The sequence below is a fragment of the Rhinoraja longicauda genome, chromosome 15, assembly GCF_053455715.1.
Source record: "Rhinoraja longicauda isolate Sanriku21f chromosome 15, sRhiLon1.1, whole genome shotgun sequence".
Lineage (NCBI taxonomy): Eukaryota > Metazoa > Chordata > Chondrichthyes > Rajiformes > Arhynchobatidae > Rhinoraja > Rhinoraja longicauda.
Window position 1 is genome coordinate 45,604,148 of NC_135967.1, and position 144,179 is coordinate 45,748,326.

Below are 144,179 nucleotides of genomic sequence, written 5' to 3' on the forward strand. Positions count from 1 at the left end.
CCAGACATTGAAGAAATCTGAACATTGGAAAAATGAAATCTATTCATGTTTTGGTCTCTTAAAAGGTATGTACAAAATCCACTCTGTGACTTAGTCACGAAGAAACGACATTTCTTTTCCTGACAGTTTCCTGTTACAGTGTTTCCACTAACTTCCAATGATAGTATCTCTAACCTTGAAGCACATTTAAATGACAACATTACATGGTCTTGAGTATGTTTTGAAATTAACATTCTTTTATTTTGGAGTAGAAAAGCAGTAGTTGAAGTTCAGAAGCAAATTGAACATGTGCAAGTGTTACTTTGCTCGTCGAATGGTTAAAAAAACGACATTTTCTATGGCAAAAAGTTAAAATTCCCAGTTCATATTTACTGCAATAAACTGCTTAGTTTGGTTCTTCAGTTCTTTTGGATTCTGCTTTTCGTGAAAAATGTAAACCAGCATTTACATCTTTTTACGAGGGCAGTAATTTGGTGTCAGATTAGATCCATGGGATTTGTACTCAAAATAGAAACATAGAAAATAGGTGCAGGAGTAGGCCATTCAGCCCTTCGTGCCAGCACAACCATTCAATATGATCATGGCTGATCATCCAAAATCAGTACCCCGTTCCTGCTTTCTCCTCATATCCCTTGCTTCTGTTAGCCGCAAGAGCCATATCTAACTCTCTCTTGAATACATCCAGTGAATTGGCCACAACTACCTTCTATGGCAGAGAATTCCACAGATCCATAATTCTCTGTGTGAAAAGGTTTTTCATCTCAGTCCTAAATGGCCCACCCCTTATTCTTAAACTATTAGCCCTGGTTCTGGACTCCCCCAACATGGGAACATTTTTCCTGCATCTAGCCTGTCCTATCATATCATATCATATCATATCATATATATACAGCCGGAAACAGGCCTTTTCGGCCCTCCAAGTCGGTGCCGCCCAGTGATCCCCGTACATTAACACTATCCTACACCCACTAGGGACAATTTTTACATTTACCCAGCCAATTAACCTACTTACCTGTACGTCTTTGGAATTTTATATGTTTCTTTAAGTTCCCCTTACATCCTTCTAAATTCCAGTGAATATAAACCCAGTCGATCCATTCTTTCATCACATATCAGTCCCGCCATCCCGGGGATTAACCTGGTGAACCTACGCTGCACTCCCTCAATAGCAAGAATGTCCTTCCTCAAATTAGGAAACCAAATCTCCACACAATACTCCAGGTGCGATCTCACCAGGGCCCTGTACAACTGCAGTAGGACCTCCTTGCTCCTCTTCTTAACTCCTCTCGCTATGAAGGCCAACATGCCATTAGCTTTCTTCACTGCCCACTGTACCTGCATGCTTACTTTCAGTGACTGATGTACAAGCACACCCAGGTCTTGTTGCACCTCCCCTTTTCCTAATCCGACACCATTCAGATAATAATCTGCCTTCTTGTTCTTGCCACCAAAGTGGATAACCTCACATTTATCCACATTATACTGCATCTGCCATGCATTTGCCCACTTACACAACCTAGCCAAGTCACCCTGCAGCCTCATAGCATCCTCCTTACAGCTCACACTGCCACCCAGCTTTGTGTCATCCGCAAACATGGAGATTTTACATTTAATTCCTTCGTCTAAATCGTTAATATATATTGTAAATAACTAGGGTCCCAACACTGAGGGTGGGAGTGGGGGAAGGGGAGGGTGGGAGGGGGGAGGAGAGGGTGTTGCGCCAATGCAGGAGAGGTTTGGGCCCAACGGGTCCACTTGGTCTAGTATATAATAAATTTGCCAATATTTTAATTAACTATTCTCTTTGCAGTCTGCAACCTTAAGTTCTCCTTTTCAAAATAAAATCGTGAGTTCCTTATCATTTTGTAACATAAATACTGGATAACTGGAATTATATACTTTCAAAGAGAATGACTTTCTCACGGTTTAGTGAGTACAGACATACATGCTTTGGCTAGCACCTGGTCTTATATCAAAGCCACTTTTTGAACATTTGTTTTGCTTACCTGATCTACTTTGACTGACTTTTTATTAGCTTTTGAACAAAAAGTTTTAACCCACAAAGATGGACTGATCTCCACAAAACACCTAGTGCTGGAGGAACTCAGCGGGTCAGGCATCATCTGCGGAGGGAATGGACAGGGGCTGTTTTAGGTCAGGACCCCTTTTCAGATGTACTGCTTTGATTTGTCCTGCTGTCATTAACGTTCTTTCATCTTTCATCTGTATTAGCAGTTGAGTTGTCGTAGGAGTGTGAATTACAGATTTGGTGTCTAACTTGTGCCGGCCCATGCTCTCTACTCTGCTGGTACCAAGACCTTCTAATTGAGTTCTGCTTCTTGAACATGAAAATAGTGCATAGTATTTGAATGGATCTTCAACACTTGTGAATTTGTACATATGCATAAGGGAAGCCAAATCCATAACGAAAAAACCCCCCCACACTGTTTAGATCTGCCTTACACCAATATTGTTTTTGAAAACCATCAGTTGCAAGTCTTAAGAGCACAATTATTTTTCTTCTTTTTTTTTCACAGAAGCCAAATCCCTAAAAATAAATAAAACTACTGAGTTTAGAACTCAACTACATCAAAGGGTTGGCGTAACTCAGCAAGTCAGGCAGCATACCGGAAGAACATGGATAGGTGACGTTTCGGGACGGGACCATTTTTCAGAGTGATTGTAGTGAGGCGTGGGGGGAAAAAAGCTGGAAGAGAGGAGGGGCAAGACAAAGCCTGACAGATAATAGATTGATACAGGTGAGACGAGGGTTGGGGGTTGCTAGGCAGATGATTGGACAAAGGCCAGAGATGAAGAGACAGAAGATGTGAAACAAAAGGAGTATTGAATCTGAAGAAGGGTCTTGACCCGAAACAACACCTATCCGTGCTCTCCAGAGATGCTGCCTGGCCCGTTGAGTTACCCCAGTCTTTGTGTCTTTTTTGAATCCCTAAAATATTTGGATCTCAACTACTCCAAATTCCTTTTTTTGGAAACCAGAAGAATTGCAAGTATTAAGAGCTTGATGATTTTTTTCTTTCCCCCTCTTTTTAACCCTTTTAGGCTTGCACAAAATGGTAGTTAGTTAGTTAGTTTGGTTTATTGACACGTGTACCGAGAGACAGTGAAAAGCTTTTTTTGCCAGCTAACTTGTCAGCAGGAAGACAATACATGATTACAATCGAGCCATTTACAATGTATAGATACGTGATAAGCGAATAACTTTTAGTGCAAGGTAAAGCCAGTAAAGTCCGATCAAGGGTAGACCGATGATCACCAAATAGGTAGATAGTAGTTCAGTACTGCTCTCTGGTTGTGGTAGGATGGTTCTCGTGATTTTTTGTCCTACTGAATTTACCCGCCACCGAGTGCTTTGCAGCATTTGAGCATTGTGTTTTGGCCTGACGGACGTTTATTGACAGCAGTGACTGGGCCTTATGTGAGATTGTGCTCCTACCCCAGCCACTGACAGGCTCTGAAAATGAACAGCCCAGTTTATGCTTTGTCTAGTTTATTATATATTATAGGTGTGCATTGTGTTTACAACCTGTTATGCTGGTACGAATCTCATTGTCCTCTTCTTTATAAGTATAATTCAGAGCAACAGTGTGTTTTGGAGAACATGGATAGGCGGCATTTCAGGTCTGGACCCTTCTTCAGGACCCTTAGTCCGAAGAAGGGTCCCGACTTGAAATGTCACCTATCCATGTTCGCTCTGGATGCTGCCTACCCGCTGTGAGTAACTGTCAGTACGTTGTCTTTTTTTGTAAACCAGCATCTTGTATCTATTGATAGTGTGTTTTATTTCTTTAGATTGACATTATGTGTACATCCCTGTTTATGCTGTAAGGATTTCATAGTTCTGTTCTTGATGCATATGACACAGAGGGACAGTATATTTTATTTATTATGCATTATTTGTGAGCATACAATGTTTACAGGCCTGTTATGCTGCTGCGAGTAAGAATTGTATTGTTCCATTCTGGGTAGATATTTCACATGGACAGTGTTTGTTGTTTATTATGCAGTATGAGTGTGTGTTTGGTGACCCGTTTTTGTTGCTGCAAGTAAGAACATCATTGTTCTATTCCCGGTCCACATGACACAGAGGGACAGTGTGTTTTGGTTTTATTGTACATTATCTGTGTGCACTGTGCTCTGTTCTTGGTTCAAGGGACACAGGGGGACAATGCAATTTGTTTATTGTACATTATCTGCATGCGTACTGTTTACAGGCCGTTATGCTGCTGCAAATAAGAAGTTCACTGTTCCATTCTCAGTAAATATGAAATGGACAGTGTATTTTGTTTATTATGCATTATGAATATGTGTTTACGGACCTGTTACGCTGCTGCAAGTAAGAAGTTCAGTGTTCTGTTCTCAGTCCACACGACACAGAGAGACAGTGTGCTCTGATTTGTTTACATTATCTCCGTTTCTGCGTTCTGTTCTGAATAAATGGGACAGAGGAACAGTCTAATTTGATTATTAAACATTATCTGTGTGTGTACTGTTTACAGGCCTGTTACGCTGATGGAAGTAAGAATTTATTTGTTCCACTCTCTGTAAATATGACATGGACAGTGTTTTTTTGTTTATTGTACATTATGACTGTGTGTTTACAGACATGTTACGCTGCTGCAAGTAAGTTCGGTACATAAGACAGGGGAGAGCAGTGTGCTTGGTTTATTATACATTATGAGTGTATGTTTACAGGCCTGTTACGTTGCTGCACGTAAGAATTTCATTGTTCCATTCTCAGTAAATACGAGGCAGGGACTGACTGAGTGAGTGAGTGTGTGTGTGTTTACAGACCCTGTTATGCTGCTGAAAGTAAGAATATCGTCTGTTGTCTGTACACATGACACAGAAGGACAGTGTTTATACATTATGTGCACGTACTGTTTTTACAGGCTGCTGCATAGGAGAATTTCATTGTTCCATTCTCAGTAAATATGACACAGGGGCAGTGTTGATGATACATTGTGAATGTGTGTTTACAGATCTTGCAATGATGCTGAAAGTAAGAATTTCAATGTTCTGTTCTCGGTACACACAGCACAAAATGAACAGTGTGTTTTGTTATGTGTTCTGTTCTTGGTACATATGACACACAGGGACAGTGTGTTTTGTTTGTACATTATATGCACATGAAAGGTTTAGCAACACTTATAGGGGTGTATTATAGACCGCCAAATAGGGAACGAGAATTGGAAGAGCAAATATGTAAGGAGATAGCAGATATTAGTAGTAAGCACAGAGTAGTGATTGTGGGTGATTTCAATTTTCCGTATATAGACTGGGAATCACATTCTGTTAAAGGGCTGGATGGTTTGGAGTTTGTAAAATGTGTGCAGGATAGTTTTTTGCAGCAATACGTAGAGGTACCTACCAGAGAAGGGGCAGTGTTGGACCTCCTGTTAGGAAATGAGACGGGTCAGGTGACGGAGGTATGTGATGAGGAGCACTTTGGGTCTAGTGATCACAATGCCATTAGTTTCAATATCATTATGGAGAAGGTCAAATCTGGACCAAGGAATCTTAAGAAGGAAATTAGAAAAGCGAAAAAAAGATATGAGGCTGCTTTGGCAAGTAATGTAAAAGTAAACCCCAAGGGGTTCTACAGATATGTCAATAGCAAAAGGATAGCGAGGGATAAAATTGGTCCATTAGAGAGTCAGAGTGGACAGCTATGTGCTGAGCCGGAAGAAATGGGGGAGATATTAAACAATTTCTTTTCTTTGGTATTCACCGAGGAGAACGATATTGAATTATGTGAGGTAAGCGAAACAAGTAGAGTAGTGATGAAAATTATGAGGATTAAAGAAGAGGAGGTACGGACACTTTTGAAAAATATAAAAGTGGATAAGTCTCCAGGTCCTGATAGGATATTCCCTAGGACATTGAGGGAAGTTAGTGCAGAACTAGCAGGGGCTATGACGGAAATATTTCAAACGTCATTAGAAACGGGGATGGTGCCGGAAGATTGGCGCATTGCGCATGTTGTGCCTTTGTTTAAAAAAGGTTCTAAAAGTAAACCTAGCAATTATAGACCTGTTAGTTTGACGTCTGTCGTGGGAAAATTAATGGAAAAGATACTTAGGGACAATATATATAATTATTTGGATAAACAAGGCCTGATTAGAAACAGTCAACATGGATTTGTGCCTGGAAGGTCATGTTTGACTAATCTTCTTGAATTTTTTGAAGAGGTTACCAGGGAAATTGATAAGGGCAAGGCTGTGGATGTTGTCTATATGGACTTCAGTAAGGCATTTGACAAGTTTCCACATGGAAGGTTGATTAAGAAGGTTAAATCGTTGGGTATTAATAGTGAGATTGCAAGATGGATTCAACAATGGCTGAATGGGAGATACCAGAGGGTAATGGTTGACAATTGTATGTCAGGTTGGAGGCCAGTGTCTAGTGGAGTACCCCAAGGATCTGTGTTGGGTCCACTGTTGTTTGTCATTTACATTAATGATCTGGATGATGGTGTGGCAAATTGGATTAGTAAATATGCAGATGATACTAAGGTAGGTGGTGTAGTTAATAATGAAGTAGAGTTTCAAAGTCTACAGAGAGACTTGGGCCTTGGAAGGGTGGGCTGAAAGATGGCAGATGGAGTTTAATGCTGATAAGTGTGAGGTGCTGCATTTTGGTAGGACAAATCAACATAGGACGTACAGGGTAAATGGTAAGGAATTGAGGAATGCAGTGGAACAGAGGGATCTGGGAATAACTGTGCATTGTTCCCTGAAGGTGGAATCTCATGTGGATAGGGTGGTGAAGAAGGCGTTTGGTATGCTTGCCTTTATAAATCAGAGCATCGAGTATAGAAGTTGGGATGTAATGTTAAAATTGTACAGGGCATTGGTGAGGCCGAATCTGGAGTATGGTGTGCAGTTCTGGTCGCCAAATTATAGGAAGGATGTCGACAAAATGGAGAGGGTACAGAGGAGATTTACTAGAATGTTGCCTGGGTTTCAGCACTTAAGCTACAGAGAGAGGTTGAGCAGGTTGGGTCTTTATTCTTTGGAGCGTAGAAGGTTGAAGGGGGACTTGATAGAGGTTTTTAAAATGTTGAGAGGGACAGACAGAGTTGACGTGGGTAGGCTTTTCCCTTTGAGAGTGGGGAAGATTCCAACAAGGGGACATAGCTTCAGAATTGAGGGGCAAAAGTTTAGAGGTAACATGAGGGGGAACTTCTTTACTCAGAGGGTTGTGGCTGTATGGAATGGGCTTCCGGTGGAAGTGGTGGAGGCTGGCTCGATTTTATTATTTAAGAGTAAATTGGATAGGTATATGGATAGGAGGGGATTGGAGGGTTATGGTCTGAGTGCAGGTAGATGAGACTAGGTCAGGGAGAATGGTCGGCGTGGACTGGTAGGGCCGGACAGGCCTGTTTCCATGCTGTAGTTGTTATATGTTATATATGTTATATATGTTAGGGGTAACATGAGGGGTAACTTCTTTACTCAGAGGGTGGTGGCTGTATGGAATGGGCTTCCGGTGGAAGTGGTGGAGGCAGGCTCGATTTTATTATTTAAGAGTAAATTGGATAGGTATATGGATAAGAGGGGATTAGAGGGTTATGGTCTGAGTGCAGGTAGATGAGACTAGGTCAGGGAGAGTGGTCGGCGTGGACTGGTAGGGCCGAACGGGCCTGTTTCCGTGCTGTAGTTGTTATATGGTTATAAGTACTGTGTTTACAGGCTTGCTGTGTTGCTGCAAGTAAGGATTTCATTGCTCTGTTCGTGGTACACATGACACAGAGGGGCAGTGTGTTTCGGGTTGTTTACATTACCTGCCTTTTCGATTCTTTATATAAAGGGACAGTGTATTTTGTTTATTATACAATATTTGTGTGTTTTTTACAGGCCTTATTGTTATTGCTGCTGCAAGTATGAATTTCATTTTTAGCGTCTTGGTGCATTTGACACAGAGAGGGACAAGGTGTTTTGTTTATACATTATGTGCAAGTAATGTGCGTACAGGCCTGTTATCCTGCCGCAAGTAAGAATTGAATTGTTCTGTTCTTGGCACACATGACACTGAGGGACAGTGTGTTTTGTTAAGTATTTTGACTTGTGAGCATTGTTAGGTGTTTATTTGTTATGTGTGGGGACATTGTTTACAGGCCTTTTACAAGAAAGAATTTCATTGCTCTTTTCTCAGCACTTATGACACAGAGGGGCAGTGTATTTTGCGTATACATTATATGCAGTGACTAATGGGGTGCCGCAAGGCTCGGTGCTGGGACCCCAGTTATTTACAATATATATTAACGATTTAGACGAGGGAATTAAATACGACATCTCCAAGTGTGCAGATGACACAAAGCTGGATGGCAGTGTGAGCTGTGATGAAGATGCTATGAGGCTGCAGGGTGACTTGGATATGTTGAGTGAATGAATGAATGAATGAATGAGTTTATTGGCCAAGTATGCAAATACAAGGAATGTGCCTTGGTGCTCCGCTCACAAATGACAACGCAAGCATACAGTTAACAATTAAGAATAAAGCATAACCACATCAAAACAATAAGAATACAACATTATGGTCTAAACATGTGGGTGAAAATAAACCAGAGCAAAAAAGAGACTAGACTTTGGTTATTGAGTAGAATTATCACTCGTGGAAAAAAGCTGTTTTTATGTCTGGCTGTGGCTGCTTTGACAGTCAGATGCTGGGCAGATACAGTATAATGTCAATCAATGCGAGGTTATTCACTTTGGTGGCAAGAACAGGAAGGCAGATTATTATCTCAATGGTGTCAGATTAGGGAAAGGGGTGGTCCAACGAGACCTGGGTGTGCTTGTACATCAGTCACTGAAAGTAGGCATGCAGGTACAGCAGGCAGTGAAGAAAGCTAATGGAATGTTGGCCTTCATTGCGAGAGGATTTGAGTTTAGGAGCAAGGAGGTCCTACTGCAGTTGTACAGGGCCCTGGTGAGAAGGCACTTGGAGTTTTGTGTGCAATTTTGGTCTCCTAATTTGAGGAAGGACATTATTGCTATTGAGGGAGTGCAGCATAGGTTCACCAGGTTAATTCCCGGGATGGCGGGACTGACATATGATGAAAGAATGGGTGGACTGGGCTTGTATTCAATGGAATTTAGAAGGACGAGAGGGGATCTTATAGAAACATATAAAATTCTTAAACGATTGGACAGGCTAGATGCAGGAAAAATGTTCCCAATGTTGGGGGAGTCCAGAACCAGGGGTCACACAGTTTAAGAATAAGGGATAGTCCATTTAGGAGTGAGATAAGGAACATAAATTTCACCCAGAGTTGTGAACCTGTTGAATTCTCTGCCACAGAAGGCAGTGGTGGCCAATTCACTGGATGTTTTCAAGAGAGTTTGATTTAGCTCTTCGGGCTAACGGAATCAAGGGATATGGGGGAAAAAGCAGGAATGTGGGGTAGTGATTTTGGATGATCAGCCATGATCATATTGAATGGTGGTGCTGGCCCGAATGGCCTACTCCTGCATCTATGTGTCTATGCAGGTACAGTGTTTACAGGCCTGTTATGCTGCCTGTAATTAAGAATCTCCATTCTCGCTAGACATGACAATTAAACACTTTTGATTAAAAAATCTGGGTTTGTGCGCCTACTAGAAACTGAAAATAACTTTTGTTGTAGTTTAAAGCGGGGGGGGGGGGGAGGTCACTCACTGGGGGTGCAGGCTCCGTCCGCTCTCCCGGGGCTAGGCCGCGTTGCCATGGCGATGGGGGGCGCTGATGTCTCTCTCCTTTCTACCCCTTGTAGGTCCTCTCATCTCTCTTCTCCTCCCCTCCCCCCCATCTCCTCTCTCCTCTCTATACCCCTTACGGGTCCTCCTTTCCTTTCTTCCTTCTCTCACTCTCTCTCTCCCCCCGACCACTCCTTCCTTTCCCCTCCCTCTATACTCCTTGCAGTTCCAGCCCTCTATCCCCTCGCCCTCTCTCCTCCAGCCTCTACCCCTACCTCCCTCTCTACCCCTCCTTCCTCTCTCTCTCTCTCTCTCCATCCCTCTCTCTCTCAATCCCCCTTCCTCTATCTCCCCTCCACTCCTTCCCTCCCCCCTCCTTCCCTCTCACACCCCCTCCCTCTCTTTCTTTACCCCAACCTCTCCCCCTCCCTCACACACCCTCCCTCTTTCTCTACCCCTCCCTCCCTCTCTCTCACCTTCTCCCCCTCCCTCCTTCCTCTCTACCCCTCGCTCCTCCTCCCTCTACCCCTCGCTCCTCCTCCCTCTACTCCTCGCTCCTCCTCTCTCTCTCTACCCCTCCCTCCTCCCCTCTCTACCCCTCCCTCCTCCCCTCTCTACCCCTCCCTCCCTACCCCTCACGCTCTCCCTCCCTCTGTGTGTGTGTCTCTCTCTCTTTCTCTCCCCCCTCCATCTCCTCCTACCCCCCTATCTCCCCCTCCCTCTCCCTCCTTCTTTCTACCCCTCCTCCCTCTCCACCCACTCCTCCCTCTCTCTCCCTCTCTCTCTACCCTCCCCCCTCTCTCTCTCTCCCTCTTTCTCTCTATTTCTATCTACCTCTCCCCTCTTTCCCTCCCTCTCTCCCTCTCACTCTCTCTCCCCCTCTCCGTCCCTCTCTCCCCCTCTAACTCCCTCTCTTTCTCCCCCTCCCTCCCTCTATCTCTCTCCCCCTCCCTCCCTCCCTTTCTCTACCCCTCCCCTCTCCCTCCCTCTCTCTCTCCCTCGCTCCCCCTCTCTCCTCCCCCTCTTTCTCCTCCCCTTTCTCTCTCTCTACCCCTCCCTCTCTCTTCCCCCCTCTCCCTCTCTCTCCCCCTCTCCCCTCTCTCTACCTCCCTCTCTCCTCTCTACCCCCTCTCCCTCCCCCCTCCCTCCCCCCTCCCTCTCTCTACCCCCTCTCCCTACCCCCTCTCCCTTCTCCCTCTATAACACCCTCTCCCTCTCTCTACCCCCCTCTCTCTCTACCCCTCTCTCTCCCCCTCCCTCTCTACCCCCTCCCTCTCTACCCCCCTCCCTCTCTCCCTCCCTCTCTACCCCCCTCCCACTCTACCCCCCTCCCCCCCTCCCTCTCTACCCCCCTCCCACTACCCCCTCCCACTCTACCCCCTCCCACTCTACCCTCCTCCCTCTCTACCCCCCTCCCTCTCTACCCCCTCCCTCTCTACCCCCCTCCCTCTCTACCTCCTCCCTCTCTACCCCCCTCCCTCTCTACCCCCTCCCTCTCCCCTCCCCTCCCCCCTCTCTCTCCCTCCCTCTCTCTACCCCCTCCCTCTCTACCCCCTCCCTCTCTACCCCCTCCCTCTAACCCCTCCCTCTCTACCCCCTCCCACTCTACCCCCCTCCCTCTCCCCTCCCTCTCCCCTCCCCCCTCTACCCCTCTCTCCCTCCCTCTCTCCCTCCCTCCCTCCCTCTCTACCCCCCTCTCACTCTACCCCCCTCCCACTCTACCCCCCTCCCTCTCTACCCCCCTCCAACTCTACCGCCCTCCCACTCTACCCCCCTCCCCCTCTACCCCCTCCCCCTCTACTCCCCTCCCTCTCTACCCCCTCCCTCTCTAACCCCTCCCCCTCTAACCCCTCCCTATCTACCCCCCTCCCACTACCCCCTCCCACTCTACCCCCCTCCCCCTCTACCCCCCTCCCCCTCTACCCCCCTCCCTCCCTAACCCCTCCCACTCTACCCCCCTCCCCCTCTACCCCCTCCCTCTCTAACCCCTCCCACTCTACCCTCCTCCCCCTCTCCCCTCCCCCTCTCCCCTCCCCCTCTCCCCTCCTCCCTCTCCCTCTCTACCCCCCTCCCTCTCCCCTCCCCCTCTACCCCCCTCCCTCTCTAACCCCTCCCCCTCTACCCCCCTCACTCTCTAACCCCCCCCTCTACCCCCTCCCCCTCTACCCCCTCCCTCTCTCCCCTCCCCCTCTACCCCCTCCCACTCTACCCCCCTCCCTCTCCCCTCCCCCTCTACCCCCTTCCCCTCCCCCTCCCACTCTACCCCCTCCCTCTCTCCCCTCCCCCTCTACCCCCTCCCACTCTACCCCCCTCCCTCTCCCCTCCCCCTCTACCCCCTCCCCCTCTACCCCCCTCCCCCTCTCCCCCCTCCCCCTCTACCCCCTCCCCCTCTACCCCCCTCCCCCTCTACCCCCTCCCCCTCTACCCCCTCCCTCTCTCCCCTCCCCCTCTACCCCCTCCCACTCTACCCCCCTCCCTCTCCCCTCCCCCTCTACCCCCTTCCCCTCCCCCTCCCACTCTACCCCCTCCCTCTCTCCCCTCCCCCTCTACCCCCTCCCACTCTACCCCCTCCCTCTCCCCTCCCCCTCTACCCCCCTCCCCCTCTACCCCCTCCCCCTCTACCCCCCCTCCCCCTCCCCCTCCCCCCCCCCCGCCGCCGCGCTCGGGGACTATGGGTAGGAAGCGCGGCTTCGCGGAGGCGCCGGCGGACTGCAAGATGGCGGCGGGCTGCTGCGGAGTGAAGAAACAGAAGCTGTCGAGCTGCTCCTCCTCGTCCACCTCGTCGTCCTCCTCCTCCGCCAACGCCGCCGCCGCCGCCGCCGCCGCCAGCGTCAACAACACGGGCGACAACCACTGCAAGGAGACGAGCCGCACCAACGGCTGCCTCGGCCCCGGCCCCGGCGGCAGGAGCATGGTGGTCAACGCCGAGATGTGCTGCTTCTGCTTCGACGTCCTCTACTGCCATCTGTACGGATACCAGCCCCCTCGCAGCCCCCGCTTCACCAACGACCCCTAGTAAGTCTCTGCCCTGCCCCCCCCCTCACCTCCCCTCATCCTTTCCCCCTCCCCTCCTTCCCCTCCTTTCCCCTCATTTCCCCCTCCCCTCCTTTCCCCTTCCCCTCACCCCCCCTCCTTTCCCCCTCCCCTCATTTCCCCCTCCCTCCCTCCTTTCCCCTCATTTCCCCCTCCCCTCCTTTCCCCCTTTCCCCCTCCCCTCATTCCCCCTCCCCTCATTTCCCCCTCCTTTCCCCTCAACCCCCCTCCTTTCCCCCTCCCCTTATTTCCTCCTTTCCCCTCATTTCCCCCTGTCATTTCCCCCTCCCATTTCCCCCTCCCCTCCTTTCCCCTCATTTCCCCCTCCCCTCCTTTCCCCCTCCCCTCCTTTCCCCTCATTTCCCCCCTCTCATTTCCCCCTCCCATTTCCCCCTCCCTTCCTTTCCCTTTCCCCTCATTTCCCCCTCCCTCCTTTCCCCTCATTTCACCCTCCCCTCCTTTCCCCCTCCCCTCCCCTCCTTTCCCCTCCCCTCATTTCCCCCTCCCTCATTTCCCCTCATTTCCCCCCTCCCCTCCTTTCCCCTAATTTCCTCCTCCCTCCTTTCCCCTCATTTCCCCCCTCCCTCTCATTTCCCCCTCCCCTCCTTTCCCTTTCCCCTCATTCCCCCCCTCATTTCCCCCTCCCTCCTTTCCCCTCATTTCCCCCTCCCCTCCTTTCCCCTCATTTCCCCCTCCCCTCATTCCCCCCCCTTCATTTCCCCCTCCTTCCTTTCCCCTCATTTCCTCCTCCCTCCGTTCCCCTCATTTCTCCCCTCCCCTCATTTCCCCCCTACCCTCCTTTCCCCTCATTTCCCCCTCCCCTCCTTTCCCCTAATTTCCCCCCTCCCCTCCTTTCCCCTCATTTCCCCCTCCCCTCATTTCCCCCTCTTTTTCCCCCTCCCCTCCTTTTCCCCTCCCCTCCTTTTCCTCTCCCCTCCTTTTCCCCCTCCCCTCCTTTTCCCCCTCCCCTCCTTTTCCCCATCCCTCCTTTTCCTCTCCCCTCCTTTTCCCCTCCTTTTCCCGTCCCCTCCTTTTCCCCTCACCTCCTTTTCCCCTCCCCTCCTTTTCCCCTCCCCTCCTTTTCCCCTCCCCTCCTTTTCCCGTCCCCTCCCCTCCCCTCCTTTTACCCGTCCCTTCCCCCGTCCCCTCCCCTCCTTTTCCCCACCCCTCCTTTTCCCCTCCCCTCCTTTTCCCCTCCCCTCCTTTTCCCCTCCCCTCATTTTCCCCTCCCCTCCTTTTCCCCTCCCCTCCTTTTCCCCTCCCCTCCTTTTCCCCTCCTCCCTTACAGTAATCAGACAAAAGGTTACTTGGGGAAAGAGGAACTGAGAAGTTTGGACTTTGGTCTTTCCATTTGAGCCAAAAGGTTATCAGCTGACCAAGTACGGAATGACAAGTTATGAGTTTGCTGCAAAAGTCTCCACTTGTCTGTAAGAATACAGGTGTAGTAGAGTCATATACAGTGTGGAAACAGGCCCTTCACCCCAACGGCCAACAATGTCCCAGCTGCACTCGTTCCACTTGCCTGCGTTTGGTCCATATCCCTCCAAACCTGTCCTGTCCATGTACCTGTCTTAACTGTTTCTTAAATGATGGGATAGTCCCAGCCTCAACTACCTCGTCTGGCAACTTGTTCCATACACCCACCACCCTTTGTGTGAAAAAGTTACCTCTTGGATTACTGTTAAATCTTTTCCCCTTCACCTTGAACCTATGTCCTCTCGTCCTCGATTCCCCTACTCTGGGCAAAAGACTCTGTGCATCCACCTGATCTACTCCTCTGATGATTTTGTATATTTCTATAAGATCTCCCCTCATCCTCCTGCTCTCCAAGGAATAGAGACCCAGCCTACTCAACCTCTCCCCATAGCTCACACCCTCTAGTCCTGGCAACATCCTCGTAAATCTTTTCTGAACCCTTTCAAGCTTGACAATATCTTTCCTAGAACATGGTGCCCAGAACTGAACACAATATTCTAAATGCAATCTCACCAACGTCTTGTACAACTGCAACATGACCTCCTAACTTCTATACTCAATACTCTGACTGATGAAGGCCAAAGTGCCAAAAGCCTTTTTGACCACCTTATAATAATAATAATAATAATATATTTATTTTATATAGCGCCTTATCACATGCTCAAAGCGCTTTACAAATACAATTAACATAGAGACAAACAGACAAACTACCTGCAACTCGACAATCCATGCACCTGTACTCCTAGATCCGTCTGCTCTACAACACTATCCAGAGGCCTACCATTTACTGTGTAGGTCCTGCCCTTGTTCGACGTCACAAAATGCAACACCTCACACTTCTCTGTATTAAATTCCATCAACCATTCCTTCCCCCACCTGACCAATCGATCCAGATCCTACTGCAATCTTTCACAACCATCACCACTAGTTGCAAAACCTGATACTTTTGTATCATCAGCAAACTTGCTAATCTTGCCCTGTATGTTCTCATCCAAATCATTGATATAGATAACAAACAGTAACGAGCCCAACACTGAGGCACACCACTCATCACAGGCCTCCAGTCTGAGAAGCAACTTTCCATCATCACCCTCTGCTTCCTTCCATGAAGCCAATTTGCTATCCATTCAGCTATCTCTCCTTGGATCCCCTGCGATCTAACCTTCCAGAGCAGCCTGCCATGCGGAACCGTGTCGAACTCCCTACTGAAGTCCATGTACACAACATCTACAGCTCTGCCCTCATCAACCTTTTTTGTCACGTCTTAAAAAAAATCAATCAGATTTGTGAGACTCTACCTCCCATGTACAAAACCATGCTGACTGTCCCCAATGAGCCCTTGCCCATCCAAATGCCTGTACATCCTATCCCTCAGAATACTCTCCAGTAACTAACCAACTACAGATATTAAGCTCACCTGCCTACAGTTCCCAGCGTTTTCCCTGCAGCCCTTCTTGAAAAGAGGCACAAGATTTGCCACCCTCCAGTCTTCCGGCACCTCTCCTGTATTTAAGGACGACTCGTAAATTTTAACCAGGGCTCCCGCAATTTTCTCTCTAGTTTCCCACAATGTCCTCGGATATATCTGATCAGGCCCTGGAAATTTGTCTACCTTCAAACACGACAGTACCCTTAGTACTTCTTCGACAGTAACCCTGACTGCTCTCAAGACACTTCCCGTGACTGCTCCAATTTCCTCCGTCCTACTGTCTTTCTCCTCGGTAAATAGAGGAGAAATACTCATTAAGGACCTTGCCCTTCTCTTGTGGCTCCACACAGAGGTGACCACTTTGATTCCTGAGAGGTCCCACTCTCTAGCTACCCCTTTCCCCCTGATGCATTTATAAAATCTTTTGCGATTTTCTTTAATGCTACCTGCCAGAGCTATTTCCTGGCCCCTTTTTGGCCTTCCGAGTTCCTTTTTTAGTTTACTCCTTAGTTCCCGAAACTCCTCCACTTGATCCCAGCTGCCTCTACCTGCCCCATGCATCCTTCTTGTTTTTGACAGCCAAGCTTCCTTACATTTGCCTGCTTTGCCCTTCACTCTAACGGGGACGTACACATCCTGAGCTTTCTTCAGCACACTTTCAAAAACATCCCACTTGGCCAATGTTCCTTTCTCCTCTAATGACCTGCTCTAATCAACTTGACGAGACCTTCTCTCATACCTTCAAAGTTGGCCTTACCCCAGTTGAGCATTTTAATACGTGGACCCTCTCCGTCCCATAACTATCTTAAACCTATTCGAACTGTGGTCACTGGTGCCAAAAGGCTCCTCCACACATACTTCATTAACTAGCCCTTCCCAATTTCCCAATACTAGATCCAGCGTTGCCCTCTCACGTGTGGGGGCCTCCACATACTTTCTAAGAAAACTCTCCTGAACACTTTTGAGGAGTTGCACCCCATCTATACCCTTCACACTATGATTTTCCCAGTCTATATTGGGAAAGTTAAAATCCCCTAATGCAACAACCTTATTTGACCTGCAATCTCCCAGCACATTTGTTCTTCTTATTCCCATTGACTATTCGGGGGTCTGTAGTAAACCCCCAACAAGATGACCATCCCTTTCTTGTACCTCAGCTCCACCCATACAGCCTCACTAGACGAACCGTCCGTAATGTCACCTCTGAACACAGCCGTGACATCCTTCTCAACCAACAATGCAACCCCCCCCGTCCTCTTTTTCCCTCACCCCTGTCTCTCCTGAAGTTCCTGTACCCCGGAACATTGAGCTGCCAGTCCTGCCCGTCCCTTAACCAAGTTTCAGTCTTGGTACAATGTCTCAGTCGCACGTACCTATCCATTCCCTAAGGTCACCTGCCTTACCCCTCAGGCCCCTTGCATTAAAATACGTGCAGTTTAAACCAACCCTTCCTCCTCGCTCTCTGCCTTTCACCTGCCTATCCTGTCCACTAACATTTCCCACACCCCACTCTCTATACCAACTTCTAGCCTCTCATGTGCCTCTGTCCTGCACGAGATCCCACCCCCCCTGCCAATCTAGTTTAAACCCTCCCATGTAGCATTAACAAACCCTCCCGCTAGGATGTTGGTCCCCCTCCAGTTTAGGTGCAACCCGTCCCTTTTATGCAGGTCACCCCTGCCCCAGAAGAGATCCCAATTATCCAGAAAATTGAATCCCTGCCCCCTGCACTAACTCCTCAGCCATACATTAATTTCCCCTATCTTCCTATTCTTACCTTCACTAGCACGAGATACTGGAAACAATCCTGAGATCACTACCCTGCAGGTCCTGCTTTTCTGTCTTCTACCCAATTCCATAAAATCTTGTTGCAGAACCTCCTTCCTCTTCCGACCTATATCATTTGTGCCAACATGCACAACAATCTCAGGCTGCTCCCCCTCACTCTTGAGGATGCCGTGCAGCCGCTCCGTGACACACCATCCTGGAGTCTCGCCTGCTGTCACAGAATCTCCCGTCCGCACCTCTGACGATGGAGTCTCCCACCACTGTGGCTCTGCCTGACGTCACTTCCCCGCTGAGTCTCGGCACCAGGGTTGGAATCACAGCTCTGGCTGCCATTCAATCTTGTCATGTCGTCCGCTCCCAAGAGCGTGTACCTGGTTTCAGTCGGTACAGCCACTGGGGTCTCCTGTACTCCACGTTTACTCCTCTTTCTCACAGTCACCCACCTTTGTTCTTCCTGTATCCTTGGTGTGACAACCTCACTGTGGGTCTTGCCAGGAGGTTCTTGTTGTCCTGGATGGCCCTGAGGTCATCCAGCTGCTGCTCCAGTTCCCCAACACGTTCATTCAGGAGCTGCACCTGGACACAATTCCTGCAGGTGTAGTATCCAGAAGCACCAGCAGTGTCCCTGACTTTCCACATCCTGCAGGAGAGACACTGCGACAACTTGCCTGCCATTTCTTCAGTGGACAAAAAATCACAGCTTTCGAATCAAGTGTAGCCTCCTCGCCGAAGACTCTTGAGCCAATGACTCACACTTTACTCACCAAGGCACTTAAGACTCTTCAGCCAAAGACTCACACTTTACTCACCAAGGCACTTCACCTCAACAAGGCTGCTCTGCAGCAGCTGCACTTCTTATATCTGTTACCTAATCAACTACTTTAGGGTTAATTTGTAAATTACTCGAACCTGGGCCTTTTGTGCTCTTTTTAAATCTTCTTTCCAACTGACTCACCTACTTCCAGCCAATACTACTCTCACTGCTTTTGGCTGCTGTTTCTCTCCGACCTTCACAGTAAAACAATCTCAATGCATTCCAGGACAAAGAAGCCTGGTTGGACATTTATTTTGTAAAAATAAGGAACTGTTGATGCTGGTTTTTCAAAATATGACTCAAAGTGCTGAAGAAACTCAGTGGATCAGGCAGCATCCGTGGAGAACATGGATAGGTGACGTTTTGGATTAGGGCCCTCATTTCACTGGCTGAAACACTGCATGCTCTCCATCACTGGTGCATTGACTAAGGTGTGCCATCTTCAAGATGCACAGCAGCAATTTGCCAAGTCTGGTCTTGAAGAACTCTCTAAATCTGCCACAACAGGCATGTGGAAGTACCACCACGACTGGGCCACATCAGTATGAATTGGAAAACTGCATTCCTCCATCAGTGGGTCAAAATTCCAGAAGGCTTAGAGTTTGACAGCAACAGAAAATGGCTGTTGTTCGTCGGGGTGTTGGTAGGTGTTTTGAATCGGGCAGTTTCCCAATCCTGTGGTGAAGCAAGTGGGTGTCACAATGCAGACAGGAGTCCAGGTGAGTAACCGTGGGAAGTTCCTCATTTAAGTTGTGAGCTTTACCCTGTTGCGTGCCAAAAGCACAGAAAAACTAGAATAAAAAATCATCAATTTAGTGTTTGTAGCAGCAATTCTTCAATTTTCAACAAGGTTTAATTTTTCATAGAAATTGGATCACAGCGTATATGGCAAAATATAAATCCTTTATATTTTTTTCTATCAGAATGAACAATTTCACATTTTGCCATTCTATATCTATTTGTTAAATCTTCAGTTCAGTTTAGTTTATTATCACATGTACCTAGGCACAGTGAAAAGCTTTTGTTATGTGCTAACCAGTCAGTGGAAAGACGAGACTTGATTACAATCGAGCCATTCACGGTGCACTGGTACATGACACGGGAATAACGTTTAGTACAAGGTAAAGCTAGTAATGTCCGATCAAAGATAGTCCGAGGGTCCAGGACTGCTCTCTGGTTGTTTTAGGATGGTTCAGGTTCCTGATAACAGCTGGGAAAAAGACCACCAAGTTAACCTAGCTGTATTTCTTTGTAGTCTTATTGCATCATATCTTCCTAACAAATAAACACTTCCCCATCCTTTTTGCCCTTGTCTTCCCTGTGCCCCACCTGGATATGCACCCATTTCTCTCTTTGCCCTTCCCCATCCGCCCTCGTCCGCTTCCACCTGCATTCTTTCCTCTGGGTTCTCATTTTGTGATTCTATCCTGATCTCTCTCTCTTTCGTTTAATCTCTGGCCTTTATTTAGCCATCTGCCAATAAAAAATCTCCCCTCACCCACATCCATCTCACTTTATCCCAACACCACTTCCAGCTTTCTCCCCTTTCGTTCAATCTGTCAGAAGAAGGGCCCTGATTTGAAATGTGATCTATCCATGTTCTCCGGAGATGTTGCCTAACCCTTTGCATTATTCCAGCACGTTGTCTTTTTTTTTGTAAGCCGGTATCTGCAGTTCCTTGTCTACAAATTACTTTTTGGACTATTCATGTTGTCAGCAAATTTAGCAACGATACCCTTGAATTAATTTGTAAGTGTAAAAAATGTTAGATCCCAGCACTAATTCCTGTGGCACGATATTTGATACATCCTGCCAACTAGCTTCTGATGTTTTTGCTTTGTCAGATATGTTAAGCTAATTGAACTGTAACTTCCTGCTTTGCCTGTTTTTGATTGGGAGGGGGTGAAAATTAAATTTAACACCTTTACCCAATGTAATGGAAGCTTCCTTGAAGCTGGGGAATTACTACCATTGACTTTTTTCCTAATTATTTTTCACTACCTAGAAATTTGATTTGCAGCATAATCTATTATATCAGGAACTTTACTGCTCAAAAAGAACAGTTAGATACAATCTCTAAAAATAAAATTAATAAAAATTTCAAAACCAAAGACCATATTAATGGAAATTAAATGAAATTAGATTGAAATGAGTTACTCTAGCAGTTTGTGTCTATCTTCGGTGTGAACCAGCATCTGCAGTTCCTTCCTACTCTTGCACTTTGTCTATTTTGTAAACCAGCATCTGTAGTACTCTGCGTCTCATGATTTGTTTTCATCGTTTTTGCACTTGTGCTCCGGTTTCCTCCCACATCCCAAAGATGTGCAGGTTTTTGGGTAAATTGGCCCCTGTAAAATTACCCTTAATAAGCAGGGACTAGATGATAAAATGGGATAACATGGAACTCGTGGCACCACGGGAGAAGAATGAGGAGGAGATAAGACTTTTCTTTGCCTTCCATCACAGTAATAATATATTTTATTACACCCAGTGAGGGTGTGCCTAGAGCAATCACTGTGATGGCTGTTTGTGTTAAAATTGTATCTGTGTGTCCTGTGCCTTTTGTTGTCTACTGCCGGACCCTGACGTGAGAGGACGCTGGCGCTGTTTATTCGCCGCTTCTCCGTTAGGATAGTTTGTCTGTTTGTTTTTATGTTATGATTGTCTTTGTAAAGCGCTTTGAGCTTCTGGTAAGGCGCTATATAAAATAAATGCTTATTATTATTATTATTATTAATGTGAACTGGTGATCATTCGCAGTGTGGACCTGGTGGGACAAGGGGCCCTTTTCCATGCTATATCTTTAAACTACTAATGTCTTTTTCATTTAACTGCCTCGCAAAATTTATGTACAATTTGTTTTCCTGTATTGTCTGAATCTGTGGTACTGCTGCAAGCAAGATTACAAACCTCACTAGTCTTGTGGACACAACAATAAATTTGACTTTAGTTTTAATTTTGCACGATTCATGTCATGTTGTGACATCCTCACCAACGATGTTTCTTAAGGTCCTGGGACCCATGGACGTGTCAGACCCTGACTCCAGCAATTTGTACCACATCACATTATTGGTGATTATAATTTTCATGAGATCCCCCCCTCCCCACCAATTCTTGCCTTGGAGTTATTTGTCAACTGTTATTGGTATTCAGCTGCTTAATCCACCTGTCATCTCCTTGTTTTTCTTTATTAATTTCTTAGACTCCTATTTCTATATAAAACTTGCTTTCTTTTTTTAAGCTTCCGTCTAATTGTCTTTTCAAATTACTTGTGGTTTTTGTTTGTATTGGCCAATCATTCCAATATAATCAGGTCTCTTAATTTCCATTAACGTGGCCTTTAGTTTTTATATTGTATCTAGCTCAAATACTTCTATTTGAGCAGGAAAGTTATCTATATATAAAACTTTACTGCTCAAATATATATAATTATCTTTATATTTAATATAGATTATGTTGGAACATGATAACTTGTCTTACCATGACTGCCCTGTTTTTAAAACAAAACATTGCGAAGAAATTGGTGTATGGTTGGAAAACTGCATTACAAGCTTATTTCAGGAGTTGACTATAATGGGAATTGGCTATTTATTGATTGTTTACAAGAAAATGTGCCTCAGTTTACAAGCTTTGAAAGGTGATTGAGCAACTGTAATTATGAATGAGGAATATAATTGCACATATTTTCTGCCAATTTGTTTACCTGTTTGAATAATTTCACTGATCTTCCTTTGTGCTCTTGGAAGCGCTAGTAACTAAAAGCAAGCGGTTTTAAAAATCTGGGAGTAACATTAATCGCTAGACTGCACATTCGGATTAAAGTTTTGACTGGTGGTACTCAAATTGACTTCTTAACACTGAACTTAAATCTCTGTGCCCTTATGTCAATTTCATTATTGTGAATTTTTCACCACCCCAAAATCTGAAATACAGGACTTTGAGCTAATGAATGGCCATGTGCATACAATTCTAGTCAGGGGTTCTTGTTAACTTGTGCTAGTATTTATTTGGAGTTATAACCCCACTTTCAATATTGTGTGAAGGTTCTATTCCTGAGAACTGTCTGTAAACTATTTTTTCTAAATCTGAAATGTCTGCTTTCCGTATATTGCTCTGCATTCTCTTGTTAAAACGTCATTTCAGTGAATAATCACCTTAACACTACCCATAATTAAAGTAATAGAATATATACTGTATTCAGCCATTAGTGAATACAATATTATCATGGAGACATAAGAAACCACTGATGCCAGTTTTCCAAACAAAAACTGCTGGAATAACTGGATCAGGCTACATCTCTGGAGGACATGGACAGGTGATGTTTTAGGGATGAGGTCCTTATTATTAGTAATAGTAGCAAGTTGACAAATGCTTTTACAGTGTGGGAGAATTTGTGTAAAGTCTGATTTCTGTAAGTCGGGCTGTTTCTATCACGGGGAGCCCCTGTACTGGAGAATTAATAACTTTATCTCGCCATTCTTGAATAGATACGAAAATGTTTGCAAGATTTTAATTTTCCATAAGTTCCAAACACTTCCTCCCGGCAATGTCCTAGCATCATTACTATTATTACAAACATTTTATTGCAGTTACACATTTTGAAAAATTCTTCCCTGTGGCTTTCAAACTATACAACTACTCCCCCTTCTGTCGTGGGGTAGACTGAGACTGACTCCCCTCCCCACCCCCCCAATCTTTGCACATCCTTAATCCTTTCCATTCGTCATTTTGATTTCATGTTTCAAGTATTTTGTGTTTTATGACTGTTGGCAGACCAATTTCCCTCCTGGGATAAAGTTGTCTCGTATCATGCTTGTCTGTACGTTCTCCCCGTGACCTGCATTTGTGTTCTCTGGGATCTCCGGTTTTCTCCCCCACACCAAAGGCGTACAGGTTTGTAGGTTAATTGGCTTGATATAATTGTAAAATTGTCTCTAGTGTGTGTAGGATAGAGTTGGTGTGTGGGGATAGCTGGTTGGCGCGGACTCGGTGGGCCTAAGGCCCTGTTTCCGCGCTGTATCTCTAAACTAAACTAAATTTATCCCACAGATGTTGCCAATATACTTGTCATACCAGCTTGTGTTTACATAAATTTGAAGAAAAATTCATTTGTTGCCTCGGTAAAATGTATTATACAATTTGTTCATGGGAACATTTTGAAGCGAAAATATCTTTTAAGGTTTTTTTTAATGCAAAGTGTACTTTGTTTTAATTTCAATACACCAAATCTTATTGTAGTTCCCCAATTTTATTTTTCTTCTTCTGACATGTCTGCAAAGGAAGTGTAATTTTGACACGTGCTACTGAATTGCTGATGAAGGCTTTAAGCTGACTGTAAAAATGTGGAATGTATCCCCAGAACTATATGTGTTGGTTGCAAAGATCATAAACTATTGGGCTGCAGTGCTGTCCTCCTTTGAAGGAATTTGGTGCCAGATTGTTTGAATGGTTTTAAAATAATTCACGATGACTAAATCCAGTGGGTAACACCCACCGTGTTATGTTCATGCTAACTGGCAAGATTAGCTGATTTATTATAAACCTTACCTTGGTTCAATGCTGTGGCTTGCATATTAATGCTATTTTTCGTTGTTGTTAATGCACTGGTACCCACAACTTAATCGATTATTCTGAAAATTCTGCTGTCTGTATAACATGAGTTTTCGAACATTTAGAACTTTAGAAAAATATGATAAATGGTCTGGATTTTGCTGTATGCCGCATGCAAGCTGCACGTTGTGTCCAATGTCCTTGTAAAGCTGCAGAAAGTAGGAATTTCACATTGTTCCGGTGCATATGACAAATGCTCTTAGTTCTTGACAAAGGAGATGTGTCTGGCCAGCTTTTTTACACAGAATAGTAGGTGCCTGGAGCACAATGCCAGGGGCAGTAGTGGAAACAGATACAATAGTGATGTTTAAGAGACTTAAATAAGCATGTGAACGTGCTGGAAATTGAGGGGATATGGATCACGTGCAGGCATAAGGGATTAGTTTAGTGTAGGAAGGAACTGCAGATGCTGGTTTAAACCGAAGATAGACACAAAAAGCTGGAGTAACTCAGTGGGACAGGCAGCATCTATGGAGAGAAGGAATGGAAGACGTTTTGGGTCGAGACCCTTCAGACTGAAAGTCACGGGAAAGGGAAACGAGAGATATAGATGATGTAGAGAGATATAAAACAATAAATGAAAGATATGCAAAAAGTTGTGATGATAAAGGAAACAGGCCATTGTTAGCTGTTTGGGTGAGAAAGAGAAACTGGTACGATGGGTGGGGGAGGGATGGAGAGAAAGGGAATGCAGAGGTTACTTAATATTGAGAAATCAATGTTCATACCACCGGGGTGTAAGCTGCCCAAGCGAAATATGAGATGCTGTTCCTCCAATTTGCATGTAGCCTCACTCTGACAATGGAGGAGGTCTAGGACAGAAAGGTCAGTGTGGGAATGAGAAGGAGAATTATAGTGTTTAGCAACTGGGAGATCAGGTAGGTCCAGGTGAGCTGAGCGAAGTTGTTCAGTGAAACGATCGGCCAGTCTACGTTTGGTCTCGCCAATGTGTTAGAGTCTTTATCTTGAAGAACAGATACAGTAGGTGAGGTTGGAGGAGGTAGAAGTGAACCTCTGCCTAACCTGAAAGGACTGCCGGGGTCCCTGGACTGAGTCGAGGGAGGATGTATAGCGACAGGTGTTGCATATCTTGCGGTTGCGCTTTTTATGTCTATCTAAGGATGAGTTTAATTTGGTATAAAGTTTGACGTAGGTATTGTGGGCTGAAGGGTCTGTACCTGTGCTGCACTGTTCTAATTTCATGTTCAATGGTTCTTTATTGTCACATGTACAGACGTACAGTGACATTCTTTTGTTTGCATACAGTTCAGTAAAATATTGCCATACCCAAGCACAATCCCGACTAGTACAAAGTGCCTATAAATAGAACACTGAGATTGCATGCGTCGCCAGGTTTTGGCGCCTTTTGAAAGTCTGATCCGGTCCGTGTGTTCGGTCCTTTGGAGCGGTGCCCGATCCAGGCGAGCCCCAGGCTGCTGACGGCCTCCTTGTCACTTTTACAAAAGCGTATTATACTGCGTATCGTACAGCAGGCAGTGAAGAAAGCCAATGGAATGTTGGCCTTCATAACAAGAGGAGTTGAGTATAGGAGCAAAGAGGTCCTTCTGCAGTTGTACAGGGCCCTAGTGAGACCGCACCTGGAGTACTGTGTGCAGTTTTGGTCTCCAAATTTGAGGAAGGATATTCTTGCTATTGAGGGCGTGCAGCGTAGGTTTACTAGGTTAATTCCCGGAATTTAGATGGATGAGAGGAGATCTTATCGAAACGTATCAGATTATTAAGGGGTTGGACACGTTAGAGGCAGGAAACATGTTCCCAATGTTGGGGGAGTCCAGAACAAGGGGCCACAGTTTAAGAATAATGGGTGGCCCATTTAGAACTGAGATGAGGAAAAACTTTTTCACTCAGAGAGTTGTGAATCTGTGGAATTCTCTGCCTCAGAAGGCAGTGGAGGCCAATTCTCTGAATGCATTCAAGAGAGAGCTAGATAGAGCTCTTAAGGATAGCGGAGTCAGGGGGTATGGGGAGAAGGCTTGAATGGGGTACTGATTGAGAATGATCAGCCATGATCACATTGAATGGCGGTGCTGGCTCGAAGGGCCAAATGGCCTCCTCCTGCACCTATTGTCTATTGCCAAATTAATACACTGTTTATCTAGAATTAATAAGCCCAATGCATTATGGGGAAACCTCATTGGAACTTACCACATATTGAAAGGACTGGCTAGATAGAGTGGATGTGGAGAGGATGTTTCCACTAGTGGGAGAGTCTGGGACCACAGACCAAAAGGATCATAGCCTCAAAAGGACATACCTTTTGAATGGAGATGAGGAGGAAATTCTTTGGTCAGAGGGTGGTGAATTTGTGGAATTTATTACCGCAGAAGGCTGTGGAGGCCAAGTCAATGACAGAGATTGACATATTCTTAGTTGGTACGGGTGTCGGGTTATGGGGAGAAGGTAGGAGAATGGAGTTGAGAGGGAAAGATAGATCATTCATGATTGAATGGCTGGGTAGACTTGGCGGTCCGAATGGCCTACTTCTGCTCCTACAACTTAAGAACTTATTATATTCAACATTAACTTAAGCATAAGAAATATGGGAGTTTGGAGCAAATACTTTGCATATGATTGATTAGGTGGAGACATAAGGAACTGTGAAGGCTGGAATTGTGCATGGAACACAAAGTGCTGGAATAACTCAGCAGGTCAGGCAGCATTGGGAGGCGAGGTAAAGGATTTCCATCCTTGAAAATGAAACAGTGCCTGGATGAAATGTATTGCGCTGCGACAATTAGAAGGATTTTCACAGTTTCCAGAATTGCCTAGAAATGCAAATTGCTGAAAATGCCAAACTAGAAATAGAAAATATACGAAAATAGCATGAGGGAAAACTCATATCATGCAGCAAGTGATTTGAATCTGGAATGCATTTGACGCGGAGGGGGGGAGGGAAAGGGGGAGGGGGGGGGAGGAAGGTGAAGAGGGGGGTGAAGGGAGTGATACGAGTTGGGCGAGAAGGTAGTTCAATCTCTGCGTTCAAAGTGGGCCTGCAGCAATACTTGAAAGGAAAGATAATTGCAGGTTAAGGGGAGGACGGTTAGCTGATTTGCTCAGATAAAGCAAGGGCAGCCGCTTATCTCTGGCCCCTTCTGTCCGGTGACCTTTGAGTCTTTGTGTTTCCCCACAAAGCTAATGGTTAAATACATTGCCAAACATAAAGTGGTTTGATTCTAGCAATGGTTAAGCATGAAGATGAAAATAGAACTGTCTTACCCAGCTTTTTGAGGAATTAATAATCTGTGTGTTAATAAAGAATGTTGTGAGCTGTAACTCTTAAAGATTTTCTACTTTCTGAAGAAACCTGGATCACCTTTTCATTTGAGTGTAAGAAATGTCACTTAATTCCTTGATTAGTTTCTGTTTCCAAATATCAATCAATGGTAAATTTGTTGAGAGTCAAAAGTGTTGGCCTTCAACTAATAGTGTCATGCAGTGTGGAAACAGGCTCTTTGGCACAACTTGCCCACGCCGACCAACATGCCCCATCTACATTAGTCCCACTTGCCTGCATTTGGCCCATATCCCTTTAAATCTATCCTATCCATGTACCTGTCTAAATGTTTTTTGAATTTCATGATAGTACTGGCGTCAACCATCTCCTCCAGCAGCTCGTTCCATAGACCTACCTTACGAATGTAAAAAAAAGTTACTCTTCGGGTTCCTATTAAATCTTTTCCCTTTCACCCCCCCCCCAATATCCTCTGGTTCTCCTTCTCAATTCCCCTACTCTAGATAAAAGACTACGTTTACCCTATCTGTTCCTCTCATGATCTTATACACTTCTACAAGATCACCTCTCATCCTCCTGTGCTCCAAGGAATAAAGTCCGAGCCTGCTCAACCTCTCCCTATAGCTCAGGCCATCGAGTCCTGGCAACATCTTCGTAAATCTTTTCTGTACCCTTTCCAACTGTTCAGAAATGAGTGGTAAAAATTGTCAGTAACCGAAAGAATTTTTACAAATGTGCGACGAACAAGATATAGCTAACTAAGGCTTGTCATGAATCATAGTAATTCTATTAATAGATTATGGGTTTAATACAATTATTGTAGTTGAAGCAGTCAGTATTTAATGGAATGAATGTTGCAAGAGAAGGCAAGGCCTAGACCTACGCGATCTCCCGGTTGCGAAACACTAACTCCCATTCCCATACTGACCTTTCTGTCCTGGGCCTCCTCCACTGTCAGAGTGAGGCCCAAAGCAAATTGGAGGAACAGCACCTGATATTTCGCTTGGGCAGCTTACAACCCAGCGGTATGAATATTGATTTCTCTAACTTCAAGTAACCCTTGCTTTCCCCCATCCTAGTTCTTCTAGTTTCACTGTCCTCCTGATTAATTTTACTGATTGTAGGCCTCGTTGACACTTTCCCCTCAGCTAACAATGAACCATTCTACATTTCCTTGATTTTCGTCTGCTTTGATCTGCCGTTTTCAAACATTACCCATCCATATCTCATGTCTCCCTCTTCCCCTGACCCTCGGTCTGAAGAATGGTCTTGACCCGAAACGTCACCCATTCCTTCTCTCTAGAGATGCTGCCTGACCTGCTGAGTTACTCCAGCATTTTGTGTCTATCTTCGATGTAACCCAGCATTTGCAGTTCTTTCCTACATAGACTGATAGGTATTGTCAATAGTACTATGCAGTGTCACTTGTCAGTGCCAAGTTTGTTTATTTGCATCGGCTCTGCAGTTCCAGACCTCATCACAGCTTTCGCCCAATCTTGCTAAGGTCGGAATGAATATTCTTGACATCATGGCAGCATTTGACCAATTGTAGCTTCAAGTAAATTGCCCTGATAAAAATGAAGTTAATGGGCATCAAGAGGAAAGCGTTCTAATTGTTGGAGTTGTGAACAGTGGAGAGAATGAAGATGACGTTTTGGGTCAGGACCATTCTTCACATTCCATTCCAGATGTAGCCAACATTCAGGCATGCATGGAGAAGTGGCAAATTACACTTGTGCCAAAGTGCCAGGCAGTGACCATCTCCCAATAAAAAGTCTGGTTACGGCCCTTGGCAATGGTTATGCCATTGAATGTCATCCCTCAACATCAGTATCTGATGTTGACAATAACCAAATCTCATTTGGAATAGCCGTGCATATAATGTGGCTGCAAGGGCAGGTTAGAGTGAAGTCAGAGTCTGAGTGGCCTGTGGCAAGTGACTGAGACCTTGATACCTCGAGGACTTTCCATGATTTGCAAGGCACAAGTCAGGAGTGTGGTGGAAAACTGTCTATTTGTCTCTGGGGTACAGTCTAAACAATTTTGAACATGTCCTGTGAATCACCCGAAACATTTGTTGCTGAGCGCTGTGGATGCTATGGATATGGAGATTATGTTTCCTCTTGTGGGAGAGTAGGACTTGTGGGGGACATTTAAGGCAGCATTATAAATTTTGTGATTAACAAGGGCATGAAAAATAGGTTGGGATAGGCAGAAAGTGAAGAGTAATGGTGGACAATCTGTTTCAGATGGTGCTCTATTCCAGAGGCCTCCAAGCTTTTCAGCATGGGGGCCACATTATATATTTGGCACATTTTTGCGGGACGTTGGAAAAAATAAAGAAGTGTGAGCTTTATAAATTTAATGAACTCAAAAAAGTTTAGACTAGGTTACGTTCGATTAGTTTAGGAAAGGTTAAACTAGGTTAAGTTAGATTAGGTTAGTTTACATTAGGTTTATATGGCAACAAATAAATAATATTCAATTTTTAAAAAGCTTGAAATATTGGAATTATATATACATACCGTAGGTATACAATTATTTATAAAACAGAAAAAGTACAGTGACCACCACTGGGGAGAGACAGAGGGGTAGAGAGGGGGGAAGAGAGTGGGGGGGAAGGGAGAGAGTCGGGGTAGAGGAAGTAGCGGGTGAGAGCGGGAGCACGGGGAGGAGGAGGGTCCAGTGAAGGAACGCCGCCACTTGCGGGGGCTAATCCCTCCCTCTCTCTGTCCCTCTCTTTTCCCTCTCCCTCTCTCCCAGAGCCAGCGAGATCTGCGCTGCTGCTCCACTCTCTTCCCCGGCCCCGTCTCCCTCTAACGCAGCAAAATAAGAACAAACACAAGTGTAGTTGTTGTCGGAAGCCCCGCATCCCCGGGGTGAGCGGCGGCGGCGGCGAGGGAAGGTTCACTTGCGTTTGTTCGTATTTCGCCGCGTTAGAGGGAAACGGGGCCGGAGAGAGAGTGGAGGAGCGGCGCAGATCTCGCTGGCGTTTGGGGAGAGGGATAGGAGAGGGGGAGGGGAGGGGGAGGGGAGGGGGAGGGAGCAGCCCCGCAAGTGGTGGCGCTCCATCACCGGAACCTCTGACACCCTCCCTCACCCCGCGCTCCCACTCTCACCCGTTGCTCCCTCTACCCCGACTCTTCCCCAACCCCCCCCCCTCTCTCTCCCCCCGGGGTGAGCGGCGGCAGCGAGGAGGGAAGTTTCCTTGGGTTTGTTGTTTGACGGGGGGGGGGGGGGCGCTGTGATCTCTCGCCTTGTCCCGGCTCTGGGTCCGTGGCGATCCGCTCTCCGGTGAACCTTCGCCGGCACCTTCTGCTTCCAGTCCCCGCCACCTAAGAGCTTGCTGCGGGCCAGATAAAATCTCGTGGCAGGATGTGGCCCGCGGGCCATAGTTTGGAGATCTCTGCTCCATTCTACTTTAATTTTGTTGCCATATTAAGGATTGGGCATTGTTTAGGTGGGAAAGGTTTAATGAATTTGCAGATCATGTAACATTTGTTTCTCCAGTTGACTCGTAGGAAAGTACCTTGTAGAAGTCAGCAAGTTTTTCAGCTTCAGATAATCGGAAAATGTGGCAAATTGGATCATAATCCAAATGTAATATTTGAGGCCGTCTGTATTTTAGCTTCATGAAATGAAATTATCTGCTTGAGCATGATACTGCCTTTAATCAGCTTTTCCTTAAAGCTGAAGTAATCTTTAATAGTGGCCTACATAAGAAAAAGAATGAAAGATGTTTTCAAAAGGATGTCAAACCTGTGTGCTAGGTAGGGTAGTTAATTAAATTCTGAACATTTCCTGATCAGGCAATGAGTTAAAACTGCTTTAAGAAGCAAAATCAGCAGTTTATATTTTGCATATTTGGATTTTCACTGTTCGGTATTAACTTGGCAAAATGGGAGTTGGAATGGGCCTAAAATTAGTAATTGCAGTTGGCCTTTCTGTAAGTGATGCTGCAGAGAAAAATGTCAATTCCATCTCATTCAAGCCTGTAGACTTCACTGGAAGTGACTTTTATCCAAAAATGCAATCCTTTGCTTACTGCACCTTTCATCAAAATAGCCCAGTTATAATTTTAAAAAAATTGACATAATGCGCTTTGAGCTGAATCACATGTTCCAGGGAAGGTCCCTTGACCTAAAGCATTGACTCAGTTTCTCTTCCTTTGGATGTCGCCTCACCTGCTGAGTTTTCCCAGCATTTTCAGTTATTATATTTCCAGCATCTGCAGAGATTTTGTTTTGATTTTTATATGTTCCAGGGAGTTTGAATTACAAAAAGTCATGTTTACAACATTTCATTATGCATTCAGAAGAAAATCTGGAAAGAAAATTAAGTGAAACTTTAAAAAAAAAAATTTTTTTAATGTTTATTTTTAAATTTTTTAATTTAATTAATTACCGTGCATATAACAACAACAGTAAACCCCATCCCTCCCCTTCCCTACATAATCATGAAAACAAACAAACAAAAACAAACAAATAAATAAATAAAAATAAATTAAAAAAGAAAACATAACTACCATATAACCATATAACAACTACAGCACGGAAACAGGCCCGTTCGGCCCTACCAGTCCACGCCGACCACTCTCCCTGACCTAGTCTCATCTACCTGCACTCAGACCATAACCCTCTAATCCCCTCTTATCCATATACCTATCCAATTTACTCTTAAATAATAAAATCGAGCCTGCCTCCACCACTTCCACCGGAAGCCCATTCCATACAGCCACCACCCTCTGAGTAAAGAAGTTACCCCTCATGTTACCCCTAACATATATAACATATATAACATATAACAACTACAGCATGGAAACAGGCCTGTCCGGCCCTACCAGTCCACGCCGACCATTCTCCCTGACCTAGTCTCATCTACCTGCACTCAGACCATAACCCTCCAATCCCCTCCTATCCATATACCTATCCAATTTACTCTTAAATAATAAAATCGAGCCAGCCTCCACCACTTCCACCGGAAGCCCATTCCATACAGCCACAACCCTCTGAGTAAAGAAGTTCCCCCTCATGTTACCCCTAAACCTTTGTCCCTCAATTCTGAAGCTATGTCCCCTTGTTGGAATCTTCCCCACTCTCAAAGGGAAAAGCCTACCCACGTCAACTCTGTCCGTCCCTCTCAACATTTTAAAAACCTCTATCAAGTCCCCCCTCAACCTTCTACGCTCCAAAGAATAAAGACCCAACCTGCTCAACCTCTCTCTGTAGCTTAAGTGCTGAAACCCAGGCAACATTCTAGTAAATTTCCTCTGTACCCTCTCCATTTTGTCGACATCCTTCCTATAATTTGGCGACCAGAACTGCACACCATACTCCAGATTCGGCCTCACCAATGCCCTGTACAATTTTAACATTACATCCCAACTTCTATACTCGATGCTCTGATTTATAAAGGCAAGCATACCAAACGCCTTCTTCACCACCCTATCCACATGAGATTCCACCTTCAAGGAACAATGCACAGTTATTCCCAGATCCCTCTGTTCCACTGCATTCCTCAATTCCCTACCATTTACCCTGTACGTCCTATTTTGATTTGCCCTACCAAAATGCAGCACCTCACACTTATCAGCATTAAACTCCATCTGCCATCTTTCAGCCCACCCTTCCAAAAGGCCCAAGTCTCTCTGTAGACTTTGAAACTCTACTTCATTATTAACTACACCACCTATCTTAGTATCATCTGCATATTTACTAATCCAATTTGCCACACCATCATCCAGATCATTAATGTAAATGACAAACAACAGTGGACCCAACACAGATCCTTGGGGTACTCCACTAGACACTGGCCTCCAACCTGACATACAATTGTCAACCATTACCCTCTGGTATCTCCCATTCAGCCATTGTTGAATCCATCTTGCAACCTCACTATTAATACCCAACGATTTAACCTTCTTAATCAACCTTCCATGTGGAACCTTGTCAAATGCCTTACTGAAGTCCATATAGACAACATCCACAGCCTTGCCCTTATCAATTTCCCTGGTAACCTCTTCTAAAAATTCAAGAAGATTAGTCAAACATGACCTTCCAGGCACAAATCCATGTTGACTGTTTCTAATCAGGCCTTGTTTATCCAAATAATTATATATATTGTCCCTAAGTATCTTTTCCATTAATTTTCCCACCACAGACGTCAAACTAACAGGTCTATAATTGCTAGGTTTACTTTTAGAACCTTTTTTAAACAAAGGCACAACATGCGCAATGCGCCAATCTTCCGGCACCATCCCCGTTTCTAATGATGTTTGAAATATTTCCGTCATAGCCCCTGCTATTTCTGCACTAACTTCCCTCAATGTCCTAGGGAATATCCTATCAGGACCTGGAGACTTATCCACTTTTATATTTTTCAAAAGTGTCCGTACCTCCTCTTCTTTAAACCTCATAATTTCCATCACTACTCTACTTGTTTCGCTTACCTCACATAATTCAATATCCTTCTCCTCGGTGAATACCGAAGAAAAGAAATTGTTTAATATCTCCCCCATTTCTTCCGGCTCAGCACATAGCTGTCCACTCTGACTCTCTAATGGACCAATTTTATCCCTCGCTATCCTTTTGCTATTGACATATCTGTAGAACCCCTTGGGGTTTACTTTTACATTACTTGCCAAAGCAGCCTCATATCTTTTTTTCGCTTTTCTAATTTCCTTCTTAAGATTCCTTTTACATTCTTTATATTCCTCAAGAACCTCATTTACTCCCTGCCGCTTATATTTATTGTATATCTCCCTCTTTTTCCGAACCGTGTCCAATTTCCCTGGAAAACCACGGCTCTTTCAAATTATTATTCTTTCCTTTCCACTGAACAGGGACATAGACTCTGTACTCTCAAAATTTCACCTTTAAATATCCTCCATTTCTCTATTATATCCTTTTCATAAAACAAAAAGTTCCATTTCACTCCTTTTAAATCCTTTCTCATCTCCTCAAAATTAGCCTTTCTCCAATCCAAAATCTCAACCCTTGGTCCAGATTTGACCTTCTCCATAATTATATTGAAAGTAATGGCATTGTGATCACTAGACCCAAAGTGCTCCTCAACACATACCTCCGTCACCTGACCCGTCTTATTTCCTAACAGGAGGTCCAACACTGCCCCTTCTCTGGTAGGTACCTCTACGTATTGCTGCAAAAAACTATCCTGCACACATTTTACAAACTCCAAACCATCCAGCCCTTTAACAGAATGTGATTCCCAGTCTATATACGGAAAATTGAAATCACCCACAATCACTACTCTGTGCTTACTACTAATATCTGCTATCTCCTTACATATTTGCTCTTCCAATTCTCGTTCCTTATTTGGCGGTCTATAATACACCCCTATAAGTGTTGCTAAACCTTTCTCATTTCTGAGTTCCACCCAAACAGCCTCCCTAATCGAGCCTTCTAGTCTGTCCTGCCAAAGCACTGCTGTGATGTCCTCCCTGACAAACAATGCAACACCCCCCACCTCTTGCCCCTCCGATTCTATCACATCTGAAACAATGAAATCCTGGAATATTTAATTGCCAATCGCAACCCTCCTGCAACCATGTTTCACTGATCGCCACAACATCATACTTCCAGATGTCAATACAGGCTCTAAGCTCATCCACCTTTCTTACAATGCTCCTAGCATTAAAATATACATATTTAAGGGACCCATCATTTCTTATTCTCAGTTTATTTCTTTTCACTTCTTTCTCTCCTACATATTGGGTCTGAGTGTTTCCCTTTTCTGCCTCCTGCCTCACACACTGCCTATTAGCTATCTGTGTTTGAGTCCCTCCCCCCAACCGTACTAGTTTAAAGTCTCCGCAATTACCTTAGCAAATCTCCCCGCCAGGATATTGGTTCCTCTCAGGTTCAGATGCAACCCGTCCTTTTTGTACAGGTCATACTTCCCCCAGAAGAGGTCCCAATGATCCAGAAACTTGAATCCCTGCTCCCTGCACCAGTTCCTCAGCCACGTATTTATCCTCCACTACAATGTGACAAAAAAGACAAAAGCACAAAAACATGAGGCAAGGTAATTTTCACAAGTCAAATATTTCAGTATTTTCGCTGCTGGATTCAAAGAAGGTACAAAAGCATATGGCATTGAGGGGATAGTTTTACTTGTCCTTAATATGCTGCAGCACTGGGTTCCATATGTTGAAGAACTTTTGAGGGTTGCCAGACAATTCATATCTCAACCTCTCTACGTGTAAGATGCCCATTAAGTCTCTTAACCAAGTCTCAAACTGAGGAGCAGAGTCTGATTTCCATAGTTTCAAAATACATCTGTTGGCAATTACCATACCATAAGCCAAGATTGTGCGAGCATTATGGTCTAGCTTCTCAAGCGTTGTGGAATACCCGAATAGAGCAGTTTCAGGGTCCGGAGTTAAAGTGACGTTTAAAACAGTAGAGTACCATTGAAATAAAAGACACCAAAAGTTGTGAAGTTTTGGACAAGTCCAAAATTAAGTGAAACTTAGCAGCCATTGCAGTCTTCCATCTGAAAGTTGGAACTAAAGCTAAAATAAATTCCTGTGGGCATATAAATTCACTTAACTTAGCAGTACTAAATAGATTGTTACTTTTAATGCTTCTGCCTCCTTTTGGTCTTAAGGTTTTCTGCATAAAATTGCACAGCATTGGAAAATCCATGTATGAGTGAAGTATTTGGACTATATTGAATTTTAACCTGAATTTGCTAATTATGGAAACCTTGCCCCTGCTACACAACTTTAATAAACTTTGAAATTGTCATTGCGATGTCTACATTAAGAGCGTTCTCATGTATCAGATAAGGGGTTTGAAAATAACTTCCTTGTATCCTGTTAAAACATTTGCAACTTAAGTATGCCCTTGGTTGTTTCGGTTTAATGATGGTTACAAATGGAAATGGTTCATGGCAATAAAGTCAGAATATAGTACAAATAAAACTTTTTGTTAATTGGGTTTGTTAATGTGTATGAACACTGACGTATCCAGATGAGAACATTAGAAGCTGGATGAGGCCTCTCAATCCTTTGTCCTTGCTCTGCAATTCAGTAAGATCATGGCTAGTCTCTTGCTTCAATAGTCTTTATTGCACTCTGTCCAGCTCTCTTGATTCCCTGAATGTTGAAAGACTGGCGCGACTAGGCTTGTAAACACTGGAATTTAGAAGGATGAGAGGGGATCTTATCGAAACGTATAAGATTATTAAGGGGTTGGACACGTTAGAGGCAGGAAACATGTTCCCAGAACCAGGGGCCACAGTTTAAGAATAAGGGGTAAGCCATTTAGAACGTAGATGAGGAAAAACTTTTTCAGTCAGAGTTGTGAATCTGTGGAATTCTCTGCCTCAGAAGGGAGTGGAGGCCAATTCTCTGAATGCATTCAAGAGAGAGCTAGATAGAGCTCTTAAGGATAGCGGAGTCAGGGGGTATGGGGAGAAGGCAGGAACGGGGTACTGATTGTGAATGATCAGCCATGATCACATTGAATGGCGGTGCTGGCTCGAAGGGCCGAATGGCCTCCTCCTGCACCTTTTGTCCATTGGATATCCAAAAAGGCCATCCATCTGTCCTTTCAGTGCCTGATCTTCCACTCCATCCACTGGATGCAAATATTCTTTTCAGAATGGCCCGCTGCTTATTTTGAGACCTGACTTCTGGTTCTAGACATCCCAATAATGGGGACTATTATCCCTGCAGAGAACAACATCGGATCTGCGAGAACTGTGAGCTACACTGTGCAATCCATTTTTTTTAAAAACTCTCAGGTGGGTGGACCAGACACTTTGCACATAGTGGTTTACCAGCCTTGTACACAATTGGGGAGGCTGCCTGTGCTCTATGTCACCTCCAATGGTCTGTGCTCTAATCTTGTTCAATAATTTGTGTAATCGATAGGTCTTCCACAATGCTAAATATTCAAAGATCCACGCTGACACTACCCAGTTCTATTATTTTATAGAGCCTGTTAGTATTTTAACAGATTTTGGCATTTATCCCTAACTGTTGTCAGGCTTGCTGTTTATAATTTCTAATCTTCTGCCTTCCCTCCTTTCTTAAATACTAGAGTTAAATTTGCTACCTTGCAGAGCAGTAGGGTATATTAGATTCATGGATTTTGGAAGATTGTGATTAGTGCTTCTACTATCCATATTTAATTCCTTGAAAAATCTGGGAAGCAGGCGATCATATCCTGAGGATCAGTCTGAAGAAGGGTCTCGACCCGAAACGTCACCCATTCCATCTCTCCTAGATGCTGCCTGACCTGCTGAGTTACTCCAGCATTTTGTGATACCTTCGATTTGTACCAGCATCTGCAGTTATTTTCCTACATATCTTGGGGATTGATCATCATTCAACTCTATTCCTTCAACACTCTTACTGTTGCTTAATATTTTGGTGTTCATGAAGCTTGGCTTAAGACATGGGTGGTTTTACGGTGCAAGATTTCAGCACCATTATTGCGCTCTTGTTGAGGCCCATAGTCTTGTATCCAATGTGCTCAGACCTTATATCATATGGAGATGATATAATTTGGAGTGAATTGGAGTTTAAGAGTATTGTGGCATCGGTGGGGATTTTGGGTGGAGTCTAAATTGGATCAATTACAGCAATCTTCTTCCAGAACTGCTGCAAATTTCCCAGTCTCGCCTTTTGCCCGTGTTTCCTGCAGTCCAGAACTAACTAGTCAATAATGATTGGCATTATGGAGTTGGAATTACTTTTTTTCTGTTGTAACCAATGAATGTTGACATTTTATTTCAATGCTAGACATGATAAACCTTCACTTCCCAATGTCCACATATTTTTTTGCTGTCCTATTTCTGTTGAAATTGTCATTGCAGGGTCCACATTAAGAACATTTGCATGTATCAGATACAAAATGTTACCTCCAATGGTCCTAACCTGAAATGTCACCTATCTATGTTCTCTTAGTCGAGGAACACTGTGCTAACTGCCTGCTGATGGAATACTGGGACCACTGTCATAAACCATTTAGGCCAAGAACATTCTAATTTTGACTTTGTTCTTAATGTACAATTTGAAATAATAGTTCAAGGTGACACCATTACAGTTCAATTCCTGGCTTACTGCATGGTATTATGTTGGCTTCATTCAAATTCAGAACTTCTGCTTGTAGAATACACAGCCATTTTGAGATTACGTTGACCCATATATACAGATTGATGGATTATACATAAGCAGTTTGGATAGAACTAATATGCAGGGCATGATTTGAAAATGTTGTATGGAGCAAATTCAAATGAGGACAAATGAAATAGATTTATTTATTTCCTTTGCTGGCTGTAATTATAAGCATCTAAACCATGGAGGCACAGCACTGGAGCTGCTGCCTTGCAGCGAATGCAGTGCCGGAGATCAGGGCTCGATCCCGACCACGGGTGCTTGCCTGTATGGCGTTTGTACATTCTCCCCGTGACCTGCGTGGGTTTTCTCCGAGATCTTCATTTTCCTCCCACACTCCAAAGGCGTACAAGTATGTAGGTTAATTGGTTTAGTAAATGTAAAAATTGTCCCTAGTGTGTGTGGGATAGTGTTAATGTGCGGGGATCGCTGGTCGGCGCGGTCCCGGTGGGTCGAAAGCTTGTTTCCACGCTGTATCCCTAAACTAAACTAAGTAGCATTAGTAGAATCCTCAACATTCTTAACAAGGTAGATTTTTTTTTATTTTACCGCATTAGGTTCAACATTTTCTTCCAAGGTGTGCCATGGATTTTTTTTCTGGTTCATTGAGTATTTTGTGGAAATGGTCTAATAAAACGGTGCTTTCATCCTCTGACTGTCCTTGCACCACTTTGAAGTAGCTACGTCAGCTATTAAACGAGGTGATCAGAGCTCCCGCTGAACAAATTGAACACCTTGCGGCATTATAATATTCCTGTTACAACAAACTGGCAAGCTACCTGTCAACCCATTGGTTCATAAAACCTGCCGAGGATGTCAATTGCCATGCAGGCTATTTCTTACACAACAAATTGAATTATTTCAAGCAGCATTTCACTTGCTGCATTACAGAAAACTGCCATGTCAACATAGAATATCATTGTCGGCCAGGTACACTGTTATCTGAATCGAGTAGATAATGATTGAGGTGAAAAAACAAAACAAATTTGTTCTGTAAAGGGGTTTTAGTCTATGAAATGGTAAATATTAATTGTCCTGAATAATTAATTTTTATGTGAAGTTACAGTTTCCAAAATGCCAATTTTCTGTAATTAAATCTTTGATTTCAATTTAGCAAGGGTGTTAATCAGTGCGTGGTCTAAATTAGGGTTGTCAATCAAATGCAATTTCTGTACATTAAAAAAGAAGGCACAAAGTGCTGGAGTAACTCAGCAGATCAGGCAGCATCTCTGGAGAACATGGATAGGTGATGTTTCGGGCAGGGACCCTTCTTTAGATGAGACGTCTGAATTTCATCAGTCTGAATATTGATCCTAACCTGAAATGTCACCTGTCCATGTCCTCCAGGGGTGCTGCCTGATCTGCTGAGGTACTCCAGCACTTTGTATTGTGCAAACCAGCATCTGCAGTTCTTTGTTTGTACATTGTGCATATAACTCTTATTCCAAACTGGTTATGCCAATGGTGAGAGTGCCCTTTCCCATCTTCCTCCAACAGATAAATAATTGTTGATCCTGGACTATGGAAGTTGGGGAATTGTTTGCTTGTTGACTCATTCTTCCATAGAATTAAGATCCAGGTTTTCCTATTCCACGGTTGTTGCTCAGTATGGACACGGTGTTTCAAATTAAGTGGTGCACACTTTTATGAGTTTATGATTCCTTGTTCAGTATTCAGGCTTTTCTGTTCTCCTGTCTTTAGCATTGAGGGGAAACTTCACTTTCTCTTTTGTAGGCAACTAAATCCAACATCAATTAGATGGTTTAAGTAGACATAAGTCATCCTTTCCTTTATGAAACAAAATATGATGTATTGGAGCAGTGAGGCAATGCTAGAATAAATGCTTTAATAACAGGACTAAAGAAGGGTCCCAACCCGTTACGTCACCTATCCATATTCTCCAGAGATGCTTACTCCAGCACTTTGCGGTTATCCGAGGTTATGCTAGAACTGTATGCCTCTTTAATTGTTGTTTAGATGCATAAATGCATCTCTCAAGATCTCTAATCCTATTTACTGCATATAACCCTGCTCATCACAATACAAGAAAATTGTGATTATGCTGGAGAAGGTGCAGGAATTTTAAGAATTTGCCAGAACTGGGAAACTTTAAACTCTGGATAAACTAGGGTTATTTAAATTGAAAGGGAGAAAGCAGAGGAGGGACTTAATTGGATTGCACAAAACTGGTGGGGGCTAGGATAGAATGGCCTCCTCCTGCACCTATTATCTATTGTCTAATTGGAAGGTTCTATTCCCTCTATGGGTCAAAAAGCACAGGGCACAAATTAGCAGATGGATTTGGAACTTAAGAGAAAACGTTTACTTAGAGTTGGTAGAGGTTCAAATATTTTGCTCAAGTACAGTATGGTAGAGGCAGAAAGTGCTTGGACGTACCGAAGAGTGATGATCTGCAGGGTCGTGGATGTAATGCTGGAACGTTTTATAAGATTGGGCATTTTGTCAACTGGTACAGATGTGTTGGCCTAATGGTGGTCTCCTGTGTTGTGTACTTGACATGTTGTGGTCTGAGTTGCTCCAACAGTGCTGTTAAGTAGACAATAACCATTTTTACTGACATGATTGTATTTGGCAACAGTACGTCCACCCCCAATGAGCTCAGTGCTTTCAATGCTCACTTTGAACAAAAACTCAGTCGAGTAATGTCATGTACCTGTCTATAACAGTTTCTTAAACATTGCGATAGTCCCTGCCTCAACTTCCTCTGGTAGCTTGTCCAATGCACCCACCACCCTTTGTGTGAAAAAGCTACCCCTCAGATTCCTATTAAATCTTTCCCTCCTCACCGTAAACCTATGTACTCTGGCCCTCGATTCATTCTGATCAAGAGACTCTGTGCAGCTACCCGATTTATTCCTCTCATGATTTTATACACCTCCATTAGCTCACCCCTCATCTCCTGCGTTCCAAGAAATAGACTCCCAGCCCATAGCTCAAACTCTCTAGTCCTGGCAACATTCTCGTAAATCTTCACCGTACCCGTTCCAGCTTGATAACATCTTTCCCAATAACATGGTGCCCAGAACTGAACACAATACTCCAAGTGCGGCCTTGCCAACATCTTATACAACTGCAACACGACCTCCCTACCTTGATCGACTGCAGTTTCCCTATCAGCACAACAGGTTCTTGTTGGATGCCATCTCCCTAGTTTAGTTTTTGATTAGCATTTATACTGATTAATGCAATCACTGATACTTACAGGACTTGGGTGGCCTGTTAAGTTGGTGTTAGTATTTTACTTTGAAGTGTATTGTTCACATTATTAGGACTGAAATTATCCAATAAAACACCTTTTAATGGAAGTCAAATCCTGCAGTATTATTATTTTGGGATGGCTTGTCTTTTAGACAATAGACAATAGGTGCAGGAGTAGGCCATTTGGCCCTTCGAGCCAGCACCGATCAATGTGATCATGGCTGATCATTCTCAATCAGTACCCCGTTCCTGCCTTCTCCCCATACCCCCTGACTCCGCTATCCTTAAGAGCTCTATCTAGCTCTCTCTTGAATGCATTCAGAGAATTGGCCTCCACTGCCTTCTGAGGCAGAGAATTCCACAGATTCACAACTTCCTGCCTGAAAAAGTTTTTCCTCGTCTCCGTTCTAAATGGTCTACCCCTTATTCTTAAACTGTGGCCCCTGGTTCTGGACTCCCCCACCATTGGGAACATGTTTCCTGCTTCTAACGTGTCCAACCCCTTAATCTTATATGTTTCGATAAGATCCCCTCTCATCCTTCTAAATTCCAGTGTATACAAGCCTAGTCGCTCCAGTCTTTCAACGTACTACAGTCCCGCCATTCCGGGAATTAACCTAGTAAACCTACGCTGCACGCCCTCAATAGCAAGAATATCCTTCCTTTAATGCTTGTATTTGAATAATGACCAAATTGTTCATTTTTTAGAAATTTTACTTTAATGCAGCGTCTCTTTACATTCTCGTTCTCAAGTGTGCTTTCAATGTCTCTTTAACGTTGCATCATTGAAAACTTTCTTGCATAATGCAAACTGATATATTTTCTCATTGCTTCTATTTGTTAATTATCATTTGGATTGCATAAGAGAAAGTTTCCCGTGGTAATTTATTGAATCTGAAACTTACATTCACCGAACAATAAGGAATATTTCTTTATTGGTATTAATAATGCAGTTTGTCCTTGAGACCTATGCATAGTGTTTTAATATACTGTCAGGAATAGTTTATTTTCTCTTAAAATTGAAGTCACTGCTATATTAGGCTGTATTGTGCAACAAATATTCTCTATTAAATCACTAAGCAAAGATAATACAAGTTTAATTGGGAACAACAGTTTTGTGTTTGACCTTTTTCTTTAATGAAGCTGTTGATCTTTGCAGGCCACTTCTATATTTAATGAAGTGTAAAATGGTAAAATGTCTCAAAATAATATATAGACATACAAAAGAGATGAAAAGATGAGATTATTGGCTGCGATACAGTTGCCTTGTATTCAGAGATAGATGATTCAGAATTAATATTCCAAGTGTGTTGATACTGTTCAGAATGTCATAGCAAAGATCCTTGTTTGTGGTAATGTTTCTTCCTGTATTTTGGGAGTGTTCAGGGAATGTATTTATGGATTGTCCAGTATTTGTTCCAGCACTTAAGGTGTGCAGATACATAATGAAATTGATCTGGCAGTTTTCCAAGAAAGATTAGTTTGCTCCTCTTTTAGTGTAGTTTGGAGATACAGCGAGGAAACAGGCCCTTCGGCCCACCAAGTCCGGGTCAACCAGTGATTCCCCGCACATTAACACTACCGCACACACTCTAGGGACAATTTTATATTTATATACTAAGCCAATTATCCTACAAACCTGTAGGAGTGTTGGAGGAAACCGAAGCACCCGGAGAAAACACACACGTTCACGGGGAGAACGTGCAAACTTCGTACAGACAGCACCCGTAGTCAGGATCAAACCCGGGTCTCTGGCGCTGTAAGGCAGCAACTCTACCGCTGCAACACCGTACCGCCCTTGAAGGGCAGTTTCTTCAATGCCAAAGGCTGAGAAATTGGCAACCATATGTTTTGGGAAGAAATCATGGTTTGGGTAACAGATTTACTGGGCATTAAGAATTGCAGCTGGATCATTTTCCCAATTTAGGGTTGTTTCCCTTGTGGCAGTGAAGTTGAAAATAAGATTTGATCGAAGTGGTTTGATCGAATGAGTTTGGCTGTACTAAATAGAGAAAAACTTTAGAGGCACAGCACAGAAACGGGCCATTTGGCCCACCAAGTCTGCAATGAGCAGCAATCACCCCATACACCAGCACTATCTTGCACATTAGGGACAATTTTTAATGCCAATTATTCTACAAACCTGTATGTCTTTGGAATATGGGAGGAAACTGGAGCACCCGAGAAAAATTCACATGGTCACAGGGAGAACGTTCAAACTCCACACAGATGGTATACGTAATCAGGATCGAATCTGGGCCTCTGGCGCTGCAAGGCCGAACTTCTACCGCTGCGCCACTGTCGCCCACTCACAAACTGTTTCCATGAATAGAAGGGTTGATAAACCAAGGAGACTGGCATGAGTAATAACTGTTCTAAATGGTTAGGATTCAGAGTGAGGATATGGGATACTAATTTAGTTGTAATCTTCAGAAGGAATTGGCTAAATATTTGCAAAGTAAATCAGGATGTGGACAGAGTGGCAGAACTGGCACAATGCATTGCCCAGCATTGAGCTGGCATAGATATTATTGAATGACTGCCACCCTCCCCGAACCAGATACTCTAGTTCTCGCATAATCTCTTGCGTGACTGGGGCAAGGAAAGATTTAAGTATGCCGTTCATTCCCTAATTTTAAATGAAGATTCCTTTTGCCCCATTTGGAGAACATTGCTGAATTTCTAGGAGAAAACTGCTGTATTGTAATGTTAGTAACATTATAATAAGCCTAAAATGACATTATAATAATCTGAAGCAGGGTCCCAGCCCGAAACATCACCTATCTATTTTCTCCAGAGATGCTGCCTGACCCCCTCAGTTACTCCAACATTTTGTGTCTGTCTTTGGTTTAAAGCAGCATTTGCTGTTCTGTTTTATTACATTATAATAACTTTAATACAGCAAAGCATTAAGGTAAGCTATTCAAGATTAACTATACTGATGCATCATGATCATGTTGTGGATGATGTTTTTGAAATGTCTTTTCCCTGAGATTTTCAGTGCAAGATGACGTAGAAATGGCAGTATTAATTTGAAATTGGAATCTCTGAAATCGTGATGCATTGTTTGATGTAATTTTGAACATGAAAACAAATAGCTCCTATTGTAGTAGCATGGCGTTCAGTGAAAACAAATAGCTCCTATTGTAGTAGCATGACGTTCAGTGAAAACAAATAGCTCCTATTGTAGTAGCATGACGTTCAGTGAAAACAAATAGCTCCTATTGTAGTAGCATGACGTTCAGTGGAAAAAAAATGTGTATGAAAAAATAATGGTGTTTTGAACCACTTTTAATCTCTATTACAAACAGTGAGCCCGAAACACTAACTGCATACTTGCATTTTGGGCAGGGACAAATCTCTTTGAACCGCGTGTTATGGCAAAACTCTTTCAATGGTTTTCCAATTGCGTACATGGTTCTTTCACTCGGTTTTCTCTGCTCTTTATCACGTTTTAGTGTTGACTTAGTGTCTAATCCATGTCACTTATCAGGGTGGTGAATCTGTGGAATTCATTGCTACAGACGTCTGTGGAGGCCAAGTCATTGGGTAGTTTCAAAGTGGAGATTGACAGGTTCTTCATTAGTAAGAGCGTCAAATGTTATCGGAGAATAGTTTTGAAGAGGAAAAATAGATCAGCCAAGATCAAATGGCTGAGCAGACTCAATGGGCTGAGTGGCCTAATTCTGCTCCTATGTCTTATGATCTTTACTAGATTTCCTGTTTCGTACATTACATGTAGATGCCAGAAATTGTTACTTCTGTCACAGTGTTGAGCACTTTGGTGTCCGTGCCCAAATATCTTGTTTCACCATCACCTCAGCTCGCTGCTGCTGTTTCTGTCAGACTGGGACAGCCTTGTTATTCCTGTTCCTAATACCAGGACCAGGGAGTCCATCATATGTGGTTCTTTCTCCTCGGACTAATTGGGCATGGTTAAACCTGGCTGTATAAGAAGTCCCTGTCATCTCAGGTTCTGGGTTTTATTAGAACATGCAACCCTGGGCAAGGGGACAGTGCGATGTACTTCCTTAAAAGTGCTTAATGTGCAGGAGAGAACTGCAGATGCTAGTTTAAATCGAAGGTAGGCACAAAATGCTGGAGTAACTCAGCGGGACAGGCAGCATCTCTGGAGGGAAGGAATGGGTGAAGTTTCGTGTCGAGACCCTTCTTCAGACTGATGTCATTGGAGTGGGCGGGACAGATAGAATGTAGTCGGAGACAGTAAGACTGATAGGAGAACTGGGAAGGGGGAGGGGATGGAGAGAGAGAGGGAAAGCAAGGGCTTTTTGATGTTAGAGAAGTCAACATTCATACAACTGGGGTGGAAGCTACCCAAGTGAAATATGAGGTGCTGTTCCTCTAATTTGTGCTGGGCCTCGCTCTGCCAATGGAGGAGGCCCAGGACAGAAAGGTCATATTGGGAATGGGAGGGGGTGTTAAAGTGCTGAGCAACTGGGAGACCAGGTAGGTTAAGGCGGACTGAGCGGAGGTGTTCAGTGAAACGATCGCCGAGCCTGCGCTTGGTCTAGCCGATGTACAGGAGTTGACACCTGGAACAGCGGGTACAGTAGATGAGGTTGGAGGAGGAGCAGGTGAACCGCTGCCTCACCTGGAAAGACTGCCGGTGTCCTTGGATGGAGTCGAGGGCGAAGGTAAAGGGACAGGTGTTGCGTCTCCTGCGGTTGCTGGGGAAAGTATCTGGGGAGGGGGTGGTTTGGGTGGGAAGGGACGAGTTGACCAGGGAGTTGTGGAAGGAACGGTCTCTGCGGGAAGCAGAAAGAGGTGGAGATGGAAAGATGTGGCCAGTAGTGGGATCCTGTTAGAGGTGGCGAAAATGTTGGAGGATTATATGCTGTATGCGACGGCTGATGCGGAGGAAGGTGAGGACAAGGGGGACTCTGTCCTTGTTACGAATGGGGGAAGCAGTAGCGGAGCTGCGGGATATCGAGGAGACCCCAGGGAGAGCCTCATCTATAATGGAAGGCGGGGGGGTATCTCCGTTTCTTAAAGAATGAGTACATCTCCGATGACCTGGTCTAGAACACCTCATCCTTGACACAGATGCAGCGTGGACGGAGGAATTGGGAGTTGGGGATAGTCTTCACAGGAAACAGGGTGGGAAGAGGTGTAGTCTAGGTAGCTATGGGAGTCAGTGGGTTTGTAGTCTAAATAGCTATGTCTATGTCTACAAGGTGAGTTGAGTATATGAGTATAGGTCCTTCTGCAGTTGTACAGGGCCCTAGTGAGACCGCACCTGGAGTACTGTGTGCAGTTTTGGCCTCCAAATTTGAGGAAGGATATTCTTGCTATTGAGGGCGTGCAGCGTAGGTTTACTAGGTTAATTCCCGGAATGGCGGGACTGTCGTATGTTGAAAGACAGGAGCGACTAGGCTTATATACACTGGAATTTAGAAGGATGAGAAGGGATCTTATCGAAACGTATAAGATTATTAAGGGGTTGGACACGTTAGAGGCAGGAAACATGTTCCCAATGTTGGGGGAGTCCAGAACAAGGGGCCACAGTTTAAGAATAAGGGGTAGGCCAATTAGAACTGAGATGAGGAAAAACTTTTTTCAGTCAGAGAGTTGTGAATCTGTGGAATTCTCTGCCTCAGAAGGCAGTGGAGGCCAATTCTCTGAATGCATTCAAGAGAGAGCTAGATAGAGCTCTTAAGGATAGCGGAGTCAGGGGGTATGGGGAGAAGGCAGGAACGGGGTACTGATTGAGAATGATCAAGCATGATCACATTGAATGGCGGTGCTGGCTCGAAGGGCCGAATGGCCTCCTCCTGCACCTATTGTCTATATGAAACAGCTCCTTAAAAGTGGTATTTCCTGTAATTTGTTTTTTAATTTAGCATTTACAAATTTAGCAAAGTAAATGTAGCATTTGCAACATTTTGCTTTAGATTTTATGTTCTAATGTTCAAAATTCATTCTATTCCTGAAATGTGGAAAACTATACGTATTTTAAAAAAAAATATTGTTGCACATATTTTTCGTCTTGGAACAAAAGTTGATACATGTTGGTCAACACTTTAGGCTTTTCTCTGGCAATTCCTCTCAGTTTTGGTAATTTCCATTTTAATGTTTATTTGTCACCTCAATTTTGCCTTTCTAACAGTGATGACTATGTGTACGATGTGTTTTGCATCACCTACATCTTCCTCTTACATTGCAAATAACTGTGACACCACATGGAGCTTTGGTTCTAATTAACTTCTCAATTATTTAAATATAAATGAGAACTATTATACACCAGTGTGACTGCAACTGGGAACTGAATTCTGTTCTTCCACCCCCTGCCATTCTCACACTTTAATCCTGCCCTAGTTTTTCATTTCCCCACATGATCTGAGATTTACTGATATTGTTACATGAACTTTGGCTCGGTGTTCACTTATTTCTTTTTGGAAAAGTAATGTATGCATCTTACTTTTAATCACACACACACTTTTATTTCCATTCCTCCTTGCGTAGCTTTTTACTGCTTTGCCTTTAATCACTTCTAGCCCAATACTTGACAAATTCTCCTGCTGTTTGTGTAAAACATTTTAGAGCAAAGTACAAATGAATCGTAAAAGAAGTAGCTTCAGTGAATTAAATTGGGGTTTTAAGTAGACAAGCATTCGTGAATTAACAAATTAATACAGCCTGAGCATTAGGATCGGACAGACAGGGATTAATTACTATCACCAGAGCCTCAGTCCTTTAGAGCCTGCCTTCTGGGACTGTAGGAATTAAGCAAAGATTAAGGGACTGCTTTGCCGAACACTTGTGCCGTGTCCACCAAGGCCTGCTGGATCTCCCAGTCGTTAACCATTTTCCCTCCCCATCCTGTTCCATCCTGGGCATGCTCCATTGCTAGAGTGCGACCGCACACAAACTGGGAAACAGCACCTCGTATTTTGTTTGGATAGCTTACAACCAGGAAAATGTTCCCAATGTTGGAGGAGTCCAGAACCAGGGGCCACAGTCTTAGAATAAAGGGGAGGCCATTTAAAACTGAGGTGAGAAGGAACTTTTTCACCCAAAGAGTTGTGAATTTGTGGAATTCTCTGCCACAGAGGGCAGTGGACGTCAAATCACTGGATGAATTTAAAAGAGCGTTAGATAGAGCTCTAGGGGCTAGTGGAATCAAGGGGTATGGGGAGAAGTTGGGCACACAGGTTACTGATTGTGGATGATCAGCCATGATCACAATGAATGGCGGTGCTGGCTCAAAGGGCCAAATGGCCTCCTGCACCTATGATCTATGTTTCTAACCTAATGGTATGATCATTGAACTCTCCAATTTTTGATAACTCACCTACAAACAAGACCTCTCTCCCCACCCGCTCACTTTCCTGTTCCCCAGCTGAATGTGCAACCATTTCTCCCTATATTCCCTCCTCTGGTTTCATAATTCGCACCTCTTCTAACCTTATCTCATAATTTATCTTTACTTTTCATCTCTGTTTTTTGTCCAACCAACTACCTATCATAAATACCCCTCATCTCTATCCACCTATCTCTTGCCAAGGTTTGTCCTTCCCCTACGTCTTCTAGTTAGTTTCCTCCTCCTTCTCCTTCAGTCACCACCACCACCACCATATCTGAGGAAGGATCCTGGCTCACCATGACACCTGTCCATGTTATCCAGAGATTCTGCTGCCTGGTTTAATGTTACTCCAACACTTTGTCTTTTTTGTAAACTGCATCTGCAGTTATTTGTGTCTCCCCTGAATAAATCCAAGCTGACTTTGGGAGTAAAGATGACTGGAGGTTGTTAGGTAAATAGAAAAAAAATGGCCCTTCTCACAGCTAGGACAACAGCAAAATAATGAAATGGAATCTCAAGGGTCGAGAGTATTTTATTATCATATGTCTCAAAATGGAACAATAACATTCTCACAAATATTCTCTACATTTGCTTGTGTGATGCATCTGAGGATGTATTGGCGAAATGGGAGTTGAACAAATAAAATCATTTTGTAAAAATTAAGTATGGTCACAATTCACTAATTGGGATGTGGATGGATTAATTGGATTGTTCTCTTGTCTTTCTTTTTGGTGCATTCACATTTTCCCAATGTGTTATCTTGCTTCACATTACTAATGCTACATAATACATTCCAGGATAATTGGAGATACTCTAGTGCATCAGACATCTAGTTTTAGGTGTGAAAAGCCACTCAGTAAAATGTCGCAAACCGGATGATGGAGGAAGAAGTGATTAAAATCATATTTGTGCTTGAAATTGCCAGTCAAGTGGTTGACCAAATGTGAATGAAAAAAAATAGTTCAAATATATTTGTGTTTTGGTGGTATATAAATTTGAGTGAGTGCAAGTAGAGAAGATGTAGATGGAACGTATGTGTGGTCAAGGGTGGGGTGTATAATGCGTCTGGGAATCTCTCTACACCATCTGTCTAACTGCTTCATTGGGAATGTGGGAACTTGCCGTTCAGAATTCTAAACTTGGATGGTCAGCACAGAAACAGAAAAAAATAAACTCTAGTTTCTTTTGTTAAATAGGCAGCTGCCCAAACTCTGTTTCCAATTATTATTAGGCTGAAAGTGACTACTTTGTGAGATTGCATTTCTAAAAGTTTTGCATTTGTTAATTAGAATTGACTTAATTGACTTAACTGGAATTCTGCACAAAGTTTTGTCCGTGTATTGTGATATCAAGATAGAATTTTCCCAAGGATCAGTCACTTTGATTTATTCAGACTAGGGATTAAAAGTACCATTAGCAAATTTGCAGCTGATACAAAGCTGGATGGTAGTGTGAACTGTGAGGAAGATGCTATGAGGTTGCAGGGTGACTTGGACAGGTTGTGTGAGTGGGCGGATGCATGGCAGATGCAGTTTAATGTGGATAAGTGTGAGGTTATCCACTTAGGTGGTAAGATTAGGAAGGCAGAGTATTATCTGAATGGTGGCAAGTTAGGAAAAGGGGACGTATAACGAGATCTGGGTGTCCTAGTGCATCAGTCACTGAAAGGAAGCATGCAAGTACAGCAGGCAGTGAAGAAAGCCAATGGAATGTTGGCCTTCATAACGAGGAGTTGAGTATAGGAGCAAAGAGGTCCTTCTGCTGTTGTACAGGGCCCTAGTGAGACCACACCTGGAGTACTGTGTGCAGTTTTGGTCTCCAAATTTGAGGAAGGATATTTTTGCTATTGAGAGCGTGCAGCGTAGGTTTACTAGGTTAATTCCCGAAATGGCGGGATTGTCATATGTTGAAAGACTGGAGCGACTAGGCTTGTATACACTGGAATTTAGAAGGGTGAGAGGAGATCTTATCGAAACGTATAAGATTATTAAAGGGTTGGACACGTTAGAGGCAGGAAACATGTTCCCAATGTTGGGGGAGACCAGAACAAGGGGCCACAGTTTAAGAATAAAGGGTAGGCCATTTAGAACTGAGATGAGGAAAAGCTTTTTCAGTCAGAGAGTTGTGAATCTGTGGAATTCTCTGCCTCAGAAGGCAGTGGAGGCCAATTCCCTGAATACATTCAAGAGAGAGCTAGATAGAGCTCTTAAGAATAGCGGAGTCAGGAGGTATGGGGAGAAGGCAGGAATGGGGCACTGATTGAGAATGATCAGCCATGATCACATCGAAGGGCCGAATGGCCTCCTCCTGAACCTATTGTCTATTGACTACTACATCCATTGATGGGTCAAGTTTTTTTTACACACTGTTTCTCACATTGCCAAATAAAATAAAATAAGTAGCTTCTTTGAATTCCAGAATGTTGAATATCCTGCTGTTTTTGATTTGGCAGCTATTCTTGGGACTAGTGTTTAAATTTCTCGTCACATTAAATGACATGTTTTATTCTACTTAAAAATTGAAAGGTTTAAACCTGCTGATGCTTGCAATACATAGACATAGAATAGCATCCAAAAGATGATTTTTTGAGTCATAAGGTCATATGATCATCGGTGATAGGAGTAGAATTAGGCCATTCGGCCGATTAAATCATGGTTGATCTATCTCTTCCTCCTAACCCCTTCTTCCCTATAACCCCTAACACCTGTACTAATCAAGAATCTATCTATCTCTGCCTTAAAAATATTCAGTGACTTGGCCTCCCCAGCCTTCTGTGGCAAAGAATTCCACAGATTCACCACCATCTGACTAAAGAAATTTATCCTCAACTCCTTGACAAAGGAACGTTCTTTAATTCTGAAGCTATGACCTCTAGTCCTAAACTCTCCCACTAGTGGAAACATCCTCTCCACATCCACTCTATCCAAGCCTTTCACTTTTCAGTAAGTTTCAATGAAGTCCCCTCCCCCCCTCACATCATCCTTCTCAATGACTGCTTTTGAGTCCTTTCTCCTGACCAGAGCCTGAAATTCTCTTGTCAACCACTGTTCCCAAAACTGCCCAGGAATAATTAGTTAATCTAAATTATCCCTGCTGCATGTGTGGTAGAAGAATCGGCAGAGTGTCAATAGACACGTGTGTGTGACAAGTCAAGTCAAGTCAAGTCTAGTTTATTTGTCACATACACATAAATGTGCAGTGAAATGAAAGATTACCCACAGTCCAACAACAAGAGCAATAAAAATAATCAATAACACACACAATCAAACAAAAAGAAACATCCATCACAGTGAGTCTCCTACAGTCACCTCCTCACTGTGATGGAAGGCCAGAATGTCTTTTCTCTTCCCCTGCCGTCTGCCTTCTCCCGCGGTCAGGCTGTTGAAGTTGCCACGTTCCAGGCCGCGCCGGACGGTGAAAGGTCCGCATGGAGAATTGGGTTTTGTAACCAATTATCAGAAAATGGATTGGCACCAGTAGTTTGTTGAATGTCACAAAAATCAGGACTGGGACCTCGATTTTATTTATACGTTTTTATTTTATTTTTATTGATAACTTGGATGAAGGGCAATTACTGCAACTAGACTTGGTGGTCATATAAAAGATAGGTAGGTCGGCAAATTGTGAGAACCATTTTTTTAGATATTTACAACTCAGAGATTATGTAAAATCACATACGCAAGAATATAGATTTAGAGGCCCAGGAATTCTTGATGAACGCTTGAACCGTCACTACAATACAAATAAATTAATATCTTATATTTATAACACTCTTTTAGATACTGACATTCCGTCGTCAGAATCATTTAGACGAGCATGGGAGGACGAATTGGCTCAACCCATAATGCAAGACATATGGGATGAAAGTTTACAACACATACATCAATGCTCGTTAAACACTAGACACTCATTAATACAATTTAAAATATTACACAGACTACATTATTCGAAGACAAAATTAAACAGGATCTTCCCAAGTATCTCTCCTATTTGTGATAAATGTCAATTTCAAGAAGTCAATTTAACTCACACTTTTGTGACTTATAATAATAATAATAATAATAATAATAATAATATTCATTTATTGTCATTGCAACGAGTACAACGAAATTAAAAAATAGCCAATCCTGACGGTGCGTACAAACATATATGCAATAAATGCAAAAACAAATAAATACATAAATACAATTAAATACAATTATATTAAGTACAAGATTTTTTAACGGTGTTGCCTAGTGCAAAGGTAGTGTTCAGTTCTCGTATGGCCCTGGGGTAAAAACTGTTCTTAAGTCTGTTTGTTCGGGATTTGATCGACCTGAAACGTCGACCAGAGGGCAGATGAACAAACAGACGGTGGCCGGGGTGGGATGGATCTTTTATTATTTTGCCTGCTCTACTGAGGCAGCGTAGTCTGAACAGGTGCTCCAGGGAGGGCAGTGAGCAGCCGATGATCTTCTGGGCCGTCGTGATGACCCTCTGAAGGGCCTTCCTGTCCTTTTCTGAGCAGCTGGCATACCATGTGGTTATACAGTATGCCAGCACACTCTCGATGGAGCAGCGATAGAAGGACAACATGAGCTTCTCCTGCAGGTTGGTTTTCCTGAGGATCCTCAGGAAGTGGAGTCTCTGCTGTGCCTTCTTTACTGTGGTGATGGTGTTGGTAGACCAGGTAAGATCCTCTGCGATGTGCGTACCCAGGAACCTGAAAGCTGGTACCCTTTCCACACAGACCCCATTGATGTAGAGTGGGTCGTAATCTCCACTGGTTTTTCTAAAGTCAATTATAAGTTCCTTTGTTTTGGAGGAGTTCAGGACCAGATTGTTCACTGAACACCATGCTGCCAGCCTTTGGATTTCATCCCTATAGGCTGTCTCATCTCCTTCTGAGATGAGTCCAACCACAGTCGTGTCATCCGCGAACTTGATGATGGTGTTGGTGGGATGGGTGGGGGCGCAGTCGTGAGTGTAGAGGGAGTAAAGGATGGGGCTCAACACACAGCCCTGTGGTGAGCCGGTGCTCAGTGTAATGGTGGAGGAGAGGTGAGGGCCTATTTTGACGGTCTGGGGGCGGTTGGTCAGGAAGTCCTTGATCCATTGGCAGATGGTTTGGGAAAATCCAAGGTCGGAAAGTTTGGTGACCAGTCTGCTCGGGATGACCGTGTTAAAGGCAGAGCTGAAGTCGAGGAAGAGCATCCTCACATAGCTCCCCTGGTGTTCAAGGTGGGTCAGTGCAGTGTGAAGAGCAGTGTCGATGGCATCCCCTGTAGACCTATTTGCTCTGTAGGCAAACTGGTGTGGGTCGAAGGTGGGTGGGAGGCTGGCTTTGATGTGCTGCAGGACCAGTCTCTCGAAGCACTTTGTGATGACCGGTGTGAGTGCTACCGGACGGTAGTCGTTAAGACCGCTGATGACAGACTTTTTCGGCAGTGGGATGATTGTGGCGGACTTCAGGCAGGGAGGGATGGTGGATTTTAAAAGGGACAGGTTGAAGATTTTTGTGAAGACCTCAGATAATTGGTCTGCACATTCCCTCAGCACTCTGCCCGTCACACCATCGGGGCCTGCAGCTTTCCTGGGATTCACTGCTCTGAGCACGCGCTTAACATCATACTCCTGCACAGTGAAGGTGTTGCTGTCAGGTGCTGGAGAGGGTGTTATGTCTGCCACTGTAGCTTTCACCTCGAAACGAGCAAAGAAACAGTTAAGTTCCTCTGCCAGCGAGGCGTCGCCGTCGGCAGTCGTGCGGTTGCTGGTCTTGTAGTTGGTGATGTGCTGGATGCCTTGCCATACCCGCCGTGGGTCATTGTTGGAAAAGTGGTCCTCAATCTTCCTCTTGTAGGACGCTTTGGCATCCTTGATGCCTCTCTTCAGGTTGGTTCTAGCAGCACTGTATAGAGCTCTATCACTAGACCTGAAGGCGGTGTTACGGTCCTTGAGGAGAGACCTGACATCCTTTGTCATCCAGGGTTTTTGATTGGGATACAACCGGATGCGTTTGTCGACGGTGACATTGTCAACACAGTTTTTGATGTAGCAAAGTACAGTTGATGTGTACTCCTCCAAGTCATGATCCTCAAAAATATCCCAGTTGGTCCTTTCGAAGCAATCCTGCAGCTGCGAGGAAGCTCCTTCAGGCCATGTCTTAACAGTCTTTATGGTGACTGGAGCTTTCCTCCTGAGTGGGGTGTATGCTGGAGTTAGGAATATGGACAGGTGATCTGACTGCCCCAGGTGTGGTAGTGGTGCTGACCTGAAACCCTTCTTAATATTTGAGTAAACCTTGTCTAGTGTGTTTTTCCCCCTGGTAGCACATCTTATGTGTTGTTCAAGTTTCGGGAGAACTGACTTTAGGTCTGCATGGTTGAAGTCCCCGGCTATGATGTGGGCTGCTTCTGGATATGTGCTCTGTTGTGAGTTTATTGCACCGAGCAGGTAGCCTAAAGCTGTGCTAGCGTTAGCATTCGGTGGGATGTAGACTGCTGTTACTATAACCCCTGTAAATTCGCGAGGAAGGTAAAAAGGCCTGCATTTAACTGTTAGGGACTCCAGATCAGGAGAACAGTGGCTATCTATGATTTGGATGTTAGTGCACCAGCTGTTGTGCACGTAAATGCATAACCCCCCCCCCCCTTGCTCTTACCGGAGTCGATGTTTCTGTCCCAACGAAACGCTGTACGCCCGGCTAGCTCAATGGCTCCGTCTGGGATAAGTGGATGAAGCCATGTCTCTGTTACTAAGAGAATGCAACAGTCCTCCACGAGTTTGTTTGCTGATATCTGTAGTTTTAGTTTGTCCATTTTGTTGATGATGGATCTGGCGTTGGTGAGAAACATGCTGGGTAGCGGTGGTTTGTGTGGCTGTCTCTTTAGCTTGGCAAGTATACCGGACCGGCATCCTCGCTTTTGCTTCCTGTTTCTCCTCCGCCTGCGACGCCTGTTCGTGCCGACAACTATCCACGGAGCGCCCGGTGTCCTGGCTATCTCTTCCGGTATATTTCGCGGGTGTGGAAATTCGCGCACAAGGTCCCGATTGCACTGGAATCCTATGAACAGAAGATCCTTTCGGTTGTAGGTAGGATTTGCCTGATTTTCCTGATTTTCCTGACTAAATTTGACTAACAGACATAACACAGATAACACACATAAAACGCACCGAAAGGGAGAGCTGTGAGCCGCTGCGTCCGTGCGCGCCGCCATCTTGTAGACTTGTACAAATATGCAAAAATTTTGGATCGATATTTTTAAAATAATTTCCAAAGTTATCGATAACCAACTGGATTTAGATCCAAAATTAATAATTTTAGGATTATCAGAACACATTACAAACTTTACGTTAAGTCAGAGACGCTTTCTTGACTACAGTTTAATAACTGCGAAAAAATTAATACTTAAATTTTGGGAAAAAACAGTAACCCCCACAACTAAAATGTGGATTACGGAAATGACCGAGACCTTGCATTTGGAAAAAATAAGGTTTGCCTTAATTGACAAACCAGATCTATTTTTTTTAAATATGGTCTCCATTTATTGAATTTTTAAAAAAGTAAATGGGTTTGTCACAAAACTAAAATTTAAAACTAAAGTTAAAACTTGAATTTAGGGTTGGATGTACAACTATACTCACTAACTCCCGGATCTATCCCCATAATTTTTATGTTTGTAATTCTCTTTTTTCTTTGCTTTCTCTCTATTAGTTTAGTCTTTTTTTTTCAGTCTCTTTTCATCTTTATTTTTTCTTTAAAAATTTAAAATTGAAGCTATGTAAGAACTCTATAACCAGTTTGTCGATTATTATTATTTGTACATATGCTTTAAAAATTTTATTTAAAAAGAAATTTAATTAAAAAAATAAATAAATAAAAAATTGTGAGAACCAAAGGCCTGTAAAGGGATTTGGGATTTGGATGGGTTTGGTTACTAGGCAAGAAGGTAATATGCGTGCGTGTGTGAGAGAATGGGCTATGGAGAAATAAGTGGGGAATTCATTAGCTCTGAGAACTTCTGTAGTCTCAATGGACTGAAGGGCTTTGTTGCCCTAAGAAAATGTGAAGTTTTACAACATTTATATAAATCCCACTCCTTGGTGGAAATTCTTTTAGTATCCAGGACATGCGATGCGGTGTTTTGTGGAAGCTTATTTCTCCACTGTAATCATCGCCAATGCCATGCATTCTCAGATGGATCGTAATTCCTTAATGGTATAATCTGCTCTAAAACCCTGTGGTGTGATAACTTGTTTTAAGTACTTTGAGCAAAATAAAACTAATGCTAAATTGAAACTAATGATAATTAAAATAATCAGACAACTGAATACTGTATACATTAGGATTAATTTCATTGTGCACAGTTGAGGTCAAAATCTATAGTTTGCCTCTGCATTACCGTTGGATGCATCAGCCATATGGTGCCACACTAATACATTTTTAATATGGTTTGATTTTGAAGTGACTTTTAAACTGGCCTTCAGTCCAACTCACCCATCCCAACCAAGATGCCCATCTTAGATGCTATTTGTTACATTAGGCCCATATCCCTTGACCATAATCTCTGGCAGCTCGTTCCATATACCCAACACCCTACGAGTGGAAAAGGTTGCCCCTCTGCTTCCTATTAAATCTTCCCCCTCTCACCTTAAATCTGTGCACTCTTGTTGTTTCCCCTCCCCTGGGAAAAATACAGTGTATTCACCCTATCTATTCCCTTCATGATTTTACACCTCAAAAGGGGTCACACCTCAGTCTCCTGCTCTCCAAGGAATAAATCCCTAGTCTGCCCTGCCTCTCCTGATAACTCTGGGGATGTATTCACATTAATGCATTTTAAGATGGCCATTAACTTTGGTTATTTGTTAAAACATAAATCTATATATATATATATATATATAGATTTATGTTTTAACAAATAACCAAAATATACAAGATGAGAGTTTTAGCAATATATATATATATATATATATATTGCTAAAACTCTCATCTTGTATATTTGTCAGTTTGTGCGTACCCAAAATTCAGTCGAAACGGTACACGATAGCGCAACAATATTAGGCCCACCTTATTCACCATTGGCCTGCGGTTCAAACGGTTGTTATATTTTAAAAGTTATTCACCTTTTAAACTTTAATAAATCACTTTTTAAACTTTAATAAATTTGATTGGCTCTACCATTTCCCCCCCTATGTGGGGTCCGGCGCGTCCTGATTTGCTCCTGCCGCTCCCCTCCCTCGTGGGGTCGATTGGTTGGCTCCGACCTTCCGCTCAACGCCTGATCGGTCGGTCGCTGTTCCGGGTCCCAGGTGGGGGGAACGTCGCCGCCGAGCTGCCGCTTCAGGAGAGGTTTGCACGGGTCGCTCTGGTCGCCCGGGGCCGAGGTGAGTGGCTCCCTCTCCCCTTTCTTCTCCCCCCTCGCCCAGCCCCGGGGAAACTCCGCGGCCAGCAACTGATCCACAGGTCGTCAGTTGGGGGAGGGTTGCCAGGCCTGCAGGAGAGGTTTGGACGGAGGGTTGCTGGTCCCCCAGGAGAGGTTTGCACCCAATGGGTCCACGCCCGTCTAGTATTCTTTTAAAAATGACCTGTCTCCTGTGACTCCTCACATTGAGGACCATCTTGATTTACAAGGGTATCTTTCTTCTTCCTGGCCACGTTTTTACACCTAATACACGTATGGGATCTCTTGGAAATTTCCTTTACCTTGTCTGCCAGATCCTTCTCATGCCCTCATTGTTCTCTTGTGCACACCTACACCTGTACTCATGGAGGGATTTGCTCGATCCCATCTGCCTGGACCTGATATATGACTCCTTTCTCCTGAACAGAGCCTCAAATTCTGTTGTCAGCCACGATTCCCTAAGCTGGCCAGCCTTGTACACTTTGATCACTCTTAATATTTCTCCATAACTATTCTAAACAAATAGAATTATGCTCACTGATGCCAAAGTTCCCCAACTGAAACTGCAATCACTTGCCCTAACTCATTCCCAAAGAGGAAGTCAATTATTGTGCCTCTCTCGTGGGCCTATTAGATATTGATTAAGAAAGCTTTCTTGGACTTGTTTAACAAATTCAACTCCATCCAAATTCTTTACACTGGGAGTAACCCAGTCAATATTAGGGAGGTTAAAATCTCCCGCTAATACTACACGGATTATTCTTAACAGCTATCTGTGATCGCTATGCACATCTGCTTAAAAGTAATGCCTTCGAACTGTTCCCAAATGTGTGTACCATTCACCAGTTTTAATGAGTTTGTAAATTTCCATTGTGGTTAGTCATAAAAATGTTTCACATTTGCCATTGTGTGTCTGTGATTCAAGCTACCTGGCATATGTCATTATTGTGTGCATTATCATTAATATTTTATGGCCTGCTTTTATCTACACATTCTAAGCTTCCCAATTTTAAAACACTTTAAGATAACTCAATTCCAGCTGCCGCTTCTACTTTCTCCCTTAAAATATAATGTAACTGCATTGAATATGTATAACTGTTATGTTGAATTTTAAATGTGTATTATCAAATCTTTATCAGAAAGAGGCATCATTATCCATTCCTACTTCAAAAATTTATTCTGACAGTGGGCAAGAAAGGCAAATAGATTTTCTGCTTCACGGATAAAAATTTGTTCAGATAGTATTTATTATCGTAGTGCTTATGCCCTCGATTTATTTTGCAGCCCATTATTTGTGACGTGGAAGATTGGCCGTGATAAACGGTTGCGAGGATGCATAGGTACATTTTCTGCCATGAACTTGCATTCAGGACTCAGGGAGTACACTCTTACCAGGTGAGTTCTGCAGAGTTTTTCTTGCATTCTTTCTGTATTATTTCAACATGAGTGCTTTCAAACGGTACATTGGTCCAAAGCTATTTTCTGCCTTGTGTTTCAAAGGAAATTAATCAGATAGTTGATCATTTCGGTAGTCCAAGTGATATTTAAATTATATATTAATATACGGCAGGGGTCTGCCACCTGGGCATTTTGAGCCTATTTTCCTTTGTGGAAACTGGCCCTTCGGCCCACCTAGTCTGCGCTAACCAGCGATTGCCCTGTACATTAGCACTATCTTACACACTAGGGGAAACGTACAATTTTACTGAAGCCAATTAACCTACAAACCTGTACGTCTTTAGAGTATGGGAGGAAACCGGAGTGCCCAGAGAAAATCCACGCGGTCACAGGGTAAACATACAACTCTGTACAGACAGCACCCGTAGTCGGGATTGAACCCGGGTCTCTGGCACTGTGAGGCAGCAACTCTAGCTGTGCCACTCTGCTGCCCATAATTGGTTGGCACGAATGCAAATGGTTGTGTTTTTTTTGCCAATGGCACTTCACAGTTGGAGTTTACTTAAGATTTTCGGTGAGACAATTATAGTACTGAAATTCGAGCTGCATTGTTCTTTAAAAGTGCACAATTTAGTAGGTATCTTCGGCCATGAAGAAAAGGCATGTGCCTAAAACTTTGTTCGGAAAGGAAGCTAAATTGTGCTGTGTTCATGCACAATTTTTCTTATATTCGTTTATTAAGGGAATGAACACGCATCATTTCTGGTCAGGGCCCTTCAGACTGACAACTGATGTCGTCTGTCCTGTCTGAAAAAGGGTCCCAACCTGAAACGTCTGTCCATTCCCTCCACAGATGCTGCCCGACCTGCTGATATCCTCCAGCACTCCGTGTTTGCTCAATATTCCAGTATCTGCAGTTCCTTGTGATTACTTTCACGGTGAAGTCTACTGCCAAACCTTTCTAGGAATAAAGACAGGAAGCCGGAGTTGTTCGTATTTCTTGCATGTATCCTCTTGCAGCGCATGTTGATTCAGTTTTTTTAAAAATGGGGCTTTGGGCAAATTGAGCTAGATTCAACCCACTACCACTACTCTTAATCGGACTAGATGCAGAGTGGCCAGCCACTTACGGGCTTTTCAACAAAGTATAGCCAGGCTTGGGTGACATACCACTGAAGCTGGCCACGGAATGGCAAAACACAGTTTTTGAAAGGCGGAGGCATTTTTAGATTTTATATATATCTAACAATGGTGTCTGGTGCTGGTCTGATTTGCATGGAGTGGGAGAGGCAGATTCCTCTGCATTGTCCTGTGGATTTCCAGTGTGTCCAGCTTCCACTATTGCCCTGCAGCCCAGCCACAGAGCCTCGAGTCCAGTGCCAGTTGCGCATGCCAGCTTCTTTTCTTCATTATTTCCTGGACTTGCAACGGGTTCAGTTGGTCTGAAACGTGCCTAGTTGACTGCAGCTGAATGCCAGCGCAGTTTCTTTGAGGAATTAACGTCAGCACCAACTGACCCCAAAGCAACCCCTTTTTGTTTGAGAACATGGGAACGAAAATTAATATATTACGAATATTTTTAGAAACTTGAAAGATGGACTTGAAAGTGATTTGCTTCATTAATATCCAATTTTGATTGATGGAATAGGACCAGGCACTGTAAACGGGATCAGCTTAGATGGGCTGTCTTGGTCGGCATGGATGAGTTGGGTCAAAAGGTTAATTGTCGTGCTGTATGACTGGACTATTTAATAATATTTGCCCTTGTTACTGAAATATACTATTTCATCAGATAAGAACAAGATATTTGTACCAAGTACCTAATGACGAGTTAAATCGATTGCAGAGGTCATTAGGCATCTATTAAGGATCCATAAATTGAGATGAAAATGGAATTCTAGTGCCAGCGATTTGTTTTCTTTGAATTGCATATTCATTGAAGTATCCCCACATCATCTCTAAAGGAAATTAGTTGTTATCATTAAAGTCTGGGTGTGATAGTTGCACATACATGCCAAGGATAAATGCTTAAAAATTGAAAATATCCTGTTGCATGATGGAATCTACATTTCTAAAGAATGTGATTAAAGTCATGTTAGAGTACTCGGTGTGCTGCAGGGCCAGTTTCCATGCTGCATCTCCAAACCAAACCAAAATTAGAATGGAGACTGACTCCCTCCCTCCCCAATCTTTGCACATTCCCCAATCCTTTCCACTTGTCACTTTAATTTCATGTTTCATGTATCTTGTGTTTTATGACTGTTGGCAGATCAATTTCCCTCCTGGGATAAATAAACCTCCATCGTATTGTATCGTAATGAAATGGAACTGCAAATGCTGGTTTATGCCAAAGATAGACACGAATTGCAGGAGTGGCTCAGCAGGTCGGGCAGCATCTCTGGAGAAAATGGATAGATGGTTTCTGGTTGGGACCCTTCATCAGACTGATTGGAGTAGGGAGAGTGGGGGGGAAAATACAAAGGAAAAACAGGATAAATCAGGGCCAACAGCAGATGACCTCGGACAAGGAGGTTCCCTGATAGGCTAGCGATGGATGTGAACCCAAGAGGTATACATCGTTGTAAACAGTGGAATTAGTTAACTGATTTTTTTTTGGGGGGGGGGGGGGGGGAGAGATGGAGGGAAAAGGGTTGGGAGGTGTTTGTAGACGTTACCTAAAATTAGTGAATTTAAAGTTCGCACCACCGGGTTGTAAACTACCCAAGCAAAACTAAATCTAGGCTGTTTTTGTTTGAGAGACTTGTCTGAGCCCATTATGTGTTGCATATTTCTTGTTATAAAATGGCATTGGTATGCAAATGTATGCTCTTCACATGATGCCTGTTGGTGCACAGATAGCTTGAATGGTAGAAAAGTAAATTTCAATTCAAGAGACTTTTGGATCGACACGTTGATGTGGAGGGGTATTATGTGCCGGCAGATAAGAGTTGGTCCTGGCACCTTGTTTGACGCAACATTGTGGGCCAAAAGGGCCTGTTCAAATGCCGTGGTATGTTCTAGTTGTAATCTTCACGCATTATATGAGCAGAATTTCGCTTCATGATTTGCAAATATGCCAAACAGATGAATGTGACTTGAATAACCTGAAATCGTGTACATTGTTCAAGCTTGAGAAACCTTTGTGGAAGTGTGTCAAAGAGAATCAGATTTTGTACCATAAGTTACAGAAAGCGTTTATTCTTGGAATGCAGATGTTTTGTGAATCATCTGGTGCTTGCTTGCATGTCAACTCGTATGTACATCAATTTTTTGCAATCCTTCAGTTCTGTGCTTGAAATAAATATCTCTATTTTTTTGTAGTTGATTCGGTACTTATGGTAATAATTTGCCAGTTTATTGCAGATCATTAAAAATCAGTTAAAATTTTTTTTGAATGAGAACATTTCTTTGATCTAGGCCACTGACACAAGGTGGCTTTCACAGTGGCATTGCAAGATTACTTCCAGTATATGTTTGAATCTGATTTCCACAAAACACTGGTGCCTCTATTTGATCAACTACTGTCAAATTTATCTGGAAACGCCATTGAAAGGAGTTTGAGTTGGCTTCAGACAGCAGCAGTGAAAAATAAAAGACATTTTGTATGACACCCATTTTTTGTATGACGTCATTAGAGCTGCAATCGCGAAAGCTCATTACCGTTTGGTCATCTTGCCTCTGAGGCATTTTTTATTTTGCCGAACGCTATAATTCACTTCCTTTAGTGAAGGCGCTTTTATGTCAAATTTATTAATATCAAATGTATTCATATCATATCATATCATATATATACAGCGCGGAAACAGGCCTTTTCGGCCCACCAAGTCCGCGCCGCCCAGCGATCCCCGCACATTAACACTATCCTACACACACTAGGGACAATTTTTTACATTTACCCAGTCAAATTAACCTACACACCCGTATGTCTTTGGAGTGTGGGAGGAAACCGAAGATCTCGGAGAAAACCCACGCAGGTCACGGGGAGAACGTACAAACTCCTTACAGTACAGCACCCGTAGTCAGGATCGAACCTGAGTCTCCGGCGCTGCATTCGCTGTAAAGCAGCAACTCTACCGCTGCGCTACCGTGCTTTGATTGGAGAAAAAAAATGTTCACAAAAATTGTGAACTTATTATTGGAATGCATTTTGCATCTACAGCAAGTACAGCATTTTGTTTTGATGGTATAATGTTAAAGATAAAATCATTCACAAATTGAGTAAGCCTGGAAGGCTCCTATTGTATAACAAGGAACTGCAGATGTAATATACTGACTTGGCTCTTTCTCTCCAAAATATTCACATAACTGGTTTAAATCAAAGTTAATCTTCTGGGCCATTCTTAGTCATGTGTGTGACCAAAAATGGGAAAAATTGTGGAATACACCTCCTAATTCCGAAAGCATTCCAGGTATATGATTTTGTACTGTATATATGACATGTATTTCGAAGTTTATCAAGTGGCTTATAAAGCCTCAACATTACATCCCTGGGATAGAGGGACTGTCATATGAGGAAAGATTGGAAAGACCAGGCTTGTATTCACTGGAGTTTAGAAGGATGAGAGGGGATCTGAGAGACGTATAAAATTATAAAATGAACTAGACAAGCTAGATGCAGGAAAAAAGTTCCCAATGATGGGGGAGTCCAGAACCAGGGGACACAGTCTAAGAATACAGGGGAGGCCATTTAAAACTGAGGTGAGAAAAAACATTTTCACCCAGAGAGTTGTGAATTTGTGGAATTCTCTGCCACAGAAGGAAGCGGAGGCCAATTTACTGGATGAATTTTTAAAGAGAGTTAGATAGAGCTCGAGGGGCTAGTGGAATCAAGGGATATGGGGAAAAGGCAGGCAAAGGTTACTGATTGTGGATGATCAGCCATGATCACAATGAATGGCGATGCTGGCTCGAAAGGCCAAATGGCCTCCTGCACCTATTTTCTATGTTTCTATCAGTTTTTGTATTTTAGCCCTCTTAAAATAAATGATAGCATTGTATTTGACTTCCTTATTACCGATTTGGTTCAAGGTTCTAGCCTCTGCAGTTGCTCGTGGCTCTACATCATTCTTATGCTATACAATATCCTTTTATTTTCGACAAGGTGATGGCTGTCATTTTGAACGGAGACAAAGAGCCCCAATTTTAAAATAGCCAACTCGAAGGAAATCTTTGCAATGTATTTCAAAAACAGATCTGCAGTGCATCTTGTATAAAATGCAATGTAGACACCCAGCAAGCTGGTCCTGACAGTATACCCCAGAATTGCAACCATGGCCATAAAGGAGAATCGGGACACCAAGCGAACTAACACTGCATCATGTGCAGTTTCTCATCCAGCTGTCGCACCGCCTTCAGCAAGGTGAAGATGTAGGTTATTGGCTTGAGGAAACGTGGTGGAGTACCCGTCCAAGTGATGCCAAAGTGAAGGTGGTCGAGAACATCAAGTTCCAGGGCATAAATTTCACCAACAATTTATTATGGCCCAAGCACACTGAAGCCACAGCCAAGAAAACACACCAGTGCCTCTACGTCCTCAAAGACTACGGAAATTCCCCCAACGATTCTTACCAACCTCTGCAGACTCATTCTATCTAGATGAGTCAGAAATTGGTTAGGCAGCATTTCTGCCCAAGACTGCAAGAAATTGCAGGGAGTTGTGGATGTAGCCCGTCCATCACACAAACCAGCCTCCTGCCACAGCACACCCCCTCCACCCTCACCTCCATACCCCTCAACTCCATCTAGATTTTACGCTTCGAGGAAGCAGCCAAAATAATTAACGACGATTTTCACCTTGGTCATTCCCTCTTCCGTCTCCTGTAAAATCCAGGAGATTGTCAAAGCTCTAAAGCACATACCACCGGATTGAAGAACAGCTGTTTCCCCGCTGTCAGCGGACTACTGAAGGTCACAAGAGCCTGAAATGCAGGCTGAAATACACAACGTAAAGCATAGTCCTAATCTCCCAAGCTATCTCATTGTAAACCTTGCACTTTTTTTCATCATCTGCACTTTCTCTAACTGTAATGTAATAAACTAACACTATATTCACACAGGTATTTTTCTCTTTGCATTATGTGCTGTACTCATGTAATGCTTGACTGTACTCCGAATGATTTGACTGGATAACAAGTAGTTTTTCACTATCGCTACACATGGCAATAATAAACCCGTATCTTCATTTAAAATATGCCACTGTTTCATTGTCATTGGGTCTATACCCTGTGTAATATAAACATTCTATCCAATTCCAATGAGGAAGTACTTTCATTCGAAGGAATGTTTTGGTTCAGTGTTTTATCAATAAATTCTCAAAAATAATTGGAGATATCCATAATTGTCCAGATCATAGAAAATTCTTATCATTCTTTAAAAAAAAATTGTTTCTCCGAGGACTTCTTCCTAACCTATGAACTTCCATGAATATGATTTGTGCTTTTACAATTATAGTAGTTGCTTGTGACACTGGATGTCTCTTTCTCTCAAGCATTGGGACCATGCTGAGGCCGTGAAATGTATGATAGAAACACGGGTCTTTTTACTGTCATGTCAGCATTGTGATACAATGAAATGTGGCTTTACTCGGGTGACAAATATGGTCCGGGATTGCATTTCTCGCCTCTTATAACCAGGCAGCACATCTGCAGTTGTAAATTCCCCTCCCAAAAAAAGAAAATGATTGGCTTAACCAAAGGGACAAAAGATTGCATAGATTTCAAAGTTTTCAAAGATTTTTCTTTTAAACTTTGAATTACTAAAAAAGGAAAGGTGAAAGAGTGCATACGCTTTATTACATCCTTCAAATCACTACTTATGAAATCTTACGCCTTTAATGTTTAAAACTTTCAACTTTGTTTCGATGCTCTTTATAATGGTTGAATGTTTCTGTCGTTTTTCTTTTATTGTTTAGATGTGAACCAAGCGCGCATTTCAGGTGGACTTAAAAATTAACATTAAAGTTGCAAATGCTGCAAAGTCAGTGGTGGGAACACTCAGCAGGTCAGGCAGCATCTGTGAAACATAGAAAATAGGTGCAGGAGTAGGCCATTTGAGCCTGCACTGCCATTCAATATGATCATGGCTGATCATCCAACTCCTGGTATCCTGTACCTGCCTTCTCTCCATACCCCCTGATCCCTTTAGCCACAAGGGCCACATCTAACTCCCTCTTAAATATAGCCAATGAACTGGCCTTAACTACCTTCTGTGGCAGAGAATTCCACAGATTCACCTCTCTCTGTGTGGAAAAAAAACGTTCTCATCTCGGTCCTAAAAGACTTCCCCCTTATCCTTAAACTGTGACCCCTTGTTCTGGACTTCCCCAACATGGGGAACAATCTTCCTACATCTAGCCTGTCCAACCCCTTAAGAATCTTGTAAGTTTCTATGATCCCCCCTCAATCTTCTAAATTCCAGCGAGTACAAGCCGAGTCTATCCAGTCTTTCTTCATATGAAAGTCCTGCCATCCCAGGAATCAATCTGGTGAACCTTCTCTGTACTCCCTCTATGGCAAGAATGTTTTTCCTCAGATCAGGAGACCAAAACTGTACGCAATACTTTAGGAGACCAAAACTGTATGCAATACTTTAGGAGACCAAAACTGTACGCAATAAGTGAAGAGAGAAACAGTTAATGTTTCGGGTCGAAGACGCCTCATCAGAACCGAGAAAGGGAAAATAAGTTTGTTCCTTTTTGGAGAAGGATGGGTAGTACAGGAGGAATATCTATCTGCAAAGAGGTGAGGCTAAGGTTGGCATGGTGATAAGCTATTGATAGATTTATGAAGGCAGCCAGCCAGAGAATACAAAGGGGCCATGCATAAGCTGCAAAATGCTGGTCTGAACCATAGGAAATGGCCAGCAGATTGGACAGTGAGTGCAGAGGATAAAACATGTTACAAATGATTAACATTATAAAATGGCCACTTCTGACACAAGCAAAGAAAACCAGCCAACTGCAATTGTTAGATTTCTGCGGGATAATTGCATGTTCCAGCGTTCTGCGTTTGTAGTAAATAAAATCTCTTAAGCCTCTTCCTTAGTCTCTATTCGACCATTTCACATCAACCCTGTTGCCATCTGCTCCACACAAAAGTAAATGGTCATTCCGCATCCATCGTAGCTTAATCCTTATCTTTAAAAACATCGTTGAAATATTTGTGGATACAAGAAACGCCAGCTGCCATTGTTCTCCAGAGAGGCAGCACGGTGGCGCAGCGGTAGAGTTGCCGCCTTACAGCGCCAGAGACCCGAGTTCCTTCTTGACCACAGGTGCTGTCTGTACGGAGTTTGTACGTTCTCCCCGTGACCTGCGCGGGTTTACTCCGGATGCTCCGGTTTCCTCCCACACTCCAAAGACATACAGGTTTGCAGGTTAACTGGCTTAGTAAAATTGTAAATTGTCCCTAGTGTGTGTAGGATAGTGTTAGTGTGCAGGGATCCCAAGTCGGCAAAGACCCAGTGGGCCGAAGGGCCTGTTTCCACGCTGAATCTATAAACTAAACTAAAAAGATGCTGGTTGAGCCGCTGAGTTACTCCAGCACTTCGTCTGAAATACTCAGTACTTTAAAAATGAGAACCGCTTCCATCAGAGACCTCGTGAGCATAGGGAATCTCTGCTTTGAACCACTACAATTTTCTTTCCCATTAAATTATAATGTCTTAAGTGTGAGGAAACCTGCTTTTTAACATTTGTAATATAGTTTGTCACAGAAACATAGAAAAATAGGTGCAGGAGTAGGCCATTCGGCCCTTTGAGCCAGCACCGCCATTCAATATGATCATGACTGAACATCCAAAATCAGTACCCCGTTCCTGCCTTTTCCCCATATCTTGATTTCTTTAGTCCTAAGAGCTAAATCTAACTCTCTCTTGAAAACATCCAGTGAATTGGCCTCCACTGCCTTCTGTGGCAGAGAGTTCCACAGATTCACAACTCTCTGGGTGAAGAGGATTTTCCTCATCTCAGTCCTAAGTGGCCTACCCCTTATTCTTAAACTGTGGCCCCTGGTTCTGGACTCCCCCAACATCAGGAACATTTTTCATGCATCTAGCCTTTAAGAATTTTATATGTTTCTGTAAGATCCCCTCTCATCCTTCTAAATTCCAGTGAATACAAGCTTAATCTTTCATCATATGTCAGTCCCGCCATCCCGGGGATTAACCTGGTGAACTTATGCTACACTCCCTTAATAGCAATAATGTCCTTCCTCAAATTAGGAGACCAAAATTGCACACAATACTCCAGGTGCGGTCTCACCAGGGCCCTGTACAACTGCAGTAGGACCTCCTTGCTCCTAAACTCAAATCCTTTCATAATGAAGGCAAACATGCCATTAGCTTTCTTCACTACATGCTTACTGTCAGTGACTGATGTACAAGTACTCCCAGGTCTCTTTGCAACTCCCCATTTCCTAATTGACATCATTCAGATAATGTGTAAGAAGTAACTGCAGATGCTAGTTTAAACCGAAGATAGACACAAAAAGCTGGAGTAACTCAGTGGGACAGGCAGCATCTCCGGAGAGAAGGAATGGGTGACGTTTCAGGTCGAGACCCTTCTTCAGACTGGTTAGGGATAAGGGAAATGAGAGATATAGAAGGTGATGTGAAGAGATAAAGGACAATGAATGAAAGACATGCAAAAAAGTAACGATGATAAAGAAAACTGGAAAGCTGTTTGTAAGGTGAAAATGAGAAGCTAATGCGACTTTGGTGGGGGAGGGATAGAGACGAAGGGAATGCCGGGGCTACCTGAAGTGAGAGAAATCAATATTTATATCACTGGACTGTAAGCTGCCCAAGCGAAATATGAAATGCTGTTCCTCCAATTTGCATTTAGCCTCACTCTGACAATGGGGGTGAATCGAGGACAGAAAGGTCAGTGTAGGAATGGGAAGGAGAATTAAAGTATCCAGCAACCGGGAGATCAGGGTGGTTCAGGCGGGCTGAGCGAAGGAGTTCCGCGAAACAATCGCCCAGTCTGCCTTTGGTCTTGTCGATGAATAAGAGTCCACATCTTGAACAACGGATATAGATGAGGTTGGAGGACGTGCAAGTGAACCTCTGCCCAACCTGAAAGGGTTGTCGGGGTCCCTGGACAGAGTCGAGGGAGGAGGTATAGCGACAGGTGTTGCATCTTCTGCGGTTGCAGGGGAAGGCACCTGGGGAGAGGGTGGTTTGGGTGGGAAGGGATGAGTTAACCAGGGAGTTGCGGAGGGAACGGTCTCTGTGGAAGGCGGAAAGGGGTGGAGATGGGAAAATGTGGCTCGTGGTGGGATCCCGTTGGAGGTGGCGGAGATTTTGGAGGATAATGTGTTGTATGCAACGGCTGATGGGGTGGAAGGTGAGGACTAGGGGGACTCTGTCTCAGTTGCGACTACAGGGAGGGGGAGCAAGGGCGGAGCTGCGGGATACCGAGGAGACACGAGTGAGGGCCTCATCTATGATGGGAGAGGGGAACCCCCGTTCCCTAAAGAATGGGGACATCTCGGATGTTCTAGTATGGAACACCTCATCTTAGGCGCAGATGCGGCATAGACGAAGGAATTGAGAGTAGGGGATAGAGTCTTTGCAGGAAACAACTACTAGCACCACTAGCCACATTTTCCCATCTCCACCTCTTTCCGCCTTCCGCAGAGACCGTTCCCTCTGCAACTCCCTAGTTAACTCATCCCTTCCCACCCAAACCACCCCCTCCCCAGGTGCCTTCCCCTGCAACCGCAGAAGATGCAACACCTGTTGCTATACCTAAATAAGGTTGAATAATCAATTCATAAGTTCATGTCATAGGAGCATTCGTCCCATCACGTCTACTCTGCCATTCAATCGTGCTGATCTCTCTTTCCCTCTCAACCCTGTTCTAACGCTTTCTCCCCATAACCGCTGACATCTTAAGTCATTTAAAGGTTATTTCATTTCTTTAGCTAATTGCAGCTGTGTAAGAGGTTTGCCAGAGTATCAACATTTAGCAAATAGGGGTGGCACAGCTGATGGAGATGCTGCCTCACAGCACCAGAGACCTGGATTTCATTCCTGACCTCTGGCACTGTTTGTGTGGAGTCTGCACGTTTTCTCTGTAACCGCGTGGGTTTCATATCATATCATATCATATATCTACAGCCGGAAACAGGCCTTTTCGGTCCTCCAAGTCCGTGCCGCCCAGTGATCCCCGTACATTAACACTATCCTACACCCACTAGGGACAATTTTTACATTTACCCAGCCAATTAACCTACATACCTGTACGTCTTTGGGTACGTTTCCTCTGAGTGTTCCGGTTTCCTCCAACATCCCAAAGACGTGTGGATTTGTAAATGAATTGGACTCTAAACCTTTTGCAAACGTTTAAGCAAGTGGGATAACATAGAACTAGTGTGAACGGGTGATCGATGGTCGGCGTGGGCTGAAGGGCCTGTTTCCATGCTGTATCTAAACCTAAATCTTAGTTTAAAAAATATTGCAAACTGTTGATTTTTAAACTAAACTAAAATCTTTTTAAATACCTTGAGCATTTTGGTGGTTCACATGTTGAGCCACCAGTAAGTAGTGTTGCAGAACGAAGTGAATAAGAGTGTACTCCCGTGCTTAGTCTCGCACCAAAGCAGTCTTCACTGATCCATTGTTAATGCTGGTTTTGATATTTGTAGTGTCATGCTGATTCGATATATATAACGAACAGCTATAAAAGTGAGCATTTCCAGTTCCGGTTTGAAAACACGATGAAGAACAAGAACGTATGGGGCGGGAATGTTGGTAACCTTTGAATTGGGTGTAATGGAAAACATATAAAGGTTGAACCTAATTGAAATTATACTGTGATTCATGCGTTATTGATAGGATTTACAGAGAATAAATACCCAAAGCTGTTTTTTAAAATTTGTTCTCTATTTGCAATATGAACAGGCTGTGCATCTGATTCTTATACAACAATAAGCACTTGTTTTGCTTTGCCTCAGTTGTTAAGTCTTGGGCTTAATTCTAGCGTTATAAATCATTTTTCATTGCACGATATTTTGGACCTATAGCTGAAAAATATTGATTTAGTTCCGCAGTCTGATCATTAAGTAGGTTTTCAGTCAAATTTCAACTTGACTTGCATTTTTTTCCAACTAAATGCAGAAAATGTCTTCAGCTTATACATTTGAGATGTATACTAAATGTTTTAATAATGTGTTCCCACTTAACATGTGCATTTTGTAAAATTGGATTTCTATTTTTAATTATAGAGAGATTTTTATTATTCATTATATTTTAATATTCATTATATTTTTAATGAAGAGAGCCATCTGTTAAGAGGGCTGTAAAGCAAGTCACTTGAGTCATTAAAAACATTTTCCACCAGAATGACCAAAATATTTTGCGCTTTTAAAGATAGGTTCTAGTGTACCATTTTGATTTCCTATTGGTGTGCTTTAGCAATTTGGTGGCGAAACCAGTCCTGTTCAAGACGAATTTAAATCTGATGGAAAAGAGCAGCCGCACATTTATTTTACTCAGCTGGTACTGATAAAATAATTAGTTTCACTAAATTGGTGAGATTGGTGCACATGAATAGCAACTAATGCTAAATACAGTTAACCCTCGTTTAGTTTCGTTTTTTTGTTTAGAGATACTGTGCAGAAACAGGCCCTTCGGCCCACTGAGTCCGTGCCGACCAGCGATCCCCGCACATTAACGCTACCCTACACACCAGGGACAATTTTTAAACATACACCAAGCCAATTGACCTACATTACTGTACTTCTTTGGAGTGTGGGAGGAAACCGAAGATCTTGGAGAAATCCCAAGCAGATTATAGGGAGAATGTACAAACTCTGGACAGTCAGCACCCATAGTCAGGATCGAACCTGGGTCTCCGCCGCTGTAAGGCACCAACTGTACCGCTACACCACCGTGCCGGTATTGCGGGCCTCTTTAGGTAATGGAATTCGGTCATAACGGACAGACGTGCCGAGCTTCACCGCCAGGCCGGGCCCTCACCACCTCCGGCTGCTTTCAGGCCTGGCTGCAGACACCACCCCTCCGGCCCGCGCCGCTTCCCCACCTACCTTCGGGCCAGATCTCCTGCCGCCATCGCCAGCCCTCACCGCGTCCCCAGCTGCTTCCAGGCCTGGTTGACGGCACCCCCGCCCGCTCGCGCCGCTTCCCCACCTACTATCAAGCCAGATCTCCTGCCGCCACCGCCGGCCCTCACGGCTGCCTCCAGGCTGTGCCCGCCACCATCACCGCTGACCCGTATCTCCCCTTGGCTGCCTGCGAGCAGCAACCTGTGACTCTGCTGATCCTCGCTCCTCTCCCGGCTGCCAGCAGGCCGGGGCCGTCGACCCGCATGGATTCCAGGTTCCAGTTCCAGACCGAGGGTCAGAAGAAGGGTCTCAACCCGAAACATCACCTAGCCATGTTCTCCAGAGATGCTGCCTGACCTTCTGAGTTACTCCAACACTTTGTGTCGGCGTCTGCAGTTCTTTGTTTCGACTACTTGTACTAGAGAAGAAATGGGTGACGTTTCGGGTCGAGATCCTTCTTCAGACTGATGAAGGGTCTTGACCCGAAACGTCACCCGTTACTTCTCTCCAGAGATGCTGCCTGTCCCGCTGAGTTACTCCAGCATTTTGTGTCTACATAATGTGTTTTCCATTTGGATAATTAACTGCCATGGTTTGACTAGCAGACAATATCTAAATGGGCTTTGGCTCATGCACTGTGCCGGAATATTGAAAGTAATGTGGTAGTGTCCAAAATCATTTGTCTTGACCTTTGCAGTTAATTCAGTCTGTGATTGTAATGAGCATGAAACAATGTGGATTAAACTATACTTAGTGAAAACAGTGGAAAGTATTGGTTTCGTGTTTTTCCTCATAACTCTCCTCTTTACTTTCACCCGACATGCTCTAACTATATTCCCTTCCTCGATCTGAAGTTTGAGGAGTGACTCTGCATCCAAAAGTGGCATATTCGCGACCGTAGTGTGAATGTTGAGTAGGAAACCATTGCATTCAACGCCATGGCTGATAGATAAGCTGACTTGCTCAGCAATGTCTCTACAAGGTGGCGCGGCGGTAGAGTTGCTGCCTTGTCGTGCTGGAAACCAGTGTTCAATCCTGACTGTACGGAGTTTGTACCTTCTCCCTGTGACCCGTGTGGGTCTCCTCCAGGATCTCGGGTTTCCCCTCGCACTGCAAAGACGTACAGGTTTGTAGGCTAATTGGCTTGGTATAATTGTAAATTGTCCCTCCTGTTTCTAGGGTAGTGTTGATGTGTGGGGGTCGTTGGTTGGCGTGGGTCGAAGGGCCTGTTTCCGAGCAGCATCCCTGAACTAAACTAAGCATGGAAAATAGCACTTGAAAACGATTGCTATTTACAATTGAGTGTGTACTCCTTCCTAGAACTTAATTCGTAATTTTGTATTTCACCGTTATCCTAAACGTGGAACCAGCATTAAATTTTGCTTGACAAAGCTCTTAAATCTTCACAACCACAATGAGGAGAAACACAAGGAGAAAATAGATGAATGAGCATATGAAAAGTCTTAATAACGTGTGTAATTGCAAGATCAATTGGAAATTATAGACCGATAGTCTGACATCAGTGGTGGGGAAGATGTTGGAGTCAATTATAAAAGACGAAATTGCGGAGCATTTGAATAGCAGTAACGGAATCGCTCCGAGTCAGCATGGATTTATGAAGGGGAAATCATGCTTGACTAATCTTCTGGAATTTTTTGAGGATGTAACTAGGAAAATTGGCAGGGGAGAGCCGGTGGATGTGGTGTACCTCGACTTTCAGAAAGCCTTTAACAAGGTCCCACATAGGAGATTAGTGGGCAAAATTAGAGCACATGGTATTGGGGGTAGGGTACTGACATGGATAGAAAATTGGTTGCCAGACAGAAAGCAAAGAGTGGGGATAAATGGGTCCCTTTCAGAATGGCAGGCAGTGACTAGTGGGGTACCGCAAGGCTCGGTGCTGGGACCGCAGCTATTTACAATATACATTAATGACTTGGATGAAGGGATTAAAAGTAACATTAGCAAATTTGCAGATGATACAAAGCTGGGTGGTAGTGTGAACTGTGAGGAAGATGCTATGAGGTTGCAAGGTGACTTGGACAGGATGTGTGAGTGGGTGGATGCATGGCAGATGCAGTTTAATGTGGATAAGTGTGTGGTTAACCACTTTGGTGGTAAGAATCAGAAGGCAGATTATTATCTGGATTGTGTCAAGTTAGGAAAAGGGGACGTACAACGAGATCTGGGTGTACTAATGCATCAGTCACTAAAAGGAAGCATGCAGATACAGCAGGCAGTGAAGAAAGCCAATGGAATGTTGACCATAACAAGAGGAGTTGAGTATAGGAGGGACTGTCGTATGTTGAAAGACTGGAGCGACTAGGCTTGTATACACTGGAATTTAGAAAGGTGAGAGCGGATCTTATTGACACATATAAGATTATTAAGGGGTTGGACACATTAGAGGCAGGAAACATGTTCCCAATGTTGGGGGAGTCCAGAACCAGGGGCCACAGTTTAAGAATAAGGGGTAGGCCATTTAGAACGGAGATGAGGAAAATCTTTTTCAGTCAGAGAGTTGTGAATCTGTGGAATTCTCTGCCTCAGAAGGCAGTGGAGGCCAATTCTCTGAATGCATTCAAGAGAGAGCTAGATAGAGCTCTTAAGGAGAGCTCTATCTGGGGGTATGGGGAGAAGGCAGGAACGGGGTACTGATTGAGAATGATCAGCCATGATCACATTGAATGGTGGTGCTGGCTCGAAGGGCCGAATGGCCTACTCCTGCACCTGTTGTCTATTGTCTAGTAAAATGAATATTTTCCTAACATTTTCCTGCTTTTTAAAGTCTGTGACGGATCTGTCTCCTAAAATGGCCGATGGATGTATAAATGTTACGGTTTAACGGACTTATTAGTGACAACGTTTAGGGCAGTGTAGTGGCTCATCTGCTGGAGCTGCTGCTTCCCAGCACCAGAGTTCAAGTTCAAAAACTCTTTATTTGTCTCCGTGGGGCAATTTACAAAGGCACGTAGAATAGTACAAAAACTATTGGGGGGGGGGGGGGTTAGCAGGGTGAGCAGCAGGGCAGGGGTGGTTGGGAGTTGAGGAGCTGAACAGCCTTGGGGACAAAGGTTGCCCTTCTCGTCTGTGTCCTACAGGCCGGGCAGTGAAGCCGGTGTCCTGAAGGGAGCGACTCAAATGCAGAAAACAGGACGCGTGAGGGGCCCTGTAAAATCCTGCCAGCTGACCTTAGCATCTGCTGGTCGCATCTGCTGGAGAGGGCTCTGACAGGGAGTCCAATAATTTTGGAACAGACTTTGGCTGTGCTCTGCAGGCCGTTTCTGTTCTGAAGGCTGATGGAGTGGAACCAGCAGGTGAAGGAGAACGTGATGATGCCCTCAATGAAGGAGTGGTAAAACGTTACGAGGATGTCCTTGCTGACCCCAGAGCTTCCTCAGGAGATACTGCTGCTGCTGGCATTTCCTGAGGATAGCCTCTGTGTTACAGGCAAATTTCAGCAGGTTGTCGAAGACTGTGCCCAGGTACTTGTATTCTTCAACAATCTCCGCAGGCTTCCCGTGGATAGTGGTGATGAGACCCAGGTTAGATCCTGACCTCAGGTGCAGTTTGTGTGGACTTCGTATGTGGAAATCTCTGCCACAGAAGGCAGTGGAGGCCAATTCACTGGATGCTTTAAAGAGAAAGGGTTAGATTTAGCTCGTAGGGCTAAGGGAATCAAGGGAGATGGGGAAATAGCCGGAACGGAGTACTGAGTTTGGACGATCAGCCATGATCATATTGAATGGCGGTGCTGGCTCGAAGGGCTGAATGGTCTACTCCTGCACTTATTTTCTGTTCTCCCCGTGACCAGCATGGGTTTTCTCCGGTTTCCTCCCATATTCGAAAGACGTGTGGGTTTGTAGTTTAATTGGCTTGCAGGTTCCATTAGTATTTTCATTTTAGTACTTGTTGAGTAGTGGGCCTCATTGCTTGGAGTTGGGCTCTGTGCCTGCTTTTTGTCTTGAAGCTTTTGGAGAAAGGAACAGTCATCGTCTGCTGTCTCTTTTGAGAGAGAGCTTGATGATGCTGAGTCTCCTGTTACCCTTTTGCACGGCACCATTTATAGTTCAAATTTCATTCTGCAGTTCCGTTAATATTTTTTGCTGGCCAGCACAAAGCTGGATTCGAATTTTAAAGTGAAGCTTCTTCCACGGTTCAAAAAGAAAGACGGCGTTTTACAACAATACTTGGTGAAAATCTGCAGTGTCTTTATTTTAAGGACTGCATAAACGGTCTCCACTCCCTATTGTGCACGTTTTGCTTGCTTCGTGCAAATGAAAAATGATTTTGTTTTGTGTCTGCCATCAAAACATCGATGCTCAATACTCTCGTTCAGTGTCATTTCTGGTATTCCATCAATTAAATGAACCTCGATTTCTGCATATTACGAAAGAAGATACAAAGTGCTGGAGTAACGCAGCGGGTCAGAAATGTCACCCATCCTTTTTCTCCAGAGATGCTGCCTGACCTGCTGAGTTACTCCAGCACTTTGTGTCAATCTTTGGTATAAACCAGCATCTGCAGTTCCTTGTTTCTACATTCCCTTGACATGCTTGCATACTGTAGAATTGGTGTAATTTTCCAATGCAAATAATTTCAATTGTGGTAGAATATACACCGATGATCCAAAACATTATCACCACTGATGGGTGAAGTGAATAACATTGATTATCTTGTTACAATGGCACCTGTCAAGGGGTGGGATATATTAGGCAGCAAGTGAACAGTCAGTTCTTGAAGTTGATATGTTGGATGCAGGAGAAATGGGCAGGAGTAAAGACCTGAGCGACTTTGACAAGGGCCAAATTGTTATGGCCAGACGACTGGGTCAGAGCATCTCTGAAACGGCAAGGCTTGTGGGGTGCTCCCGGTCAGCAGTGGTGAGTACCTACCGACAGTGGTCTGAGGAGGGACAAACCACAAACCGGCAACAGTGTGTTGGGCGCCCAAGGCTCATCGATGCGCGAGGGTAACGAAGGCTATCCCGTCTGGTCTGAACCGACTGAGGAAAGACGACAAGCCGGTGGAGGGAGTGTGATGCTCTGAGCAATGTTCTGCTGGGAAACCCTGGTTCCGGCCATTCATGTGGACGTCAATTTGACACGTGTCACCTACCTAAACATCATTGCAGACCAGGTACACCCCTTCATGGCAATGATATTCCCTGATGGCAGTGGCCTCTTTCAGCAGGATAATGCGTCCTGCCACACTGCACACATTGTTCGGGAATGGTTTGAGGAACATGAAGTGTTCACGGTGTTGCTCTGGCCTCCCAATTCTCCAGATCTCAATCCGATTGAGCATCTGTGGGATGTGCTGGATCGACAAGTCCGATCCACAGCGGCTCCACCTCGCAACTTACAGGACTTGAAGGATCTGCTGCTAATGTTTTGGTGCCAGATACCACACGTCACTTTCAGCGGTCTTGTAGAGTCCATGCCTCGGCTGGTCGGCGCTGTTTTGGCGGCATACGGAGGACCAACAGCATGTTAGGCAGGTGGTCATGATGTTTTGGTTGATCGGTGTAGCTCCTAATTCTGTAGTTATTTAGCCGCCGAACCCGTAGAGAGTGCGGCCCTGGCCCTTTCAGAGCATATCATTTCATAGCTTAAGGATAGCGGAGTCAGGGGGTATGGGGAGAAGGCAGGAACGGGGTACTGATTGAGAATGATCAGCCATGATCACATTGAATGGCGGTGCTGGCTCGAAGGGCCGAATGGCCTCCTCCTGCATCTATTGTCTATTGTCATACACCACATCCATGGCAGGGACCGTCTTGCGCTTGGCGTGCTCGGTGTAGGTGACCGCGTCCCTGATCACATTGTCCAGGAAAACCTTCAGCGGGTCTCCTCGTAGATCAGACCCAAGAGCCGCTTGACCCCGCCACGCCGAGCCAAGCGGCGGATGGCTGGCTTGGTGATGCCCTGGATGTTATCGCGATGCACTCTCCGATGCCACTTTACTCCGCCACGCCGAGCCAAGCGGCGGATGGCTGGCTTGGTGATGCCCTGGATGTTATCGCGATGCACTCTCCGATGCCGCTTTACTCCGCCTTTGCCTCCATTCCCTCTGCCAGACACAATGCTGCTTCACTCGAGTCGCTGCTCTTAATGGTGTGATTATAATGCAACTCCTTTCAAATTAAATGGTGAGTGGGGGACGGCGTCTTTTCTTGGACCTACTTTAAAATGCCACTGTTAGTCATGGGTGAAATGGAGGCGAGGCCGTCTGATAGTGTGTCACAGAAAATAATTTTAAAGAGTGACGAAAAGTATAGTTTGGGGAAAAATAATGTAGGGAAAATGGAAGGAAATGACAAATCTTTTGCAGATCATAGATGTTGCTCTGGATCCACGCATTGAGGGAATACCTGGGAATACATTTGAGCCAGTTTGCTTTTTACTTGCCTCTCTTGAATATTTAGTGTAAGAAAATCACTGCAGATGCTGGTACAAATCGAAGGTATTTATTCACAAAATGCTGGAGTAACTCAGCAGGTCAGGCAGCATCTCAGGAGAGAAGGAATGGGTGACGTTTCAGATCGAAACCCTTCTTGACCCGAAACGTCACCCATTCCATCTCCCCTGAGATGCTGCCTGACCTGCTGAGTTACTCCAGCATTTTGTGAATAAATACCTTCTCTTGAATATTTTGTTATCTGTGTCAGTAAACATTTAGTATAAGAAAATAACTGCAGATGCTGGTACAAATCGATTTATTCACAAAATGCTGGAGTAACTCAGCAGGTCAGGCAGCATCTCGGGGGAGAAGGAATGGGTGACGTTTCGGGTCGAGACCCTTCTTCAGTAAACATTTAATCAGATTGAGGCTCAATCAAAAGCAATCCTAGCTTTTGTTCTGTAAAAGTCCACAAGTGTTCAACTGTAAACATTGTCTATTAGTTATTACAATGGTTGTACAAAATGAGTATAATTCAGATAATTGAATTTAATCAGTACCACTCTAGACCAGCTGCTGTCTGCTTAATGGTCTCATTATGCTGCGAAGATGAAATTAAATGGGAAAACAAAATGTTTTTGAGTGGTTCCAAATTGCTTCCACGATTTGGAAGCAGTGTAACGAGGAAAGAATGTGTGGCAAAATGAGTTTGGGTGATTTTAATAAAAAGGGACAGCTTGCTAGTTTATGTCAAAGCTCGACACAAAATGGTGGAATAGCTCAGCGGGTCAAGCAGCGTCTTGGAAACCACTTTATTTTCGGGTTGGGACCCAAAACATCACCTATCCATTTTCTCCAGAGATGCTGCTTGACCGTCTGATTTACTCCAGCATTTTGTCCATCTTTGGATTATTCTAGCTTGGAACTTGTGCCTGGCCTCCTTTAGCGATATCATACAGGTTCTGATGTCTATCTGATGTCTCTGCATCATAACTTTATAAACATCTTCAGTCCTCTCTCTGCCTCTGGCACTCCACAAGAAAACAAGTTTGTCCAGCTGATATCCTCCTATTCCAAGCAGCATCCTGGTAAGCCTCTTTCACACCCTCTCCATAGCTCCGAATAAGTGGAATCTCTCTGGGGGGGGGGGGGGGGGAAAGAACTTTCCCCTCACAATCCTGTGTAATTCTGCTGTGTTCCAAATGACGCCAGAACATCTAGGCATGAAACATTGTAAAATGGGAGGGATGTAGCGGGTCTGGAAGGATTTGAAGGTGCTGACTTTCATGACTTACAAATGAGCTTCTTGTTGTGCAAATTGACTGATGGGGCATTGGGCAATACCTTTATGGAAGTTTGGCAGAATATTTCCAGATTTTTATTACTACAAAGTATGTTAGTGGTTTGAGAAAGAAGGGTTTTGGGCAATAAATTGGGATTGTCAAGTCGTGTGAAATCTACTGACCTAATCTTAACATCATAATTCTATGGACTTAAAATTCTAACAAAAGTCGTATATTGGTTTCTTTTTACTAAACTGTTCCGTGACCTTTGTTAAATATTTTCTTAGCCTTGCTGTTTCTGTCAAATCATTGATTTTAAAAAATATATACAGCCCAGGTATTAATAAATTGTGAAAACAAAGAACTGCAGATGCTGGTTTATACTAAAGATGGGACACAAAGTGCTGGAGTAACTTAGCGGGTCAGGCATCATCTCTGAAGAAGGGTCCCAACCTGAAACGTCGTCCAGAGATGCTGCCTGGGCCTCTCAGTTACTCTGGCACTTTGTCTATTATTAATAAGTTGTGACTCTCCTGTATCTATGAAACTTGGCCAAAGCTACCTGGAGTCTCATAGAACATGGAAACGGGACCTTCGGCCCAACTTGCACAAGCCAACCAAGATACCACGATGAATTTAAATATACTTGAATGGTTATCCAACACACTCACCAGAGCAGAAATCAAGTCAAATGGCTACTACGCATTCCTCTTGCAACTTTACAAAAGCAATTTTACAAAATGGTCCCTCGGGTGTGTTATTTTGCCGAGCAAGAATATGAGTATAGCTGCCGTAGCAATATTCTGTCCGTTACAATAAATTACTTTTGTGTATTTCAATAAAACCCCACCAGGAATTGTACATCCACACGGTCACTTGACTGCGATCTCAGCAACTAGCTTAATGACCCTCTGTGCATTCCATGACTACCACTCATTGCATTTCAATTATTTTGCAGATTGCAGTAAAGATCATGATAGCATTCTTATGTGCATATTATACATTTCATTGATTTTTATTGGGCGATGGATTCTATTTTGGCAAAGATTGGAAGTTTAAGCGATGAGAATGGTCGCAGTAGACCTCCAGCTGACACGATCTGGACTGACAATCCTTTGGCACGGTCACAGTCAGCAGCATAATTCCAAAGTAGTAAGATTCTTGAATCTTTATAAAGCCTTGGTTGCATCGTAACGAAGGTGGCACTTTGGCCCAGCTGGTAGAGTTGCTGCCTCACAGCGCCAGAGACCCGGATTTAAATGCAACTTCAGGTGCTGTCCGTGTGGAGTTTACGCGTTCTCCCAGTGACCATATGGATTTCCGCCAGGTGCTCCAATTTCCCCCCACACCGCAAAATTCCCCCTAGTATGTAGGGAGTGGATAACAACGTGGGATAACGTAGAATTATTGTTTATTTATTGATTGATTTTGTTTCTTAAATTATATGTTTACTGTGTTTACAAACCTGTTATGCATTTCAGGTCATATGACAATGAAACACTTTTGACTGGTGTGAACGGGTGATCGATGGGCCTGAAGGGCCTGTGTCCGTGCTCTTATCAATTAATCCAAACTAGATTCTTGCATCCAATTCTGGTTACTGGTTATTCTGGTAATTCTGGTTTTGGAAGGATATGAATGTCCTAGAAAAAATGCAGAATATATTTATTACAATTATTCCATGACTGAAGAATTTTACTTAAGAAGACAAATTTGAGAATTGGGGGTAGTTCTGTTTGATAAGAGGAGGTCGAAGAAACTTGCATAGAGTTGATGAGCTAGGTGGCTGCCTTCTAATTTAGTCCCTTTGTGTGTGTGTGTGTGTGTGTGTGTGTGTGTGTGTGTGTGTGTGTGTGTGTGTGCGCGTGTGTGTGTGTGTGTTGCTAAAGCGGAGTTTATTGGTAAACTTGAAGGGTCTAGTTGATTACACTGGCCTACTTGTCATGTTATGCAATGGACTTTACCGTAATCTATACAGGTCCACCACCGATTTTTCTGGCAACTGATGGTCGGCCCCCATCCATTTTAATCCGGACAAAGTCCCCCCTCACTGGAAGTCTCCACCGGAAATGTAGCGCCTAGGCTGGGTAAGGTGGCTGATCTCAACCCCATTGGGGTTTTCATGCCAATGGGCTGGTCGGATTTGCCCCCTGCAGCCGGGGCTCTGGAACTCCGGCCCGGCCAGAGTCGGCAGATCCGTTCCCGTAGCCGACTTTGCGGGCCGGTATCTCGGCCCTCCAAGGCCGTGACCTCTGTTGGTCCGTCCGGCAAGACGGATAATCAGAAAAGCCTCTGGAACCAATGGTGCCGGAAAGTCGGTGGTGGACCTGCACATGAATTTGTAATGGTTTCAAAGAGTACTGTTATTTTTCTCTTGCAGCGCCCTTAAAGACAGTCGCTTCCCCCCAATGACAAGGGAAGAGTTACCGCGACTTTTTTGCTCCGTGTCTCTTCTTACCAATTTTGAAGATGTTGGGGATTATTTAGATTGGGAGGCAAGTAATTTTATTGAACGTTTCTTTCTCACTCCTTTATAATCTGCAGTCTTAGATTAATGTAGAATTGCATTCTCCTGAGGTTGTGGCAGCAATTTCAATAGTCGGTTCACTGAACCAGTATAATGGAAAATTTGGAGATTTTGGCAAATAATTTGAAGCCACTGTAGCCCACCTGGGCAGAGTGGGGGTGGGTGGGAGGGAGGGGGGGGGGGGGGGGGTGGTGAGACAGGGGCCTGGTCTTGTATGGTGCGTGTGTTTAATTTTGAGTGTTTAACATGTCATTTGTCCTTCTGCTCTTGTCCATTACACAGTATTTTGTCCCAAGATCTTTAGTAGTTTTGGCTGGTGAGCAGTTACTGCGTACTCCAGAGTGCAGTAGATTTTGCCGAGCTTTGTTGCAGTGCACTGCTATCAATTCACCTCTTTTGCAATCTTGGCTTTGCATTTTGGGCTGCCAAAATCACACGGTTGAAAGGTATGCCAAAGTAAGGATACAGGAGAAAGCCAGCTTGAACCCTATGTTCTAACCTTTTTGTTGGTCACGTTGAAATGTACCTCCATCTTAAGATATTCTTTCCTCCATGTATCTTAATTCTTTACCTAATAATTATTTATCATAGCAGAGAGTGTATATTTTTAATAAGTTATCCTATCTTGGTATTGAAATGTTTGATCCAGATTGGGGTGGGGGAGTAGTGGAAGATTTCCCACCGCTTTCATTTTAGATTTATTCAGATTGAATAAAAATTAACAATTGGTGAAGGGTCAAATTGTGGCTTAAGTAATGATGATCGGCAGAATGCAAATACAATAGAAATTTGATTCTATTTAGTGGCTTTAATGTAGGAAAATGTTCAAAACTGCTGTCATACATCTCAAAAGGTTTGCCACCTTCCTTGAAAATGACCACATCCAAAAGTCCTGAAATGTGTTGTAACCTGTTAAATTTGTACCCACCATAGCTAGGAATTCTCCTTTGAACACTCCGTTCAGATATACAACCCTGCCACAGTACTGTGATGGCTCTGATCAAAGCCACTAATGACCATCATATGTGATTGTAACAAGGTAATCTATTTCTCCTGAACCTTCTCAATGTGTCTGCAGTTTTTATCATTGCCCCACAGCCCTACGTAAACACGTCTTGTTCCAGTTGATGCCTGGCTTGCTTTTTTTTTTAAATCTGTCCAGTTGTAGCCAAAGCCATTGCCAGCAATGACTTCTATGACTTCTATGCCAGCTCAATAGCATGGTACCTTGGCCAGGACTAGATTCTTGGAGAACACCTTTTTTGTCTCAGCTATTTGCTGTTCATTGGCAACATCAAAATATGGTGTCGTTTTTACACGTGTTGATGCCACCCAGCTCCCCCCTCATAAGTTCGTAAGTGACAGGAGCAGAATTAGGCCATTCAGCCCATCGTCTACGCCGCCACTCAATAATGGGTGATCTATCCCTTCCTCCTGACCCCACTCTCCTGCCTTCTCCCCATAAATCCCCGACACCTTCCTAACCCCTGACTCCTCAAAGGGTCCTGATGTGAAACATCACCAATTCATGTTCTCCAGAGATGCTGCCTGACCCGCTGAATTACTCCAGCACTGTGTCCATTTGTGTAAATCAGCATCCTTGTTTGTACTCACCCTCTCAATTTCTCCTCTTGACCCAGTCACTGTCTCTAAAATGGCAGATTGCTTGTTTGACATATTTGCTCACAATCAAATTTAACAAAATTGTGTTTTATCCCTATTTTAAATTGTTCCCCACTCATTATCTGCATTATTTTTCTCATTGCATCTGTTCAAAACTCAACTAAATCATCTTCAACGCAGTAACATTATTTGATTCCAAGGAGATCAACTGAACAAGTGCTCAGTTTTAGACTGACATCAGTAAAGTGGTCTATCTTCAGTTTATCTGCTGCTGACGCTCCCATCCAATTGAGTTGCATTTGGCCCGAGTCCTTGCCAGCCTGCACTTGCATGAGCTGGGCATGGAGCAGAAATCGAGCTGAGCTGCTACTAACGGGAGACATTCCGCAATGTCTAGCACGGTCTCAGCAACAACAAGGCCTTGGGTAGTGTACTTGGTTTTAGTTTAGAGATGCAGCGTGGAAACAAGCCCGACGGCCCACCGAATCTGCGCCAACCCTCGATCGCCTGTATTCCACACACTATGCGCCAACTAACCTACAAACCTGCACGTCTTTGGAATGTGGGAGGAAACCAAAGGGCCAGGAGAAAAACCCCCTGTGGTGACAGGGAGAACGTACAATAGACAATAGACAATAGGTGCAGGAGTAGGCCATTCAGCCCTTCGAGCCAGCACCGCCATTCAATGCGATCATGGCTGATCACTCTCAAGCACCCATAGTCAGGATGGAACCCAGGTCTCTGGTGCTGTAAGGCAGCAACTCTTATAGCTGCGCCACAGTGCTGCCCAACTGGCCCAACTTGATTAGTACAGGTGTCAGGGGTTATGGGGAGAAGGCAGAAGAATGGGGTTAAGAGGGAGAGATAGATCAGCCATAATTGAATGGCAGGATAGACTTGAATGGCCGAATGGGCTAATTCTACTCCTATCCCTTATGACCCTGTACTGACAGGACCCTGTCTTGGTATTGGAACTTTGCCTCCTGCTAGAGCAATTGATATATTAACAGATCACATATCTTGAATTTTGCAGCATTAAATTTGCAAATGTAAGGAAAAAAACCCTATAAAAATATCCCAAAAGTTTAAAACACTCCAAAGATGTACAGGTTTGTAAGTAAATTGGCTTGGTAAATGTAAAAATTATCCCTAGTATGTGTAGGATAGTGTTAATGTACGGGGATTGCTGGTCAGCACAGACCCGGTGGGCCGAAGGGCCTGTTTTCGGTACTGTATCTCTAAATTAAACTAAAAAAACTAAGCTAAACTTATTCTTTTTGGATTTCCATTTTTTCCTCATCTCCTAGCAAAGAATTATTATAAAAATGAACAGAGATTCTGATCCAACACCATGTGATGCCCGGCAATGGAAAGGAGTGATCAAAACTAGCGGCAATCAGTCACCATGTCCCAGAATAATTGGTTCCACAGAAGTTCAGTACATAGCTGAGAGCCGTTGAATATTGGCGTTTCCTTCTGAATTACTGACCACAGCCAGTGTGATTTGCCCTATTATCTTAAGATGACTATTTTGATAAATTCCTGGTTCTTTGTTCTGCTTTACTTGAACTTACAATCATCCCAAATTCTGGTTATGACTACGGGTGCTGCACTGTAAGGAGTTTGTACGTTCTCCCCGTGACCTGCGTGGGTTTTCTCCGAGATCTTCGGTTTCCTCCCACACTCCAAAGACGTACAGGTATGGTGGTTAATTGGCTGGGTAAATGTAAAAATTGTCCCTAGTGGGTGTAGGATAGTGTTAATGTACGGGGATCGCTGGGCGGCACGGACTTGGTGGGCCGAAAAGGCCTGTTTCCGGCTGTATATATATGATATGATATGATATGATAAGTTGTAGGAGCAGAATTGGACAATTCGGCCCATCAAGACCACTCCGCCATTCAATCATGGCGGTTCTATTCATCCAGTTCCTGTTTGGTGGTCTACATCTTTGTAATCTCCTCGGAACCATTTTTAAGTTGCTCTAATTTTCTCCTGTTCATTATTGTTGAATTTAGTCGCTGTTATTGGTTGTCATGCCTTCATCTGGCATGGACCTAAACACAGGAATTCTTCCCCACAATTTTAATCTCTCTGTTCCCTCTTCTGAAGAATTCCTTCTAGCCCAGTTTAACCTTTTTTTTCCTCATCTAACCTCATCTGGCTCAATATTTGTTTATCAAACCCCGCTGCCAACTACTACGCAACACCTTGAGATGTTGTCCTCTGCTGTAAATAAAAGTTGTTTCTTGGGGATTGCGACAGATGGGACAGGTTTAGAGGGATATGGGCCAAACGCAGGCAGGTGGGACTAGTGTGGAGGGGCACTAGTTGGTCGGTGTGGGCAAGCTGGCCTGAAGAGCCTGTTTCCACCTTGTATCAATCCATGTATGACTCTGATTGTAAATGGACAAAAAATATAATGTTAGAAAAGGTAATCTAAAGCTTTGTGTTGGATTGGAAAGAAAATGGGACTGGGAAAAAATTAGTGATATGAGGCATGAGGAGATTTGTATTCAAGATCTTTGATCAGAATTTGATGAACAATGGGAAAGACAGATCAAGGTAGGTGATTAACCAGTGTGCAAGATGGAATAAAAAATCATCTGACTTCAAGTTGGAAGGGTGGACCATGAGATTAGAAATGAATTGGGAAATTATCGGATATAGAGATTAAATTAGACGTGTAAAGATGTTCTAGTGGAAACAGGGATTTAAGTTGACCTCGTGTTAAAAGTTCGGATCAAGGTTGAAAGAAGGCCAAGGCTGGACAAGGGGTGGAGGTTGACGACAGATAAGCAGTACTTGAGCCAAGACCCAAAACTAATTGCTCAACCCTTGCCATATCACAATGCTCCTGTCTGAACAAGATTTGGATACGGAAAGGGATTAGTAATCTTTGATTAGTGCTAAAGATTTTTTTTTGATAAATGTCTTTGATGTTGATGAATAGTGGACAACAGCTAAATTGGTGCCAAATGCAAGGACAATTCTATCAGGTTAAACAAAGTTAGTGGTGTGAATTAGGACATTTGATGGGTACGATTCAATACAGAGAATTGTGTAGTTTCCTAGATGAACAAACAAATACGGATGAACCTGCTCCATTCATTGGAAAACTGCTGGAAGCAGGCAGAAGATGATAAACAGATCATTTCTTTTAAATGCCTTTGCAGATAGCTATTATAAAGGCAAGTCATATTATGTTAAAATGAGGCATACAGTACAAGAGGAATAACATAAACTTGTTGCAGAATTTTTGTCCCTGTCCCACACCAAACCAACCCTCCAACAACTTTAAAACCTTATCTACTCTTTCACTCTTATTGTTGTCCTCCACCCAGGTCTCAACGCAATGTCCATCCATGATCTGTGGTCTGTTGTATTTTTACTTCTCCCTCCTATCCCACCGCATCATCATCAGTATATTAGTCACAGAGTTTTACAGCATGGAAATGGCCCTTCGTCCCACTGTGTTCATGCTGACCTTATTGCCCATGCACACTCTAATCGTATTTGCCTGCATTAGATCCATATTTTTCTCTGCTGTAAGTGCCTGTCTAAATGTTTCTGAAGTGAAGTGATTGTCTCTCTGATTCCACCGCCTCCAATTTTGGCTTTCGATGCTCCTGTGCCTAGAGACTCTCGATAATTAAACCTTTAATCTTGCTGCCGTTGTGACCCAACTTTGCTTTTTCAAAATGGTCACAAACCACATTGTTTTATCTTCTGTGTTTCACTCAGTAGATAATTCCTAATCTGCTGAGCATCCCTGAAATTCCTGTTTTAATTTCACCTTTCGTCCACTCCATTTAAAGAACTGAAGGATTTAATTGCATTCAAAGTGCTACGTAAATAGCACTACGTAAAGAGTCGGAAGAAGGGTCTCGACCCAAAACGTCACCCATTCCTTCTCTCCAGACATGCTGCCTGTCCCAGATACTCCAGCATTTTGTGTCTACCTTCGATTTAAGCCAGCATCTGCAGTTCTTTCCTACACGTAAATATAGCCTTTGTTATTGGGGCTCCTTTTAATTTGGAATGAAATAACAATCGGCTTTAGTCCAATCATATTCTGCGTGCATGCGACATTAACTTACGGAAAAAAATGATTTTGATGAATGTGAATAAAAACCAAATTAAATTTTTATCAAGTCCCTTTGAGGCTCAAGTGAATTGTAAGCAAAATGAATTAAGCTTTGTTTTTTAGACGCCTGGATTCAAGGCGTCTAAAAAACTAAGCTTAATTCATTTTGGATGAATTAATTCATTTTGGAGGAAACAAAGCGTAATCATTTTAGACGCCTGGATTCAAGGCGTGCATAGTGGTCTTCCCTGGTCTAATGTTTCTACCACGTTTTAGCAATTATAAATTCTGATGACAGGATGTTTCCATATTTTGAAAAATCTTGTAATGAAGATGCCAGTTTTTGTTAATGGGTTTTCCCCAGTCGTATCCAGCACTGGAAGCCTACATTGGAGTTTCTGTAACCTTTAACTGCTTATAGGTTGCAAATGAGTAAGCCTTAAATTTTCGTTAATCGTAAGCAGACGATAATGGGTGTTGCTATTTAGTTGCTAAGTGAAGATTGTTGCTCTTTCCATTTTCATCTCCGTCTCCATTCAATCACCTTAGCGTTTCAGTTCATGATTGTAGTAAAAATGTTCCTCGTATCAGATTATTCCAGGGCTCTATTACTATGCCTTCTGCCCCATTTCCAATTCCCTGCTTTTTCTCTCGCTCGTTAGGATATTTCTTCAAATTGTTATTGCATTTTCTCTATCAGGATTTGCCTTGTCTTTATTTAACTCTGAGTCTCTGTGGCTGGTATAGTGACTGCTCTTTGGTTGACATCGGCCTGTACATTTTAATGAGCAAAGAAGCTCTATGGTCACTTGAGAGAAAATAAACAGTACCATTGGGGGAAGATTAAGTACTAAAGCCTCGGTTTAATTTTTACCTACCTCATATTCTAATAAAGCTGCCGATTTCTTCCAGGTGGGTGTACATGGCATTAGAATAGAATTCATCAATGAAAAAGGATCAAAACGCACGGCCACATACCTGCCGGAGGTTGCGAAGGAGCAAGGTCAATGTTGCACTTTATGTACACTCTAACACAGATTTCCCCCTTTCCCAAGTTTTAAAATAATATTCCTTAGTAGCTGCTTTTCTGCATTTAACCAAACTATTGTACTCAATGTACTTACTTTAAGAATGTGATTGGGTTGCAACCTGTGGCCTGATGCTCCATTGCCTGTTTAAAATTGTTTTTTAAAAAATGCATTTAAGGTGTAAGCAATGTAACCTGGTTTACTCTATGCTCTCTTTGTACTTTATTGCAGGCTGGGACCACACTCAAACCATAGATTCCTTGTTACGAAAGGGTGGCTACAAAGCTCCCATCTCTAATGATTTCAGGAAGACCATTAAACTGACCAGGTAGATATATAGCTTCATTTCGATATGCGGGGACACTTTTTTTTACAGTCGATGCTGGAATCTTGAGCAAAGCAAAAAACGCTGTCCAGTAACTCAGTGGTTCGAGCAGCATCTGTGGAGCGAATGGATAGGTGATAGTTTTTGGGTGGAGCTGTTCTTCAGTCTTGAGGGATGGTCTGAAGCAAGGTTCTGACTTGAATCGTTGCCTATCCATCCCCTGCGGCCTGACCCTCTGAGTTATTCCAGCCCTGCATGTTGTTTATTTAGATAAATCTGCTTTTAAATGTACAACACAACATTTAGTTTACTAACTGCGTAACAATTATAACATGCTGTAAATTCAGATCGGAATGCAGAACTGAGGTAAGAAACCTTCTTCAGTCTGAAGAAAGGTACTGACCAGAAACGTCACCTATTCCTTTTCTCCAGAGATGTTGCCTGACCCACTGAGTTGCTCCAGCATTTTTGTGTCTAGGCAGTTAAAACTTTAATTTAATACGGGCAGTTTAGTCACTTGGGAATCCTGATATGCATTCACTACAATTAGCCACTGAAAAAGAGCTTCATGCTGTGGAAATGGACTGGTCAAAAAGATTAAACTGAGAGTTGGCACATTCTACTTAAAGAGGAAGTCCTTTGTTCTCACGATGGTTTGCAAGGCTGTTCCTATATCACGATGGTACCTGAAAGATCACTGCTTTGGTTGTCCATATAGCTTAATTTCAAAATGCTGCTGAAGGAACTGCAGATGCTAGTTTGCACCAAAGATAGACACAGAATGCTGGAGTAACTCAGCGGGACAGGCAGCATCTCTGGAGAGGAATGGGTCTGAAGAAGGGTCTCGACCCGAAACGTCACCCATTCCTTCTCTCCACAGATACTGCTTGTCCTGCTGAGTTACTCCAACATTTCATGTCTACCTTAGCTTCATTTCAAATTATTCTGCCAAATGTAGCCGTTCATTCTGAAGTTTGTGCAATCTAGCTCTGAGCAGCATCTTGGATTAATTGTCGATTAATTAAACTAGATGATAAATTTGCAGCCAAGTATTTGCTTGTCCTTGCTTGATTCACAGGTAGTTTCTTTTATTGAGGCTATTGAAGATATCAATCTTGATATTTTGACTAGTTTTGGGATGTTTTGTTAAAGTCTTTCAACAAGGTCCAAGCATAACTGCACTGCATTCAAAACAAAATAGCTGTTTTACTGAACATGCACACACTAGGACCCTGGTAAATAGTCTTGCTTTTATTCATTGTAATGGTAGGATTCAGGTGGAGCAGAGTGATATCAGTGCTGAATGTTCTTTAGTCTTCACAATTGGTTCATCGTGAATTCTTATGTGTAAGTGTTCCACATCGTGGTTTTTTGTTCAATTTTGCAATCCTGGATTCTTGAGTGGCTATTGTTTAGCACAGTTGCGCATACAGTGTGTGTTCTGCCGGATGCATGCTGCACATTTGCTCCCTGTTTGTTTTTCACGCGTGCCCAAATCCGCTGCAAGAATGCTCACTTACTCGTTCACATCTGGAGTTGTGGCGTCCTTTTGCAAAAGCCCCACTAAGGGAGGGGGGCAAAATATGAGTGACCATGTCTCCGGATTTGCTGGAACAGAACAGAGTGGATTGTTAACAACATGTCTCCTTGTTTTATGGTGTCAATGTAAAATCCATAAGGCTTTTGATCTTTGAGATAGAAGGCAACATGATACAGACTGACCTTGGTTTCCCGCATTGTCGTTTGTGGTATTGTACTTATCAATCTTGATTCTGCACACCTCCTATTTGGCCTTTGTTTCCTTATTTATCATCATCCACTGCTCTTTTATCTGTTCCAATATCACTGCCATCCTTTATTCTGGCCATCTCAAAATATACGCTGACAAAGCTTTCCCCTAGCCCCATGAACAGGCCTTTCAAGTAAATATCCCAAGGAAGCAGTTGATTCTTTTGATAAAGCAAGAATACAACACAAATATTTGCCACATGCACCTCAGTCACTTAACAAGTTAATTTGATGGGAAGACCACGTGTACTGGACCTCCCCAGGTTACAGATGCCCGATTTATGTACAACTCCTACATCAGTGAAGGTATAGGGGGGCAGTCGGGATGGATTTGCCGGCTGTTTTTATTTTTCCCATGTCATAAGGTTATGTGATAGGAGCAGGATTAGGCCATTTGGCCCATCAAGTCTATTCCGCCATTCAATCACGGCTGATCTCTCTCTCCCTCCTAACCCCATTCTCCTGCCTTCTCCCCATAACCCCTGACACCCGTACCAATTAAGAATCTATATCTATCTCTGCCTTAAAAAATCTTCCACAGCCTTCTGTGGCAATGAATTCCACAGATTCACCATTCTCTGACTAAATAAATTCCTCCTCATCTCCTTCCTTAAGGAACGTTGCTTAATTCTGAGGCTGTGACCTCTGGTCCTAGACTCTCCCACTAGTAGAAACATCCTCTCCACAACCACTCTATCTAGGCATTTCATGTGATAACTCTGTTTGTGGCGTTGTCCTTAGCTGGCCTATGTTTTATTTAAATATTTTGCCAGGTAGCCACGTTTCCGACATCAGGTTACAAACTGTTTGCTTTAGACTTTAGAAATACAGTGTAGAAACAGGCCTTTCGGCCCACCAAGTCCGCGCCGACCAGTGATCACCCCGTACACCAGGTACAATTTACAATTTTACCGAAGCCTATTACGTTACAAACCTGCACATCTTTGGAGTGCGGGAGTAAACTGGAGTACCTGGAGAAAACCCACGCAGGTCACAGGGAGAACGTACAAACAGAACCTGTAGTGAGGATTGAACCTGGGTCTCTGGCGCTGTGAGGCAGCAAGTCTACCGCTGTGCTGTCTTGTCTTCATGGTTCATGTCTACATGTCACAGGCATGGAATGTTACCTGGGGAGGAACTACATGAAAATGATTACTTCTCGCCATGTAATTCAAAGGGACCATCTCATTCAGTCTAAAGAACATTTTAAATACTTTGGGTTGCAGATCATTGCACTAACACAGGGCCTTTGGCTCAACTCGTCCATGCTGACCAATATACTGACCAATATACTCCATCTAAATTTGCCCACATTTGGCCCATGTCCATCTAAACCTTTCCAATCTATGAACCTGTCCAAGTGTCTTTTGCATGGTGTTATTGTACCTGCCTCAACTACCTCCTCTGTCAGCTTATTCCATACACCCACCACCTTCTGTGTGAGAAAGGTGCTCCTCGGGCTCCTATTATATAGACAATAGATGCAAGAGGAGGCCATTCGGCCCTTCGAGCCAGCACCACCATTCAATGTGATCATGGCTATCATTCTCACTCAGTACCCCGTTCCTGCCTTCTCCCCGTACCCCCTGACTCCGCTAACCTTAAGAGCACTATCTTGAATGCATTCAGAGAATTGGCCTCCACTGCCTTCTGAGGCAGAGAATTCCACAGATTCACAACTCTCTGACTGAAAACGTTTTTCCTCATCTCTGTTCTAAATGGCCTACCCCTTATTCTTAAACTATGGCCCCTTGGTCTGGACTCTCCCAACATTGGGAATATGTTTCCTGCCTCTAACGTGTCCAACCCCTTAATAATCTTATACGTTTCGATAAGATCCCCTCTCATCCTTCTAAATTCCAGTGTATACAAGCCTAGTCGCTCCAGTCTTTCAACATATGACAGTCCCGTCATTCCGGGAATTAACCTAGTAAACCTACGCTGCACGCCCTCAATAGCAAGAATATCCTTCCTCAAATTTGGAGACCAAAACTGCACACAGTACTCCAGATGCAGTCTCACTAGGGCCCTGTACAACTGTGTCTTTCCCCTCTCACCTTAAACCTACGTCCTCTGGTTCTTGATTGCCCTATCAATGGGCAATGGGTAGGAAACTGTGCATTCACCCTGTCAATTCCCCTCAAGACTTTATGCACAGGTAGGTAATGCATTGATGCTTTTTGGATTAATACTGGCTCCTTGTACCTCTGTTTTCTAACGAATGAAAGCACTTTGAATTCATACTTTCATCTGTTGCTCCAAACTCCCAACATCAAAGCCAACATGGTGAAGTGTTTGTTTTACCTTTTAAGAAAGCAAGAGAATGCTCCCGTACATAAGCAAGCTTCATAATTAGAGTTATACGTCACGGACACAGGCCCTTCTGTCCATCTTGACCATGCTCACCAAGATGCCTGTCTAAACTGTTCCTATCCTTGTACCTGTCCAAGTGACTTTTAAATGTTGTTGTTGTTGTTGGTGTTGTAATTCTGTTTGCATATTCATGTAAATTGTCACACCTTGGATTACTTAAAGAGCAAAAAAAAGGGAAATAATTTGGTTGAGATATTCATGTGGCAAGAAACAGAATTAAAGTTTCAGGTTGATTCTTAGTTGAGGTTTGGAGCACGGCAATCACAAGATGTCAAATGCCCCAGTAATTATCATAAGCTGTGCAATAAAAGAAATGACCTTGTGGAGGTACCATTATAAACTTTGTTTGCTTGTTCTTGTTGACATAGCAGTAAATCCTTTTGCCTTTTCGCAACAAACATGGTTTCTATGTATTGTAACTTAATTCGTACTTTAAAACCTTTGTTTATAGGTATTAAACTTGCAACTGATAATTAATGCTAAATTTTGCCGACAGAGTTTGTTTGTTTAGTTCAGAGGTACGGCATGGAAACAGGCCCATCGGCCAACAGAGTTCACACCGACCTTTGATAACCCACTCACTCTAGTTCAGTTATCCCACGATCTCATCCACTCCCTGCACACTTGGTGCAATCTGCAGAGGCCAATTAACTTACAAACCCACGTGTCTTTGGGTTGCGGGGGGGGGAACTGGAGCACCCAGAGAGAACCCAAGCAGTCACGGGGAGAACGTGCAAACTCCACACCGACAGCACCCGAGGTCAGGATCGAACCTGGGTCGGTGGCACTATGAGACAGCAGCTCCATCCGCTGCGCCATTGTGTCGAGTGTTGTATGAATATACAGGCTGTTTTCAATATTGCTTAAAAGTTCTTTTGTAAAACATTTCAATTGACCGTGTACAAATGTGAAATGTTTAACTGCAAGCCCATTACCATGTGGGTGTTGCAGTAAATATTCACCTTCTCGGACTTAAGCTCTTTCATTTCTGAATAGAGCTAACATCGCCAACAGCCAATTTAGTAATTGAATGAATTGGTACGTTTTAGTTTTAGAAATGCATCGTGGAAATGGGCCCTTCGGCCCAACGACCACCCACACACTATGTTATCCCAGTTTGGCATCCTACACACCAGGGGCAATTTACACAAGCCAATTAAACTACGTACTTTTGGAATGTGGGAGGAAACTGGTGCACCCAGACAAAACCCATGAGGTCGGTACAGACTCCGTACAGACAGCACCCGTGGTCAGGATGGAACCCGGGTCTCTGGCGCAGTAAGGCAGCAATTCTACCGCCGCGCCACTGTGCAGAGTGGTGGCACATTTTTGCTCTCTTTCAATTAATGTTGAATCAGTTGTTAATTTTCATTAACCAATTTCACAAATTGGACAATGAAAATTTATCAATAGTTTTGAGAGTTGTGGATCAGAAACACCTGCAGAGGATCTTGCAAATCGTGTTGCCAGGAATTGTCCGTTCCCATAGATTAGCCGCACAGTCCACAGTAATTATCAGAATTCTGATCTTTTATTGGTGAAGGTGGAAGTATGAGTAAAGGGGAGGCCATTTAAAACTGAGGTGAGACAAAACCTTTTCACCCAGAGAGTTGTGAATTTGTGGAATTCTCTGCCACAGAGGGCAGTGGAAGCCAAATCACTGGATGGATTTAAGAGAGAGTTAGATAGAGCTCTAGGGGCTAGTGGAATCAAGGGATATGGGGAGAAGGCAGGCACGGGTTACTGATTGGGGATGATCACAATGAATGGCGGTGTTGGCTCGAAGGGCTGAATGGCCTCCTCCTGCACCTATTTTCTATGTTTCTATACTGGGGACAGGGTAATATATTGCTCTGCCACTGGAGTCTAACACGAGAGTTAACATTTGCTGAGCTTTGTGCTCTGCTTAGGAGCTGAGCCTCTATTGGTTTCAATGATGATTCTAACAGAGCGATCAAGGATAATGAGATGATCTCCTCAAGGAAGTATAAGAAGGTATGGTTGAGCTACCAAATGAGTGAATTAGAGTTATAGAAGATACAGCACAGAAGCAAACCCTTTGGCCCTACACCAGGCTTTAAAAACATGATTCCACTGGAGTCACAACAATGGAAGACTTAGTAGGAATATATTGAATAAGTTGAACATTAGCAGGGAGGACATATTAGAAAGCTGGCTTTAACTAAAGTGAATAAATTACGTAGTCCAGACACGATGCATCTTGCATTCCTGTGGGGAAATAGGGGTGGAAACTATAGTCATAGTCATGCGGCATTGAAACAGGCCCTTCGGCCCCAAATGCCCATGTCGACCAAGATGCCCTATCTACACTAGTGTCACCTGGTCGTATTTGGCCCATATCCCTCCAAATCTTTCCTATCCATGTACCTTTAAACGTTGTTATTGTACTTTCCTCAACTAGCTCCTCAGCTAGTTCATCAGGGCCCTAGTAAGATCGCACCTGGAGTACTGTGTGCAGTTTTGGTCTCCAAATTTGAGGATGGATATTCTTGCTATTGAGGGCGTGCAGCGTATGTTTACTAGGTTAATTCCTGGAATGGCGGGACTGTCATATGTTGAAAGACTGGAGCGGCTAGGCTTGTATACACTGGAATTTAGAAGGATGAGAGGGGATCTTATCGAAGCGTATAAGATTATTAAGGGGTTGGACACGTTAGAGGCAGGAAACATGTTCCCAATGTTGGGGGAGACCAGAACAAGGGGCCACAGTTTAAGAATAAGGGGTAGGCCATTTAGAACTGAGATGAGGAAAAACTTTTTCAGTCAGAGAGTTGTGAATCTGTGGAATTCTCTGCCTCAGAAGGCAGTGGAGGCCAATTCTCTGAATACATTCAGGAGAGAGCTAGATAGAGCTCTTAAGGATAGCGGAGTCAGGGGGTATGGGGAGAAGGCAGGAACGGGGTACTGATTGAGAATGATCAGCCATGATCACATTGAATGGCGATGCTGGCTCGAAGGGCCGAATGGCCTCCTCCTGCACCTATTGTCTATTGTCTATCCCATATACCTACCGCCCTCCGAGTGAAAAAGTTACTTCTTAGGTTCTTATTACATCTCTCCCCTCTCGCCTTAAACTTGTATCCTCTAGTTCTCTGTTTGCCCTTTCTGAGTAAAAGACTCTGTGCATTCACCCTAGTAATTCCCCTCGTGTTCTTGTACACCTCGGTATAATCACCCCTCATCTTCCAGCACTCCAACAGATAAAGCCCCAGCTCAGCCATTCAAGTCCTGGCAGCATCCTTGCAAATCTCCTTTGCACTCTTTCCTTCTTAACAACATCTTTCGTATAGCAGGGTGACCAAAACTGAACGTAATACAGGTGCTCCTCGACTTACACCGACCGGGGTTACGCTCCGATAAACCCATCGTAAACCGAAAATATCGCAAGTCGAAATGCATTTAATACCTGATCAGGTGGCCGGGTGCGATCTGCGGCTCGCTGCTGTAGCCCAGCGTTTGCATCATTGTAAAGTCGAAATATTGAGAGTCGAAGCATCGTACGTTGGGGAGCACCTGTACTTCAAATGCACCCTCACTAAAGCCTTGTCCAACTGTGACATCACATCCCATCTTCTACACTCGATACCCTGACTGATGATGTTGAGTTACTGTCTAATCTTTCCAACATTCGTAGATAGTTTACTTTAGATTATTATTGTCACATGTACTGATGTACAGTGAAAACCTTTTGTTTGCGTGCTGTCCAGACTATTCATGAATACAACCAAGCCGTCCGCAATGCACAGATACAATGTTTAGTGCAGGATATATCAATGAAGTCTGATAAAGTCCAATTAAAGTTAGTTCCACAGTCTCCTGTGAGTTAGTTGGGTTAGGACCACACTCTATCTGATGAGAGGACCAGTTGCCTGATAACAGCTGGTGGTGTGGCTCAAAGGGCCGAATGGCCTCCTCCTCCCACCTATTTTTCTATGTTTTATCTGTTCATGATTCTAGAGGTATGTTGAAATATTGGGGAAGGAGACCAAAGTCTAAGAACTGGAGAATTACAAATGTTACGGCTAAAGATGGAAGGATAAAATTAGCGATTTCAGGTGAGCCAGTTAAATCTCAATGGTAGGGAAACATAAAAAGTGAATAAGTTAACAAAGCCTCTGAGTCTGCACATTCACAAGCCTTGTCCATTTACTGCAGGTTCATGATGGAAGTTGAGTGAATGTGGTTTATTCTGGAGTGGGGGCAATGAAGGTTGACCTCTAACCTTGAGGACCCTTGCAGACAGCCGCAACAGCAGCAACAGGTCTGAATCTTGCTCCACATTCTTAGACAGTAGACAATAGGTGCAGGAGTAGGCCACTCGGCCCTTCGAGCCAGCACCCACTTAGGAGCTGGGATACTCTGCCATTTACACTGCCACCTTAAGTGTGAAGGTCAGCTCAAAGAACAATTGCCTTCTGGAAACCAAACCAGAAGAGGATCGCAGCTCAGTTCAGTTTATTGTCACGTGCAGTGAAAAGCGTTTTGTTGCATGCTAGCCAGTCAGCAGAAAGACAATACGTGATTACAATCGATCCATTGACAGCGTGTAGATTCATGATAAGGGAATAACGTTTAGGGAAGCCGTTAATAGTCTTAATGGGGCGGATTTTGCAGTTTAGAATGAGCTACTCGGGCATCTCAATGACTTACCCGGTAGGTTGAGTGGATGCCTCAATGCCCTTGTTCTCACTTAAACACACAACCAGCACACTCTAGGTAGGCATTGGCATAAGTAGGTCATGCTGGAGGCAACAGATAAGACCCATCAATTGTGTGGTGGTACTGAGTATGATTTTTGTTACTACTCTTCTCTCCCCTTCTCCCTCCCCCCACCCCCCCCCCCCTCTCCACCCTCACAACTTTAGGGAGTTGCTCAGTCTCTTAAACATGAAACATTTTTCTTAAAATCAGCTACCTATCGTACACAGTGAAAACCTCAAACTTCACTTCCATTGGAATTAGGGTAAATGTATTCTGCACCTGCCTTTTCTTCTCGGTTCTTCTCCTTTTGGAGTCCCTGACAGAGTTCACCGCTCACGCGGGTGGACTTTGCATCTGAACGTCAGAATGTACAGGGCTTGTTGTTCCAGCATTTGGGACAATATCCCAGGCGGCAATTTTAATTACAATCCAAATTTTCTTCAAGCAGTTCCACAGTTGTGTTTTCTATCTCTACGAAACAATCTCAGTTTAACAACCTCCATTGTTATTATTCCTGATCTCCTTCAAGGGCAACGAGTGTAATGCTGGAGTTAACCATGAGGGTTTGCATTGTTTTGTATGGAATCCAAGGTTACTATTTCTAACTCGCCCATGGAATAATCATTTGTGTCTAAAATGCAATTTTGTGGCTGTTCCCCCTCCAGTTTTGGTTGCATTTCATTCTGCTCTCCCCCTCCTTGATCTGAGAGGCAAGGCGCCATTTGAGGTTCGCTCTTATGACTGTGAGGCCATCAGCCCGGGCATTCTAAAAGTCCCACAGCATTCCCTGTATACTCACTGTCTTGTTTAGAGGGAGACAGCGCGGAAACAGGCCCCACGGCCCACCGAGTGCCCCGCCCAGCATCCCCGCACACTAACGTTATCCTGCATGCATCCGGGGCAATTTACAATGATACCAAGCCAATTAACCTACAAACCTGCACGTCTTTGGAGTGTGGGAGGTAACCAGATTTCCCGGGGAAAACCCACGCAGGTCACGGGGAGAAAGTACAAACGCCGTACAGACAGCGCCCGTAGTCAGGATGGAATCCAGGTCTCTGGTGCTGTGAGGCAGTGACTCTACTGCTGCGCCACCGTGCTATCCCTGTTACTTTCCGGCACTAGTAACATTTCCTGCTGTAGAACAGAGGTTAAAACCTTTGGAATGCAGTTTAGATTGTTTATTCTGTGAAAGGCAGCATGGAAGTCCAAATTTCTTGCTCCGGATATTTCCACCTGTTATTGCCTTTGTGTTCTTCCTGACAGTCCAAATCCTCTCCCTTCCTCTTTTATATTTGGCAAATGTGGAACCACAGCCAGGGGAAAACCAAATACAGTTCGGACCTCTAACACGTCCACTGAGTTTGCTGATTTTCCTGCTCTCCCCCTCTTCCACCCACCACCCCCCTCCCTCCCCGATAACTGAATGAGGTAAGGGGGAGGGAAATTTCACTTGAAGTACAATAAGAGTACAAGGATTATGACTTCAATATGTGTATATATAGAGTCCTACGGTGTGAAAACAGGCCCTCTGGCCCAACTTGCCCACAACAGCCAACATGTTCCATCTACACTAGCCCCACCTGCCTGCGTTTGGCCCATATCCATCTAAGCCTGTCCTTTCCATGTCTAATTGTTTCATAAATGCTGCGATAGTCCCAGCCTAAACTCCCTCCTCCGGCAGCTTGTTCCATACACCCACCACCCTTTGTGTGAAAAAGTTACCCCTCAGATTCCTATTAAATCTTTTCACCCTCACCTTATGCTCTTATCACGATTTGGAACCTGGCTGGTAACTATAAATGAGTATATGAAGAACATAAGTAGTCTGCAGACAGACACAATGTGCTGGAGTAATCTAGCTTTGATATAAAGTCATCTCTGCTCAGATGTGAACCAGTGCCTGCTGCAGCTCATTGTGTCTACTAGTGTATAAACAGTTTTGACCTGTGCAGTGGTTGTGTATCTCAAACCTGTATTTGGAAATAGTGATGGTGGTGAGATTGAACTATAATAAATGGTAGTGGTCTAATGGCATTGTAATCGGTGAAAGCTCTCCAGATTTTGTGGTTTGCTGAGACCTGATGGTTTGCGAGGTTTCTGCAGCACATCTGTAGAAGTTGGTGAGAGTTGTTGAGAGCATGCCGAACTTCCTAAGACGACCTTGCAGTTTTACTTCCCCAGTAGTTCTCAGTCAATTTCACCGACCAATGTCCACAATGGGGTAGTGGTGAATCAGACAGTAGGATAGCAGTAGAATTTAAATCCGTTACCAGGTTGATTTGAGTCCTGTTCATTCGAGGATTTAATGTTAATGGGACAACTAGCAATTGTCATTCCAACCGTCCCTTTGAGAAAATGATCTTGCTTTCATTCCTCAGTCAATACTGCCAAAGCAAATGTTCTTAATGTCATGTTGCTGTTTGTGTGAGTTTGCTTTTTGCACGTTTATTATGAGCTTTTCTACATTTCAGTACCCTGTAAGGTGATTTGAGATATTCGGACAATATGACGAATGCTTTATAAGTGCAAGTCATGGTGTCAAAAAGCAAGGAAGCACTTCATTCGGCCCATCATGTCCATACTAACCATTGGGCACACATCATATTAACCCCATCTTCCTGCACTTTGCCAGTAACCAGAGTCTTTGTTTTTGTTTGAGGATGGCAGTGGATGCAGGAAACTCCATTAATAGATTTTTAAAGTATACTGGACCAAGTGGACCCATTGGGCCCAAACCTCTCCTGCATTGGTGCAGCACCCTCTCCTCTCCCTCTCCCACTCCCACCCCTCCCCCCCCCCCCCCCCCCCCCATATAAATGTAGAGCAGTTGGGTTATTATATCATTGTATACTCTAAAACCCTGTGTTTAAAACATTGATAAACATTCTTCAACGAATAGAGTCACAGAGCGATACAGTGTGGAGACAGGCCCCTTGGTCTATCTTGCCCACATGCGGCCAACTACACTAGTCCCACCTGCCTGCGTTTGGTCCATACTCTCTCCAAACTTGTCCTATCCGTGCACCTGTCCAAATGTTTCTTAAACGTTGAAATAATACCTGCCTCGACCTCCTCCTCTGGCATCTCGTCCCATACACCCACCAGCCGTTGTGTGAAACAGTACTGACTGTGAGGGTGTTCCTTCCAGGGGAGGGCAGTATGGTGCTAGCATATCTGCTGCTGAAGGCCCAGTCGTCGGAGTTCTCTCACTTTGTTAGTACTTTAATGATCCTTGGCATTGTCTCATTTCGCTGCCGGGTTTAATGTTTACACAAGATGATTATTGTCATCCGAGTTCACTGGACACGAGCGTGATTGTGGGGTTTATCTTTACTGAACCCTGTGCAGACCTTTGGATGAAATTTTGGCTTCACCGTCCAATTCCAGCCATTCAGGAGTGCAGCGTGCATGTACGTCGTGCGCTGCGTGCCTGCCACATTCTGTCAGTCGCTTCAGTCAGTGAATTACTTTCAGTGTAGACACTGTTTGAACCAAGCCACAGCCACTGTGTGAACCAATGGATACTTGAGGGAGGCACAGTGGCGCGGCAGTATTGCTGTGTTACAGCGCCAGATAATGGGGTTCGATTCTGACTACGGGTGCTATCTGTGCTGAGTTTGTCCCTTCAACCCTGTGACCCATGTGGGTCTTCTCAGTGTGCTCCGCTCTCCTCCCACACCTCAAAGCCGTAAAGGTTTATAGGTTAATTGGCTTTGGTAAAAAATTGTAAATTGTCCCGAGTGTGTGTAGGATAGTGCTAGTATCGGGGTGACCGCTGGTCGGCGAGGACTCGGTGGGCCGAAGGGCCTGTTTCCACACTGTATCTCTAAAGTCTAATGATAATTTTGATAAATGACCGGTTAATCATTTTCTTGGTGTAGGTGCAGGGATAAATGTTGGGACAGCAAGAAAATGCTGGTAATTATTCACTCAGAGTTGCAGCATTCAGTCGGGGTAGGTTTTGTTCAAGTTCCTCCCAGGATGGATTTTTGAGAGAAATTAATTGGTATTCCTTTATAGTGCTGAAGATATAGAATAGGGTGTCATATTTCTCATCGTGCAGTGGAATACCACAGTGGTAATAAACAGTAAGGGAAATTCGTGGCTTGGGATTGCTGTATACAAGTAAAAAAATCAAGGTAAGCATCTACACTGATTCAGTCTTGCCTGCTTTTGCGTGTCAGTAATGAGCTGATTTTTATTGGAGATGCGTGGAATTGCAGATGCTAGTTTACAAAAAGAAGAGACAAAGTGGTGGAGTACGGGGTGATCGCTGTTTGGTGCGGACTCGCTGGGCTGAAGGGCCTGTTTCTGCGTTGTATATCTAAAGTCTAAACTCAACGTGTCGGGCAGCATCTCTGCAGAACGTGGATGGCTGAAAACGGGCCCGGACACGAAACATGGCCTATCCATGTTCTCCAGCAACGCTGCCTGACCCGCTGAGTTACTCCAAAACTTTGTGTTTCGTTTTTTTAATTGGTTTAATGGTTCTTTATTATCACGCACCGAGGTACAGTGAAGTTCTTCACTTACAGACAATTCAGTAAATTGCCCACTGAGACCATTGGTAAAAGTCACCCTGTTTGGCGCCTTTTTCAAAGTCCAAGCTGCAGCTGGCCATAATACCACCCTTTGCAGCTTTGAGCAATCTCCTTGCAAAGAATGAAGAGTGGAATTTCAATAAGTTTAGTTTATTGTGAAAAATGTTTTGTTGCATGCTATCCAGTTAACAGGAAAGACTATATGTGATTACAATCAAGCCATCCACAGTGTTTAGATACAGGATAAAGGAAATAATTAGTGCAAGATTAAGTCCAGTAAAGTCTGCTTTTTAGATAGTCCGAGGGTCTCCAATGAGGTAGATGGTAGGTCAGGACCACTCTAGTTGGTGATAAGATGGTTCAGTTGCATGATGGCAGCTGGGAAGAAACTGTCCCTGAATCTGGAGGTGTGGGTTTTCACACTTCTACGCCTCTGATGGTAGAGGGGAGAAGTGTCCTGGGTGCGACTGGTCCTTGATTCTGCTGCTGGCCTTGCCGAGGCAGCGTGAGGTGTAGATGGAGTTGATGGAAGGGAGGTTGGTTTGTGTGATGGTCTGGGCTGCGTCCACAAGTCTCTGCAATTTCTTGCGGTCTTGCAAGGAGCTGTTCCTAAACCAAGCTGTGATGCATCCTGATAAAATGCTTTCTACAGCACATCTGTGAGAGTTGTTGGGGGCATGCCGAACCTCCTAAACTTTCTAAGGAAGTAGAGGTGTTGGTGAGCTTTCTTGGTCGTTGCTTCAATACGGGTGGTCCAGGAGAAGTTGTTGGTGATACTGACTCCCAGGTATTTGAAGTTTTCAACCATCTCTAGTTCGATGCCATCAATGCAAAGTGGGGTATGTGTCTTTGCTTCCTAAAGTTCATCACTATATCCTTCGTCTTGCTGATCTTTGGAGAAAGGTTGTTGTCTCGATCCCAGGACACGAGGTTTTTCAATCTCCTTCCTGTACACCGTCTCATCACTATTTGATGTCTGGCTCACAATGGTGGTGTCGTCTGTGGATTTTTAAAATTGAATTAGATTTGTACCTGGCTGCGCTGTCGTGGGTGTAGTGGTGGGTAAAGAAGGGAGCTGAGAACGCATCCTTGCGGAGCCCTAGTGTTGAGATTATCATAGGGGATGATTTGTCCCCTATCCTCACTGATTGGAGTCCTGTAGAAGTTTGTGACAGTTATAATCTGGTATGAAATGGAGATTCTGCAGTTGCAAAGTTTTTGTTGAGGGGTGGGTGGGTGGGGGGGGGGGGGGGGGGGAGAGGGAGGGGGGGGAGAGGGGGGGGGGGAGGAAAGAGTTTAATGTATCAGTGGTTGACGTGCTCCATTGATTGTTTTTGGACCTCTTTAAGGAATGTTTTTCTGTCTTCTCTGCAGGTACCACAGTGAAAAGATGACACTGAGCTACTCCGAGTATCTTGCCCACCGTCAGCACCACCACTACCAGAATGGCATTGCACACCCTGTACCACCATACAACCATTATTCCTGACAGAGACTTGCATGACCAGTCACTCGACCTATCAGCTGACCTCTTCCCTGGGGAGCCTGCCCCTTCCTGGTCTAGCTATCTCTATTACTGTACCATTTTATGATGATAGTTTCCGTTGCCACACTGACACGGCATGGCTGCTTTGTTGACGTCAGCTTGGCAACGGGTGGAGATCAAGAATCATTGTGATTTCGTTCAAAACACTTTTTGTACAAAGAGAAATTTTGTTTCCAATGAAATTGTCATATTTTTTGCTTTTTTGCATTCCCAAAATTTCTTTAAATCTGTGGCTGAATGGAAGGAGAATTGAGATAATTATTAGCGAGTCTGTTCTGGGCTGCCAAAATTCCAAGAACAGGACTTTTCAGGTTATATCCTTGTGATCTTGGGCCACGTTGTTTCCTCATTAAACAGATAGAACTGCCGTAAGGCAGTTTTCTTTAAAGTCAATCAGCGGACAGGCAGCCTCTCTGGAGAGAAGGAATGGGTGACGTTTCAGGTCGAGACCCTTCTACAGACTCAACATTGAGTTATCAACAGATTTACCGCAGTGCTGCTTTAGATTTGCATCGAGCCCCTTGTGCTCATCATTTAGTGTAAGAAAAAATAGCTTGAAACTTTTGTTGTTTCCCCTCTTTGGTTTAAAATGCAGCAGTCCGTGGCGATTGGAGAAAGAGATTGTACCCGTGGTGCTAAATGCCTGCGAGACTCTCAGCTGCTTGTGCTTGTGCTCAGTTTTGGACTTTTGGTTTTATTGACCGACAGATCCATTGTGTGTGCCAAGTACAATTGGAGGCCAGTGACCAGATTAAATCCTCCTAGGTGTGAAAGAAAGGTCGAAATTGAATAACGCAAATATCATATCTTAAATATATATATATATATATATACATGTGTGTGTGTGTGTGTGCAGACTAGTCATGGTCAAAATGTCCCACTAACTTACCTACGTTGGAGTATCTATTGGGTACATTTGCCAGATGGAGAGTAATGATAATGTGTCTCGTATCCACTGACACTCGAATACAACTATTCCAGTTTCACTTCCCCTTGTGGGATTTTTTTTTCTTTAATATATCATGGGGCTGGTGCAGAATTATTTGATTTTAAAAAAAAATTGATATCAAGAGTTGAGATTTAGTACGATTTGATTTCCGGTTTAAAAGCATGATTACACATCACTAGCATAGCGTTGTGTGAGAGTTTTCTTGTATTATGTGTCTTTATCTTGAGTGGGTTTTTTCTCCTCCTCCAGGGACAAGGGAAGATGTCACGTGTTAAATTGTTTTATAGAATAAATTTACCCCCTCCCCCCACATGACAATTATTCGTGCACTGGATGGTCCTTTTAGAGTAACCCATTTTTTGTTTTAAATCGCTGAAGCTGCTGCCATGTTTTGGAACTGCTTGCATTGGCAAAGCAAATGTACCCAAGAGATAGTTCGGTTTAGTTTATTGTCACGCGCACCGAGGTACAGTGAAAAGCTTTACACGTCTGAAATATCACAAAACTGAATGTATCATCAGTCCCTGTTCATTCGATTAGGCCAAGCAGCAACGTGATAAATTTTCTCCTTCAAAATGTAATTTCCCAGCTCAGTTTCTGACTGAATTAGTGGAGAAAACAGACCCATCTGGCTACTAGGAAAATAGAGACATTGATTGAACCTTTTTCCAATAATTAGCCAAGCTGTGATGATCCTGTGGTTCTGGCGCATGTAATCTTTTAGTGAGACAAACGAGGTGGATTTAATTATAGGTGATTGACCTAACAATTTTCTCTCTTTCATTTTCCAAGCTCCAGTGTGATTGCATTAGTCGGTGTGTGAGGGTTAGTAATTATAATGGAAAGGAGAGAATTAAGACAAGGTGACTGGGCTATCATGGTGCTATATCTCAGGGAAGCATTAAAATGCAGTGTTTTATGCAACCTGAACCTGCCAACACATTTTGTAAAGAAAATAATTTGCTCAGGCACTCATTGTCAGTGTTAGAGGTTTAAATTAGTAGATTATTATGTTATCGCAGATTTTCTGATTAAGACTAGCTTTTTTGGTAACCAGGTATGACCGGATGCAAAACACGAAACAGGAACAGTTAGTAATACTTTCCATTTTCTGCTTTTTTGCGTTGCATTTCCAGCTTTTGGACGAGCTAATGTGGGGTTATTTTAGATGCCTGTTCTAATTTCCCAACAGGTTACGTGTGTGAAATTTCACAACATGGTATTTACTTGCTAGGCCTTATGTTTGTCTGCTTTCCTTTTAAGAAAATAATGAACTTGTATCACTTCAGGGAAAAAGGGTGCAGACAACTATCCAAATTAAGACTTTAGATCTGGCATCAATGGGCTCTTTGCTGGTTCCAAAGGACATTTCTTTCTCTTGGCCTGAAAGATTATAGATCCTGCTCGTAGCTATTCTAGTCCTCAGAGCACGATTGAAACAAGTCAAATTCAGGTCCACTAGTGTAGGAGTTCCTTGTCTTTATAGTTTTAGCCTTTGATACGGCTACCTTTTTTGTTATGATCATTATTCTATTCAATTGTATATTAGAGCCTTAAATAATTACTTTTCTGAAGAATTTTTAAGATCTGGCCTTACTGTTGAAGATCAACTAAGCTTCAAAGACCCTATCATTTAAAAATAAAACTATATTTGAATTTCACACAAGTGTGGGAGCAACTCAACGGGTCAGGAAGCATGTCTGGAGAACATCCATGTCCTCCAGAGATACTGCCTGACTCGCTGAGTTACTCCAGCACTCTGAGTCTTTTTTGTTTGTTGTAAATCTGCAATTTTTTGTGTCAACATTAGATTTTTATCTTGTGACTGTTGGAGGAAATTCTTCTTTTTGAATCTCCCAATAGGCACTTTAAAGAGGAGGCAGACTCTTAAGTGATGAAGGTTTTTTTAGACATTGAGATAAGAGTTCAGTGTGTTAAAGCTGCAGTGTTAGATGACTCCTTCCATTAGTCACATTGAAAGAAGTTTTATGGGATGTGCATTCACCGTATCTCCAAAAGCAATTGTTTAAATTTCACTTGTGTTGCCTTAATTTTGACACAAAATAGCACAAAACTGAACAATCTTGTTGGCTGCCAAGTGGAAACGTAGTTTACTGAATTTCTCTGAGCATCATGCCTATCATTACGGCATGTCTGTCCTTTACCTCAGCTCGCCGCTCGTTGGCGGGGAGTGGGGGGGGGAAATGGGGGGGGGGGGGGGGAGAGAGGGAAAAATGGTGCTATACGACTCTGAATAGGTCACGTGACTGGTCATGCTGACTTCTGGAATCATATCGGAATAATCTTGATATATGCAGATATTATACAAAACTTTATTACCAGTGTAATAATGAAAACAAATATATAAAATCCTGCTGCCTTGCTAGGAACCGGTCAGCAATACTTCCCTGCATGGCGTGGAGGAATGGGACATATCTCTTCATCTGTATCTATAGAAGCGTGACAGTGTGTCCATGCTGGGCAATCTTGTTTCCTTTGAGAAAACGAATAAACTGAAGCATTAGATATTTAATATTTTTACGGGGCTGTTACATTAAATGCCACCTCTCGAGACATGTTCACTTTTATATACTGTTGTGCAGTAGAGGTTTCATCGTGTTTGTCGTCGTTCAGACTGAACCAAAGATACCTCCAGCCATGAACTAGCTGCTGTGAATTAAGCCTGCTTTCCGGTCCTTCAAGGCTAACTACCGCAGGAGATTTTAATAATTTGTTTTTTATTTTTGTACAATTTGTAACTTTTTTTGCTAGTAGTGTTGATTCAATTAAGTTTAATTTGAAGATTCTCATTGAGCACTGTTGAACATTTGATGACTGGCAACTTTGTCAAACAGTGGCTATAATTGAAGAAGTCTACTTGTGTGCCTCTCAGACCTAAGAGATTCTTTAATCTGTATCTTAGAGACCAGCAGGAAAATCTTTATACAAAGATGTGTTTAATTATTTTTTGCCATTGTTGTTTGATCTCTTGTTTCTTAATTTTACTCTGGACCCAGTAACTGCACTGGCTGTCACCGCACTGAGAGAGCGAGAGACTTGTTTCAGACTTTTCTAACACATGTATGACAGATTTTGTACATTGAAGTCGATTCTTTTCAGAATTTTTGGATCTAGTTTCTAAGTTATTTTAGTGGGGGGGGGGGGTTTTATACGTTGAAGATGAAATGAGTTAACACTGTCGCCAGCAGACTGATTCACCTACTGGCGCACAGACGCGAGGGGGGGGGGGGGAGAGGATTGGGGGGGGGGGGGGGGGGAATAAAGACTACCTGGTGTAGTCTGCGCCCAAAAAAATGCTTTCATTTTGTTAGTAATTGTTGAATAATGGCACCACAGTGTACGCGACGAACTCCCTTTCATTATGATTAGATCCACTTCCACATTAAAAAAAAAATTACAATTACTATTAATGTTATGATTGTTGAAATGGGCATTTATAGTACGGTTGTAAGTCAGTGTGTAGGGAGCGGTGAACTTTATTATAAAATGATCAATGGGTCAATGAGACATGGATTGTGGGACAATGTAGTCGTATTAACACTATTGTTACATTTTAAACCATTTACCCAATAAAATATTAATTAATTGGTCTCATGTTGGTTCACAGGATGAAATGAGTGTGTTTCATGTGCCTAGGTATATTATGTTAGTTACGGACAGATTCAAGAAAAAAATCTCACATTATTAGAGGGTTAGAAATGCAATTTTTTTTTTTTTTCCTTTGATGGAATGGAGTTTATTTTTAAATGTTAAAACAACAGGCGATGGTGGAAGTAGCAGGCACTGAACTGATCTCCAATCCAGTTGGGAAGAGATCCCACTTCTTCACAACGTGTGAACAGTACATGTGGATCTAATGGACTTTCAGCAAAGGGAGGCTGCTTGCCGATACTCTGACGTGAATCCATCTACAATCACAAAAACCCGAATTCCAGGATCACACAAATCTACAGTGAACTTTTCTAAACTTGAGATTATTGGACCTGGGGGGGGGGGGGGAGGGGTGAATCTATAATGATATTTAGTGAAATATGTGGGGCATTTCCCTCACAATGTTTTTTTTTTCAATAAAAATGCCAATAAAAGCACATAACGAGTGTTGTAATGAATGACTCAATATTACTGGGTTTGTGAATTAAACCTGGCGTGTTTCTTCCTCGGTAAGTGGTATTGGCTCCAAAAATACGTTCACGCTTAGGGCGGCACGGTGGCGCAGCGGTAGAGTTGCTGCCTTACGGTGCTGGAGACCCCGATTCAATCCCAACTACGGGTGCTGTCAGTGCGGAGTTTCTACGCTCTCCCCGTGACCTGCGTGGGTTTGCTCCAGGAGAGCCGGTTGCCTCCCGCACTCCAAAGACGTGCAGGTTTGTAGGTTAATTGGCACCGGTAAAAAAAAAAAGGTAAAGTGTCCCTACTACGTAGGACAGCGATAGTGCACGGGGTGGTCGCTGGTCAGCACAGACTCTGTGTCTCCGTGCTGTATCTCTTAAACTATACTAAACTTTCAATGCTGCTCATGATTTACGATGGTGTAGAATTCTGTTAGTCCTGCAGCATGGAGACAGACTCTTCAGCCCAACCCGCTACCAATGATAGACACAGCGTTAGAGTAACTCGGCGGCTCAGACAGCATATCTGGAGAACACGGATAGGTGAGGTTTCAGGCCGGGAAAGGTCTGACGAAATGTCCTAACCCAAAAAAGCCACCTATCCATATTCTCTAAAAATGCTGCCTGACCCACTCCAGCATTTTGGGTTGGGACCCGACTTCAGACTGATTGTGGGGGTGGGGGGAGAGAAAGCTGGGAGAAAGGTGAGGCAAGATGAAGACTGGTAGGTAATAGGTGAAAACGAATGGGGTGGGGGGTGATAGGCAGATAGTTGGAACAAAGTAAAAACGGGTGTGAGACAAAAGGATTGAAGACTTGGGCGATTTATGAAGCCAGAGGAAGGACTGGGGGAAAGGGGAGAAATAGATGCAAGTCGAGGTGAGGCACAGGGGGGAAATAGCAAGATGAGAGATTACCTAAAATTGGAGAATTCAACATTCATACCATTGGTGTAGGAAGGAACTGCAGATGCTGATTTGAAACCAAAGATAGACACAAAATGCTGGAGTAACTCAGCGGGACAGGCAGCATCTCTGGAGGGAAGGAATGGGTGACGTTTTGGGTCAAGACCCTTCGTCAGAGGGTTGGCTTTCCTTTTTTTCTGTCTATTATGAGTTAATTTTTAGCGGTAAATGTTACAGATGCTGGAAGTGTGGAATACTTGAGATATAAGAGATTAGTATGCAAACTTAAAGCACACGGTATTGTGGGTTCAGTATTGATGTGGATAGAGAACTGGCTGGCAGACAGGAATCAAAGAGTAGGAATAAACGGGTCCTTTTCAGAATGGCAGGCAGTGACTAGTAGGGTACCGCAAGACTCAGTGCTGGGACCCCAGCTATTTACAATATATATTAATGATTTGGACGAGGGAATTGAATGCAACATCTCCAAGTTTGCGGATGACACGAAGCTGGGGGGCAGTGTTAGCTGTGAGGAGGATGCTAGGAGGCTGCAACGCGACTTGGTTAGGTGAGTGGGCAAATGCATGGCAGATGCAGTATAATGTGGATAAATGTGAGGTTATCCACTTTGGTGGCAAGAACAGGAAAGCAGACTATTATCTGAATGGTGGCCGATTAGGAGAAGGGGAGATGCAACGAGACCTGGGTGTCGTGGTACACCAGTCATTGAAAGTAGGCATGCAGGTGCAGCAGGCAGTGAAGAAAGCGAATGGTATGTTGGCATTCATAGCGAGGGGATTTGAGTATAGGAGCAGGGAGGTTCTGCTGCAGTTGTACTTTGTACAGGGCATTGGTGAGACCACACCTGGAGTATTGCGTGCAGTTTTGGTCTCCTAATCTGAGGAAAGACATTCTTGCCATAGAGGAAGTACAGAGAAGGTTCACCAGATTGATTCCTGGGATGGCAGGACTTTCATATGAAGAAAGACTGGATAGACTCGGCTTGTACTCGCTGGAATTTAGAAGATTGAGGGGGGATCTTATAGAAACTTACAAAATTCTTAAGGGGTTGTACAGGCTAGATGCAGGAAGATTGTTCCCGATGTTGGGGAAGTCCAGAACAAGGGGTCACAGTTTAAGGATAAGGGGGAAGTCTTTTAGGACCGAGATGAGAAAGTCTTTTTTCACAGGAACAAACAAACGAGAGTTTTAGTTTATGGATGTTTGCATCCATTCACCTTTCCATGGATTTAGGATTGACCAGCAAAGCCGGCACTGATCGCCCCTGTGGTGAGTCACTGGGAGGGAGTTCCAGGATTTGGGCAACTGAAGATGGAAGTTTAGTCATTTAGTTTTAGTTCATTTTATCACTGTCACATTCACCGAGGTACTGTGAAAGGCTTTTGTTTTTGCGTGCTAGTCAAAGAAAAGTCGATACATGATTACAATCACTCCTTTCACTGTGCACTGATAAAGGGTACACAAATTAGTGCAAGATAAAGTACGATTCAAGTTTAAAAGTTCTCCAATGTGGTAGATGAGAGGTCTGGGTCGCTCTCTAGTTGATGAGAGGACCGTTCGGTTGCCTTGATACCTGCTGGGAAGAAACTTGTCTGATTCTGGAGGAATGTGCGTCTCAAACCTCTTGCCTGAAGGGAGAGGGGAGAAGAGTTGGCACGGTAGAGTTGCTGCCTCACGGTGCCAGAGACCTGGGATGGATCCTGACCGCGAGTGATTGTAGAGACCGCGAGTGTAGGGAGTTTGCACGTTCTCCCTGTGACCTGTGTCGGTTTTCTCCAGGTGCTGGCTCGAAGGGCTGAATGGCCTACTCCTGCACCTATTGTCTATTGTCTATTGAACTCCGGTTTTCTCCCACGCTCCAAAGACATGCAGGTCTGCAGGTTAATCGGCTTGGTAAATTTGTAAATTGTCCCTAGTGCGTGTAGGATAGTGCTTGTGTGCGGGGATCGCTGGGCGGTGCCGACTCGGTTGGCCGAAGGGCCTGTTTACGGGCTGTATCACTAAACTAAAAAGGGAGTGACCAGGGTGAGACTGGTCCTTGCATGTGCACTTTTGGTCTTTGATTATGCTTAATGATTTTTGATATATTTTCAAGTTGGGCCAGTGTGTTACTTAGAGGAAACTGCAAGAGGTTTCTCATGTGCCTGAAAACTTTGGTGTTGGAGGTAACAGGTTTGTGGTGCTCATAGACAATAGACAATAGGTGCAGGAGGAGGCCATTCGGCCCTTCGAACCAGCACCGCCATTCAATGTGATCATGGCTGATCATTCTCAATCAGTACCCCGTTCCTGCCTTCTCCCCATACCCCCCTGACTCCGCTATCCTTAAGAGCTCTATCTAGCTCTCTCTTGAATGCATTCAGAGAATTGGCCTCCACTGCCTTCTGAGGCAGAGAATTCCATGGATTCACAACTCTCTGACTGAAAAGGTTTCTCCTCATCTCAGTTCTAAATGGCCTACCCCTTATTCTTAAACCGTGGCCCCTTGTTGTGGACTCCCCCAACATTGGGAACATGTTTCCTGCCTCTAACGTGTCCAACCCCTTAATAATCTTTTACGTTTCGATAAGATCCCCTCTCATCCTTCTAAATTCCAGTGTTTTCAAGCCTAGTCGCTCCAGTCTTTCAACATATGACAGTCCCGCCATTCCGGGAATTAACCTAGTAAACCTACGCTGCACGCCCTCAATAGCAAGTAACCATATAACCATATAACAATTACAGCACGAAACAGGCCAGTTTGGCCCTTCTAGTCCATGCCGAACACTTTCTCCGACCTAGTCCCATCTACCTGCACTCAGACCATAACCCTCCAATCCCTTCCCATCCATATACCTATCTAATTTACTCTTAAATAATAAAATCGAGCCTGCCTCCACCACTTCCACCGGAAGTTCATTCCATACAGCCACCACCCTCTGAGTAAAAAAGTTACCCCTCATGTTACCCCTAAACTTTTGTCCCTTAATTCTGAAGTTATGTCCCCTTGTTTGAATCTTCCCCACTCTCAAAGGGAAAAGCTTACCCAGTCAACTCTGTCCGACCCTCTTAAAATGTTAAAAACCTCTATCAAGTCCCCCCTTAACCTTCTGCGCTCCAAAGAATAAAGACCCAACCTGTTCAATCTCTCTTTGTAGCTTAAGTGCAGAAACCCAAGCAACATTCTAGTAAATCCCCTCTGTACTCTCTCTATTTTGTTGACATCCTTCCTATAATTTGGCGACCAGAACTGCACACCATATTCCAGATTCGACCTCACCAATGCCTTGTACAATTTTAACATTACGTCCCAACTTCTATATTCGATGCTCTGATTTATAAAGGCAAGCATACCAAACGCCTTCTTCACCACCCTATCCACATGAGATTCCACCTTCAGGGAACAATGCACAGTTATTCCCAGATCCCTCTGTTCCACTGCATTCCTCAATTCCCTACCATTTACCCTGTACGTCCTATTTTGATTTGTCCTACCAAAATGCAGCACCTCACACTTATCAGCATTAAACTCCATCTGCCATCTTTCAGCCCACCCTTCCAAAAGGTCCAAGTCTCTCTGTAGACTTTGAAACTCTACTTCATTATTAACTACACCACCTATCTTAGTATCATCTGCATACTTACTAATCCAATTTGCCACACCATCATCCAGATCATTGATGTAAATGACAAACAACAGCGGACCCAACACAGATCCTTGGGGTACTCCACTAGACACTGGCCTCCAACCTGACATACAGTTGTCAACCGTTACCCTCTGGTATCTCCCATTCAGCCATTGTTGAATCCATCTTGCAACTTCACTATTAATACCCAACGATTTAACCTTCTTAATCAACCTTCCATGTGGAACTTTGTCAAATGCCTTACTGAAGTCCATATAGACAACATCCACAGCCTTGCCCTCATCAATTTCCCTGGTAACCTCTTCAAAAAATTCAAGAAGATTAGTCAAACATGACCTTCCAGGCACAAATCCATGTTGACTGTTCCTAATCAAGCCTTGTTTATCCATATGTTTATATATATTGTCCCTAAGTATCTTTTCCATTAATTTTCCCACCACAGACGTCAAACTAACAAGTCTATAATTGCTAGGTTTACTTTTAGAACCTTTTTTAAACAAAGGCACAACATGCGCAATGCGCCAATCTTCCGGCACCATCCCCGTTTCTAATGACGTTTGAAATATTTCCGTCATAGCCCCTGCTATTTCTGCACTAACTTCCCTCAATGTCCTAGGGAATATCCTGTCAGGACCTGGAGACTTATCCACTTTTATATTTTTTTAAAGTGTCCGTACCTCATCTTCTTTGATCCTCATGGTTTCCATCACTACTCTACTTGTTTCGCTTACCTCGCATAATTCAATATCCTTCTCCTTGGTGAATACCGAAGAAAAGAAATTGTTTAATATCTCCCCCATTTCTTCCGGCTCAGCACATAGCTGTCCACTCTGACTCTCTAATGGACCAATTTTATCCCTCGCTATCCTTTTGCTATTGACATATCTGTAGAAACCCTTGGGGTTTACTTTTACATTACTTGCCAAAGCAACCTCATATCTTTTTTTTGCTTTTCTAATTTCCTTCTTAAGATTCCTTTTACATTCTTTATATTCCTCAAGAACCTTATTTACTCCCTGCCGCTTATATTTATTGTATATCTCCCTCTTTTTCCGAACCAAGTGTCCAATTTCCCTGGAAAACCACGGCTCTTTCAACTTATTATTCTTTCCTTTCCACCGAACAGGGACATAAAGACTCTGTACTCTCCAAATTTCACCTTTAAATGTCCTCCATTTCTCTATTATATCCTTCTCATAAAACAAAATGTCCCATTTCACTCCTTTTAAATCCTTTCTCATCTCCTCAAAATTAGCCTTTCTCCAATCCAAAATCTCAACCCTTGGTCCAGTTCTGACCTTCTCCATAATTATATTGAAACTAATGGCATTGTGATCACTGGACCCAAAGTGCTCCTCAACATATACCTCCGTCACCTGACCCGTCTCATTTCCTAACAGGAGGTCCAACACTGCCCCTTCTCTGGTAGGTACCTCTATGTATTGCTGCAAAAAAGTAATTGCACCACTTTGTAGATGGTGTGCACTGCACTGGGTAGGGGAGGGGGGAAATGAATGCTTACTGCACAAGGTGACCAAGGGACCAGTCAAGTGTCCTTGGTTTGAGGTACGGTTGCCAACTGTCGCGTATTAGCCGGGACATCCCGTATTTTGGGTTGAATTGGTTTGTCCCGTGTTAGGCCCGGCGGGGGGACACACACGATGTAGGTCCCGACATTCTAGGTCTCCAACATTTTAGCTCCAGACAGTGTAGGCCCGGAGGCCCGGGCTCCGCCTAACGGAGGTTGCGTAGCAACCCGCCTCCTGGCCCGGGCTCCCGCCATTGGTGGAACGGGAGCACGTGGCCGCTGGCTGGGTGAGGTCACGTGGGGCGCGGGGCGGTGATGTCGCCTTGTGTCGTATTTGGGAGTGAGATAGCCCCCCAATCTGCCAGCCCTTCAAGGAATAGAGTCCCAACCTGCTCAATCTCTCCCTACAGCTCAGGCCCTTGAGGCCCTGGCAACATCCTCGTAAATCTTCTCTGCACCCTTTCCAGCTTGATCTTTTCTAAACGCTGTCACAGTACCTGGCACAATTAATAACAGACACTTTTATATGAAACTGCACAACTTTTAATAAACAATTTTCTAAAAACATATAAAGCAAACTAGAAATATCCAGCTTGTGATAAAATGCTTCCAGTAATAACTTAAATTTCACCGCACAACGCATGATTTTTTAAAGATGAAGTTTGAATCGGACTCCTTTCTGAGAGTGGGTGCGGAGAGGATGTTTCCACTAGTGGGAGTGTCTAGGACCAGAGGTCACAGCCTCAGAATTAAAGGACGTTCCTTTCGGAAGAAGAGGAGGAATTTCTATAGTCAGAGGGTGGTGAATCTGTGGAATTCATTGCCACAGAAGGCTGTGGAGGCCAAGTCAATGGATTGTTTTTTTAAGGCAGAGATAGATTCGTGATTAGTACGGGTGTCGGGGGTTGTGGGGAGAAGGCAGGAGAATGGGGTTAGGTGGGGAGAGATAGATCAGCCATTAGTGAATGGTGGGGTAGACTTGATGGGCCGAATGGCCTAATTCTGCTCCTGTCACTTACGAACACTTAAAATAAGTGACATTCTCCAGAACCAGCTGCAAACTTGCTTTTTGCTTTTAAGTTTGGAAGTCCATTCCAAATTACATCCGAGGTTTTGCATGAAAAACATTGGAGTTGAGACACTCACCTCCTCAAAGGTCTCGGAAACAAGTGAAAGGATTTCCCGCAAACCCTCTGTGTGAAATATGAGAACGTAGCGTTATCATCAACACTCGTTTCTTTTATTTGCTGGCCCCTTGAAATTTCCCAGCTAAAAGCATTCAATTGGAAAGTCAACACTATTCGAAAGGTTTTGGAGATATATTGAAGGAGGCCACACGATCTTGAAGCAACTTTACCAAAGTGTCGTATCAGAACGTGGACGCAGCAAAGCTCAGCTTTTGGGGTTTGTTTACCCCCACCCCCAAATGTCAACATCTCATTAACCCTCTCGCCTTGTGGATTTAGTCGGGCTGAGCAACAAAGTTTGTGCACAAAGTTCCAGCTATGGGCAACATATAATCCCAGCCCGAGGTCTATCTGTGCGGATGAAACATCTTCACATTGCAATTACTCATACATCTAAAGAAAAGGCAGTGTAAAATAAGTTAATTTACAAAATGTACCCAAGAGGCATCAGCCTATTCAAACATAATTCCTAAAATGCGATCTTCACTCCACTGATTAATTGTACACATGTAACTTTTGTCTTTTAACAGATCTGGATAAACAAAAAAAAACTCAGCAATTTAAACCGTAGTTAACAGTTCAAATAACATTATATTCCTAACAACAAATTCAGATTTTTAAAATAATCTAGGTAATATAATAAATAGTAAGGCACAGGGTCTCAACCTCAGATGTCACCTGTCCATGTTCTCCAGAGTCGCTGCCTGACCTGCTGAATTACTCCAGCACTTGGAGTCCTTTTGTGTATTAACCAACATCTGCAGTTCCTTGGTTCTGACGTGCAACTTTCTCATATTCAAATCCTGTGAGGAGGGGATTGATGATTGAACAGTACAGATGATGGACTTTAAATGCTGGAGTAACTCAGCGGGTCAGACAGCATCTCTGGAGAAAAGGAATAGGTCACGTTTCAGGTCAGAACCTTTCTTCAGACTGAAAAAGGGTCCCGACCCATAACATCACCTTTTCCTTTTCTCCAGCGATGCTGTCTGACCGGCTGAGTTACTCCGGCACTTTGTGTCCCTCTTCGGTGTAAACCAGCATCTGCAGTTCCTTCCTACACAATGAATAGTATAGCACAGGAATGATGCCCTTCGGCCCACAATGTCTGTGCCAAACATGACGCTAAACTAACCTCCTTTGTCTGCATGTGACCCATATCCCTCCATTCCACTTACTAACTAAAAGTCTCTAAACACCACAAATGACGGAAGGCAGAAGCAAGGATGATCCACAGTACTGGAGTTTAGAAGTGATGCCATTGGGAAGCATTAGATTCTGAGGAGAATTGAAAGAGTAAATTCTCTGGTGGAGCTGTAGACTTGTGACGGGGTCTCTGGTTTGGCCTTTTAGGATTGAGGCCAGGTCAAATATTTTTTTACGCGGAGTTTAATCTCTGTAATTACAGAGGGGTGTGAATATTCAAAGGCTGACGTCAAAAGACTTTTCTACATCAGGGAAATCACGGACACTAAGGCGATCAATATGGTGGGGTGAAGAAGGGTTGGTACATTGGACAGGTTTAGAGGGATATGGGCCAAACGCAGGCAGGTGAGACTAGTGTAGATGGGACATTGGTCAGTGTGGGCCAAGTTGGGCCGAAGGGCCTGTTTCCACACTGCGACTCTAAGACTCTCTAAAGGCACTGTGTCATTCCAACATACCCACCACATTACTGCAGAGTAGGCCAGCACTAAAAGTTTAGTTTAGTTTAGAGATACAGCGCAGAAACAGGAGATGGATAGGCAACATTTTGGGTCAGGATCCTTCAGATTGAAGCAGGGAGGAGGGGGGGGGGAGGGAGAAAGAAAGCTGGAAGAGAGGTTAGAAGGTGGTAGAGTAGATACTCTGGCACTTTGTGTTCAACACAAGATTCCAGCATTTGCAGTTCCAGACCTGGGTTAACTTATATTCGTGCATCTTCCAGGAAGGATATTCTTGCTATTGAGGGCGTGCAGCGTAGGTTTACTAGGTTAATTCCCGGAATGGCGGGACTGTCATATGTTGAAAGACTGGAGCGACTAGGCTTGTATACACTGGAATTTAGAAGGATGAGAGGAGATCTTATCGAAACGTATAGGATTATTAAGGGGTTGGACACGTTAGAGGCAGGAAACAAGTTCCCAATGTTGGGGGAGTCCAGAACAAGGGGCCACAGTTTAAGAATAAGGGGTAGGCCATTTAGAACTGAGACGAGGAAAAACTTTTTCAGTCAGAGAGTTGTGAATCTGTGGAATTCTCTGCCTCAGAAGGCAGTGGAGGCCAATTCTCTGAATGCATTCAAGAGAGAGCTAAATAGAGCTCTTAAGGATAGCGGAGTCAGTGGGTATGGGGAGAAGGCAGGAACGGGGTACTGATTGAGAATGATCAGCCATGATCACATTGAATGGCGGTGCTGGCTCGAAGGGCCGAATGGCCTCCTCCTGCATCTATTGTCTATCTATGCCACTCAAAACAATTATCAATGGAAAAATCACCCCCCCCATGCTGGAAATTGAGGGTGGTTTTAAAATGTTGTTCGGTTTTTTAGTAGCAGCAAGGTTATGGAAACTGGATCTTCAGGAAGACAAAATAAAAACTATTAGAAACCCAGATGAATGCCTTGGAATGAGGTCATAGGGTCAGACAAAGTGTTGGAGTAACGACTACTAGTTTATATCCACTCTTTCTTCCCCCCCAACTTCAATCTGCAGAAGCTTCCTGACCCGAATCATACATACACAGATACATAGACAATAGCTGCAGGAGTAGGCCATTCAGCCCTTCGAGCCAGCACCGCCATTCAATGTGATCATGGCTGATCATCCACAATCAGTACCCCGTTCCTGCCTTCTCCCTTGATCCCGCTAGCCCTAAGAGATCTATCCAATTCTCTTTTGAAAGCATCCAGTGAATCGGCCTCCACTGCCTTCTGTGGCAGAGAAAATACTCTGGGTGAAAAAGTATTTCCTCATCTCCTTATTCTTAAACTGTGGCCCCTGGTTCTGAACTTGCCCAACATCGGGAACATGTTTCCTGCCTCTAGCCTGTCCAATCCCTTAATTATTTTAAATGTTTCTATAAGATCCCCTCTCAACCTTCTAAATCATCGCCTATCCATTTCCTCTGGAGAAGCTGCCTGACCCGCTGAGTTAGAGTGATACAGCGTGGAAATAGGTCCTTCAGCCCAACTTACCCACACCGGCCAACATGCACCATCTACACTAGTCCCACCTGCCTGCGTTTGGCCCACATCCCTCAAAACCCGTCCTATCCATGTACCTGTGTAGGAAGGAACTGCAGATGCTGGTTTAAACCAAAGATAGACACAAAAGGCTGGAGTAACTCAGCGGGACAGGCAGCATCTCTGGACAGAAGGAATGATTGACGTTTCGGGTCGAGACCCTTCTTCAGAAGAAACATTACCCATTCCTGCTCTCCAGAGATGCTGTCCATCCATTTACCTGTCTAAATGTTTCTTAAACGTCACGACAGTAAGGTGGAATGATTTGCAGCAGAGAGCTGGTCGGATGCACAATGATTGAGTTAATCTAACACACCATCGTAAGGCAGCCTCAATACCTTCAGTCTTCTGGTCACACAAACCAAAGTAAATATGAAACCAATGCAGAAAAACCAAACCCCTTCATGGTCAAAATAACACCGCACAGTTTCATCACAGCATCAACGACCTTCAAGTTAAGTCAGTCTGAAGAAGGGTCTCGACCCAAAACGTCACCCATTCCTTCTCTCCAGAGATGCTGCCTGACCCGCTGAGTTACTCCAGCATTTTGTGAATAAATACCTTCGATTTGGACCAGCATCTGCAGTTATTTTCTTATACTTCAAGTTAAGTATGATAACTCTGTCAGATGTACAAACATTCGGGAAGATGTTTTCCGGTCAATGTTTCAGCAAATTGACTGAAGGTTTGGGAATGAGCTTGGTCAACTCCAAGCCAAACCTTTACTCGTACCACAAGGATAGGCAACCTCAAATGTTTTGTTAACATGAGCAACACAAATCAATATTAAGCCGAATATTAAACATGGGCAGCATGGTGGCGCAGCGGTAGAGTTGCTGCCTGACAGCGCCGGAGACCCAGGTTTTATCCCGACTATGGGCGCTGTCTGTAGGGAGTTTGCACGTTCTCCCCGTGACCCGCGTGGGTTTTCTCCGGGTGCCCCGGTTTCCTCCCACACTCCAAAGACGCGCAGATTTGTAGGTTAATTGGCTTTGGTAGAGCTGTAAAATTGTCCCCAGTGTGTAAGATAGTGCTAGTCTGCGGGGTGATCCTTAGTTGATGGGCCGAAGGGCATGTTCCTAAACCATACCTCTAAACTGAACTAAAGCAAAATATACAGCGTTTCAATTTTTACAGTCAGGAATTAAATGATTTGGAACCAAGGATCGTAGTGAGACCCACATTAGCCCACACGTACCTCTGGTGAACAGACTGGGTGATTTAAGCCATGTGGTTATAGGAAGCAATGCTATTTGCACCTGTAAACGAGGCACCGCAGAATTAAAACTGGATGACAACAAATCCGGTCTTCAATGGCGTGGCATCATCATCATAAGCAAAGGCCTTGTGGCAGAAACGTCCACATCGCGGGGCTGGAAACTGGACGTGTTCGGAGCTGATTCTGCTACCACCATCGTCTACTGTACAAGTGATAGCTCCCAATTGATGTGTAGGAAAATAACTGCAGATGCTGGTTCAAGTTGAAGGTGGACACAAAATGCTGGAGTAACTCAGCGGGTCAGGCAGCATCTCGGGAGAGAAGGAATGGGTGACGTTTCGGGTCGAGACCCTTCTTCAGACTGATGTCAGGGGAGGGGGCGGGACAAAGATAGGATGTAGTAGGAGGCAGGAAGACAGTGGGAGAACTGGGAAGGGGGAGGGGAAAGAGAGGGACAGAGGAATTATCTGAATTTAGAAAAGTCAATGTTCATACCGCTGGGGTGTAAACTGCCCAGGCGAAATATGAGGTGCTGTTCCTCCAATTTCCGGTGGGCCTCACTATGGCACTGGAGGAGGCCCATGACAGAAAGGTCAGACTGGGAATGGAAGGGGGAGTTGAAGTGCTGAGCCACCGGGAGATCAAGTTGGTTAAGGCGGACCGAGCGAAGGTGTTGAGCGAAACGATCGGCGAGCCTGCGTTTGGTCTCGCCGATGTAGAGTGGCCAATCCCACTTGATTGTCGCCGGAAGCTTGTGCCCTTTTCAGGACGGACGATGACATTGATGTAACTTTTGAAACATGGATGATGGACACGGAAGAAGTAGATCATAAGCAAAAGACTGCTAACTCGGCAAAGGACCTGGCGTGGGATACTTAGTAACTTTGTCGGCGACCTTTATGTGGCAACTCTTTGTATACCTTGGGTATGCAGTATGAAGAATGTTACTGTGACTATCAAAGTTTCTTTCTTTCATTCATTCATTCATTCGGTCACGACTATTTTTGTTTAGTTTAGAGATACAGCGCAGACAACAGGCCCTTCCAGCCCACCGGGTCCGCGCCGCCCAGCGATCCCCGCACATTAACACTGCCTTACACCCACTAGGGACAATGTTTACATTTATACCAAGCCAATTAACCTACATACCGGTACGTCTTTGGAGTGTGGGAGGAAACCGAAGATCTCGGAGAAAACCCACGCAGGTCACGGGGAGAACGTACAAACTCCGTACAGAGGGCGCCCGTGGTCAGGATCGCACCCGGGTCTCTGGCGCTGTGAGGCAGCAACCCTACCGCTGCGCGACCGTGACCACCCTAACCTTTGTGTGGCGGCATCTCCTTGGATGGCCAAATGGATCTGACCGCGCCTTCGTGGTTACAGCCACTCCTTTACACCCGCCGCACGGTGAATTGTCGGTGCTGGTCTCGGGCAGGGATGTGGTTGCTACGTCACATCACCTGTGAGCAGCTCTGGGCCCCACGTCTGAGGAAGGACGTGCTGGTTCTGGAGAGGGTCCAGAGGAGGTTTACGAGAATGGTCCCAGGAATTATTGCATTAACCTATGATGAGCGTTTGTCAGCACTGGGCCTGTACTCACTGGAGTTTAGAAAGATGAGGGGGGATCCTCATTAAAACTTACCCAATAGTGAAAGGCTTGGATAGAGTGGATGTGGAGAGGATGTTTCCACTAGTGGGAGAGTCTCGGGCCAGAGGGCACAGCCTCAGAATAAAAGGGTCAGAATGAAAGTCTGAAGAAGGGTCTCGACCCGAAACGTCACCAATTCTTTCTCTCCAGAGATGCTGCCTGACCCGCTGAGTTACTCCAGCATTTTGTGAATAAATACCTTCGATTTGTACCAGCATCTGCAGTTATTTTCTTACAGAATAAAAGGGTGTTCCTTTAGGAAGGAGATGAGGAGAAATTTATTTATTCAGAGGGTGGTGAATCTGTGGAATTCATTCCCACAAAAGGCTGTGGAGGACAAGTCAGTGGATATTTCTCAGGCAGAGATGGATAGATTCTTGATTAGTACGGGTGTCAGGAGAATGGGGTTGGGCGGGAGAGATAGATCAGCCATGATTGAATGGCAGAGTAGACTTGATGGGCCGAAAGGCCTAATTCTGCCTCTTATGAAAATAGAAAACAAATATCAGAGACGTAGCGAGCAGTGGAGTTAATGGAGGTTGACTTCAAACACCACCTCAGACCCCGTGACTTTGGAACAATTGTACATAACACCCGTCCAGAAAAAAGGATAAATTGATCCATTGGTGCAAAGTGCAAAGAAGGGTCTCGACCCGAAACGTCACCCATTCCTTCTCTCCAGAGATGCTGCCTGATCCGCTGAGTTACTCTAGCATCTTGTGTCTACCATTGGTGCAAGGAACCCGGATAGATCGGGTTTAGAGTGATATGAACCAAACGCAGGCAGGTGGGCCTAGTGTGAATGGGACAGGTTGGTTCGGCTTGGGCAAGTTGGGCCAAAGGGCCTGCTTCCACGCTGAATGACTATTTAACTATGAAATTGAGTTAATTCTCCATTAATATCGTCGACGCATCATGCCAGCGGTACATGGGCGATCCATTTCAAATGCAGATGGAGTGTTATTGGGCATCACATGACTATATCAACACATGACTGAGGCAAAGAACAGAAATGTGAAACATATTTGACACAACACGCTCCTATATCTTTCACGGCAAAAATCATTTTGCCTGACAATAATTTCCCTTTCTTGTTCACAAAATCTGACATTTTTAACCTCGACGCAGAGTCACACATTAGATCGTGAAGAAAAAAATAAGTACAAAACAATTTTCAGGTCAATATCCCTTAAGGCAACTCCGTGGCTGCAGCCAAAGTGATTTTCTTCCAAATCCACCTTTCCGAATCTGCCTCGGCAAACGCACGCGTTGCCGTGAAAGTTTCACCGCGACGGTTCTCAGACCAATTTCTTGAGCGGCAGTTTGATCACGTCCAGCAGATACTTGCGGGCTGGGGCGGCCGCGTAAAACAAGGACGTGACCAGCTTGCCGTGTGTCACCGTCATCAGGGTTTGATGCCCCGACGCCCAGACCCGATACCAGGAGCTGTAGAAGGGGTCCGAGACCGCGGGGCACAGCATGTTGTTCAGGTTGACCTCTGTGACCTTAAAGACAGAACAAATGGTCAATAGCCCCCGAGGTGGACACAAAGGGGTTAAGTCTTAAGGGATTCTGCTGCAGTTGTACAGGGCATTGGTGAGACCACACCTGGAGTATTGTGTGCAGTTTTGGTCTCCTAATCTGAGGAAAGACATTCTTGCCATAGAGGGAGTAAAGAGAAGGTTAACCAGATTGATCCCTGGGATGGCAGGACTTTCATATGAAGAAAGACTGGATAGTCTCGGCTTGTACTCGCTGGAATTTAGAAGATTGAGGGTGGATCTTATAGAAACTTACAAAATTCTTAAGGCGTTGGACAGGCTAGACGCAGGAAGATTGTTCCCGATGTTGGGGAAGTCCAGAACAAGGGGTCACAGTTGAAGGATAAGGGGGAAGTCTTTTAGGACCGAGATGAGAAAGTTTCTTTTCACACAGAGAGTGGTGAATCTGTGGAATTCTCTGCCACAGAAGGTAGTTGAGGCCAGTTCATTGGCTATATTTAAGAGGGAGTTAGATGTGGCCCTTGTGGCTAAAGGGATCAGGGGGTATGGAGAGAAGGCAGGTACGGGATACTGAGTTGGATGATCAGCCATGATCATATTGAATGGCGGTGCAGGCTCGAAGGGCCGAATGGCCTACTCCTGCACCTATTTTCTATGTTTCTATGTTTCTATTCTACATGTGTGTAAAGGTAAATTAATAAATGGGTAGGCCATTTAGAAACGGAGATGAGGAAAAACTTTTTCAGTTGTAAATCTGTGGAATTCTCTGCCTCAGAAGGCAGTGGAGGCCAATTCTCTGAATGCATTCAAGAGAGAGCTAGATAGAGCTCTTAAGGATAGCGGAGTCAGGGGGTATGGGGAGAAGGCAGGAACGGGGTTCCGATTGTGGATGATCAGCCATGATCACATCGAATGGCGGTGCTGGCTCGAAACACCTATTGTCCATAAAAGGTCCCTCTTGTCCTGCAACTATTGCCTATTGTCTATAAAAAGGTTCTCTTCAGTATCGAGAGCAAAAGATAAAGTGCTGGATTAACTCAGCAAGTCAGGCAGCATCTGTAAGAGACTGAATGAGCAGTGTCTTTAGTCAGAGGGTGGTGAATCTGTGGAATCCATTGCCACAGAGGGCTGTGGAGGCCAAGTCAATGGATATTTTTTAAGGCAGAGATAGGTAGATTCTCGATTAGTACGGGTGTCAGGGGTTACGGGGAGAAGGCAGGAGAATGGGGTTAGGTGGGAGAGATAGATCAGCCATGATTGAATGACGGAGTAGACTTGATGGGCCGAATGGCCTCATTCTGTTCCTATCGCACATGAAAAAGATTGGACGGTGCAGTTTTGCCTCTGTTTAAAGACATTTTCCACTATGACAAAAAATATAAGGGACTCTTTAAGAAAGAAACATTCCCTTGCCTTGGTTTCTATGGACCTGCCAACCGCAGGGATTGGTTATTTTATAGCTGGGATGTGGTGTCCTTGGTCTGATGTATTGTGCTTCGTGAACTGGAGGGAACAAGTGCAATCTGTTTATCTCCCTTTGGCAGAGAGACACATGCGTGTCAGGAGGAAGGCAGGACATTGCTGAGTGCAGATGAGGGGAAGTGAAGAGGGGGGCAGTGTTAGGGTGGGAGGTGGGCTGTGTTAGGGTGGGGAGACCCCTCACTCCTGGGCAGTTGCCAACTATCTCACTCCCAAATACGGGACAAGGTGACATCACCGCCCCGCGCCCTCACCCAGCCAGCGGCCACGTGCTCTCGTTCCACCAATGGCGGCTGCCCGGGCCGGGAGGCGGGTTGGTACGCAACCTCCGTCAGGCGGTGCCCGGGCCTAACATGTCGGGGGCCTAGACTGTCGGGGCCTAGACTGTCGGGGCCTACAGCGTCCGGGGCCTACAGCGTCCGGGCCTACAGCGTCGGGGCCTACAGCGTCGGGGCCTACAGCGTCGGGGCCTATAGCGTCGGGGCCTACAGCGTCGGGGCCTACAGCGTCGGGGCCTACAGCGTCGGGGCCTACAGCGTCCGGGCCTACAGCGTCCGGGCCTACAGCGTCCGGGCCTACAGCACCCCCCCAGGCCTAACACGAGACAAGGGCGGTCCCGTAAGGTACAAACCAATTTAGCCCAAACTACAATAGACAATAGGTGCAGGAGGAGGCCATTCGGCCCTTTGAGCCAGCACCGCCATTCAATGTGATCATGGCTGATCATTCTCTATCAGTACCCCGTTCCTGCCTTCTCCCCGTACCCCCTGACTCCGCTATCCTTGAGAGCTCCATCCAGCTCTCTCTTGAGTGCATTCAGAGAATTAGCCGGGATGTCCCGGCTAATACGAGACAGTTGGCGACCCTACTCCCTACCTCACTGGGAGTCTGTCAGATGTTGAGATCAGTGGAGAGAAATAAATCAGTTGTTTCATCACCTTTAAATTGGAAAAACTAACACGAGTACTTTCAAGAATGTAAAAAAATAAGGAACTGCAGATGCTGGTTTATTTTTTTAAAAAGCACAAAATGCTGGAGTAACTCAGCAGGACAGGCTGCATCTCTGGAGAGAAGGATTGGGTCGAGACCCTTCTTCAGACTGAGTGTGTGCGGGACAGAGATAGAATGTAGTCGGAGACAGTAAGACTGGTCGGAGAACTGGGAAGGGGGAGGAGGGGGATGGAAAGAGGGGGAAAGCAAGGGCTACTCAAAGCACCTGTGGAAGAATTGATTAGGTGACATCTGCAATGGGGTAGAGGTGAATCGGACGGTGCTCCAGCTTATGGAGGGACCATCCACAAGCCCGATAACAGCGGGGAAGATGCTGTTCCTGAGTCTGGTGGTGCATCTGTATCTTCTCCCAGATGGGAGTGGGGAGAAGAGGGAGAGGCCGGGGTGGGAGAAGTCTTTGATTATGTTGACTGATTTTCTGAAGCAGCGTTAGGTGTAGATGGAGTCAATTTAGGGTTGCCAACTGTCCCGTATTAGCTGAGACATCCCGTATTTTGGGCTAAATTGGTTTGTCCCGTACGGGACCGCCCTTATAGGCTCGGACACTGTAGGCCCGGACACTGTAGGTCCGGGGCTGCTGTAGGGACGGACACTGTAGGGCCGGGGCTGCTGTAGGCCCGGACGCTGTAGGCCCGGACGCTGAAGGCCCGGACGCTGTAGGACCGGACGCTGTAGGCCCGGACGCTGTAGGCCCGGACGCTGTAGGCCCGGACGCTGTAGGCCCGGACGCTGTAGGCCCGGACGCTGTAGGCCCGGACACTGTAGCCCAGGGGCTGCTGTAGTCCTGGACAGTGTAGGCCCGGAGGCCGGGGCGCCGCCTATCAGAGGTTGCCTAGCAACCCGCCTCCCGGCCCGGGCGGCCGCCATCGGTGGGGCGGGAGCACGTGGCCGCTGGCTGGGTGAGATCACATGGGGCGCGGGGCGGTGACGTCACCTTGTCCCTTATTTGGGAGCGAGGAAGTTGGCAACCCCTACGTCAATGGTACAATGGCTTACGACATTAATTGCCCTTTCTGCAAAGCACTGACACTATAGCCAGTGAGCCAACCACTGCCGCATGTCTGAGCTTCAACTCAACTAAAAATAGTCTCTCGTCTGCTTTCTTCATGTCTGTACATTCCACCGACTATTTTGAAACTTTAAAAAATGCAACCACCCTACTAATTTACAATGAATCACAGTGGAAAATCAAACGTTGACTCGACTTAGCTTCACGTTTACTGAGACATTCAAAATGAAATCCTAGTTTAGGGCTTTGAGAGATGCACCAAATACATTATAATTTAGGTCGAAACACGCTATATATAGATGTGTAGGAAGGAACTGCAGATGCCGGTTTAAAACAAAGGTAGACAAAAGAAAGCTGGAGTAACTCAGCAGGTCAGGCAGCATCTCTGGAGAGAAGGAATGGATGACGTTTCGGGTCGAAACCCTCCATCTATATATAGATGTGTAGATTGCTGCATTTAGTAAGAGATCAGCACGGTCATTCACTATAAATAAGGATGTCTCAAAACAACTTCTGTTCACCGGTGACTCTGGGAGGGAGAGAGAGAGGGGGGGGAGGAGAGATAGAGGGGAGGGGGGAGAGAGAGAGGGGGGAGAGAGGGGGGGGAGAGAGGGGAGGGGGAAGGGAGGGGGGGTAGAGAGAGGGAGGGAGGGGGGAGAGAGGGGGGGGCGAGAGAGAGAGGGAGAGAGGGAGGGAGGGGGAGAGAGAGAGGGGGGAGGGGGCAGAGAGGGGGGGTGGGAGGGGGGAGAGAGGGAGAGGGAGGGAGGGGGAGAGAGAGAGGGAGGGAGGGGGAGAGAGAGAGGGAGGGAGGGGGAGAGAGGGGGAGAGAGAGAGGGAGGGAGGGGGGAGAGAGGGGGGGAGGGGGGAGAGAGGGAGGGGGAGAGAGGGAGGGGGGAGAGAGGGAGAGAGGGAGGGGGAGAGAGGGAGGGGGGAGAGAGGGAGGGGGAGAGAGGGAGGGGGAGAGAGGGAGGGGGAGAGAGGGAGGGGGAGAGAGGGAGGGGGAGAGGGAGGGAGGGGGAGAGAGGGAGGGAGGGGGAGAGAGAGAGGGAGGGAGGGGGAGAGAGGGGGAGAGAGAGAGGGAGGGAGGGGGGAGAGAGGGGGGGAGGGGGGAGAGAGGGGGGGAGGGGGGAGAGAGAGAGAGGGGGGGAGGGGGAGAGAGAGAGGGAGGGAGGGGGAGAGAGGGGGAGAGAGAGAGGGAGGGAGGGGGGAGAGAGAGGGGAGGGGGGAGAGAGGGGGGAGGGGGGAGAGAGAGAGAGAGGGGGGGAGGGGGCAGAGAGGGGGGATGGAGAGAGGGAGGAGAAAGAGAGAGGGAGGGAGGGGGAGAGAGAGAGAGAGAGAGAGGGGGAGAGAAAGAGAGAGGGAGGAGAGAGAGGGCGGGAGAGATCAGTCTGAAGAAGGGTTTCGACCCGAAACATCACCCATTCCTTCTCTCCTGAGATGCTGCCTGACCTGCTGAATTACTCCAGCATTTTGTGAATAAATACCTTCGAACTCTAACTAGGTGATCAATGGTCGGCATGGACTCGATGGGCCGAAGGGCCTGTTTCCGTGTTGTATCTCACTCTCTCGTGGTGCTTCTTGCTGACACACAAGGGTGAACCTCTGCCTTTATTTATATTCTTTAATCCCAAGGCAACTGAACCATCCCACCACAACCAGGGAGCAGTGCTGAATTACCATCTACCTCACTGGTGACCCTCGGACTATCCTTGATCGGACTTTACTGGCTTCACCTTGCACTGAACGTTATTCCCTTATCATGTATCTGCAGCATTTATTTCAAGAGGGCTAGAATACAAAAACAGGGGTGTAATGCTGTAATGTCTTTCAGGCGCTGGTAAGGCTACATTTGGAGTATTGTGAGCAATTTTGGGCGTCATATCTGAAGAAAGACGTGCAGGCTCTGGAAGGTGTCTTTTCTTCATCTCTCCCGTACCCTATGCCCAACTCCCTGTGTCCCAGGGGCATGTAGAGTCTACATCTCACAGTCAGAGCTCACCCCTCACACTTCATTTCAACCGCTCTCCTTTAGTTTTAGTTTGAGCGGCTGACCCACTGAGTTACTCCAGCTTTCAGTGCTTTCGAGATGAGAAAACATTTCTTCACACAGAGAGTGGTGAGTCTGTGGAATTCTCTGCCACAGAAGGTAGTTGAGGCCAGTTCATTGGCTATATTTAAGAGGGAGTTAGATGTGGCCCTTGTGGCTAAAGGGATCAGGGGGTATGGAGAGAAGGCAGGTACAGGTTACTGAGCTGGATGATCAGCCATGATCATATTGAATGGCGCTGCGTACAGGCTCGGAGGGCCGAATGGCCTCCTCCTGCACCTACTTTCTATGTTTCTATGTGAAAAGGTGATGTTTTGGGTCAAGTCCCCAAGTCCCTTCTTCAGACCGTGTGTCCTTTTGTGTATTAATCAGCATCTACAGTTCTTTGTTTTCAACAGCTTCTTCCCCTCTGTTATCAGGGGCTTCCCAACGGTCCTTCCATAAGCTGGGGGGTGCTGTCCAAATATCCCCCACCTTTACATTACTTCAGAGATGCAGCGTGGAAACAGGTCCTTCAGCCCAACGAGTCCTCACCGAATTCTCTGCCTCCGAAGGCAGTGGAGGCCAATTCTCTGAATGCTTTCAAGAGAGAGCTGGATGGAGCTCTTAAGGATAGCGGAGTCAGGGGGTATGGGGAGAAGGCAGGAACGGGGTACTGATTGTGGATGATCAGCCATGATCGCAGTGCTGGCTCGAAGGGCCGAATGGCCGCCTCCTGCACCTATTGTCCATTGACCAGCGATCATCGCACACTAACACTATCCCTACACACACACTAGGGACAATTTATCAGGGTGAACTTTAGACTTCAGAGATACAGCGCGGAAACAGGCCCTTCGGCCCACCTAGTCCGCACCATCCTTCACACACTAGGAACAATTTACATTTACACCAAGCCAATTAACCTACAAACCTGCACGTCTTTAGAGTGTGGGAGGAAACCGAAGATCTCGGAGAAAACCCCACGCGGGTCACGGGGAGAACGTACAAACTCCGTACAGACAGCACCTGTGGTCGGGATCGAACCCGGGTCTCTGGCGCTGTGAGGCAGCAACTCTACCGCCGCGCCACCCCTTCGCTATATTCCCCCTGACCAGTGGGTCAGACTTCTTCCTGGCCTGACTCCATTCATCACTATTCCGTATGCAGTGTACGAAGGCCTTGCTCAGCCTGCCCGCACTGTAAGGGGAAACCACCCTGGAGGAGTATCAGGTGTGCTGAAAATCAATCCTTTTTAATTATAAATTATTAATGCATTCATCTGTGGCTGCGATCCACAATGTAATCAATATATGGCAGTGATTCCCGAGTGATTAATTATTGCATCAGGGTGAACTTTAGACTTTAAGAGATACAGCGCGGTAAACGGGCCCTTCGGCCCATCGAGTCCGTACCGACCGGCGATCGTCCCGCGCACTAACACCATCCTTCACGCGCTAGGGACAATTTACACTCACACCAAGCCAATCAATCTACAAACCCGCGCGTCTTTGGAGTGCGGGAGGAAACCGGAGATCTCGGAGAAAACCCACGCGGGTCACGGGGAGAACGTACAGACAGCGCCCGTGGTCGGGATCGAACTCGGGTCTCTGGGGCTGAGAGGCAGTAGCTCTACCACTGCAAAACCATGCCACCATAAACTAGGTCCTTCCATAAGCTAGGGTACTGTCCAATTCACCTCTATCCCAAAGAGGGAGGGCATTAGACCTTTGTCTCTGGAACAATGCACTACAATGCTGAGAACTATATTCAGCATTCTATCTTCCCACTTTGCTCCTCCTATTGTACTTGACTTTGACTAGATTTTATTTGTGTATAGTATTATCTGATCTGCTTGGATAGCATGCGAAACAAAGCTTCTCTCACTGTCCCTTGGCACACAAAACAATAATAAACCTAATGAGTAGGAGAAAAACTGCAGATGCTGGTTCATGATCTCAGAGAGACACAGAGTGCTGGAGTAACTCAGCGGGTCAGGCAGCATCTGTGGAGAACATAGAAACATAGAAAATAGGTGCAGGAGTAGGCCATTCGGCCCTTCGAGCCTGCACCGCCATTCAATATGATCATGGCTGATCATCCAACTCAGTATCCTGTACCTGCCTTCTCTCCATACCCCCTGATCCCTTTAGCCACACGGGCCACATCTAACTCCCTCTTAAATATAGCCAATGAACTGGCTTCAACTACCTTCTGTGGCAGAGAATTCCACAGACTCACCACTCTCTGTCAGGCAGCATCTCTGGAGAACATGGATAGGTGACGTTTCACAGAGTGCTGGAGTAACTCAGCGGGTCAGGCAGCATCTCTGGAGAACATGGATAGGTGACGTTTCACAGAGTGCTGGAGTAACTCAGCGGGTCAGGCAGCACCTCTGGAGAACATGGATAGGTGACGTTTCACAGAGTGCTGGAGTAACTCAGTGGGTCAGGCAGCACCTCTGGAGAACATGGATAGGTGACGTTTCACAGAGTGCTGGAGTAACTCAGTGGGTCAGGCAGCACCTCGGGAGATTTCTCAGGTGGACACAAAATGCTGGAGTATTTTTGGAGTCTGAAGAAGGGTCTCGACCCGAAACGTCACCCCTTCCTTCTCTCCCGAGATGCTGCCTGACCCGCTGAGTTACTCCAGCATTTTGTGTCTTCATGAAATAATAAACTTAAACCTAATTGAACTAAAACCCATCAAGGACAGTTATTTTAAGCCGGTGGCCATGATTATTTTCCCAACTAGGAAAAGTTTGGACAGAAATATTGAGGACAAAATGCTAGTGTCCCGCAGTACGGACGAACAAAGAAATAAAGCCAATTAAATTTTTGTTCTTGAGCAAAACTCAAGGTGCTGGAGTAACTCAGTGGGTCAGGCAGCATCTCTGGAGTTAGTTGGTTTAGTTTATTGTCACGTGTATCGAGGTACAGTGGTTTTGTTGCGTGCTAACCAGTCAGCGGAAAGACTATACAAGATTACAGTCGAGCCGTCCGCAGTGTACAGACAGATACAGGATAAAGGGAATAACATTTAGTGCAAGATATTGCCCAGATATTGCCCAGATAGTCCGAGGAGCAGCAGGGGGGTATATGGTAAGTCAGGACGGACAGACGGAATTTCAGTCTCAAGAAGTGTCCCGACCCGAAACATCATCAGTCCATCCCTCCATGGATGCTGCCTGACCTGCTGAGTACCCCCAGCACTTTGTAATTTGTCCAAGACTCCAGCATGTGCAGTTCTGTGTGTCTTAAATGTTGATCTCAATTGGCAGCGGCTAGGCTTGTATACACTGGAATTTAGAAGGATGAGGGGGGATCTTATCGAAACGTATAAGATTATTAAGGGGTTGGACATGTTAGAGGCAGGAAACATGTTCCCAATGTTGGGGGAGTCCAGAACCAGGGGCCACAGTTTAAGAATAAGGGGTAGGCCATTTAGAACGGAGATGAGGAAAAACTTTTTCAGTCAGAGATTTGTGAATCTGTGGAATTCTCTGCCTCAGAAGGCAGTGGAGGTCAATTCTCTGAATGAATTCAAGAGAGAGCTAGATAGAGCTCTTAAGGATAGCGGAGTCAGGGGGTATGGGGAGAAGGCAGGAACGGGGTACTGATTGAGAATGATCAGCCATGATCACATCGAATGGCGGTGCTGGGGAGGTGGGACTAGTGTAGCTGGGACCTGTTGGCCGGTGTGGGCAAGATGGGCCGAAGGGCCTGTTTCCACTCTGTACGCTGAGCCCTAGTGGAATCACACAGGTGTTCATGACGTAGGGGCAGGTTACAATGAAACGCTAGACAAGCACAAAACGCTGGAGTAACTCAGCGGGACAGGCAGCATCTCTGGAGAGAAGGAATGGGTGACGTTTCGGACGAGACCCTTCTTCAGAGGGTCTGAAGGGTCTTGACCCGAAACGTCACCTATTCCATTAAAACATCGGATATTTCTCTACTCACCAATCCGAGGATCTGTAAAAAGGCAAAATGGTAGAAGAACAGAAGTCCAGTAGCAAGCAGAGCCCACCAGAAATCGCCCAGCGGTTCAGGCTGGTACACGCCTGAAACAAAAACACAACACTTCAGAGACACAAGGATGGGTGGCAAGGTGGCACAGTGGTAGAGTTGCTACCTCAAAGCGCCCGAGACCCGGGTTGGATCCTGACTACGGGTGCTGCCTGTACGGAGTTTGTACGTTCTCCCCGTGACCTGCGTAGGTTTTCTCCGGGTGCTCCGGTTTCTTCCCACACTCCAAAGACGTGCAGGTTTGTAGGTTAATTGGCTTGGTAAAGTTGTAAATCGTCCCTAGCGTGTGAGGATAGCTGCCTTCCACATTCCAAATAAATGATCCATACAAATTAATAACCATAATACCGTTACAATATAAAGTTAAGGACGCAGTGCAACCAAAGGGACCCACCCAAATAGATAAGGAGTTTTTAAAAAGAGGCCAATTCACCTACAAACCTGAACGTCTTTGGAGGAAAGCTCTTCAGCGGGTAGTCCATAGAGCTCAGAGGACCATCGGAACACAGCTACCAGCCTTGGAGGGCATCTACAACACACGATGCCTCAGAAAAGCCACCAGCATCCACAAAGACTCTTCACACCCCTGCAACAGTCTGTTCGAACTCCTTCCATCGGGCAGACGATACAAGGCCTTCTACGCCCGCACCTCCAGACTCAGGAACAGCTTCATCCCCAGGGCCATAGCAGCTATGAACCGGTCCTGCTGAGCCGAATGGTCACATCGCACAGTGAACCGGCACAGATCTACTTGCACTTTATTCTGTTTTAAACCTGTTACAATTTGTTTCATTGGGCTGTTTAAATTAATACTGACTAGCTAATTAAATTATTGCATCGTATGGGAGGCGCATTCCCAATCTCGTTGTACCCCTGTACAATGACAATAAAGATATATTGTATTGTATTGTATTTTGTGGGAGGAAACCAGAGCTCCCGGAGAAAACCCATGCAGGTTACGGGGAGAACGTACAAACTCCGTACAGGCAGCGCCCGTAGTCAAGATGGAACCCAGGTCTCTGGCGCTGCGAGCCGGCAGCTCTACCAGCTGCGCCACTGTGCCGCCCCGCCCGCACATTGATCTGGTATTATTGTTCTTCAAGTAGAGAAAAAAATGGATAAATCGGATAGATTGGCAGAGCAAATGCTTGGGGCAGCTTGGCGCCATCCTGCCATCTCTGGCGGGAGGATGTAACTGCAACACGACACGCAGGATGTACTGCAACACCTGCACGTCTTTGGAGTGTGGGAGGAAACCGGAGCACCCAGAGAAAACCCCTGTGGATACAGGGAGAACGTACAAACTCCGTACAGACAGCACTGGTAATCAGGATCAAACTCTGGTCCCTGGTGCTGTAAAGGCAGCAACTCTACCACTTGGCACCACTTTTGTAGAAGTGCATAGGATCATGAGGGAAATAGATAGGGTGAGTGCAGTCTTGTCCCTGGTGTGTAGGATAGTGATAGTGGATGAGAAGATTATTGGTCGGCTCAGACTCGGTCGAGTAAAGGGCAGGGTGGTTTATTTTCTCGGGCATGTCTGAAATATCAGTTGCATTTTCTTCTAAAATCAATTTTTCACAAATAAGACAAATGCTTTCATTTTGATGCACAGAGCCTCTAGTCCAGAGTAGGTAAATCGAGGACATGGGTTTAAGGTGAAGGGGAAAACAATTAATAGGAATCTGAAGGGTAAGTTATTTACATAAAGGGTGGTGGGTTTATGGAACGAGCTGACAGAGGAGGTGGTTGAGGCAGGGACTATCCCATCGTTTAAGAAACAGTTAGACAGGTACATGGATAGGACAGGTTTGGAGGGATATGGACCAAACGCAGGCAGGTGGGACTAGTGTAGCTGGGGCACGTTGGGCCGAAGGGATTGTTTCCACTCTATGACTCTATTGTGTTCAATATAAAACCGCAGCTATTTACGGTGTTAGAGTCAAGCTGTACAGAGCCAAGGGTTGGGTGAAGGTAGTCACAGCTATGGAAGCAACTCACCAGTAGATGGCAGCTCAGGTCAACACTTGTCTCATTGAGAACAGATATAGAGTGATGTAGCGTGGAAACAGGCCCTTCAGCCCAACTTGCCCACGCCGTCCAACGCCCTAGACATTTGGACAGGTCCATGGATAGGACAGGTTTGGAGGGATAAGGGGGGCAAATGCATGGAGGTGGGAATGGTTTAGATCGGCCTTCTCCCCATATCCCGAACGGCTCACTATCCTTCAGTCAAGCTTGACTCAACAACTGATAGAAGTATATAAAATTACGAGAGGCACAGATCAGGTAGACAGTCAGAACCTTTTTCCCCTAGGGTGGAAAGATCAAAGACTATCTTATCGAAACGTATAAGATTATTAAGGGGTTGGACACGTTAGAGGCAGGAAACATGTTCCCAATGTTGGGGGAGTCCAGAACAAGGGGCCACAGTTTAAGAATAAGGGGCAGGCCATTTAGAACTGAGATGAGGAAAAACGTTTTCAGTCAGAGAGTTGTGAATCTGTGGAATTCTCTGCCTCAGAAGGCAGTGGAGGCCAATTCTCTGAATGCATTCAAGAGAGAGCTGGATAGAGCTCTTAAGGATAGCGGAGTCAGGGGGTATGGGGAGAAGGCAGGAACGGGGTACTGATTGAGAATGATCTGCCATGATCACATTGAATGGTGGTGCTGGCTCGAAGGGCCGAATGGCCTCCTCCTGCACCTATTGTCTATTGACTACAGGGCATAGCTTTAAGGTGAGAGGAGCAAAGTTTAAAGGAGATGTGCGGGACAAGTTTTGTGTTTACACAGAGGGTGGTTGGCACCTGGAACGTGCTGCCAGGGGTGGTGGTGGAGGCAGATACGATAGTGGCGTTTAGGCAGGCACATGGATATGGAGGGATATTGATCACGTGCGGACAGAGGAGGTTCGTTTGTCGTGACATCATGTTCAGCACAGACATTGTGGCTCACAGGGCCTGTTCCTGAGCTGTACATTTCTATGTTCTACGTTCTAAACTGGGACAAGGAATACATTTGATAAAAAAGATGCAGAGAAGCATGTTGGTCGGCATGGGCAGGGTGGGCCGAAGGGCCTGTTTCAATAGACAATAGACAATAGGTGCAGGAGTAGACCATTCGGCCCTTCGAGCCAGCACCGCCATTCAATGTGATCATGGCTGATCATTCTCAATCAGTACCCCGTTCCTGCTTTCATATCATATCATATCATATATATACAGCCGGAAACAGGCCTTTTTGGCCCTCCAAGTCCGTGCCGCCCAGCGATCCCCGCACATTAACACTATCCTACACCCACTAGGGACAATTTTTACATTTACCCAGCCAATTAGCCTACATACCTGTACGTCTTTGGAGTGTGGGAGGAAACCGAAGATCTCGGAGAAAACCCACGCAGGTCACGGGGAGAACGTACAAACTCCTTACAGTGCAGCGCCCGGAGTCAGGATCGAACCTGAGTCTCCGGCGCTGCATTCTGCAACTCTACCACTGCGCTACCGTGCCTCCCCATACCCCCTGACTCCGCTATCCTTAAGAGCTCTATCTAGCTCTCTCTTGAATGTATTCAGAGAATTGGCCTCCACTGCCCTCCGAGGCAGAGAATTCCACAGATTCACAACTCTCTGACTGAAAAAGTTTTTCCTCATCTCTGTTCTAAATGGCCTACCCCTTATTCTTAAGCTGGGGCCCCTGGTTCTGGACTCCCCCAACATTGGGAACATGTTTCCTGCCTCTAATGTGTCCAACCCCTTAATAATCTTATACGTTTCGATAAGATCCCCTCTCATCCTTCTAAATTCCAGTGTATACAAGCCTAGTCGCTCCAGTCTTTCAACATATGACAGTCCCGCCATTCCGGGAATTAACCTAGTAAACCTACGCTGCACGCCCTCAATAGCAAGAATATCCTTCCTCAAATTTGGAGACCAAAACTGCACACAGTACTCCAGGTGCGGTCTCACTAGGGCCCTGTTCAACTGCAGAAGGACCTCTTTGCTCCTATACTCAACTCCTCTTGTTATGAAGACCAACATTCCATTGGCTTTCTTCACTGCCTGCTGTACCTGCATGCTTCCTTTCAGTGACTGATGCACTAGGACACCCAGATCACGTTGTACGTCCCCTTTTCCTAACTTGACACCATTCAGATAATAATCTGCCTTCCTATTCTTACCACCAAAGTGGATAACCTCACACTTATCCACATTAAACTGCATCTGCCATGCATCCGCCCACTCACACAACCTGTCCAAGTCACCCTGCAACCTCATAGCATCTTCCTCACAGTTCACACTACCACCCAGTTTCCACGCTGTACGACTCTATGATTCTACGATATGACCACAACGAAAACCATTTTTCGGAAGACAGGACCAAGAAAGCATCGACTTTAACGACAAATTCAATAATGATCATATTGCTACCCGAACTTTTAATTAGCTTGTCTCATTCATCTCCTCATGCTATTTGCCTCAGCACTTCCTATGATTAGGCCATGAGAACTTTCCAAAAATATTCCTTCTTTATCTAAAATATAAGCCAGGAAAGGAAAATGTTCAAAGAACCATAATTAAAACAATCTTGCGATGTATTTTAAGGAACACGTGTAGGAAGGAACAGCAGATGCTGGTTTACACTGAAGATGGACACGAAAAGCTGGAGTAACACAGCGGGACAGACGGCATCTCTGGAGAGAAGGAATGGGTGACGTTTCGGGTCGAGACACTTCTTCAGACTGAGAGACATAGAGATATGGAAGGGTAAGGTGTGAAAATGAGAGTTCAAAGGGGATGCTGATCAAGGAAAATGTGGAATGGAATGGCTGAGGGAAAAGAAAATGGCGTTCATGTTAAAAAAAATCTTTTAAACATACCCAAACCACCTGTTTGGCAGGGCATAGTTATAAGGTCATAAGTGACAGGAGTAGAAGTCTACTCCCCCATTCAATCATGGCTGATCTATCTCTCCCTCCTAACCCCATTCTCCTGCCTTCTCCCCATAACCTCTGACACCCATACCTATCAAAAATCTATCTCTGCCTTAAAAACATCCACTGACTTGGCCTCCACAGCCGTCTGTGGCAATGAGTTCCACAGATCCACCACCCTCTGACTAAAGAAATTTCTCCTCATCTCCTTCCTAAAAGAACGTCCTTTAATTCAGAGGTATATCTACACATACATTGAGTTTAGGATGAGGGGGGGATTAGTGTGAAGGAAAATTATCTCAATTGTTCTGTCCACGCAGATGCTGCCCGACCTGCTCAGTATTTCCAGCATCTTGCTTTTTCTTGCAAATTGACACCTCTGCAGTTGTTGTTTTTCAAAGAAACCGAAAATGGTTATATTTATTCCGTGGCGTGAAATCTCACGATTGTCCAAAGATTAGATATGTTGTTTTTAAAACCGAGATAAACTTTGCATTCTTTTGCAGGCTATGCATTTATTGAGTAATCAAGAACCAGAGGACATAGGTTCAAAGAATAGAGGACATAGGTTCAAGAATAGAGGACATAGGTTCAAGGAATAGAGGACATAGGTTCAAGGAATAGAGGACATAGGTTCAAGGAATAGAGGACATAGGTTCAAGGAATAGAGGACATAGGTTCAAGGAATAGAGGACGTAGGCTTCAGGTGAGTGGAAAAAAATGTAAGACAAACTTGAGGGGCAACTTTTTAATATAAACACAATGGGTGTTTGGAATAAGCTGTCAGAGGAGGTAGTTGAAACAGCTTAATATAGAAAATAGGTGCAGGAGCCAGCATTGGGCCAGCACTGCCATTCATTGTGATCATGGCTGATCATCTGCAATCAGTAACCCGTGCCTGCCTTCTCCCCATATCCCTTGATTCCGCTAGCCCCTAGAGCTCCATCTAACTCTCTTTTAAATTCATCCAGTGAATTGGCCTCCACTGCCTTCAGTGGCAGAGAATTCCACAAATTCACAACTCTCTGGGTGAAAAAGTTTTTTCTCACCTCAGTTTTAAATGGCCTCCCTTTTATTCTTAGACTGTGGCCCCTGGTTCTGGACTCCCCCAACACTGGGAACATTTTCCCTGCATCTAGCTTGTCCAGTCCTTTTATAATTTTATACGTTTCCATAAGATCCCTTCTCATCCTTCTAAATTCCAGTGAATACAAGCCCAGTCTTTCCAATCTTGTCTCATATGACAGTCCCGCCATCCCGGGGATTAACCTGGTGAACCTACGCTGCACTGCCTCAACAGCAGAGACGTCCTTCCTCAAATGAGGTACTATCACAACGTTTAAAAAACATTTGGATAGGACAGGTTTGGAGGAATATGGGCCAAATGCAGGCAGGTGGGATGAGTGTAGATGGGGCATGTTGGTCGGCGTGGGCAAGTTGGCTTAAGGGACCCGTTTCCACACTGTGTGACTCTTTAACATAGAACTAGTGTGAATGGGCGATCGATCGTTAGCGTGGGCCAAGGGGCCTCTTTCCATGTGGCATGACTCTCTTTGACATTACAGAGTCATTCCAATCAAGTGTGTGTTGTATCAAGTACATAAGATGGAACTTTAAATCTTCCCAACGGTAAAATGGACAGATTAACAAAAGGTTGCATCTACTCACCCCCTCTCTGGAGCAGATAAATAGGAACGATATAAAGTGTCACGTGCTGGATGTAGTAGATCTCCAACTCAAACGGAAGCTGGACAGGAAAAAATAGACAAAAGTGTCAGATAAAGGTGCTCTTTATCTCCCCCAATCGCCAAGGCCCCACCCCCCCCTCCGCTTGCAACTGATCAGATTATCCAAGACACCATCACACGTCTTGTTTTTAACCAACTCGTGAAACCACCGAGTTAAAATAAGGTTTACAGTAGGGCCAGCATTAATGAATAATATCTTGCATTGTTTATAGCGCGGAAACAGGCCCTTCGGCCCACCGAGTCCGCACTGACCAGCGATCCCCGCGCACTAACACTATCCTGCACCCACCAGGGATAATTTTACACTTATACCAAGCCAATTAACCTACAAACCTGCACGTCTTTGGAGTGTGGGAGGAAACCGAAGATCTCGGAGAAAACCCACGCAGGTCACGGGGAGAACGTACAAACTCCGTACAGACAGTCTGTCTGTCTTTTTGTCTTTTTTGCTATTTTTAATGTGTTTTAAAAGTATGTTCTCTGGTTTGTTTTATGTGGGGGGGATGGGGGTCAGGGAAAACCTTTTTTTCCCAATCTCTTACCTTGCCGGAGATGCGATTGTTTTCCGGATCGTATCTCCGGTCGCTCTGCGGCCTAACATCGTGGAGCTGGCGGCCTTGCTCGGGACTGACTCTGAGCCCCACCGCCGGGCCTTGCATTTACCATTGGAGCCTGCGACCCCTTTTTCTCCGAGATTTTTGATTTCCTCCCACACTCCAAAGACGTGCAGGTTTGGAAGTTCATTGGCTTGATGTAAATGTAAAGTGTCCCTAGTGTGTGTAGGATAGTGTTAGCATGCGGGGATCGCTGGTCGGCGCGGACCCGGTGGGCCGAAGGGCCTGTTTCCACGCTGTATCTCTAAACTAAACTAAAGCCCAAAGCCAAAGTATTATCTAACTATTTAACTAATATACCAACTTAAAATAAATAACTGTATGCAAAAAAAGTTACCTACAGTAGATATTAACTAGCTCTTTTAAAAAAAGCTAATCCTGTAAATACAAATATATAATTGGGGTTAACAAGCATTCAGTTCAGTTTAGTTTATTGTCACGTGTACCGAGGTACAGTGAAAAGCTTTTGTTGCATGCTGACCAGTCAGCGGAAAGTCAATACAGGATTAAATCGAACCATTTGCAGTGTGCAGATACATGATAAGGGAATAACGTTTAGTGCAAGGTAAAGCCAGCAAAGTCCGATCAAAGATAGTCCGAGGGTCACCAATGAGGTAGATAGTCTTTGTACACTTGATTTTTTTTTTTAGATTTAGAGATACAGCGCGGAAAAAGGCCCTTCGGCCCACCGAGTCCGCGCCGCCCAGCGATCCCCGCACATTAACACTATCCTACACCCACTAGGGACAATTTTTACATTTGCCCAGCCAATTAACCTACATACCTGTACGTCTTTGGAGCGTGGGAGGAAACCGAAGATCTCGGAGAAAACCCACGCAGGTCACGGGGAGAACGTACAAACTCCGTACAGACGGCGCCCGTAGTCGGGATCGAACCTGAGTCTCTGGCGCTGCATTCGCTGTAAGGCGGCAACTCTACCGCTGCACCACCGTGACCCACATATAACCCACCCATATGGCGTTGGAGAGATATCACCAATACCAGATCCTCCACAAACTAGCGGTGAATGATTTATTCATCTGCCTTGGCCACAGTTCAGTACAACACACAGGTCACGGTGACATCAAACATCGTTCCCTGTTAAAGGGTCAGCATCAAAGCCAGAGAGAGGAGGTCAACGTCACCTCTAACCAAGGGAGGAGGCAAAACATTGTCCACAAATAACTGGCCTCTGATCTGCATTCTGTTCTTAATTGCAAATCCAAAGTCGTCTGTCTGGCTGTCTGTATCTCTCTGTCTGTCTGTCTCTCTGTGTCTCTCTGTGTTTCTCTGTCTCTCTCTCCGTCTCTCGCTCTCTCCGTCTCTCTCTCTCCGTCTCTCTCTCTCCGTCTCTCTCTCCGTCTCTCTCTCTCCCCGTCTCTCTCTCTCTCCGTCTCTTTCTCTCCGTCTCTCTCTCTCCGTCTCTCTCTCTCCGTCTCTCTCTCTCCGTCTCTCTCTCTCCGTCTCTCTCTCCCCGTCTCTCTCTCTCTCCCCGTCTCTCTCTCTCTCTCCGTCTCTCTCCCCGTCTCTCTCTCTCCCCGTCTCTCTCTCCCCGTCTCTCTCTCTCTCCCCGTCTCTCTCTCTCTCCCCGTCTCTCTCTCTCTCCGTCTCTCTCTCCGTCTCTCTCTCTCTCTCTGTCTGTCTGTCTCTCTGTGTTTCTGTCTGTCTGTGTTTCTCTCTCTGTCTGTCTTTCCGCCTCTCTCTCTCTCTCCGTCTCTCTCTCTCCGTCTCTCTCTCCGTCTCTCTCTCCGTCTCTCTCTATCTATCTCTCTCTCTCCGTCTCTCTCTGTCTATCTCTCTGTCTTTCTCTCTGTCTCTCTCTGTCAATTTTTGAATTCAATTCAATTTCAATTTTAAAACTTTATTGGCATAAGATACATCGTTATGTTGCCAAAGTATAGAACATAACATACATATTTAAAATGCAAGAATATAAATACAAGTATACAATGCATGGGTAGATATGCCCCTGTACATATATATATATATATGTATATATACACACGCAATACATTTATAGCCTTTTATCGATTGCTACTCGTTCTTGCAGTTGTAAGCAGTACTGCAAGGTAGCAGGTTTAGCAGGTCAATATTAATTTTCTTAGTGTCAATTAGTGTCAATTTATGTGTGCGTGTATGTGTACATGTTGGTCATTCACTGTCTCTCAGGTTGTGGCATGCTGTTATGTATTGTGCGCCAAGATGTGCCGTTGTACAGGGCATTGGTGAGACCACACCTGGAGTATTGTGTACAGTTTTGGTCTCCTAATCTGAGGAAAGACATTCTTGCCATAGAGGGAGTACAGAGAAGGTTCACCAGATTGATTCCTGGGATGGCAGGACTTTCATATGAAGAAAGACTGGATAGACTCGGCTTGTACTCGCTGGAATTTAGAAGGATGAGGGGGGATCTTATAGAAACTTACAAAATTCTTAAGGGGTTGGACAGGCTAGATGCAGGAAGATTGTTCCTGATGTTGGGGAAGTCCAGAACAAGGGGTCACAGTTTA

The 144,179-nt window shown here is 44.7% G+C and overlaps 2 protein-coding genes across 2 annotated transcripts in view; one reads left to right on the forward strand and one right to left on the reverse strand.

Annotated features, from left to right (window-relative positions):
- The first annotated feature begins 12,369 nt into the window (after nucleotides 1-12,369).
- On the forward strand, nucleotides 12,370-108,001 carry ammecr1 (AMMECR nuclear protein 1). Its single transcript, XM_078412604.1, has 6 exons — nucleotides 12,370-12,713; nucleotides 59,458-59,568; nucleotides 82,704-82,818; nucleotides 89,473-89,563; nucleotides 89,820-89,916; nucleotides 104,715-108,001. Exons 1-6 carry the CDS (start codon nucleotides 12,370-12,372, stop codon nucleotides 104,827-104,829), a joined length of 873 nt encoding a protein of 290 aa, XP_078268730.1. The 3' UTR covers nucleotides 104,830-108,001.
- A 15,740-nt stretch (nucleotides 108,002-123,741) lies between these two features.
- Nucleotides 123,742-144,179, reverse strand: part of tmem164 (transmembrane protein 164) — a 73,803-nt gene continuing 53,365 nt past the window's right edge. The window contains exons 4-6 of the mRNA XM_078412041.1: nucleotides 140,976-141,054; nucleotides 134,312-134,412; nucleotides 123,742-124,827 (exon numbers count right to left, since the gene is read on the reverse strand). Coding sequence (XP_078268167.1) covers nucleotides 124,621-124,827; nucleotides 134,312-134,412; nucleotides 140,976-141,054 — 387 coding nt within the window. The 3' untranslated portion in view covers nucleotides 123,742-124,620. The remainder of the gene's footprint in view (nucleotides 124,828-134,311; nucleotides 134,413-140,975; nucleotides 141,055-144,179) is intronic.

Excerpts from the sequence above, each read along its gene's own strand:
- ammecr1 (XM_078412604.1), top strand. The coding sequence starts at position 12,370 with ATGGGTAGGAAGCGCGGCTTCGCGGAGGCGCCGGCGGACTGCAAGATG. Across the intron at positions 59,569-82,703 it reads AGGGAGTACACTCTTACCAG|CGCCCTTAAAGACAGTCGCT; the intron begins GTGAGTTCTGCA and ends TTTCTCTTGCAG. Across the intron at positions 89,917-104,714 it reads AAGACCATTAAACTGACCAG|GTACCACAGTGAAAAGATGA; the intron begins GTAGATATATAG and ends TCTTCTCTGCAG.